This window comes from Carassius carassius, chromosome 9 (genome assembly GCF_963082965.1).
Source record: "Carassius carassius chromosome 9, fCarCar2.1, whole genome shotgun sequence".
In the NCBI taxonomy this organism is placed as follows: domain Eukaryota; kingdom Metazoa; phylum Chordata; class Actinopteri; order Cypriniformes; family Cyprinidae; genus Carassius; species Carassius carassius.
Genome location: NC_081763.1, coordinates 18,912,243 through 19,020,806, shown reverse-complemented (window position 1 = coordinate 19,020,806; position 108,564 = coordinate 18,912,243). Strand labels below are relative to the sequence as shown.

Genomic DNA, 108,564 nt, shown 5'->3' with positions numbered 1-108,564 from the left:
CGTGTTGCATTGTGTATCGCGCTGTGTAAACATAAAACCATGTATGCATTTGTGATCGGAGAAACAACAAACAACAAGCTCTAACAGTTACTCTTCACTGTCAGAAGCGACAAGTTGAAACTGTCCGACTTAATAGAAACAAACACCGTCTCCACGACATGGCGCTGGCAGCAACAGCGAGAATAAAACTTATGTCTTCTTTCTTTGCATGAACATTTGGGAGGTGTTATGCAAATCTTCCCACATCGTGACAAAGATATGTGGGGGTGTGACTCCTAACTTTTATAAAGAATGTCTTTGGATTTGAGACTTTAGTCTTTGCAACTTTATAGATCTTCTTTATGCACCAAGCACTTGTAACACTCCAAAGAGAAACCAATGGATAGATAGATAGATAGATAGATAGATAGATAGATAGATAGATAGATAGATAGATAGATAGACAGACAGACAGACAGACAGACAGACAGACAGACAGACAGATAGATAGATAGATAGATAGATAGATAGATAGATAGATAGATAGATAGATAGATAGATAGATATATAGATAGATAGATAGATAGATAGATAGATAGATAGATAGATAGATAGATAGATAGATAGATAGATAGATAGATAGATAGATAGATATGCCTATACGTTGTTATATAGTTTTCTAAAACGTTTTTGTAAACGTATGGTCACATACATCAGTCCAACCCTCATAACTAGCCTACCTGAAAATTTTTTTAATCAAAATTCTCAAATAACTTGTAATTTAACATTTGTATAAGAGAATAAATTAGTTATCGCGCTACAGTTTGATCCAATTAAAAAATGGCAAGAAGTTGAGCCTATGACGGAGAGCTGCAAGAAAGTGGGCGGTGCTTACAGTGAATACCGACATTGTCGTCCAATAAAATAATTTAGTGAAGGCACAGGGGCGGGAGCAAAACAAGTGTGTTTTACATGAGCTGCAGTCGTGGTGGAGTCCAGTTTACCGAAATGGCGGAGACAGCAGACGGAATGGAGGTAAGCTGGAGCTACTCAAGGCCATTTCGCCTATAACACATCCGATGGCAAACATCTATTTGCGATAGTTAGAATTAATACGGCAACTTTATTTGCTACGTCTAAGCTACGAGTCTGTAGTAGTTTAACGGGTTTGGTTGCTGCGTATGTAGTTATCAGGTGGGTAGAAATGTGCGCACACGCATCTTGAGCATCCATTTTAGCCTGCCGCGAACAATTCATTCATTTAGCATCACGTGTCTGCTATTGCTAATTGGCTAAAACGAGTTAATACAGAGCTCTGTAATGCTACGCGTAACCATTTGATGCACTGTGGAACTGGATTTAGTAATGTCTGAGTCCTCTTATCAAACGTTAACTCCTCGCTCAGCTTCCACGAGGGTCGTTTAGAGCACGCCGGAGGCTCCTTGAATGACTTATTGTTGGCTAGAAGACCGCATGGGACGGGACACCGCAACATGAGGGCTGTGAAATACTCGATTATTACTTATTACAGCTTTGTCCTCAGTTATTAATCAGTTATTAGAAACCAGATTGCTGTAATTGGCGGTGTGGCCGGTTAAATTTTTTTTTGCAACCACTTTTTTGCCCACGTGTATTTAGTTCAAAAGTTTCGGAGGTCTTCTGTCTCAATTAATCCCATTTAAAAGACTAGTATTGTCGCATCTTTTCTTCTCTAATGAATTTACTGTTGTGTGGGTAAAAAATACGTTAATCACAGTTTGAACTACATTGAACTGGTTTTATAGAGGCAATGCTGGTCTAGAATTTGCTCAGTAAGTAATAATAGTAAAAATAGTAGAAGATTTTGATTGGTCCCAGTGGTTTGAGACTTTTGAATCCATTCATCACAAAAGCTTGTTCGACAAGTGATTCTTTTGTGGCTAGCGAGTAACGAATCTTTTATTCGAGTCATGAGTGACCGACACAGGTTTTGTCCTTTGTTAAAATTAGCATACATACAAATCGGTTAAGCCACCACAAAATGTTTAAGCATTGTACAGAATTCCTCACAATTAGCAACAAAACGGATATAGCTTCTCAAAATAGTATTTAGCATACAAAAGACACGGTGTGTAATTTTTATAAAAAAATTTTTTATAGGTTTCCCAGGGAGAGAGCTCAGCAAAACCTGCAGCAGAAGACATGACCTCCAAAGACTACTACTTTGATTCCTATGCACACTTTGGTATTCATGAGGTACAGTCTTATTGGTCCATCATGCTTCACGAATAGTGGTACAATTACACCTCTTCATATCTGTGGTCAATGTAAACCCATTCTGTGTCCACAGGAGATGCTAAAGGATGAAGTTCGTACTCTGACGTACAGAAACTCCATGTTCCACAACAAGCATCTCTTCAAGGATAAGGTGGTGCTGGATGTGGGAAGTGGAACCGGCATCCTTTGTATGTTTGCAGCCAAAGCTGGGGCCAAGAAAGTTATTGGGGTGAGTGTAAATCCTGCCTGTTAATGTAAATGTCACCTCATTGTTTTCAACAGCCGAGTTTTTGTTATGGATACTGACTGGTTTAGTTAAATGAGGTTGTTGCCCGTCCTGTCAAAGTGATGGGTAGGTGATCATGCTGTGCTTTTCTCAGATTTTACATTCTTTTGTCATTTATTCCCCAGATTGAGTGCAGCAGTATATCAGACTATGCTGTGAAGATTGTGAAGGCAAACAAGTTGGATCATAGTAAGAACTTCTCAAAGCTCTTGACTTATTGTTCACAGACCTCATATGCACATCTTTTGAGCTAAACTTAACTGTCCTTAACCTCACTTTCCCTGTCCAGTCGTTACCATCATTAAGGGCAAAGTGGAAGAGGTTGAGCTTCCTGTGGAAAAAGTAGACATAATAATCTCTGAGTGGATGGGCTACTGTCTCTTCTACGAGTCCATGCTGAACACTGTCATTTATGCAAGAGACAAATGGCTGGTAGGTGTATGCTAATGTCCTTTTAAAGTGTTGAAGCTGTTCACTATAAAAATTGTGCATGCTGGCCATAATTTGATTCATGTTCATGTGGCCTATATGTTTTGTTTCTTTAGACACCTGATGGCCTGATTTTCCCTGACAGAGCCACGCTCTATGTCACCGCTATCGAGGACCGACAGTACAAAGACTACAAAATTCACTGTACGTTTCCATCTCTGAATGCATTTGAGGCCCTTTCAGCTGTTTCTGAAATAAGATACCATTTCGTTTGTTTATTTGTTTGCATTTTCAGGGTGGGAGAACGTTTATGGCTTTGATATGTCCTGTATTAAGGAAGTGGCCATCAAGGAGCCATTAGTGGATGTTGTTGACCCCAAGCAGCTCGTTAGTTCTGCCTGCCTCATTAAGGTTAGTTTACTTCACAAAAATCTGCTTCTAAATTATATGATGTGATGATTGGTTTTTATATAACCCCTGCTCGCTTATTTTTTCAACCCTACTGATTCTCTTGGTTCATTAGGAGGTGGACATCTACACTGTGAAGATTGAGGACTTGTCCTTCACGTCACCTTTCTGCCTGCAGGTGAAAAGGAATGACTACATTCATGCGCTAGTAACCTATTTCAACATAGAGTTCACTCGCTGCCACAAGAGGACAGGCTTCTCTACTAGTGAGTGCTGTTTGTTTTTCCCCTCTCTCTACCACACATTTTTCACTATGAGTTTCTTAATTTATAAATGAACCCCTGACAAACAGTGGATTTGTCTTTTAGGCCCAGAATCTCCTTATACTCATTGGAAGCAGACTGTGTTCTACTTGGATGACTATCTGACGGTTAAGACCGGAGAGGAGATCTTTGGCAACATCTGCATGAAACCCAACGTCAAGAATAATGTACGCCCCATCTGCACTTATTATTCTAAAATCACACTTGTAGTACAATCTTACATGAAAGTGAAGGAAAGTCTATTTTATAACTTGCTATTGTATTCCAATAAAATAAGTTTCTATAAATATGCATACACTACTGTTAAAGTTTTGGTTCTAAGATGTTTGTTCTTTAAAAAAAAATAATAATAATGTTGTCTATAAATAATAATTATTAAAAGGACTATAAAAAAGTTAATTCTTTAGACAGAGCATGCTTGCAGGATAACTTAAAACAAGCATGTAGAAGTAATTATATATTTTATATATATAATTTTTTTTTTTTTTTTTTTGGCTGAATATTACTAGCAAAAATATGAAGATTTTCACTACTTCAGTGTTAATCTTAAAATGAAACGTCTTGAATGTTATAAGTTGTCAAGAGAATTTTAGATGTACAGATCTACATGTGGTTCACATTCCGGACCATTAAGTGGATATTTCATAATTACATTTTCATTTTTCCCCCCTATTTTCCAGAGAGACCTGGACTTTACTGTTGACATCGACTTCAAGGGTCAGCTTTGTGAGGTGTCCAAGACTTCAGAGTACAGGATGCGCTAGATTTCTTGAGCATCAGTGTATGTGAGGCAACTCTGAGAGCAGTGCACACTTATGTGTGTGTGTGTGTGTGTAAAACAATGTACATTATTCCATGACTGTGCATGACAGACATTTTTAGAGATTCTGTTTTACAGAATATTGTCTGACATAAAGGATTTTTGAAAGTTTTTGCCTTTTTAATTTTCTCTCTTTAAAATGCATCCAAGGGGACTAAACATGGTATATTTGTATTGTGCTTTATTCCATCTTGTGCGCAAAATTCCTTTTTGGCCCTACTTTTTCCAAATTTTAGGTGTAGCATCTTGAATAAAATCCCTTGGGTTTATGCATGTACACGTGCTACCGGGTGCAACTGCTCTCTTTTGCCTGTTGTCTGTGTCGGACAACATGTCCTCCATATATATATATATATATATATATTTGTTCCCCCTGCCATGCCAACATGTCTGTGTTGGTCACTGTATAAAAAATAAAAAAAAATGCAAATCAGCCATATGTTTTGATATCCCATCTGGCGAAGACAGGATCTTCCATGTAGATAAAATCGGTCATGTTTCACTGTGGACAGGAGCTCTGCCCAGTATTCTTCTGAATGAGCCCATATCATTTATTATTAGCTCTGTACTTGGAGGCAGTTGTTTTGGACCATCACTAGAAGGTGCCTCCATTATACGATATTTGTCTTCTGTGGAGCTTCTTTTAATTCATGTAGTGCTCCAATGTCCTCATCTGTTAGTTTTGTTTTTTTACTTGTTGCAATGACTCAGTCGGAGGATATTATCGTGTTATAGTGATCTCTTGTGCATCTCATAAGTGGTGTTAATGAGCACTATTTTTTAGATCCGTTTAATCCTATATGATCTTTTTAATGTCAAATAGGAAGAAAGTTTAGTTTAAGCTTATCTGCTGCTCTTTTGCACTGTAAGCACTTACAACTAAGTTTCTCAGACCCAGAACTACGATTTAATTCCATGGAGGAAAACCATCAGACTAAATTTTCCATTTGAGTGCTTTTATTGAAGGCAATGCTTATCCTGTGTTTGAGTAACTTCACATTTGTTCCATATTGTGATCTTCTCATAGTGTTGCTGTGTACTACAGTGTTATTGTCGAGGGGTGCAAGTTCACATGCCTTGTCTAGCACTGGTTTGGATTATTACCAGGCTGGCATTTGTCCACTAGGAATTTTTTTCCCCTTCTTTTTTTGAAATAAAAACAAATTAAACGTTGTTGTTGTTTTTTTTTTTTTTTTATTAAAATATTAAATTGTTAATTTATTATTATTTATCATTTATAGGTTTATGGGACCATTTTATATTGGGTCTTTTAGCCGACAATCAAAGTTATTCAAAACTTAAGTAGAAGTCTTCTGTATGCTTAAATAAAGATGCTTTGAATTGCGTAATTAAATTGAGGCTTTTAGGAAATGGTATTCACTCCCAAAACACTTTTATGTAATGCATACTCGTTTATGCTTTGATTTTCCAATATGCACTTGTTATTGAGACTTGGAAAGACAGTATATTGAGTTCTATTGCCGTGTCTTATTTTGTGTGGTGATCATTCTCGGGTGCCGGACAGGACACACGAACCAGACCAATTTCTGAATTTAGGTTATTTAATGAACAGTTGAGTAGGCATGGGCAAACAATCCTGCAGTTGGCTTTATAATATATGCGTTTCTGTGTGTGTGGTTTTTATGGCATTAATACACACAATATAACTATATTATATCCAGGAATGGCATGAATACTCTCATATGCACATCCCCACGTACTGCATTCGATTTCTTCCACAGTTCTACCCATAACTGAGCGCTGCTCCTGATTATTGTATGCACTCTGGTTGTGTTAAAGCACAACGGTCGGCACCAGAGTTGCGCATATGTGATTGTTCAGTTATCTGCGCTTACTTTCTTAATTGCTTCTTTTTTCTTATACTGACAGTTGTGAAAAATTTTAATATATTAAATATAAATATATCCAGCAGACCAGTGCAAATAAAATGTTGCTTTTGAACACACTACAGCTAGCTTTAGGATTGGGTGCTCCAGGTTTTGTAGCTTTGAGCACTTCAATTCTATCTGAATGACTTACATTATGAATGATGACTGTCATGTGTGAGATAACACTGCACCAGTAATGCGGTACGTTCAGTTCAGTCCAAAACATGAACGAGTTCATGAATTATCGTTCAATGAACGCGTCCAGGCACAACTCTGGCGGGAGTATTAGCTTCGAGGTATGGGGAATGGCTGCTAACGTACTTTGCAAAAAACAAATGACTGAGATCATCATGAATTCGGTTATTGTTTATTTATTGCCTAACGCTTACATGAGGCCCCGTCTAGTTTGTGTGTGTGTGTGTGTGTGTGTGTGTGTGTGTGCTCACGTCTTATATTTGTGAAGCCCTAAACGGCGCCTCATACTTATACACTGGCCGGGAAGCCGGTCGCGTTCATTCACAACTTGCGCCATGATGATGTCAGTTTGTAATGATATGCTAAAGCGTTACCTGAGGTGTCAACCCCCCTCCTTCCTGCAACCAATCAACGTGCCCCTCATTTGCATTATTATAATGACCGTCCACGACAGCCAAAATATCGCATCAGATCTCGCGAGACAATAATGCCTACAGAGATAAGGGTCTGAGGAGCTCTGTGTTTATTTTTTTTTCACTTTTCTTTTTTAGAAGGGCCTGAAAGACTATAATACAGCAGTAGGTATCCAAGGTAATACGAGGGTATGGCTCCTTTTTAACCATCCAAAATAGTTTCCTCAATAAATACGCTTTAGTTACTAAATATACAAATGTCTTATCAAACTGTAGTCAAACATTTCAGTATATGACACATTTATTCAGTATACAGTATCACTGCATACAGACATTTTGCATAACCTTGCTGTTTTTCATTTTAAATTTTTTTTTTTCATTAATTTATTTATTTTGGTGTCTTTTATCTTTGGTATTAGAGTAATCTATGATGTTCTTCCAGGTATTTATTCAAGCGAATCAAATATCTGCATCTTTGAAACAAACAATAACGAGCATATTTTACCATTTGATTTTCAAATCACTCACAGCTCTGCCATTTTAACTTAACATCCACACTGAAAGAAGCAGAGCACAGCATTTCCACTTTAACACATCTCAGGTCTCTTCTTGGCCGCCCGACAGCGGAGAACTTTGAGAAAACTGTCAATTTTGTGGGAGTCCCTGCGGAAACAGGACAGCAGGAAATGGAAATTGACAAGTCGAGAAGTTTTATCCTGGCCAAGGCTGCTGGTGTAAAAAGGGAGAGAGGACAAGTTGTCTGAAGATAAATCCATCTGTAGAAAAGAAAACATGGACAGGGACAATGCATAAATCAACCCTGCTTTAAAAGATTTCTTTCAATATTTTGAATCAACATTCACAATATATGTACTGTGATGTACCTTTTGAAAGACGTGCTCCAGACCCGCTCCCAGGCTGTTGATGTTGTCCTGCAGCTCTTTGGTCTTGCTGTTAATGGTGTTGCGTTCTGGATGAGCCAAGCTGGACGCCTCTGAGGAGAGAAGGGCGAGGGGATCGGACCACGCCAGCAACAGAGACCGAGCCAAAGACAGCAACTCATCCTCCTGCACAAACAATCAGATAAAACTTCATTCACTGCTGGTCAGTTTCTCCTGCAACTACAAAAGTGACCACAAGTGGGAGATGTTTGCCACATCACATTATAAGTTCACCCCCATAAAAAATTTAAATTCATGTTGTTCCAAGTTCATAAGACTTTCGAACCAGTGTGGTCACACAGAAGCACATTTGTGATTCTGCAAGAACCAGTGAGGTTTGTCACTGAGGCAAGTACAGTTGAGCTCCTATGTATTATGTTTAATGTGCTCTATATGTGTTTTGAGTATTGTTCATATGTGAATAAAAACCTAAATTAAATCATTTCATCATTTAACGCGATAACGTTTCTTTAGAGGACTTCTTTTAAACAGCTCGATTTATATGGATTTATTTTTCAATGTTTTTATGAAATTTTCGAAGCATCCAGGTTTTGGTGGACTTTAAATGGAGGGGCAGAAAACTCTCATGGATCATTAAAAATATCTTCTTTTTTGTTTTGAAGATCAACTAAAGTCTAATGGGTTTAATTTAATAATAAAAAAAAATTTGTGTGAAGTATGCTGAAAATAGGTTGGACTGAGACTGAATGAAAAGAAATTAGAACTTGCAAGCTTTATAAAGTATTTATAGAATGTAAAGACCCATTTGCATCATATAGTATCACATGTTTTTGTATTTTTGTAAATTTTGTTTTTATATAAAATATAATAGTTATAACAACAATTTAGTAATATTTGTATTTAAATTATGCTGTATAATATTTAATATTTGAAATTATAAAAATTTTCAAATCAAATAATATAAAAAAAAAAGCTGGAATACACTCTCAGAAATAAAGGAACGAAAACTGTCACAGGGGCAGTACATTTTCATATTGGTACATACTAGTGCCTAAAGTGTCGATATTAGCGCCTGAAAGATACAAAAGTGTACCTTTTGCAAATAAACTGCCCCAGTGACAGCTTTCTGTCCCTTTTTTCTGAGAGTGTAGGAGAAAGAATTCTTGCATTTGATAGAGATGAAGATGGATGAGTTAAAATGACTTACCGGTATTTTCAAGGCTTGGTCTTTGTCATTGGGAATCTGAAGAGAGGAAGTGTGGCACATCGATGGACGAGGCATCATTACCCTGCCAACAGGAGGAAAGTGAGAATCCTGTGGATGAAAGCAAGGTTAATATCTAACAACCAATCAAATGAATGAAATAAATATCTGTTTGGATAAAACTGGTCACATATTGCAAATAACCCCTTGATTGTGCATATAACACCACATAAACACATTTAGAAGGATGTGTGGTACTGACCAGGTCATTGGTGAGAGAAGTGCTGAGAGAGTGAAGTTTGTTTGAAAGTTGAGAGGCTCGCTCCAGTAAATCATTCAGACCGACACCATTGATGGAGACAAACGCACACATCAGAACAATCACTGGAAAGCAACAAGAAAAAGGTGCTCAAAATAACAGTATGGTCATCTAAAGTCCAGTGTTTATGAACAGAAAATGGAAAGGAGGAGTGGTAAAGTGTTTGGTTACCTGCAAAGTATAGTCTAGATCCTTGAGTCATTTTAACAGTTTTCTTTATTCTCTCACTTCAATCTTTGCAGTCTGATTTCCTCTCATGAGCTCTCTGTCATTTTCTTCCCATTATATAGGCCTGCACTTCTCGGTCCTCTCATTTTCATATGCAATGAATCTTCCACTCCAGGTGTATTAATTGAATCCTGAAACTAATGAAAAACATTGATGTTTTGAAGTTATTTAAGTAGGTACAAGATACAAGAGCGGAAACATCAGCTGATCAGATGATGTACCAGGTAAAGTTTGAATTACTTTTGAATATACAGATGATATTTGTGATGTTTGATGATTTGTGCGCCTACTATTTTATTTTCATAAAAATAGTTTTTTTTGTGTGATGCTATTATTTTAGGATCTTCGGGCTGTCTGAATGGAAAAAACAAGTTGATTCTAAAAGACTGCACCACTATCAGAATCAGAAAAAGTTTTATTACCAAGTGGGTTTTTGTTTTGGAGGCAGGAGCTTACGATGCTGAAAAAGGGTTCAGACAATTTAAAATAAAGTGAAATATAACACTAATAATAATAATAATTAATAACAATAACTATATGGTAATAAAAATATAGCGATAAAAAAACCAGTAAGACAGAATAATGAATGTGCACATTTGTGCTATATACAGATGTACAGTTTTGAGAAGTTATGTAGAGGTTGATTTTCCTAGCTCTTTTCTTCACAATGGAGGTTGTGCACCCATTCTCTCAGCCACATGACATCTACACATGAGAGACCCTTCCCCCAGCAACAAGGAGACACTGAATTGTCAAGCCCTGCTGTGAACTGGGAGCTTTTGAAGCCTTTTCTTTTCTTTCCTTGTTTATTTATGTCTGAATGTGCAAGCTGAGACAAATTCTTACGAAACTTTCTTGTTCCCTTCATTTTTCTGACTTAACAGTTACAGTGTGTGATTTTACAGAGCATTGAAATAACAGAACTTTTGTAATATTTTTGTGTAATGTTATCATTCATTCATCCATTCTTATGAAAATTAACCATGGATTTACTGTAACTTAAAAGTGTAACCATGTTTTTTGCATAGCTTATCGATTACCATTTCTGTAACCACAGTTTTAATTACAAATACCATGGTTAAACTATGGTTAGTGCAAAACCATGGTTAATTTGTGGTGGTTTAACTAGTAGGCTAACCAGGTTTTTTTCGTTTTTTTTTTTTTTTTTTTCATAGTAAAATTTTTGTAAGGGTTCATTCATTAATTCTGTTACCTCAAATTAGCTTTAGTCTTTCCAAAACTGCTCATAAATTTTGGGCACTTTTAAATTTCAAAGGCTATTTCAGGCAACCTATAACTTACATTGTAAAATTCAATTTGACCAACTGCTAAAACAATAAGAGATCCCCGCTGCTATAACACATGTATTTAAAGGCGACTAATCAAGAGTAGTATTGTATTTCTATTTCCATATCTCTTCTGCATTAGGGTCGTTTCTCCTCCCTCGAGACTACACGAGAATGAGGCGTGGATCCAGTACGCGTTCAGTTCAAAAATATTCATTTTGTTTTTCAGGTCAATCTTGCCAGATCCTTCCGGACTGCTGACCCAGGAAAAGTATTGGTTGACATTTTATGCAAATTTAATTAAGCGCACTTTATCTCGTTGACAGCAGTGTAAATGCATATGGATGTTAGTTGATAGTTTAGAGAACATGACGTTATTCAAGTCGGAAGGTCGTCGTTAAATAGCCCCGTGATTTTTTCAGATGCGCGTGCAGCTTTCAGTCTTTTCCTACAGGTTTTATCGCGTATCTTGATTTAGACATACAAGTGTGCTTAGTCAAGCTTAACTTTTTAACTGTCCGTCGAGGAGGTGGTCAGATGGAGAGATCCACAAAAGTTTCAGATCTTTAGAAAGTAACCGATAACTATGATTTTGGTGCAGTTAAATGTATCCACTTGCTCAAGGACACAATCAAATGGCTACGTTTTAAAAGTAGAATAATACAAAGATAATACATTTCACGAATTTGACTTTAATGGCATTTTAGCCTTCATAATATTTTTGTTTATTTCATTAATAATAATAATAATAATAATAAAAATACAAAACACGCACTTCAATAAAACTCCAATAATGAGGTTACAAAATATTCTAATAATTTTTTTGTGAAACTTGCACATACTTCACATATTTTGTGAATTGTTATATGCCTACATATGATTCAACAACGCGTTCTGCGTTGCCATGCAATTTAGACTTTAGGAAATTAGTTATTAACCACCTTTGCAAGGATTGGATAGATTGTTGTTTAAAGTTATGTTTCTGATTTATAGTCTACGACTGGCGCTTCTTGACTTTGTGAAGGGGTAAAACTGTTTGAACAGATGAGGGCGCGGTGAGCAATGAATGAATCTTATCTGCGGTCGAATGAATGAATGTCGTTACATCTTGCCCTGCACATGTTGTATGTCTCCCTCAAATGATCAGACCCGATTCAACTCATCAGCTCATTAATTGAGAGTGCATGACCTGAAGTGGGTGTGTCAGATATTTGGAGACACACAAAACGTGCAGTGCTGGGGGTACTTCATGGAGAGGTTTGAGAACCTCTGATTTAGCTTAGCTAGTCAGAGTGGTCTGAACACCATACAGCTGGTCAGGCTGGTAGACCAATTCATTTTTAATTCCTTAATTAATCTGCTACTTCTAAATTGTATATATAAATGTAAATATGGGGGAAGTAGGCCTTTGTTTTTAAATTTTGTTTCTAAGTTAAAAACAAAACAAAACAGGAAGGTTTTAAAATGTGTTAATTTATATGTTTTAAAGGAGCTATGTGGAGGTTTTTACTTAAAAAAATCTTTGTAATCTTTGCTGTAATCGGGCCTTAAAAGTTAGGCCCGACAGATTTCGGCCCGAGCCAGACAAGTACATTTTGATTGACAGCTTTTTAAAAGCCCGAACCCGTTTACAGCCCGACATTATTCAAATGTACGCACGCACACAGCTCTTTTGCCTTTTGTCAAGAATGAGTCATTTATACATGTTTTAACATAATTTATACATGACTAACGTAATAGGCCACTTGGAAGTTTGAACAAAGAAATAAAATAAGTCCTCTGTGACATCGTAACATCTCAGAACTCTAAATAGCCCTAGGTATAGACTCATTTAGCCTATAAATAGGCCAACGCACAAATAAAAACGAGTCTTTCTTAAAAATTTTAATTAAGATAATTTTTAAATTAAGATGGGTATTTGGCAATAACGAAATTAATTAAGATAAAGACTCTGCCTTTTTTGCTTCGCCATAGCAGCTGAAATTTAATAAAAGAATAATGCCAACATTAGCCTATATAAGCTAGCCTATATGTCTACATTATGCATTTAAGACTCAATTAGTATTTAGTTATCATTTTTAAAACCTTTACTCACCAAGATAATAATAAAAATAGCTACTCGCAATAGACAATTATAAACCATAACATATGAAAGAGAACTTTCCCGGCAGTGCAAGAGCATGACTGGTACACAAGGCTGTGCTGGTTGCATTTGAGGTACAGGTCATGGTGTTTTTCAGATTTCGCTTTTTTTCCCTCCACGGCATACTGTAACCCCTTTGGCCTCGATCTGGAGGACATCGCGGAGGTATTACTCCAAAAAAGGTCACTGACACGCACGGGTATACCTCTTCCCGTCATGGCAATCTGTCGCGCTGGTCGTGTTTGACCATTTGTTTGTTGGAAGTAGCAACAGTAACTAAGGGGGGCGGGGCTCGGCGAAAGGCTAATTGTGTGTGGAGGAGTCGGGCCCGAATTGGTGCGAAAATTCACAAAATGTGACGTCATGCGCTTTCTCGTCTACTTGGGCTTACAACCGTACGGCACGCCAGCCATTATAGTAAGCAGCGGCAATAGTGTTTTCAAATGGACTCTGCGGATGGAAAGAAGCGACCAGCCTCCAGCACAATTCAGACACCCACGGACACTCCTTGTAAGTTAAAAGAAAAAAAAAAAAGAGCGTGCGCACTGAGAACGAGCATGAGACTGGCTGCAGTTCCTCTAATGACCACTGGTGTCAGTAACGGTTAGAAATTTCAGAACCTACACAATGCTCCTTTAATTTAACCATTTTATGTTTAGTTATATATTTCGATTTTATTTATAGTTTATATTTAGTCTTGTGTACATACTGGCTTTAGTTAATTAAATCAAAACAAATTAAAAAAACAATTAAAAAAAAGGAAATTGGATCTAATTTAGATGATACTGCTCTTATATGAAAATAAATATTAACAAAGAAAGGAATTGTGAAGTGGTGCACGTCTTGAAAACATGTTGCCATTAGGGGGCGTCAATGCACAATCCATGATATAATACAAAAAGTAGTGCAGCTTTTCTGTGCCTGAATGCAAGTTAAGTTTCTCTGCGTACTTTCCATTGTCTCAGTACACTTCTTTACACACTGTTGGTTTAGGTGCAGAAAGAAGCACAATTCTTTGCTTTTTGCATTTGAAGCACCATACTTTTAAAATGTTTTTTTTTTTTTTGCTGAATAAGGTTGAACCGGTTTGATCTCTTGCTCGTGTAGGCTACACATGTGCCCTCTCACGTTCCCACCTCCTTCGTCCCCTGTATACTATGTTCACTCCCCCTCCCTCTTGCTGACTCTAACTCTCCATTCTCTTTTTCTCCTGCACATGTAACCACAGGAGCGTACGGAGCAGGCACGCATACACACCTACGCCACAGAACCATGTCAGACTCAGAGAATGCAGCTTCTGCTGAGACCCCTGTCCCAGCACCCTGTGGGGCCATCAAGGCAGATTTAGAGAAATGGTAAGTAGCAGTCTGGATTAGCAGTCATGTATGGTCCATACTGATCTGTTGCATCTCTGTATGGACCGAATTAAAATTAGTTAAATTATTATGCTCCAACATGTAGATTTACTCCTACATAGATATACTGTAGCTCATAATTAGTTAGAATCATGCTGGGATTGGTGATATTCAGTAGAATTATGATACGCAGTGTAAATTGTGCATCATGATGGTGATCCAAAATGGAGGGAAGGAAGGTTTACGCAGAGGGATATGGCATTTTTAATAAGATGTAACTTGATTAAGTTTTGTAAATGGTTTGATTGGTCTGAGTTGGCAGCAGCATTGGGGCCGCTCATTAAGAGAATTCTGGGGTTTTTCTTCAATTTCAGATCTTCCTCATGGCTGATTGGCTGTTGGGAATGTGTCTATGTCATGCTTTCCCCCTCGCTTATTCTGCCATCCCTGATTTCCTCTCTTAGTCTTCACAATTTCTGTCCCTGCTGCCTCCCTGGCCTCGCTTGGCTATGTTTGAGTTTTGACCACTTAAATGATAGCGAATCACTGATGTTGGCGGATTAACATTTTCTCCATTTTCCCTGCCCTCCCACTAATAGATTTTGCTGGTTTTATATCCTGCAAATGAAGGAGATTGTGCCCAGTGGACAGTGATGAACATTCTTTCAATATGCTGTCTTCCCTTCCATGTGGGTTTTAATTGTTCCCTCTCTCTCTCTCAACCATTGACACTAGCCATTTCTCAAACTGAATTTTGACCCTAATCCCCACACCCACCCCAAAAAATGTAGTTTGGCTGCTTTTGCTGTTTGAAGTGTTGACAGGCCTGGGCAACATGAGAAAAAGATAAGGTTGCAGATACCCTGTCCTTTGGTGTGCAAGGACCAGATATGGGAAGGGTGTGTGGTTGAACAATGTGTCACCGGTTCATCTGAAGCACTGGCCATCACAGTCACCTTCATTTACAGCAGTGTTTCTCAACCCCAGTCCTTGAGACCCACCTCCCAGGATGTGTTAGACATCTCCTTATTCTTACACCGAGATGATGATGAAATGAATCAGGTGTTTTAATAAGTGAGACATCTAAAACATTCTGGTAGGTGGGTCCGTAGGTCTAGAGTTACGAAGTATTGCTTCACAGGATTTAAATCAAACAAAATCCACTAATCCAAAAAGGATTGGAGGGAGGGCAGGTGAAATGGAGAAAAAGGTGCATTCGTGAACATGAATAATTTCCTCTAACATGAGCAGCCACTGCTCAAAAGTGACAAAGCAAGACTCGGGGGCTGTAGGGACAGACACACAAGACTGGCAGGAGAAAGATGGAATGGCAGAACTGTTAACAGTTTGTCATTAAGCTTTCTGTAATCATTTTGGCCAGCAAATTGCATGACTAACTGAATGTTTCACCGTACAGAAGGCCAACCTTCAAGTAATGTACACCACACTGGTATTTATAGTGCCGTCGTACATGGTAATGTATAGATGTGTGTGTCTGTCATCCATTATACAATGTGACATGTACCATTCGCTGGATCACTTTACACATGGTCTAAGTATGTCACAGTGGCCATTTTGTCTTTTTTTGTCATGTTGCTTCACAAACAGGAATTAATCATGGGCTTTAAAACCAAGAAGGGGATTAATGTTACAGGTTCAACCCTTGAATCTATCACTTGAATTGGGATGATGCATCTAGTTGCTTGTTGTGGAACGTGTAAAATCTCTTTTTGCTGCTTTCTGGCAATGTGAATCTGTGACCTTATGACCTTGAGATCTTCTCAAAGTTTGTGACTGTGAGTTAACAGTCAGCCGTTTTGTCCTATAGGGTGTCCTTTCAAGAATGTCAATGCAAATTACAAGTTAATCTTTTACACTTTAAGCAGATATTTTCCTCCCATTTGTGTTAGCATGCCTGCTCTTGTAGTTGTTGGAATGCAATGTACTAGTTTTGCAGAAGCTCCCCTCAGGGTAAACAGTGTTACTTAATCTATCAATAAACAAAAGCATCTGGTTTATCAACATAGGATAGCTTTGTTATAGGAGCGCCATGTGGAAATAAATCAATTCCATATGGATTCAGTATTTATTGATTGCAGTTGAATTTTTTTCTTGAGGTCAAGTAAAATGTTTTCCTGTTTGTTGTGTCAGTGATCAGAGCACTCCTGAGCCGGGCCCTTTTTCCTTTTGCATTATATATGTGGATGACTGGCCATCTTGTGAATTATTCAGTCTTAATTTGGGGAATGTGATCATCCCCTTCCCATTTATCTGTTGCTTTTTGTTATCGTTTTAATTTCACACCTCCAAGACTGACAGATTTCAATATTTGACTGGCAAATAACCGTGATTTGGTTCATTTAATGCACATTTGAAGCACATTGTAAGATCAATTTATATCTTTAAAAGGATAAATTCTGTCATTTAATCACACTCAGGTGATTTCAAACTATTTCTTCTGCATAATACAAAAGATAATATAGGGAAGAATGTTGGTAACCAACTGGTTTTGACTTCCATTTTATGGACAAAAAAGAAAGCTCTTTCTCAAAAGTCTTCTTTTATATTCCACAGAAGAAAAAAGGCATGCAATTAGGAAACAAGATGAGATGATGAGTTAATGATTGCAGAATGTTCATGTTTTGGCAAACTATCTCTTTAACTCTTTAACAATCTATCTCTTTTCTAGCTTTTAAATTGACTGTGCTTTTGCCGCCAGTTTTGATAAAAAAATAAATCGAAAGATCTTTAAACACATCCATGTTCTGGTTCATTTGATGCAGTCTTCCACAAGTTTAACACCTTTAAAAAATAAATTTATCTGTAAAAATAGCTTTTAAATTGACCACTCTTCCAGACCAAAACATGGGAGGACTAGAAACTGTTTTGTGATCTCTAATCATTGGTTGTTGAGGATTAGGACATACTCTAGCCCTAATTGCTAGTGAAATCCCCCCAAACATCCTTACACCTCCGTCACGTGGCTCGTCAGATCCAGTCCGCATAAGACGCTTTATATTTAAATTGACCAGCTGCGTGTTACATCAGCACTCACTGAGAAAAGAGAGAAAGAGAGGAAGAGCATGCGAGATGCAGCAGATGATCTGTGGGGGAGGGAGAGACTTAAATCATTTTCTATGCAGGGGAGGGACTCTTTTCCTCATAAGTCACGACATCTCCCTCTTTTAGCTGTAGGCATGTCTGTTTTCCATTGCCTGCTTTCTTTGTCACGTGATTCTAGGGCTCTATCTTTCACTCCTTTAGCTGAATTATCCACCTCCCTGTTTTTGCATCTCTTCCTTGCGCTGCCATTCCAACCGTTTTCACTCCATCACTCTAATGCAGTGTGGCAGTGGCAGTTATTGTTTGGTATGGAGAGGCTCAAATAATCTCACTCGCACAAATGCATACATAGTGTTTCATTCAGTTGCAGCAGAATCCGGCCTGTTGTGAGTACTTAGCAAAAACTAAAGACACAACCAAAGTGATGTAATGTGTAGACTTGTGTGCTTCCGAGGGACAAATCTGCATTTTTGTGTTGTATATGGGATATGTTGATGTCAGACATCCCAACCTGCAAAAAGTCATTTCAGGGAGGTATCCCGAAGACAACACCCCAAACCCCCCCCCCCCCCCCCCCCAAAAGGAAGGAAATACATCTCGGCTGTAGTCACCTTCTCAGTGAGACTTTGCCTATCTGGAGAACGGAGATATATTGGAGCAGCCTTCCCTGTGCTTAGCCTCCCTAACATGTTGTGGTCCCTAAAAGATATAGAAGCATAAAATATTATTTCTATAAGCTATAGGCCTATGTAATTATTCGTTAATTATGTTTAAATATGTAGATTACTTTTACTATTTATATAATCTGTTTATACAATTTATGTAAACTGCTTTTATTTATTTTCCATTGCAACTTTAAACAGGTCTAAGGAGTTTGTTGTTTTCATGTAGCCTTGGCAACTAACCTGAATAATATGCAGATGAAATTAAACCTGTCAACTCACTTCAACATGCCTTTTGCAATCATATAACCCGCCATGGGCAATGCTTGAGCAAGACTGTCATTATGTTTGACACCTATAAGACAGGGGTACACTTTCGTGTAGTCTGCCGTAAAATGTGTCTTATACTTTTTTCTTTTTTTTGTGGCACTCTCCCTCTGCCATGGTGCTCCTGTTTCTAGATAGACATAACTGATAAATTTTGTTCGGGAGAAGAGATAAAAGCCCGCCCACACTGACAATTGATTGGTTGATTTGCAGAAACAGGCCAATCAGGATGCTCTCTGTCTTACATGCGCTTCGCACACACGCACATTAGCACACACACGCAAGGTCTCTCGCTCCCTCTCCCTCTCTGCCGTGCGTGCGCTACACGGTTTGAAACACAGTATCTGTTTCGCATGCGCGCTTTTGCTCGCTCGGTATAGATTCCTGGAGATTTTAACTAATTTGTGGGTCTCAGGGAGCCGCTTTCAATATGCGGGAGACTCCCGGAACTTCCGGGAGACTTGGGATGTCTGTGATGTGAATCAGCAAGTGTATATGTGTGCTGGAGTAATGAGTGTGTTTCCTGTGTGCTACAGTGTAAAGGAGAATGGCGAGGAAGCGTGTAAAGAGCTAATGGAGGCTTTTGCTGCCTGTTTGAAGAGCAATGCTGAGGCATCATGAGGAGCTTAACATGCAGGAAAAGTAATGCACATTCACTTACTTTATTCCCTTTTACTTGGTCAAGTATAACATTTGTTATGCTCCCTTTGTTTTAAGCTTGTCTTGTGGTAGCTTCCTGGTCAAGACAACTTTTTTCATTATCATTTGAAATGTATGATATTTGATTCTCCGTGTTTCTGTTTGTTTTCAGGGGTTTACTGCACGGAGTCCTCCACCTTCCCACCATTCCCTGCAGCTCATGGCACTGGACTAAATGATGGGGTTTGGGGCAGAAGAGACCATATTTGTGTCTCTTCCCTTCTCTTCCGCCCTGTGAACCTCAAATGGATTTCTCCAACCTCCCCTCCCCTTTGGTGGCTCATTGTAGTGATCTGATCTGTAGACAGTTTGAAAGTTTATGTAAATGATGTGTCTCAGATGCTTTAAAAATGGAATAAAGATTTTTTAAATGGTTCAACATTTGTAACTAACTAAATTTGTTTTTACAATGTTTTAGTATTTAAGTAAACTCATTTCATTAACTTGCTTTGCAGATCCCGTCTTGCCAAAAGTGATGTCTAATGAGTCCCTGTGGTTTTATTTATATACAAGTCCAAAACATTAAGGTGGATGTAGTAAAGTGAATTGCAGGCAAGGATTATGCAGGCTTCTGTAATGGGTTTAGGTGAACTAAAGTGGGAGATTAAGCTTTCCAGTGTTACTACTCTAAACGTTTCACTTTGATTCATTAAGAGGCACACAAATACATCCTCTCAAATCCCCAAATGCACTTATCTCATCAGGCAATCAATCAATCAGATCTTAGGTCTTTCATGAGCTTTTAGCAAACAAGCTAGAAGTGTGAAGTCTTTTAACCAAGAATAAAAATCCACAGGGTTTGGACTGTGCTCGCACATGCAGAACAATCCTTTGGGGTCATTTAAACAGTATAAAGCAAGATATCCAGGCTAATTATCAATGCAAAAGCCTTGTCACACAAAATTTTAACAGTTGCAGAAGCAGAGACAACAGTTGGATGCCTCAATTTGACGTGGCATGGAGGTGATCAGTTTGTGGCACTGCTGAGGGGGTATGAAGCCCAGGTTTCTTTGACAGTGGCTTTCAGCTCATCTGCATTTTTTGGTATCTTGTTTCTCATCTTCCTCTTGACAGTAGCCCATAGATTCTCTGTGGGGTTCAGGTCTGGTGAGTTTGCTGGCCAGTCAAGCACACCAACAACATGGTCATTTAACCAACTTTTGGTGCTTTTGGCAGTGTGGGCAGGTGCCAAATCCAGCTGGAAAATGAAATCAGCATCTTCAAAAAGCTGCTCAGTAGAAGGAAGCATGAAGTGCTCCAAAATTTCTTGGTAAATGGGTGCAGTGATTTTGGTTTTCAAAAAACACAACAGACCAACACCAGCAGATGACATTGTACCCCAAATCATCACACACTGTGGAAACTAACACTGAACTTCAAGCAACTTGGCCTATGAGCTCTAGGACCTTGGTTTTCAAATGAAATACAAAACTTGCTCTCACCTGAAAAGAGGACCTTGGACTGGGAAACAGTCCAGTTCTTCTTCTCCTTAGACCAGGTAAGACGCCTCTGACGTTGTCTGTGGTTCAGCAAATTCCTTGACACATCTGTGAGGTGGCTCTTGCCTTGACCACAGCCTCAATCCATTCCTTGTGAAGTTCCCTCAAATTCTTGAATCGATTTTGCTTGACAATCCTCATAAGGCTGCGGTTCTCTCTGTTCTTTTTCCCCCACACTTTTCCCTTCCACTCAACTTTCTGTTAACATGCTTCGATACAGCACTCTGTCAGATTCTTTTGCAATGAATGTTTGTGGCTTACCCTCTTTGTGAAGGGTGTCAATGATTGTCTTGTGGACAACTGTCAGATCAGCAGTCTTTCCCATGATTGTGTAGCCTAGTGAACCAAACTGAGGGACCGTTTTGAAGGCTCAGGAAACCTTTGTAGGTGTTTTGAGTTGATAAGCTGATTGGCATGTCACCATATTCTAATTTGTTGAGAATTGGTGGGTTTCTGTTAAATGTGAGCTAAAATAATCACAGTTAAAAGAACCAAAGACTTAAACTACTTCAGTCTGTGTGCATTGAATTTATTTAATAAACGACTTTCACAATTTGAGTTGAATTACTGAAATAAATTAACTTTTCCATGACATTCTAATTTATTGAGATACACCTGTATTTTTTATTTATTTTTACCTGTTCAGAGCAGTGGAGTGGGGTTCGTGAGCTGATGAGAAGTTATTACTTAAATTGTAAAAATATAATATTAAAATGAATAAATTGAATTATAATGAAATAGAAGAATAGAAGAAACAATAAGGAAAAGCAGTCAAATATTTTATCAGAACATGATATATGTTGTTAAATTATTGAAATATTACCTTAAAAGCTCAGGGGGCTTTTATATTTTTGGTCAAAAGGGTTCGGCTGACAAAAAGTTTGGGAATCCCTTGTCTTCTAGACGTAGGAAGGGGCGCGTCAAAGCCAAACATGTAAAAGGTAATGAAAGTAGGCTATCTTATTTCTATAAAGCATACTAAAGAGCTTACAGACAAATGCAAAGCTACACTAACATTTCACGGTTTGCTGTAGCCTATGCAAAATAGGCATTTGTTTCGTACGAATACATGCAGTGAGTGATAGAAAATAAAATGATAAAAAAGTGTAAAATGTGAAACCTGAAATATAATAATAAAAACTTAGGCTATATAAAACGTATTACCATATAATTTTTTCTGACTTGAATCAGTTAGGCTACTTGTCATAATAACAAATGCCCAACTCGGAAAAAGTTTTCCAGTTACACTTTTAAAGCCCTGTTTTAGCACATTTCCAGGAGTTTCCAGGCCTTCTGCCTCTTCCATGCTGAGGACATATTTCTCGGTTGTCGTAAATAAGACTCCAAGAAAATAAAGGGAGGAGGGTGCGCTGTTACTTGGAGGTCTGCCAGACGGGTAGGAATATGGGATAACTTTAAGGCATGGAAGGTCATTGAATGCGTTTGACCTTGAGAAACATCACGTGAGGGAAAATAGCAGTGCTGAAATAAAAGTGCTGACTTGCAAGTCTAAGTGAATCTGCAGGAATCACCGCTGTCTGCTGATCTCAGATAACGATTAAAAACCCTGAATTTTCTCAGCAGAAGGCACCTTTAAAAAAAAATGTAACCTTGTAATTACTCAATGTACATAATATAGGTAATTTAATACAATATATGAACAGTTAATGCCTCACTTGTAAAATATAGACCAATAAAAATCTCAAAGAGATAGATCAATGCCCTCCTGCTGTCTGGACTAAGACCGCCTGATAAAGATTGGACTAGACGTTACTCCCAACATTTCGCTATGCCTAATGTTTTTGGGTGAGATCAAGAAATAACTAATAAATGCATATTATGTTGGGAAAGTTTTCCTCGCTCTATGTCTATGTCACGTTCTATGTCTATGTCTCTACTGCTACCTTGTGTTCACACATTGAACTGTATGGATGGTCCTTAATTTGTAGCAATAGAAAGAAAACAAAAAGTGCATTTCTTTACATTTACATTTCTTTTTTCTTCTCTGATCTAACTTATCCACTCTAATCAATCAATCAATCTATCTATCTATCTATCTATCTATCTATCTATCTATTTTTTTTTTACAAACTACAATTTTTTTTTTTTTTTTTTACAAACTACTAAAATTATTGGATCTCTTTACATTTACATTTAATCATTTAGCAGACGCTTTTATCCAAAGCGACTTACAAATGAGAACAATAGAAGCAATCAGATTAACAAGAGAACAACAACGGTATACAAGTGCCATGACAAGTCTCAGTTAGTCTAGATCAGAACTCATAGCCAGATTTTTTATTTTTTTTTCTTATCAATATATGAAAGACAAGAAAATAGTATTAGTTGGTTAAGTGCTGGCGAAAAAGATGAGTCTTTAGATGTTTCTTGAAAATGAGTAAAGACTCAGCTCTTAAGAATTCTGTACCTGTCGCTAAATGTCTGCTTAATGCATGTAAATGTAAAAATACTGAAAACCACTGTGAAAAAAACTACAGTCATCAAATATGGATATTCAATTAAATTCAATTCAAGTTTATTTGTATAGCGCTTTTTACAATACAAATCGTTACAAAGCAACTTTACAGAAAATTATGTTTCTACAGTATTTAGTAGTAGCTTATGGTGGTGACTGTCAGTTTGTGCACGTATGACAGGATTTTTAGAAAAATTAATACAAGATGTAGTCCGCCAGACGATGAACATTATTCATATTATTTATAATTAATAATTATTATATGATGCAGTCACACTTGTAGCAATATGTGTTAGTTCTGTTTGTTGATTCAGGGTTAGCATCATCTGAGGTCCTCTGAGGGTCAGCATCATCTCTTCTCAGGTGTTCTGGATCCAGACTGGAGCTTGTGTAAATCCTAGTTCGTGGCAAAACATATAAACAAATAGAAACATCATTAGCATAGCTGCTGATCCAACAAAGTAAAATTAATTAGTTTAACCCAAGCTAAAGAATAAAAATGCGCATTTCATCAGATGCAACTACACTCGCAATTTAAGATACATTATTCAAATGCTTGGGGAAAGAGATGCGTTTTTAATCTAGATTTAAACAGAGAGAGTGTGTCTGAACCCCGAACATTATCAGGAAGGCTATTCCAGATTTTGGGAGCCAAATGTGAAAAAGCTCTACCTCCTTTAGTGGACTTTGCTAGGAACTACCAAAAGTCCAGCGTTTTGTGACCTTAGGGAGCGTGATGGATTGTAACGTGGTAGAAGGCTAGTTACGCAGGAGCTAAATCATTTAGGGCCTTATAGGTAAGTAACAATAATTTGTAACTGATACGGAACATAATAGGTAGCCAGTCCAAAGACTGTAAAATTGGGGTAATATGATAACATTTTCTTGACCTGGTAAGGACTCTAGCCGCTGCATTTTGGACTACCTGTAGCTTGTTTATTGAAGAAGCAGGACAACCACCTAGAAGTGCATTACAATAGTCCAGTCTAGAGGTCATGAATGCATGAACTAGCTTTTGTGCATCAGAAACAGATAATATGTTTCGTAGCTTGGCAATGTTTCTAAGATAGAAGAATGCAGTTTTTGTAACATGGGAAACATGATTTTCAAAAGACAAGTTGCTGTCTAATATAATAATATAGTCCTGCAAGATTGTGGTTATATTAAAAAAAGGTCTATAAATAGTCTATAAATAGTATGATAACAAATGATCTTAAAATATTTCATGTGCTGCCCAATGACAATAATGTGCGGAATGAGTTCAATAATGTGAGGGACGTGTTCTCGGGCGGAAATGGGATGGGGGGCTATGACGAGCATGTTCGATGGGAATCGCGTAAGGGAGGGGACGCAAGCAGCGCAGAACCCGGATGCTGATGCTGCTCGTGTCGTGTCGGATGGGGAGAAGGAATACAGGCAGAGTGAACGCGAGAAACCAGAGAAAGGCCCCACTGACAGAGAAACTGCTATCCTCGCGGTCACAAGGCAACCGAAGCGAACGGATTAAAGCCAGACAGTTTCCAGCGACTGTAACGCAAACTCGACAGAATGACTCCACGCGCGGTAGCCGAGGCGACGGGAGGAGAGCGCGAGAAGATGCTGTGATGTGCACATAGCCAGCGCGCGCGAGCGGGAGGGAGGGGGGGGGGCTCCTACTGTAGTTAAAGATGCTTGTATTTTGACTAGCAATGTACTCCTTACTAATAAAGCCAGGGATTTCCGCGCAAACACTATAGTTTACAAAAGCGCAATGTGGAACGCGCTCGGTGGATTAATTGGCGGATTCATGTGACGGAAGTCAGCGAGGCTTTCTTTCGCGAAAGGGTGGCTGTTTTCTCCCGTGTAATTCTCCCGTATTTCCGGATATGAGGCCTGGAAGATACCGTAGTTTATATCAGGCACGTCGGGACTCTCATCATTTACATCCAAACATTTATCAAACTAAAACGAAACACTTTGGAGAGTCAGTAGCAGAAGAAAGATTCACTTAATCTTAGACATAATACGTGCAAGGTGTCACAAACCGGATGTGCGGTTCTTTCGCAGAATAGATGTGGCCAAGTTTTTAATAAATAGGTCACTTGCAGTTTGGCAACAACGGGAGTCTACATGGATATAGTTTTAAAGATAAGATACCGGCGAAAACAAACTGATAACCGAACCAGGCTGCCTATTATCCTAGTTATCTTTACCTGTCTTCTATATTCATAATCATTTTAGTATCATTCACACCTATTACCTGATGTAGTCATATAGTAGCCCATCGGCCCAGATTTAATCGTGTCCCCTCATCATTCATCCAACAGCAGCCACAGGCCGTGTAAGTCGCAACAACTGCTGAAGCGTGGCGTATTAATAGGCTCGGCTGGATAAGCAACTCTGTTTATTTTTGATATTTTCGAACGGAAAATGCAACCAATCCATTTCCACGAACTTTAAGGAGACGGCAGATGTTTGGGAGTAGGCCACGGCACTGACAGCACGTCTCAGCATCCCTATGTCATCGCTCACCGTCTGTGATGTCTGTACGGCGGAGCTATTACGTGAGCAGGACAGGCACCGGCGGATACGTTGTGAAAATACACTGATTTATCCGCTTATATTGTGACACAAAAGCTCTGTCGAACGAAATGTCCGGTAAGGAGTTGTCGTGGAGTCAGGCAGCTCAGTATGTCGGGCCCTACCGACTGGAGAAGACGCTGGGGAAGGGCCAGACAGGTGAGAGCATTGGAGTTAATTGTTAATGCATTGGAATAAAATCTGCTCTACTTCGCGCGTCTCGTTAAAGAATTAATCTGTTGAAAGGTTGATTCGGCGATGAGCAAAGCGGTTAATATGTGTGCAGGGGTGTTTCAGCTGATGAAATGTACTAATGAGGCACAGAGGCAAGTGACAGACAGGACATTGTTTGAGGGAGGAAGATTATTTCATCGTTCTGGCTTTTATTTTTGAGTCATGATTGGCAGTGATTAATTCGTGCTGTTTCAAAGCCTGAATGAGACCGCAATCTGTTTTTTATCTATATTTATGTTTATATTTGTTATCCAATAGTGACTATCAATTGCACTACCCTAACAATGCTTGTACTTGTCCTAAGCATCTGTTCAGTTATTCCAGGTTGCTGGTACTTGCACTTTCGCTATTGCATTAGAGAAAGACATATATGCCATTGCTACTTGTAACAAATGGAAACTGTGGTTCAACTTTTCACTTTCCTTTGTAGCTGGAACTATACTTTTACTAGTAACTGTTCAATAGATTCTAGTCCTTATTAGTTATTCCTATAGTTTAGTATATCTGTGCTAGTAGTTTTACTAGTGCTCATTTATTTGATATTGGTGCATATTTATGGGAAACTAGAAACTTCCCCGACTGTTTTAACATTTCTTTTCTCACTAGATTTTTGCAGTGTTGTAAGTAATGAATCAGCTACTTTAGTTCAATGAAACAAGTAACGATTTAAATATATACAAGATTTGCAACAAACTGCAATTTGGTAACAGTAACTATGAAACAAGTAAAGCAACTAGTTAAGAAATGAGTATATAGTATACTAATGTAAAATGATCTCTATTAGATTACTAGTACTTAACAAAGGTACTAGACTATAGGTAAACCTGGATACTAGTTTGTTTAAAGGTTTAACAATTGCTTGTCAACGATCTGTTCTGAATGCAAAGGCCACACAGCACATTGTAAATATGATATGAATGTGCACAAGAGTGATATACATCTACATACATTAGGATGTAGACTGTTTTTTTTTGCAAGTAAAAGAGGGTGTCCATTAATGATTTATCTGACTGTCTATATGAGCAGTGTGTTTTTAGGATTTTTTTTTGGAGTGTGCATAAGTCATAGTGTTTTTGTTAGTGCTGCTTTTTTCAAGTGTAATAGAAATGGGAATTGATTACTTAAAATTGTGCAGTCTGAATGTTGCAGATGTTGTCTATGAATGTTGCAGATACCTGTTGTCTACTTTTACGGTTTCACTTGCATATCGTTTGGATTTGAATGTTGTCCACTTTTAAAAAGCATCTACGAAGAATGACCATATGTGTTCCTCTTGCAGGTCTGGTGAAGTTAGGAATTCATTGTATCACAGGACAGAAGGTGGCCATAAAGATAGTTAACAGAGAAAAGCTATCAGAGTCTGTTCTTATGAAAGTAAGTTTTGCATACAGTGAATTAACAATGGAAATGTCTAAAAGTTCTAGTTTTTCTCAGTCACCTCCTGCGTACGCAGCATTTTCTTATAGACAGTAACTCTTCAATAGCACAGCAGCTGCATAACTCCAACTGCTTTATTAACCACAGTATTTGCTGCATCTGGCCTAATGTTCTGTGCTAAAGAAATGCAAGATTGTCCCAGCTAAGTCATTTCTGTCCATGTCTACTGTTGATTGTCAGACTCTTGTTAATCTATTGATTGTATTGGTTCACTTTTAGTTGAGAGTGATCCTCTTTGCTTGGCTATTTCCTACATCAACGTTGCTCCTTTTTCCTAATGAACTCTCATTCAGTGTTCCTCGCTCTCCCCGTTTCTGCAGGTGGAGAGAGAGATAGCTATTCTTAAACTAATAGAGCACCCTCATGTCCTAAAACTGTATGATGTGTACGAGAATAACAAATATCTGTAAGTATTGCTGTTGCTCCACACATCTAAAGCATGTATTGCCTTGTCTTGTCTTGTCTTGTCCAGACTTACATCCTGCATTCTTTAGAAGTGTGCTTGTGTGTATCATTTCATGTGCATGTATCTTTGTGCATTTGTTTCATAAATGTCTTTCTCATTCTCTCAGATATCTAGTGCTGGAACATGTATCTGGTGGGGAGTTATTTGACTACCTGGTAAAGAAAGGCAGATTGACACCTAAAGAGGCTCGAAAGTTCTTCAAACAAATTATATCTGCTCTGGACTTCTGTCACAGTCACTCTATATGGTAAATGTCTCTTTTTAGCTTTTTATTTAATGTGCTGCACACCGAGATTACTTTACATGCTTATTTTTTTCCTAATATTTCTGCCTAATCAGCATTCTGTAGCAAGTATTGCGACATTAGGAATATGTGGATGAGTGTTGAGATGAAAATGTGCGGCCAAGTTAAGAAGGCGGAGCCGACTTGCATTATTTCAATATATGGTTACTTTATATGTATGGCACACATATAAGCAATTTCACCATCAAGTTAGGTACATCAACCATAACTCCTTCAAAAACAGCTAGAAGCCTTGGAGTTTTGATTGATGATCAGCTGACTTTCTCAGACCACATTGCTAAAACTGTCCGATCCTGCAGATTTGCTTTATTCAACATCAAGAAGATCAAGCCCTTTCTTTCGGAACATGCTGCACAACTCCTTGTTCAAGCTCTTGTTCTGTCCAGGCTGGACTATTGCAATGCCCTCTTGGCAGGTCTTCCAGCCAGTTCTATCAAACCGTTACAATTAATTCAGAACGCGGCAGCAAGATTAATTTTTAATGAGCCAAAAAGAATACATGTCACACCTCTGTTTATTAATTTGCACTGGCTTCCAATAGCTGCTCGTATAAAATTCAAGGCATTGATGTTTGCCTACAAAACTAGCACTGACTCTACACCCATTTACCTAAATTTGTTACTTCAGACTTATGTGCCCTCTAGAAGCTTGCGTTCTGCAAGTGAACGTCACTTGATTGTGCCATCCCAAAGAAGCACAAAGTCACTTTTACGGACTTTTAAATTAAATGTTCCCTCCTGGTGGAATGACCTCCCCAACTCTATCCGGACAGCTGAGTCCTTAGCCATCTTCAAGAATCGGCTTAAAACACATTTCTTCCATCTTTATTTGACCCTCTAACTTTAACACTCACTATTCTAATTCTATTCTTTTAAAAAAATCTAACTACCTTTCTAATCTTTTTATATTCTATTTTCTTTTCATTAATTATGTAATTGTATGTGTGTGTGTGTGTGTGTGTGTGTGTGTGTGTAAAGACCTCTAACACTAGCTTGCTCTATTCTTTTTTTATTCTATCTGTTTTCTTTATATTATATTATTTAAAATCCCATGCTAGGTGTACTGTGTTAACCTAACTGAGACTTGTTATAGCACTTATATATCATTGCTCTTTTTGTTGTTTTTGATTGCTTCCACTGTCCTCATCTGTACGTTTCTTTGGATATAAGCGTCTGCTAAATGAATAAATGTAATGTAATAAACTACTGTTAAAATTAAAAAAATAGTTCTTAAAGAAATTAATACTTTTATTCAGTAAGGGTGCATTAAATTGATAAAACGACATTTATAACGTTATACAATATGTCAATTTTGAATTAAAATTGTTCTTTTGAACATTCTATTCATCAAAGAATCCTGAAACATGTATAATGGTTTACACAAAAATATAAAGCAGTACAACTGTTTTCAGTGTTGATAAGAAATGTTTCTTGAGCAGAAAATCATCATATTAGAATGAATTCTGAAGATTCATGTGACACTGAAGCAATGATGCTAAAAAATCTATTAACAAATCTTACCAACCCCAAACTTTTAAACAGTAGTATTTTTTTGCATTTGATGTATGTTGAAAAAATAAAAAACAAAACAAATAAAGAAAGTGTATGTATTACTAAACTTTGTGATTTATTCTTGTTACATGTACTGCAGAGTATGCAACACAAAAAATCTCTTTCTCAGACCTTTCTCAAAGAATATTACAATATACAAAAGTATATTACAGTTTTGTCATTGAATTTTTTTTCCAGCCACAGAGATCTAAAGCCTGAAAACCTCTTGCTTGATGAGAAGAATAATATCAGGATTGCTGACTTTGGCATGGCCTCCCTACAGGTTGGGGACAGTCTGCTGGAGACCAGCTGTGGGTCAGTAGTTTGAGTTTGGGTGCTTTTAATACTGTATTAATTATAATGAAGAATTAATACTCTATATTATGTATCTGCAGATCACCCCATTATGCATGTCCTGAGGTCATCAGGGTAAGGACGAAGCTCTAAGAGCAAAAGCACCATATGTTTTAACATATAAGTCTCATAGGTTCACATTTTACAAAACAACCAGTGCTTATCAGTGGAGTTTTTTTATTCACAGGGAGAGAAATACGATGGACGTCGGGCAGATGTATGGAGCTGTGGGGTCATTCTCTTTGCTCTGCTGGTGGTGAGAAGATTGCTGCATCTTTTATTTGTCATTTCCAACATTTTCTCCACCTTTACATGCCTTATTAAAACTGTCAGTGGCTGGAAAATAAATGTTTTGTCTCAAAATTGCCATTGATTGTAGGGATAATGCAGGCTTTATGCTCTTGGTTGCCCCTTTAGAAATGTGTGTGAATTGTAACATTTCACCTCCCAGGGAGCATTGCCCTTTGACCATGATAACCTGCGTCAGCTGTTGGAGAAGGTGAAGAGTGGGGTATTTCACATGCCTCACTTCATTCCTCCAGACTGCCAGGCTCTCCTCCGTGGCATGATTGAGGTTAACCCTGAGAAACGCCTCACGGTATGCAACACAAAACTCAATGCACCTATATAGAAAGTGCATATGTACTACCATTTGGTAAGCGACTGCATTTGTTTGACCAATAAAAAGTAAAAAACGGTTATAAATTTGAAACAATCTTATAATTTCAAAGATTTGTTTTCTATTATGAACATTATATATATATATATATATATATATATATATATATATATATATATATATATATATATATATATATATATATATATAAAACACTTTTTATCACTTTATCAATTTAATGCATCCTTGCTGAATAAAAGTATTAATTTCTTAATGTATTGCCAAGAAATGTTAATGATAATTATTGATTTTTTTTCTTTTCTCAGTTGGAAGAAATACAAAAGCACCCCTGGTATCAGTAAGTATCATGTGAGGTACCATGAACCGTTCAGAAAAGATAATTATTTCCCGACTCTCATGCCATATCAAACCTGTATGCTGTTATTCTTTCCCACGGATCACAAGAGGAGAATTTGAGAAATATTTGAGTGGCACTTTTTCATACAACAACAGTTTTATAGTGTTTCTGTCAAGCTCCAAAACGTTTTGTGCAACAGTCAGACTGAATGTTGCTTTTAAATGAAAATCTTGCCATCCAATCTAGCATAGCCAGAGGTCTGCTCTTCACACAAAGCTATCATACTGTATGTCACCCAAAGATCTGGAATATAGCATTTTCGCAAAAATTCTCCTTCTTTGTTAAACAGAACTATTCCATTAAAAGTGGATTTTATTTTTTATGTTGTATCTAACGCCCTTTGGTGCATTCCACATTGATTTGCTTGTGTGTCTGTGTGTCTTTCTGTCTCAGAGGTGGCAGGAACGAGCCGTGTCCAGAGCAGCCAGCCCCGAGGCGTGTGTGTGTGAAGAGGATTCTGTCTCTTACAGATCTGGACCCTGATGTTCTGGAGAGCATGCACTCGCTGGGCTGCTTCAGAGACCGTGTCAAGCTCACCAGAGACCTGCAGTGTGAAGAGTAAGTCTGAACTTCTGTCTGTGTGACACCTCAGTCTGTAATTCAGAACAGAATAGTGCACAAACTCAAGATTTCAAGGATTTGGACTTCAAACAAGATACAACTGACTTTAAAAGGATAGTTCACTTAAAAATGATTTTACTCATTCCAAACATGTACGCTATGACTTACTTTCTTCAGTTAAACCCAAAAGAAGATATTTTGAAGAGTGCTTTTGTCAATACAATGAAAGTCAGTTAATCTCTCCCTTCCCAGAGAAAACCAGGAGAAGTTGATCTACTATCTTCTGTTGGACAGAAAGGAGCGCTACCCTAGTTATGAAGATGAACATCTTCCACCCAGAAATGATGTTGGTGAGTGAGCTTTTGCAGTTCAGGCCTATGCTTGTTGCTGTCATGTTCAAAGCTAGTCACTGAACACCCTGAGAATAGCTGGTAACCTAGAAAGCATGCTGGTGCTTTAGGCCTGAAAGTAAACCAGCTTCATTTAAGAGCTTTAAGGCAAACATCAGTGATTTGTAAATGTTACATATTGAGGGCTTGTACCCCAAAATAAACATGTCAAGACCAGACCAGGACTAAAAAGAGACTTCAAGGTGGAGAATCATCATCATTAGGAGGTTGACAGGGAAGTCGTAGCATGTGGTTATTAGGGCAGCGTAGCGAGTATTAGAGCAGGTGCTGCAGGTTAACTTCCTAATGTATTCAGAACAAATGTATGAAAAGTTGTCAATCTGGCACCGACATGATTTTTGACATTTTCCATTTACTTGCATACATTTTGTTTATGAAGAGGCTTATTATTTAAAATACATGTCTCTCCCTTATAGGGCTATACAATTAATTGAAATAACATTTTAAATAATCAAAATAAATTTGTGCACCGAGAACAACAACCTTTTGTTACATTGTTACATTCCTGTAATTGTAATCACAACAAGCAGTTTTCCAGCTTGGAGGTTTAACATGTGAAAGTAAAAAAAAAACTAGGATGGAAATATATTACCATTGAAATAATTACTGTTGTGATGTCAAAAAGCTAATAACAATAATAATACCAATTTATGAATGTAAAGTGGACTGAGACACTTAACAGAAGTGAAGTGAACTAAAGAGAGTTGAGTCCCCTTTAAGTGTCAGGTACAATACGAAAATGAAAAGAACTTAATTTTTTATTTATTATATAATTAAACTGAAAGAGTTCTGAGTTGTTCTTTATATGAGTGTGGGCCAAACATTAATTTGGAGAAAAAAGGCATAGGCTTAACTCATAATTTTGTATTTTTTTTTGCACACTTTATTTCTATGAAATTTTTTTGTCCTTTTTGCCTCAAAATCTAAGCTGCAACAAATTGTCATGTTAAGTGTTTATCGTATTATATTGCAGTGCAAATCTTACAGAATCTTGCCAAAATATGAGAAAATAATTGCATTCTGATTTTTTGAACATATTATGCAACCATAATATGTTAGTGTCTATCATTTTACTGTCATGCCATGATTATATATATATATATATATATATATATATATATATTCTATATATATAGTACAGACCAAAAGTTTGGAAGCATTACTATTTTTTATGTTTTAGAAAGAAGTTTCTTCTGCTCATCAAGCCTGCATTTATTTGATCAAAAATACAGAAAAAATGTAATATTGTGATATATTATTACAATTTAAAATAATTGTTTTTAAATTTATTATACTTTAAATTATCATTTATTTCTGTGATGCAAAGCTGAATTTTTAGGATCATTATCACATGATCCTTTAGAAATTATTCTAATATGATGATTCATTATCAAAGTTGGAAACAGTTCTGCTGCTTAATATTTTTTCTGAACATGTGATACATTTTTTTTTTAGGATACTTTGATGAATTAAAAAGTAAAAAAAAAAGATGCTGTTTTTAAAATATAAATATTTTGTAATAACAATATAGACTACTGGTCAGTAATTTGGGGTCAGTAATTTTTATATATATATATATATATATAAACAAACCTTTGATTCCATCATAGATATAGTAAGGTTTGAAATGGGACTTGTTCAAGAAGAGTACACAGTAGATGTTTGTGTTACAGTGGGTGTATGTTTGTGGTTGTGGTTGTGTGATCAGATCCTCCCCGTAAGCGGGTGGACTCCCCCATGTTGACCCGTCATGGGCGCTGTCGGCCGGAGAGGAAGAGTCTGGAGGTACTCAGTGTGACAGAGCAGGGCTCTCCAACACCTCCCCGCAGAGCACTGGATACCTCTGCACATAGCCAGAGGTACATGCAAAAATTCACTGATGTGTTGCAGAACTATGGATATTTTTGCACAAAAAAATACTTTTTATCGTGCAGTATTTGTGCATTTAACTATGCTCTCTTGCACATTTTTTTTTAGACGTAAACTAGACTGGTTATAGATCCACCTTATTAACAAAAAAGTGGTTTGCCTCTCATAATTTAATTGAAAAGATCTATTTGTGTGCATGTTCTATTGATCTTTAATCATGGCAACATTGAAGGGAATGTTACATGGTACATGGTAGTTTTTTTCTGATGTGTACAAAAATTAAGTGCTTGTACTTGTGAGTGAAAAATATTATTCATCAGATAAAATGAATATTGTATTTTTGTTGTAAGTGAAAGAAAATAAAACAAAACTACCAAGATTAAAATGACATGTATGTTACATTTAGGCATCATAGAGCGCAGGAAAATCAGTAACAGCAAGTATTATATCATCTTCCTTGTTATTTTTTGACCCTGTAAAAGCTAAGTAATGGTTGTGATTATACTAAATTTTGATTGATCAATGACACACAGTAGTTAAAAAAAAAAAATCACCCCTGGATTTTTGGAAATCTTCCACAGTGTGCACTGCTAGTTTGTGCATGACAGAGCGCCTGGACTCTTGTGAATGCAGGCCAATGCTGGCTGGTCACATCTCTCAGATTCAAAATGGACTTGCAATTGCTGCGTACCACGTAAAATGGTCTTAATTCTTCAAACAATGACAAAATGATAAAAAATTATGTAGAGAACCACAGTGTAGAGCATGCAAATAAACAGCACTATAAGCAGGTGCAATTTATTCCTAGTGAATTCCCAACCAAGAGTTTTATTTACACTAGGTGTGTATATGTAAGAAAATGTATATATCTATGAGCATGAAGGGATGTTTGACTGATATGTCCTGGTGTTCTGATAGGTCTCGGTCAGTCAGCGGAGCTTCAACAGGCCTCTCATCCAGTCCCCTCAGCAGCCCTCGAGTAAGTTGCTCCTCACCTTTAACTGATATTGAATTAGAAGTAAAATATTACTATGTAGAGCTCAGTTTACAAAGGAGAAAGGTATTGTGCTTGTTCTTGTTATTGTGGTATGAATAGCAAAAGCTGAACTGGATTCAGCTGCTCTTTTTATGTTCATCTATCTCACACTGTCCTCATACTGGAGTCATTATCCACACCAAACACACAAAAACATTAAGCTTGTTTTAACTTGCATTTTGCACAGTAATTAACGACCTAACTATTGTTTACTAATTTATACTAGATTTCACGTGCTTCTCAGTGAGCTATGCATCATTTTCCTAACGCTTCTCAGTTTAATTCTAATGTTAATAATCATATACCCATATCTATCATTAACGCTCATGACCATTGCTGTGTCCATCTCTCCATTCCTCTTTCCTTCTCCATCCTTCTGTCCTTTCTCTTCCTACCTGTCAGAGCCCAGTTTTCACTTTCACCCAAACTGAAGTCACCACTGCTTCCACCACCCAGTCCAAAGACCCCAAAGCAGGAAGTTCCACCACAGCCCGGGCATCCCAACGTGTGGCTGACCAAAAAACCCAGACTCTACCCTCAAAAGCAGCCTCTGACCGTCCCCACCTGCAGTCTATGAAGTCCCTTCCCCTGCAGACTCCTCCGTCTCCTTCACCCTCCCCCTCTCCGCACCTGTCCCCCGTCCCTCGCTTCTTCTTCCCTACTCCTTCTGTCCTGAAGTCTGTCACTAAGACCATCTATCCTAACTCTCCCAATGTGTCGCAGGTCACCCCACAGGGCTCCCCACTCCCCACCCCTCTGGGGACCCCTGTGCACCATCCACAGCACCCCCCTCCCACCCCGCCCTCCTCCTCCTCCTCTTCTTCCTCCTCACGAGCTGAAGGAGGTGGTGGTGTGGGCGGAGGTTCCATGTCCCTAACCCCGCCCTCCAGTCCTGGGGGAAGTGGTGGAATGGCTGCCAGTAGTTCAGCCCACTGGAGGACACGCCTCAACTCCTTCAAGAACAACCTGCTGGGTTCGCCACGCTTCCACCGCCGAAGGCTACAGGGTGAGAGGAGCATCGCCTTATTATTGCTGTCACTGAGTCAAACATCATTGTAACATTTTTTTATTTGTTTCATTAGTTCCTACGTCAGAAGATATGTCCAGTTTAACTCCAGAGTCCAGTCCAGAGTAAGTATTTATATATATATATATTACCTTTTTGTATTACCTTCATCGTTATCTTCATGTTAATCTTTAAAACAAAAAATAATTTAATGTCGATGTTAAATGTAATCTTTAACAAATCTCGATATATTCATTTTTCATACTGTACATTCTATTTTGTTATTACTATAATTAAAACTAATAAAAATATTTTGAATTAATCGAAAGAAAGATCAAATGAAGTTAAAAATATATTAGATGAAAAAGTGAAACAAAAACGTATGTACTGTTATATACTGTAATAGTACATAACACTAAAATAACGTTGTGCATTATAATGGTGTGATACTTAAATTCGCTTCAGGCTTTTAAAAACCACTGGTTGTAATTTTTAGTGTTTAATTTTAAATTTATTTACACAAAGTTGAATTTTAATATTAGTAATTTATTGGTTTATTTGTTATCAGCCATAACATGAAAACAAGTACAACATTTTAATGTTGGTGCATTTTACATGTGCTATGTGTTATACGTTCAGTGTTGACACAGCAAAAACTACGATTCAGTGTGCATGTTCTGAAGCTTTTGCATCATATTTGGCTACTTTTCCCTGAACATGTACAATTCTAGGAATGAAGGCAGCTGAGAAGACCCTTGCAAAAGTATTTTCAAAGACAGAGGTGTAAAGAGTGCCTGAAAACCATACTTGAGTAAAAGTACAGATACTTTAAAGTAAAAACTCCATTACAAGTTACAAGTCACCTATTCCAAAACAACTTGAGTAAAAGAGTATCTGATTTAAAAAGTGCTTAAGTATTTTACTTATACTAAATATAGAATCAAAGATGCACTAGTCAAAGAACAAGCCAGTGAAAAACAAGTAAGAGCTGATTTGCGAGTAGAGCAATCTTATTTATTTTCTAAAACCAAAATAAAACTGAACACCTCAAAAAAACAAAACAAAAAAAAGCCTTCTTGCACTGGCTGCAGTCATGTCCTCATCTCAAATATAAAACACCTGTGATTCACAACTACTTGCTAAGAAACTGCCATTCATGTAAAGTAGCCTTGTTGACAAGTTTGGTAAGGGCAAAACACACAAGATATTGTACTCCATAATGTGTATTCGCTGTAGAATGAGAGCCATGAAACTGCATGTGTAATGTAAATTTTGTGTATTAATCTGCATATAATTGGATCTTTTTCTATAGGCTGGCAAAGAAGTCTTGGTTCGGAAATTTCATCAGTCTGGAAAGGGAAGAGCAAATTTTTGTGGTGATCAGAGACAAGCCACTAAGCTCAATCAAGGCTGACATTGTCCACGCCTTCCTATCGGTTAGTATCATTTAAATATAGGTTTAATTTTAAACCTGATTCCAAAAAAGGTGGGACACTGTACAAATTGTGAATAAAAACAGAATGCAATGATGTGGAAGTTTCAAATTTCAATATTTTATTTAGAATATGACATAGATGACATATCAAATGATTAAACTGAGAAAATGTATCTATGGGTGAAAGATCTGGACTGCAGGCTGGCCTTTTCAGTACCCAGATCCTTCTTCTACGCAGCCATGATGTTGTAATTGATGCAGTATGTGGTCCGGCATTGTCATTTTGGAAAATGCAAGGTCTTCCCTGAAAGAGACAACGTCTGGGTGGGAGCATATGTTGTTCTAGAACTTGGATATACCTTTCAGCATTGATGGTGCCTTTCCAGATGTGTAAGCTGCCCATGCCACACACACTCATGCAACCCCATACCATCAGAGATGCAGGCTTCTGAACTGAGCGCTGATAACAACTTGGGTTGTCCTTGTCCTCTTAAGTCCAGATTACATGGTGTCCCAGTTTCCCAAAAAGAACTTCAAATTTTGATTCGTCTGACCACAGCATAGAGTTGTAGCCAGAAACGGCGAATGGCAGGTGGACTGTGTTCATCGTCAATGTTTTCTGGAAGTATTCCTGAGCCCATGTTGTGATTTCCATTACAGTAGCATTCCTGTATGTGATGCAGTGCCATCTAAGGGCCCGAAGATCACGGGCATCCAGTATGGTTTTCCGGCCTTGACCCTTACGCAGAGAGATTGTTCCAGATTCTCTGAATCTTTGGAAGATATTATGCACCGTAGATGATGATAACTTCAAACTCTTTGCAATTTTTCTCTGAGAATCTCCTTTCTGATATTGCTCCACTATTTTTTGCTGCAGCATTGGGGGAATTGGTGATCCTCTGCCCATCTTGACTTCTGAGAGACACTGCCACTCTGAGAGGCTCTTTTTATACCCAATCATGTTGCCCGTTGACCTAATAAGTTGCAAATTGGTCTTCCAGCTGTTCCTTATATGTACATTTAACTTTTCCAGCCTCTTATTGCTACCAGTTGCAACTTTTTTGTAATGTGTAGCTCTCATGAAATCCAAAATGAGCCAATATTTGGCATGATATTTCAAAATGTCTCACTTTCAATATTTGATGTTATCTATATTCTATTGTGAATAAAATATAAGTTTATGAGATTTGTAAATTATTCCATTCCTTTTTTACTCAGTGTCCCAACTTTTTTGGAATCGGGTTTGTATGTTAGGTGTTTCCTTTCCTCTTCCTCTTCTCTTCACTTCATTTAAGCTTTGTTCATTCTTTTTTGAGGATTTGAACTTTGATGTATGTCTCTGTTCTCCTCTAGATTCCCTCCCTGAGTCACAGTGTCATCTCTCAGACAAGTTTCCGGGCAGAGTACAAGTCCTCCGGAGGTCCGTCTGTCTTCCAGAAGCCTGTCAAATTTCAGGTTGACATCGCCTTTTCTGAGGGAGAGAGAGAACGAGAGAGGGAGAAAGAGAGAGAAAGGGAGGGAAGGAGAGAGACTGGCATCTACAGCGTCACCTTCACCCTGTTATCAGGTATTTAAAAAGACGAGAGATTTCTGTTAATTTCTGTACAAGTGCTCTTCCCATATTTGTTTACATTAAAAAATGTAAAAAAAAAAAAAAAGACGAGAGAGTCATGAGTATGTACATGCTGTCATTTCTACAGATGTGATAATACTGTTTTTCAGGTCCTAGTCGCAGGTTTAAAAGAGTGGTAGAGACCATTCAAGCTCAGCTTCTCAGTACACATGACCAGCCCTCTGTGCAGGCGCTTGCAGGTGAATGCTCCATGCCAACACACCCCCTCCAAAAAAAACAAAACCTTTTACTCATACACAAGAAGTATTAATTTATTTTAATACCTTTTTATTTGGACCCCCCCTACCCATTTCATTTTATTATATATTTTTTTGTACTTTGCATGTACATTAGTTTTTACTCTATAAGAACTAATGTACACTTAATTCCTGCCAATATTTGATTGCGTAGACACTATTTTATGATAAGTGAACAGAGCTGGACAGTGACATCACTGAATCATTGATGACTGTAACTGAAAAATTTAGTGTTTACTATTGTCTTCTTGATTTATCGACACTGTTTTCCTGTTAAACACTATAAAGCTGCTTTCACACATGTTGCATTGTATAAAGCACTATGTAAATAAAGTGACTTGACTAATTGCAAGTTTCAGTTTTAGGGCAGCCAAAGTTTATGTGGTAATTTAAAAATGACCAAAAAACCCAACATTAAACTTTATCTTTAAGTAAATATCCAGTGGCATTTTCATGCATAATGCAGGCAAAATGTGAAGGTTTTAGATTTTATAATATACCATGTACCAAAATCTAAACCTAAAATTAATTTGTCGCCTTTTTTTTAGTTTGGTTTTTAGATCTTTTTTCTTATTTTTATTAGAGAATGCGAAGGTTTCAAATTTCATAATGTACCACGTAACAAACTCTGAAACAAAAATCCATTTGTGACCATTTTTTTCATGTTTTTTGTTTTTCTTCTCCCAGATGAGAAAAATGGGCTTTCGTCTCGCCCACCCAGCACACCGACCCGTCAGAACTCTCGTCGCTCGGAGGGCGGAGGTGATCGCGGTGAGCGAGCAGAGCGCAGCGATCGAGGAGAAGGGAGCAGTATTGGCGGTAGTGCTGGTGTACTACAAAGGAAGGGGTCTGGCAAGGATAAAACTCGCCTCCTTTCCTCAAATGGGACCCAGTCTCAGCCCTAAGTGAACTAATCAGACAAGCTTTTGAGCGGGTGGGGACGATCCCCGCTCTCGATTCCCCCCAGACACGACTCCCTCATAGTCCATCTGCACAGTACACAACAACAGGTTTATACTCAACCTTGATTTTCACATTACTAGCGGAAACCCTGGGATTCAACTGCAACAATAGGAGAGTCAGGAGTCTATCCACATGGAAGTGTTCTTACATGCAAATAATCGTCTGATAAAAAATTACCTTCTTAGGAACAAAGGATTTGAAAAGTGGAAGCAAGATGTGTAGCTTAATATAAAGCCTGGCTATAAATTAATTCATACAGTACAAACAAATAGATTGATATACCAATGGACATCCTGTGATCTAATGCCAACAAACTATACAAGGAGGAACAAACACTAAGTGGGACAGGAAAGAAAATGTGTCAGGTCTCTAAACATATCATCGTCATCATCATTATCATAAGCAATGATCCATCAGAAAATCACAAAGAGTTGTTTGAGGTAGAGGAAAGCAAATATGTCGGGAATAAGAATTCATTCTTAACACCACTTGGAGCACAAAAAAAAGGATTTCTAGAACACCATGTAAAGAAAAGAATAGTGATTTTTTTAAACGGGAATCAAAATTTTGTAACCCAAGATGCTAGTATAGTCTTATGTGACTAAACCTTTATGATTTGAGGACAGACGATGCCTTTAGTGAGATCTTAAGTGCTGAAGATCCTGAACTCCTGAACAAGTAATCAGTCAGTTTCAGATGTGCAGCGGAGAGTGGCCCACTGGAAGCTACAGTTGGCAAAATTTGAAGTCTTCACAGTTCTGAGAGTATCTCAGATGCACCCTACTCACTAAGCAGTGCACAGAGGGATGAGCAGGCATCTAGATTTCCTTTGACACATTCACACAGAAACTAAACAAGAGGAACATAATAGCCAGTCAGTCCCTTGTGTCATACATAGAGACAGCGGGAAGACTCCTCTGTTTGCTCATGTGACTCCTGGTAGAACTTCCATAATAAGTGGTAGTCCACAAAAATCTTTTTTTTGGTTTCCACTTAGATATTTATATTATATGTTAGAGCTGAGATGTGAAATATTTCCGACAACAAAATGAAGTGAATGTCAAACATGTTAAATTGTAATTTATTTATTTAAAGATATTTATTTAATTTTATTCATATTTTCATATTTTATTTATGTATGTATTTTTATTTATTTGGATTGGATTAGTGCTGGGTGTTGCTGGTAAAGTCAAAATGATTAGGGTAGAACATTTTCAAAATGGAAGATAATCTGCCTTCTTCTGTCTGTTCCCAAATATTTTAAAAACAAAGCTGCAAATGTGCGTTTAAAAACATTTCAAAAGCCTAAGATTACCCATCTCATTTTCATTTCATTTTAAATAAAAAAGAAGCAAACTCACAAAGGAGAAAGCTGGAGAAAAACTTTGAAAATCATCCAAGCAATGATTCTATGCCTTGGATGTCTCCCATGGGGAAAATACTTCAGAACCTTCCTGGATGTATGACGTAAAGACTAAAGTGAACCTTATGGAAGCAGTGGAACAAAACAGAGGGAATAAGAAGAAGGCCTGCTGTGTTCACTCTTCCTCTTTGAGAATGTTACCCAGACAAGAGCCCAAAGTTTCGGACTCGTGTGTACCGGGCCAGCCCTTTGTACAAAATGCGAGCAGTATTCTTTTTTCACACACACACACACACACACAGACACAAGAAGACTCTCCTTCTCAAAACTGACAATATGAAACAGAATGAATGATAAATGGACTTTGATACTGGAATGCACTGTCCTAAAGATAGAATTGTATTCAAACAAATAGTTGTCCCTTTCCTCGGCCACCCATGGGAATTGGTGAAGTGCTCTCATAAGTGCAGACTCAGGATCAGTGGGGCTTTTTAGCTCATTACATTTGTGAATGGGGGGAACCTGATCCTGAATATCCACTTAAAACTCTTTCTCCAATGAGCCTCTGCCCTTAAGCCCAGAATCTGACCGTAATGCTCATCTCTCTCTCTTCCTCTCTCCAGTTCACTCTTTTCCTGATGCAAGGAGCACTGAATGCAAAGCAAGATTTTGCTCTGGTCCTCCCTCTGTCACTATCCTGCAGCCATCACATACACTCCTGCCCAAAAATAGCAGTTCAGTTCAGTCATCAAGCAGCTCTTGCATCATCCTGAATTGGTTTTTCAATAGCACATTGAATATATTTCACTAGTCTTGAATGTTTAGAAACATTGTTCATTAGATATAATACGGGGTACATTCTTATTTTAGTACACTCCAAATGCCTTAAATCCACATGTACAAAACGTTCAGCACGTGTGCTCTCAAACATGCCGGTCACTCGCAGAGGCAGAGGAAATGCCAGAGCAAAACCCTGAAGACGTTCTATATTCAATTCTGTTAGTTCTCAGGCAGGGTAAGTCTGGAAAGTGCAAAAACAGACTGGACACCAGCTCTGAGTGAATGTGAAATACACCCCACATGCTTTCTCTGTGTTCATGACACTCTCCTGCTCTACGTGTCCATCCTCTCCTCCTCCTCCCTTTCACATAATGCACTGAATGATATTCTGTTTTTGATACTCGCCTCACACTTACAGCACACGTATCACATTTCATATGTATCGTTAGTCTTCACTTATTTACCATACATTATATACCTCATCCTGCTCTTGCATCCCAATCATAAAATTATACTTTAGACCATCCCTTTCCCTCTTCTCTCATTATATACATACACCCTGCCTGCCCCAATGTATGCTCCCCCTCCCTCATCTCTGTTCATTGTAAACAGAAAATATTACTCATATCTTCATTCTTTATTCATTCTATATTCACCTGATGATTAGTGATTATCTCTGTCGTCATTACTGAATACTCCTCTAAAGATTGTAAAGCTGTACTCTTTCTTCCCCGTTGCACACAGTAGGAACTTTTTTTCATAAGAAATGTAAGCCGTAAAATGGAGGGGAAAATGGCAAGAAAATAAATGTCTTGTGTTATAATAAAAAAAAGAAAGTGCACTATTATTATTGCCTGTGATAAAGAACAATAAACAATATAAAAATTAAAATATGTGCCATTATATTTCCTAATTACCTTGCTCCCCATTTAATTTTTGTGGTAACATAATTTGTTTATATAAATATAGAAATGGAGATGAATTTGGAAAGTGATATATACATACCATGTGAAAACAGAAAGCAATTAACAATAAGGTTACTGCGAAAAATAAAAATAATTATCTTTCAGCAAAAAAGTTCAAATCACATTTTATAAAAGGAGATTGATAAAATCTCCCAAAGGGAATGTGTCTGATTGCATTGATCATCATCTGTCATGTAGCACACTCCATCCAATAAAAGTAGCGGCATAATTGTTTTTTCTCTCATTAAAACAAACGTGTGCTTTTTAAAAAAAGTGCATATAACTTGTCGAAAAAGCTTTGATGAAAGAGTTAAAAGTCTTCGCTGGCAGAGGGAAATTTTAAAAAGTCATAAATTCTTTGTGCTCGACTATAAGGCAACTCCTGCGTGTGATGTCATTACGTATGTAGGTTGTGTGTGTGTGTGTGTGTGTGTGTGTGTGTGTGTGTGTGTGTGTGTGTGTGTGTGTGTTAGGTAATACACAGACTACCTCAGGTATGTGTTGCTCGCTGGAAGTGAAGGGGTGGAGAACGTAAAGTTTACATCTGTCAAAAACCGATTTCAGTTTTACTTGTTCCCGACCTACCATTCAAACTTGCAGGTATGAATTTTCAGACATGTCATGTTTGGCATAAAACCGAAATACAAATTTGTCTTGGTTCGAAGAGCTTTTTTATTTGTTACCAGCATTTTTTTTGCGTGTTGTGTCGTGTCACTAGTGACTAGCGTTCAGGAATATTCTGGATTGTTGAAAGGGGTGGAGAGCTGAGAAACTTTACTGGCTGTTGTTTTGTTTAATACAGTCAGTTCAACGTTGATTTAAACTGCAGCCTCTTCATTTCACAAAACGTCTATATATAAAAGCCTGGGCCCGTATTCACAAGATATTTTAAGGCTAAAAGTTGCTCATAACTCTCAGATTTAGGAGAAAATCTTAAAAATAATGGGCGTCAATCCTAAATTAAATTTTTTGCTACAAAATATTTCACAAACCGTTTTAACACTAAACCAGCTCCTAAATCTGTGAAACCTTAGGAGTAACGTTAGTGAAGAGGACTCGTAAGTCACTAAAACCAAACCACAAACTATCCTAAAATGGCTGTTGCCAATGTGCCTCTGAACGGAAACATTTTAGACACATTTGATCATAATGACCTTTTAAAAAGGTATCACCCTTGGTTTTGCAGGTTACCCCAACTCCAAACTTTCCTTTACTATATCATTGTTTTCATTAACCAGTTGCATCCAGGTTATTTATTTATTTATTGTTCGTTCGCATGTACTACTATCAGCCATGACTATTCTACTCTGTTAATTAAAAGTATGCATATCCACAAATTGTTTTTGAGAAGCATAGGACATGTAAGAGGCTGACAATAAGTCTGCATTTTAAAATCTTTATTTGAATGCGGCAATTATTATTATTATTTTTAAACCTGAATAAAACTCCGACAGAGACTATCAGCCAATCACTGTGTGTGCATAGTTAGTAAGTATCATCCATAGCTAACATCATCCATAGTAACGAGGTCAAACCCGCCCTAAGTGGGAAGATGCAATGTTTTGGGAATAGGACACAAATTAGGACAGTTTTTTTTCTTATTCATACTTGTTGCTGTACACATGCAATATATAAACCAAAACTCTTCGCCGTTTGAGCGGAAAAAATAATTGTTCTGGACATTTCAGGTTCACCTCATAAGTTAAAAATGAAGGCACACCTAAAGATTACTTCACGGCATTCCCGAGTGGTCTCGTGTTTTGTTTAGAGTTGGACAATCTGCAGAGGCTTGCTCGAGAGTAAACGACTGCGCGATGGTATTCCTGCTTCGTTACTAACACGTTTTACCAGTTTAACCGCATTCAATCTTTTGCCACATTTCCTATGAAATCCATGTTTAACGATTAACAAAACCCGAGGCTTTTTCCTCCAGTGCCAGTCTATGCTATAATGGTGGATAATGTCTTTGTCTTTACTTGTTTTCCCCCTCTCCTGTCTCTCAGCTCAGAATTTTTTACTTTTTCTTTTTTTTTTTTTTGCCCATCTTTCTTTTAGAATTAATCTCCTTTAAAAACTTTTTGGAATCTTAATTCATATTAATCATGAATTATTGTTTTAAATGCGTTCAGAAATGACATTGTAAACGTTTTCGGACTGAAATAAATGTTCTTGCCTTTTGGTAAGTTTTTTAAACAGCTGGCAATTAAATACAAACAGTTAAATAATATTTCAGACTTTATGTGGTTGACAAATTTAGTTACTGTATAACAATGAAACCCTTCCAGGTAAGTTCATGGTTTCGAAAGAGTGGGCATGTGTTTGTGTGAGTATGTGCTTTCTCTTCTGTTTTTATTAAATATCAGAATACAATCTTATACTCATAAGACACATTCTCAATAAACACTAAAATGCTCATTTTTGGATTAATAGGCTTTACTTCATCAGTTGTAAAGGATGAGTGATAGAGCCCAATGCAACAAACTTTTAGTTACAGCTGATCTGCTCTTACTGATGACCTGTTCACTCCAGCTTGGTGTGAACACATCATTTTATGTAAGACTGAGTCGCTTGGCCCTGGCTGATCAGATTCTCTTTCGTTTTTGTTCTTTTAAAATTATGGCATTGATTTCTTGGAATAATATATATAGACACACACATGACCAAAAGGCTTCCAGCATGATGGTATTTATGCTGTAAATAGCTGTATGACTAATTTTAAGGGTTGTTTATATAAATACAGCACTAGGGGGCATTGATGTATTAGTTGTAGACTCAGATCATGACATTTGCCCTGCATTGCCACATCTAGCACTTTTACATTTGTTTACTAGGTGCGACTGGTATATTGACAGCAGTTTCCTTCTGTGAGCTTCCTGACATTGAGTGTCCAGATTTAATTCAGTCCCTCTCGGATTTGCAACATTAGTTTTAATGAAAGGTTGGAACAGTTACAATAAAACAGAACAAAATTTGATGAAACATTTATATTGTATACTATATTGAATAAAGTAGATCTGACTACACACTCACTTTCAAGGACTATGAGGTCATATCTCCTTTATGCAGTTTGTTATCTTTGACCTGCACCTCAGATGTTGTGCATTTGCTTTAGTGTTTTGTTAAGCAACTATACTATATCGAAACCAGATCCCACGAGCAAGTGATATATATTGCTTTCTATATTTCTGTGATCCATTGTGTTGTTTTAATGTGAAGACTGTGTTAAATCTATAGTGATGGCAGAGGCTCATCAGGCAGTAGCGTTTCAGTTCACCATCACTCCTGAGGGGATCGATCTACATCTGTCCTATCAGGCCCTCAATCAAATCTACCTCTCTGGACTGAGATCCTGGAAGAAACGCATAAGTAGGATTAAGGTCAGTGACTCGAATATGTGTGGAAAAAATAAGTCATGTAATTCATAGAAACTCATTAGTTTTTGTCCTGTATTTTTGTAATCTGGTGTCTTTTTTTATATAAATAGGTAAATCTCATAGGAATGTTAGGAGTGTGCATGAAAACATTATGAAATATAAATACAGGATGTTTGTTACTTAAGTAATGCATTCTTTTCTTATGGCAGTTTGCATTATTTGTAAGTGTTAAAATCTAGAAAATCCTTGGTAACTTCTGTTCCAGTGTTTTGCACTAAAATGTTTTGTTCAATAGCTTTTCTGTGACATGTGTGATGCATGTGTTTGTGTACATAGGTTGCATTAATACTTTTCACTTACTCATGAACAGAACGGAGTCATTAAAGGTGTATACCCGGCGAGCCCCTCCTCTTGGCTTTTTGTTGTTATAGCAATCCTGGCCACTATGTACATGCAGTCTGATCCATCCATGGGCCTCATTGCTAAGATTCGGGAGCACCTCCCCCTTAGGTAACACTTCCTTTTACCCTTCAACAGACTTCATCTAGACTTCTTCTAAAAGGTTAATAGTTTCATGGGAAAATTTAAACTGGAGAAATTAAGCACTTTTTTTTTCTTATGACGATAATGATTTTTTATTTATTAAATATTGAATGGACTTTTAAATAACAATTTCCTAAAACTCCTTTTGTAAACTGATACAACTGATACAAAAGTATTTTATTCCCATTTGTTGGAGTTCATAATATACATTTCTTTTAATTATTAGATTCTCCCATTTTATTTTTAGGAGAACTGACAAATAAGAGCATTGTTACAGCAAGAGTATAAAACCCAAAGCAATAGTATAGAACTTTAAAATAAATAGGAGACATAATTTATTCATTGATTTCATTGATTTATTTTTTTTATAGTGTGGTGTCTTGGGAAATCTTGTGACACATTAGATAGAGGTCTTTTATGAAACTCCGAAAGATTCATTGTCCCCATTTTTTTTTCTCAGATTAAATTCATTGTTCTTTAGGAGTAACAATAGAGAGATATTATTTATGGTTTAATCGTGTAAACGATTATTCACGTCTCACCTGTGTCTTTAATTTGTATAGCAGTCCTTTGTTGGTGTAGTCGATGTTTCATGTGTCCGTAATGTTTAAATTTACATTTAGTCATTCAGCAGTCGCTTTTATCCAAAGCGACTTATAAAAGAGGACGATAGAACCAATCAAACAAACAAAAGAAGATCTACATTATATAAGTGCAGTGACAAGTCCTGGTTAGTCTAACACAGCACACATAGCAAGGTTTTGTTTTTATTTATTTAATATAATAAATTAAAATTATGACAAGTAGATTGAATAAGAAATAGAGTAGAAAGAGCTAATATTAGAGGGTCAGGTGTAGATGTAAGTGATGTGGCTAAAGAACAAGATGATCGAGATGGGCAGGTCATTCCACCAGCAGGGAACAGTTAAGGTAAAAGTCTGTGAAAGTGACTTTTGTGAAAGTGTGTCTTTTTTGGATGGGCACTATAATGCGCCATTCACTTGCACAAAGCAAGCTTCTGGAGGGGTACATAAGTCTGAAGAAGTAAATTTGGGTAAAGGGGTGTAGAGCCAATGGTTGTTTTGTAGGCAAACATCAATGCCTTGAATTGTATGCCAGCGGCTATTGTGACCCAGTGCAAATTAACATGTGTGACATGCTCTTTTCGGCTTGTAAAAGACTAATCTTGCTGTTGCATTATGGATTAGTTGGATAGGTTTGATAAAACTGGCTGGAAGACCTGCCAAGACCTTGCAATAGCCCAGCCTGGACAGAACAAGAGCTTGAACAAGGAGTTGTGTAGAATGTTTTGATAGAACGATTAACCTGCCCAGTATTAACCTGGAATAGATTATGCAGATTTTCTCCTCTGTGTTTCTCTCTTGTCAGTCTGTCATTGAGTGCTCAGGGTCAGAAGGTCCTGTCAGTGCTGCTGTTCAGTACTCTGCTCTGGTTGTCTCTCATTCTGGCTCTGAGGTTCTGCCTAAAGCTTCTCCTGTCATACCACCGATGGATGTTTGAGCTGCACGGAAGTATTTCTACCAAGACCAAAGTCTGGGCGGTTAGTACCCTAAAAAAACTAAGCTCTTTAAACAATAGCAATATAGGGATTCATCTTCTTGCCAGTTCAAATTTGGACTTTCCCTGCCAACATTTAAAAAAAAATTTTTTTACAAGCTGTAAAACACTCAACACTAAAATGTTTCTTTAACCCTCTCAGGCTTAAATTAAGTTTTAGTAACTTAGTAACTTTAGTAACCTTTAGTAAAGTTTTTAGTACATATTTTATGTATCTGGAGTAATAAGGTTTTTAGTTTTTAACTGTTGCAAATCAGCAACGCCTGCCTTGAGAGGGTTAAGCACTAAATCAGCAGATTAGACTGATTTCTGAATGATCATGTGACACTGGAGTAATGACTGCTGAAAAATTTGAAATGAATGACATTTTAAAATTGATCAAAATAGTATATAATACAATTCCATGACAATTGTAAATTCACAAACACACTGTTAATGCAAATAAGGGCATTCCATTAACCCAGGCATTATGAATGTACATAAAACATCAGCTGACAATTACCCAGGACCAGTTGTTAACCACAAGAGAATTATGAGCAGTGTGAAATATGAAACAATATAACCCTGGATTCAGTTTACCCAGTGTTTAAAATGACCCAGGGTTAACCTTCTTTTTTTGTTTGTTTGCTTTATTTATTCAAACTTTTCTTGAGAACGGTATATAACGGTATAAGTGCTGCGACATTCAGCAAAGTATGGTGACCCATACTCAGAATGCATGGTCTGAATTTAACCCATCCAAAGTGCACACACACACACACACAGTAAACACACACACACACAGTGAACACACACACACACAGTGAACACACACACACACAGTGAACACACACACACACAGTGAACACACACACACACTGTGAACACACACACACACTGTGAACACACACCCGGAGCAGTGGGCAGCCATTTCTGCTTCAGGGAGCAGTTAGGGGTTCGGTGCCTTCAGTCATGGTATAGCTGGCCCGAGACTCAAACCCACAACCCTAGGGTTTGCAGTCATACTCTCTAACCACTAGGCCACAACTCTCCCAAACAGGAAGCATTTTGCATTGCAGGTTCAAAAATTCTTACAACAGTCACCATCACTGGTTGGTTATAATTGAAAATAGACAATACAGAATATGGGGGGAATAATATATACCGTATTATTCCATAATAATTTTTGTGTGTGTGTGTGGGGGGGGGGGGGTATTAGACTAATACATACCACAGATATTAGTCTAATCCTCTTCTTAGATTAAATAATCACTTGTTTTAAGGGATCACATTAATTATTTAAAGTAGAATTTATATCATTAAAGTAATCTAGGAAAGGTTGCCAATTTTTTCTTTTTTATATATTACAAACATATATTTTTTTAAGGAGAATCTGATTTGCTCTAGCTCTAAATGCCTCTACATCTCTCATCAACTTTATGTAAGGCAGATTTTTGTTTCCAGTTTAATAATATTAACCTTCATGCTAATAGACTGACAAATCAAACTGTTATGTTCCGCACTCTTTTTAACTATCACAGATTCATCAATGGGCTAACCATTTCAAGTGTGAAAAACCCTTTAGTGTAAAAATTTTTTTCTTATTTTAATATATTCACTACTAGTCTATGACAAGACACACTTGCAATTATAACAAATCCTCATCTGTATTAGCTGGCTAGATCATATAACGACGATGATACAAATAAGAACAATTTCCGACAGCACTTTTCAATACATCACTGAAGTCCGAATGTTGAAGTGTTCAAGGCATAAAAGCAAACATACATGATAATTAGATGTGGAATATTTACCCTGTATCTTTTTTGATTTGACTGTTTCTCTCTCTTGTTTTCCATGTCAGACCCTAGTTAGGTTGCTGTCAAGTAGAAAGCCATTACTCTACAGCTATCAGACATCTTTACCACACCTGCCTGTACCTTCCATTAAAGACACACTGGAAAGAGTGAGTCAGTGCAATGTAAATTCAATTGTATGCACATAATGTGCACGAGTCTGTGTTTGCTGGGAAGTGAGTGATGAAAAAACAAAAGTGATAATAACAATTGGCTGGGTTCTTAGAGGTTTGGATTCCAGTGAAAGCTATCTCAACCGTTCTCTCTATTTCAGTATCTTGAGTCCGTGAAGCCACTGCTAGATGAGGCTGGTTTTCAGCGAATGACAAGACTGGCGGCTGAGTTTGAGAAAAGTCTGGGTAACCGCCTACAAAAATACCTCAAACTTAAAGCACTGTGGGCAACAAACTATGTAAGTACTGAACAATTCTGGACAATTATTTTCTGGTCTTTAAAATCAAGTAAATTTGATAAATGATAATTGATAAAAATGAAGTTGATTGAGAGCATGCCAAGTCAAATTGCAGAGGTCCTGAAAAAGAGCCAACACTGCAAATACTGACTCTTTGCATAAATGTCATGTAATTGTCAATAAAAGCCTTTGAAACCTATGAAGTGCTTGTAATTATATTTCAGTACATCACAGAAACAACTGAAACCAAGATCTAAAAGCAGTTTCGCAGCAAACTTTTTGAAAACTAATATTTATGTAACTCTGAAAACTTGTGGCCACGACTGTATATGAGTTTGTTTCTTGATCAGGACAGATTTGGAGAAATGTAACATTACATAATTTGCTCATTAATGGATCCTCTTGAGTGAATGGGTGCCGTCAGAATGAAACATTTAAGCAATCCACACATCTCCAGTCCATTAATTAACTTGGCGGATACACTCCGTTTGTAACTTCACTAGAGGTTAATTGATTGATTAGAGTTGTATGGATTACTTGTGGATATTTGTGATGTTTTTATCAGGTGTTTAACTCTCATTCTGATGGCACCCATTCACTGGAGAAGGTCTATTGGTGAGCAGGTGATGTAATGCTAAATTTCATTTCAAATTTTTTTTTTCGATTGAGAAACAAACTCATCTGCAGCTTGAATGGCCCAAGGGTGAGTACATTTTCAGGAAATCTTCATTTTTGGTTAAGCCATTCTTTAAAAACGACTTCATTAAACTGGCAATAATTTGCTTGTGTGATCTGAAGAGCTCATTTTAAATCGACTTGACATTTTAAATGTGTTGCAATAGATATCCCAGCATTCTGTTGAATAACAGCCCTTTAATAGCCTCTTCAAGCATTTTTTTAAAGCAGTGTTCTAATAATCTCATAGCCGACTGTATGATCATGTTAATGGTGTGTGTGTATCAGATCAACACAGCGAAATTATGAACCTTCGGAGATCTTTAATTTGTAATAGCGTTATTTTGTTTTTTATGGACATTTGTGTCAGAATGTCAATTATTTTATTGTATCATCCAGGTTAGTGACTGGTGGGAAGAGTATGTTTATCTCCGGAGCCGGAGTCCCATTATGGTCAATAGTAACTATTATGGCATGGTATGTGAGCCTACACCATGACTCATTTTCACTTTCAGTAATCTAATGCTATGAAAGCAAAAAAAGGAAAATCTCACCCTGTGTTTGGTTATGCACAGGATTTTCTGTATGTGACACCCACGGCTAATCAGGCAGCTCGAGCAGGAAATACTATCACAGCGCTGTTTCTATACCGCCGCAAAGTCAACCGAGAGGAGCTCAATCCTGTATGTGACAACTTTGTTTTTAGGTTGTGTTTTTTTGTCATGATTGTGGCATCCATGGCTGATTGAATAATTTTGTTATTGGTTAACTGCCTATATGTATACAAAATATGAAGTATAAACCAGTTGTAAACACAGCAACACTGTCATACTCTTGTATTGTTCAACTGAGAATATTTTGAACCGTTTTGCTGCAAGTCTTTGAGATCCTGTACTCTGGTTCACCTAGAGTCGTATTCCTGGTACAGTCATACCGCTGTGTGCAGCTCAGTGTGAACGCATGTTCAACACCACACGCACGCCTGGAGAGGAGACCGGTACACACACACACACACACACACACACACACACACACACACACTCAGAGAGAAACAAATACACATAAAAAAGTGATCTTATGTCATTGATGTGGTCTTGTGATCTTTCAGATGTGCTGCAGCATTGGCAGGACAGTGAGTTTGTCGCCGTGTACCACAGGGGCCGGTATTTCAGGTTATGGGTTTACCGAGCAGGACGCCTGCTGTCACCCAGAGAGATCCAGTATCAGATTCAAAGGATCTTGGATGACCCTTCACTTCCTTCTCCAGGAGAGGAAAAACTAGGGGCACTGACAGCAGGAAACAGGTCAGATTCTTAGAAAATCTATGTCTGTGTTTGCTGTCCAGAAGAGGGTGTTATTGGATTTTATGTCAAGCACAGGTACCCAGCGAATATATGTATTTGCACATATTCTGACATCCATGCATTCCTGATTGCTTATTAGACAACAAAACCTAGAGAGTTTTTGAGACTCTGTGGATTTTTAATACATGGTTTCAATGATGGCACATGATATAATATATATTAATAATGTTATCAACAGTTTTGTGTTTTCACATTTTAAAAATATTTCACTATGCTCATTAGGGGTGGCACGACTATTGATTTCTGCTAGTCAATTTTTTCATTTAAAAAATACTTGAGTTACTCGACTACTCATGGTTCATGCTACTGTAAATTAAGACATTAAATAGTTTTTATCAATAAACGCTTATTAATTCATAGCCTTATGCAATGATTACATATGTAAATTGTCAGAACTTTACAATTATGACATTACAAATTAAAATTTCCATGTAACAGCCAATATTTGTATCTTTATTTGTATCTCTAACAATCTAATTAGGCAGCTCTCCTGACCGTATTACAGTTCCATATCATTTCGCATAGTAAAACTGTAATAACTGGAGAATAATGAATAATAATGAATATTCTCCAGGACAAACACCAATGTTTTCGGACACCAATTACCATCAATTACCATACCAACTTCTGTTTATACATTACATAAGCACACTTGCATTCTGTCTGTCTCCATTCTCGAATGGACCTTTCTCCATCATCCCCCCAATTACATTTTAAAAGATAAAATGGATAGAGTATCTTTTGAATATAATACATTATCCATCTTGCTCATGAAAGCTCAATCCATCATCCAGAGAAAGTGCTGGAATGTACTGAAAAGAGGGTCTGTGCTTTGTGCAAGGAACACAAAGCACTGCTTCACAGACCCTCTAAATTCAGCTATACAGATACTACATCTATATAGCAACTTTGGCAGCAAGACAAAAATGAAAAGATCAGCCCCCCACCCCATGCTTAAGTCCATTTTATACTTTTGCTTTTTGTCTTAAAGTTCTATGCACGTTGCAAATTTATCAGATGACAAAATCTGGGCAAGCACTGGGTATCATGCTGAGACAGGAAATGCGAGGATGTTGTTTACTACATTATACATTAAATGACATTTGCTTCAATGCAAGAAACAATAGTTGCAATGCAAGTTTTATGCTTTCTGCATTTTCTTTCACGCTTTGATTCTGAGTTCGTCTGTAACTGCTATATATAGTGCTGATCGTCTGAGAGTTTAACATCACATCACCTCTATGAATCTCAGACTAGAGATAAACAATGCAAACATAAAGCAGTGCTTGTTTGTGTTTTGACTGTCAGGATCTATACCTTATATACAGTATCTGTCTTTAATTTTTTTTTGAAAAGGCACAATCTGTTATTCAGTTAAAAGACTCTCAGTGGGAGCTGTCTAAGCTTGTAATGATTATATTAATACATTACTAATTGTGACCTAGATAAAATATGAGTCATTCTACAGTTGTGATGGTATTTGTTTACAAACTGACACTCCTGCTAAAGAAGTACTTTTCAAATAAAGTATTGGCTTATGTACATTTGTCAATGGTCATACATGATGCTACACTTACTTGAACGTAATATGAAACATGACAAGTATCAATCTGAGAAAATTTCATGGTGAAGATATTATATAAATAAATAATTACAGAGATTAAAAGCAGCTATTTTAAATCTGTCGTTTTGAAATTAATTATTTACTTTACAATATATATTTTTTTTATATATAGCTTTTGTTCCTGGGACTCAACTGATAGAATAGTGAGCTAAACTTATTTTTTTATATGATATGAATATATTCCAAGTTTACTTCAGACTGATACAAAGCAGATGTTTTCCAAATGATCAGACAGAGTCAGAAAAAATCATATTAGTTAAAATATTTTTTATTCATACTTTAGGACCTTTACAGTAAACCAACAATAGAATAAAAGCATGGGGAAATGCATGTTCTTCCTGATTCAAAACCAAATATTACCTTAACTGACATTCTCAAGATTCTTCCCGCTTAAGATCTCACTAAGATGTCTTCAAGGAAGTTTTTCCTTATCAGTTATAAGTGCATGTTGTCTTTGACGACTCAATAAAAATGCTTTAAAGGGGCGTTATGAGGTTGCTATAAAGAACATGAAGTTTGTTTATTTGGTGTAATGCAATGCATGTATGTGGTTTAAGGTCCAAAAACCACATTATTTTCCACATACTGTACATTATTGTTGCTCCTTCATGTACTGCCTTTCTGAAACACATCGATTTTTAAAAAACGAATCGTTCTGAAAAGCGAGGTGTGTGCTGACCGGCGCCACGAGACAAACCAATAAAACCCATTACAAATGAGGCATTAGTTGCATCCATTGGGGACTTACTGATAATTACTGATTATAACAACTTATATTGGGTTTTTACGCATTGAGTATAGCACTGCGTAAACATAAAACTATGTCTGCATTTGTGATCGAAGAAACAACAAACAACAAGCCTACTCTACACTGCTTAAAACTCACGTTTGAATCATCAGTGGCAAAACGTCCTTGCAAAGTTGGACTTGCCTGACTTTATAGAAATAGCCTTTGAGCACAGACGCATTGTAGGCTACTCTCACAGGAAACAGTCTTCGTCCTCCGTAAAATGCGTTACACACATATGAATATTTGGTTTGAACTGTTCTGGAACAGTGTTGTATATACAACTTAATCACTGATTTCTAGTTGTGTCCTCTTTTGTAAGGCAAAACAAAGTTTTTTCGCTTTCACAATGAAACACAGTGTCTCCACAACATGGCGCCGGCAGCAACAGAGAGAATAAAAGTTACGCCTTCATTCTTTGCGTGAACATTTGGGCGGTGTTATGCAAATCATCCCACACAGTGATGTAGACATGTGGGGGCATGTTAGAATGAGGCGTTTTTGGAGGGTGTGGACAAGTCTTTTGATTTGAGACTTTAGTCTTTGCAACTTTACGGATCTTCAATATGCACCAAGAGCTTGTAAGCGAGAAAAAGAAAAAGAGTAAAGAAAATTTTGATCACATCATATGACCTCTTTAATGTGACTGTTTTTCTTTATTTCTGTCCTGTCAGGACACCTTGGGCTCAAGTGAGAAAGCAGTTCTTCAGCTCTGGAGTTAACAAGCGGTCACTGGACTGCATTGAGAAAGCGGCCTTCTTTGTCACGCTAGATGATCAGGAAGAAGGCATGATGGGGGAAAATCCCTCCGTGAACTTGGACCGCTATGCAAAATCCCTCCTTCACGGAAAATGCTATGACAGGTGGGAGAGCAGCATAACTTGTTTACAATGTCCAGGACATTGCTTAACTTCTGTCCTCCTTCCCTCAGATGGTTTGATAAGTCATTTTCTGTCGTGGTGTATAAGAATGGAAAGAATGGGTTGAATGCAGAACATTCTTGGGCCGATGCTCCTATAGTGGCCCACCTGTGGGAGGTAAGTGTGGGAGTCTCAAACGTCATGGTTCCAGATTCAATATTAGTCACCAACCCACTGCCCATGTCCTTTAAAATATTGACATCACTGGCTTTAGAATATACAGTTGTCTGTGTCTGTAGGTGTTCTATTCAGGACCTAGACCACTTTCACGTCCTCTACAGCAGTGTTCTGCAAAAGACATTCCATTCATGCCTCCAGACATACTAAATACTAGATACTTAAAAGTGTAAGGAGTCTTGTCTGTGTTGAATGTTTTTCACATTGTGTGTTTCACTCTCTTAGTTCACTCTGGCCACAGACACATTTCATCTGGGTTACACCGCAGATGGAAACTGCAGGGGAGAGATTGAGCACTCCTTACCACCTCCTCAACGGTTGAGCTGGAACATACCGCTGCAGGCAAGATGAAAAGCTTTCTCTTTTCTCGATGTACACTTTCCGTGTTCCTCATCAATTCTTAGAATGTCCCTGATGTTATGTCACACATCAGGTTCTTTATGCAATCTGCATAACATCTGAGGATGATTGCAAAACCGTGCATGTACACACATGCACACACAAATAACATCATCTTCCTTCTTCCTTCTCTCAACTTTCAAGATTAATTTACAGATTCTATGTTACTCCACAGTAGGGCTGTCAACGAATATTCTAAATTCGAATATGTATTCGAATAGTTTAAAAAACGAATTTCGAAGGTGAAAATTAATGTTCGAATATAAAAATAATTTGGAAAAAACCACCCACGGTAGTAGAGGCGTGGTTGTCTGCTTTGCGAGTGGGCACGCTAGCGCGCCTGAGGGTTCAGGGACAGGTCACAGGAGTCGCACTGTCTGGCACAGCATCACTGCTGAAAGTTGACGCGTCTTCATGAAAGATGCCAGCGAGAGCAGAGCCCAACTCGACTGCAGCAGAGAAAGTGAGGTAAAATTGTTGACCCGCGAGATAAAGTTGTATGCAAACTATTCAAGATACAGTTAACATACCATTCGACCACTAGCAACATGAGGTCACATCTCAAAAATGTGCACCCAAATGAGCATGGCATAATGTGTGGAACTCTAGCTAAACAGTCACGTCTTGAGACTTAACGTTACTTTGCATCGCCCGCCACAAGCTCTTTGTCTGCAACACGACAAGAGGCCATAACGGATAAAATAATTTCGTTCATTTGTAAGGACATGAGACCGATCAGTATCGCGGATGGGGCACGCTTCGGGGAGTTCTGTCAAGCAATGGATCCGAGGTTTGATTATTTATCGTTTCATGTCAAGGAAAAGTTCCATGTTTACCACAGCACAGCTCGCTCGGAGCATTCAATGTCAGTTCTATATGCTGTAAAACTTCAATTAATATTAATAATATTTGTTTCAATCACTGAATGAAGCCTGCTATATTTGGGACAACAGTCGCAACCTTAAATTGCTTGCACAAAAATGTGTTTGTTCATTTAAACCATTACGCGCAGAGAACGTGAGGGTGAGAGAGCGTGAGGTCTGCAGTCTTGGCAATTAGTTGATTTCCTTGTTTTTGTGTAGGTAATACGTTGTCATATATGTTTAAACTTAAATATACTATCTATACAAGTAGTTATGTCTCTTTGTATTATTTTGTCCTGTTATTGATGTAATGCGCGTCGTTGACAACATGCGCAACCAGATGTTCGAATAGTTCGAATATTCGTGTATTTTTTAGAGGGAATATTCAAACGTCATATTTGAGCAATTTTGACAGCCCTACTCCACAGCTACATATGTCTGAAGGATGATAACATTAAAGGGTTAGTTCACCCAAAAATTTAAATCAACCCAACAATTACTTACCCTCAAGGCATCCTAGGTGTATATGACTTCCTTCTTTCAGACAAAACTAGTCGTAGAAAAATTGTCTTTGATATTTCAAGCTGTTTAATGGCACTCAGCGGGTGTCGCAGTGAATCAGTCCAAAAGAGTGTCCTTTCATTAAAAAAATTAATAAATGTTTTTCTCCAATGCATGTTGGCCAAACTTATTGGCAACCCCTAGAAAATCTTATTAGTAAAATATCTCTGAAGTATGTTCCCATTCATATATATTGTTTTAGCACACCAGGGTGACTAGGAGCATGAAATTGTCCAGCCATGACTTCCTGTTCCACAGGATTATAAATTTGAGGAGCACAAAAGCCCAATTCCCTTAATCATCCATCACAAGGAGCAGAACAGAAAAGATTGTTGAGCTTCACAAAATAGGAAGTGGCTTTAAGAAAAGAGTTCCCCATTTCCACCATCAGGGCAATAATTAACTTTCTTATTCCACCACCAGGGCAATAAGTAAGTATTAAATATCCATCACCTGCTTTCAAATGGCGTGGCACTTATTATACAGAGCCATAGTTCGCTGACAAGCTACGCAATACCGCGTCATAATCGCAGATGAATCGCATGCGGTTATGAACACGATATTTTGTAGCTTGTCAGCGAATTACGACTCTGTATATTAAGTGCCACTCCATTTGAAAGCAGGTGATGGACATCCTGCTAATCACAGAACCGGCTTTACTGACGAGACACGCATGAAAGTCATGTGCAATTAATCGTGCAGCCCTACCTTATTCCTGTCATGGCATTTACCCTTGGTAAATATAAACAAAGAAAACTGTGAAAATTAAAATCTGCATTGTTAATCCTTTTGATCTTTTATTTAAAAAAAATCACAAAAATCTAACCTTTCATTGGATAATAATTTAAAATGGGAATAAATATAATTATGAAATAAATGTTTTTCTCTAATACACATTGGCCACAATTAATGGCACCCTTTTATTCAATACTTTTTGAAATCTTCATTTGACAGTTTAACAGCTCTAAATGTTCTACTATAATGCCTAATAAGGCATTATAGGACAAGAGATCAGAGACCATTCCTTCATCCAGAATCACTCCAGACCCTTTAGATTCCCAGCTTCCTCAGCTTGTTGGTGCTTCTCCTCTTCAGTTCACTCCTCTTATTTTCCGTAGGGTTCAGGTCAGAGGACTGGAATGGCTATAGCAGAAGCTTGGTTTTGTGCCCAGTGACCCATTTTTGTGTTGTTTTTGAGGTTTGGGTTTGGATTATTTTACGGTTGGAGGATCTAAACATGTCCCATTATAAGGTTTCTAACAGATACAGTTACTTTTAGATTTTTTATCTGTTGGTATTTGATAGAATCAAAGATGCTATTTGTCTGAACAAGATCTCCAGGACCTCCAGCAGAAATATAGGCCCAGAACATTAAAAATACAGCAGTATATTTCATTGTACACATGGGGTACTTTTTATCCCTGTGTTTACCAAACCCATCTTAAGTGTTTGCTGCTACAAAGCTCATTTTTAGTTTCATCTGACCATAGAAGCTGGTCCCATTTGAAGTTCCAATCATGGCTGATAACTGAATATGCTGGAGTTTGTTTTTGGATGTGCTAGGAGAATTTTTCTTGAAACCTTCCCAAACAACATGTGTTGATGATGTTACTGTTTGACCATTTCTTTAAGGTTTTCTGACCCTGAGACTCAGCTATTTTCTGCAGTTCTCTAGCTGTGATCTTTGGAGAGTCTTTAGCCACTCAACTCTCCTCCTCACCACGGATTAGGATGATACAGACACACGTCCTATTCCAGGCAGTTTCGTAAAATTTTATGTTGATTGAACATTCGTAATTATTGCCCTGCGAATTTTCACTGCTCTAATTTTTTTTTTAAAGCCACTTTACTAATTTGTGGAGCTCAATTATCTTTTGCTGCACATCAGAAATATATACTTAGTTTTTTTCTCATTGTGATGGATGTTTAAGAGAACTTGTTTTGTTTTCCCTCCTATTTATATTTCTGTGAATCAGTAAGCCATGGCTGGATAATTTCATGTTCATAATCACCCTGGAGTGCTCAAAATTGTGAATATACTTCAGAAATATTTTACTCAAAATAATTTCTAGGGTGCCAATAATTGTGTCCATCGTGTATTTGAGAAAAACATTCTTTTCATAATGATATTTCCCCCCATTTTAAATTCTTAATATCCATTTTTAAAATAAAATATCAAAAGGATTAACATTGCAGATTAATTTTCACAGCCTCCTTTTACATATTTACCAAGGGTGCTGATATTTTTGGCCATGACAGTCGACTCAAGAATGCATCCATTCCAGACACGAAAGATGCTCTGATTTGAATTTACAACATTTATTTTACCAACCAAACATTTTAGAAGTACACACATTGGTCGCTTTCTCTGTGTCAGACTTAACTTTGTTTGTTGTCGTCTTCTAAATAATCCGAGTGGGGAAACAGAATTACTGCAAAATAATAATAATAACAAGACTAAACGAGATATATAAATAACGTTATAACATTTAGTTTCATCTCGTTTTGGTCAACGAAAATGAAGATACATTTTAGCATAATTTTTATTTTATAGACCACATTTAGTCTTGTTTTGATCCATGAACAATATTGCATTATACATTTAATTATAGTCATAGTCACATGATCAGTATTTACGTTACGTTGCGTCTCGTTTTCGTCATGTATTAAAGGTTTGTTGATAATTTTCGTTGACGAAAGCAACACTACTTCTGCCATGGCTGTCCCAGTCCTCTGACATGAACATTATAGAAAATGAGTGTAGTGAACTGAAGAGAAGCACCAACATGGAGCTGTGAATCCGAAGGATCTGGAGAGATTCTGGATGAAGGAATGCTCTCTGATCTCTTGTCTGGCGTTCTCCAAACTCTTCAGGCATTAGAAAACTCAGAGCTGAAAAGGACATTGCAATAATTGGGTGCCAATAATTGTGGCCAACATAAACTAGAGAAAGCATTTATTTATTTAATTTATTTTTTTCTCATCTCTTTATTCAATTTCTGAAGAGAAAGCATTTATTTCACAATTAGATTTTCCACCCACTTTCAATTGTTTTACTTCAACGATGGGTTCGAATTTTGTGAAAAAAGGGTCAGGTGTGAAAGCACCCTACATCACATGGTGTATGTGTGCACTCTCTCTGGGTGTTTTTGTGATTTATAAACTCCATAATATCAGATCTCACATCGTTAAAACAACACTGATGATATTAGTGCATATGATATATTGTAAATTACATAACCAAGCCTCGACTTGAGTGAAAAATGGAAACAACCGTGGTTGTGTGAGAAATGTTTGCACACGAGCAAATGTGTTTTTTAGGAGTTGTGAGCGCCAGACCACTGATTCATGAAACCTGTTTTCTTGTCGTCTCCTCTTTCATCTTAATTTGTAGTAACGAATATGCTTTGGGGAATGTATCAGAGAAAAAGTATGCATTTTAATTAGGAAATACAGTGGAGTTAAAAGTTGATAGAAATATAAAAACACAACTAAGGTACAGATTCATCCAATAAATACTTAAATACAACTACTTCTACACCACTGAATACAGGGCAGCACGTAAGAGTTACACACATTTTTTGTACAGTTCACAGCCAGGCAATCTTATCTAAGCAAGTGTACTCTGATGTTCTCGTATTGAAGGGAAACCTTTATATGAGTTTCATATTTTTAAGGTTCAGTAATGTTGCACTGACTCGTGTGTGTGTGTGTGTGTGTGTGTGTATGCAGGTCATTTGCTTTTTTTATTTAGAAATTGAATCATTATTTTTATTTTTTTTATGATTACTATAATTACTACATTATTATTATTGCTGCAGCAATATTTAACAAAACTCTGCATGGCACTTTGTCACTTCACTGAGGTACAAGCTCTGAAAATGTATCAATTCAATCAAGGATTTACCCTGCAGCCCTTTCTCAGGGTCTGTCACTTGCAAATAAGAAAGTTGTTTTTTTAAGGCAACTTCCTTGTGTGCATTCCTGACAATAGAAGCAATAATTGTGTTTTGCATGATATTAATGACGTGCCCAAAAGTTCGTTTTTTATGCTATGTAAAATATCTGTAAAATGTACTTAGTCTTTGCTTGTAGCACATTATCAAAGTATTCTTAAAGGGACACTCCACCACAAAAAAGTTAAAATTTATTCACTCGTGTCGTTCCAAAACTCTGTGCATTTCTTTCTTCTGCAGAACACAGAAAAATATATTTTAAAGAATGTTGGGAACCAAATTGCTTTGCTTTACTATAGGAAAATGCAATCCCATCAGATGGAAGTTTTTTTTTTATTTATTTTTTATTAATAATAGTACCTGTAAATAAAATCTGTGAAATAAAGTCTTCTGCTGTCGTGCACATGCTGACATTCCACGTGTGTCTTGTATCATGATGTTCATCATGTATTATGATGCTCTTTTACTCAGTTGACTGGCAAAATATTTTTTTTATAAGTGCATAAAACCTTCAGGAGTATTTTTCCTTCTAAAAATGTAAAATCTTTAGGATATTTCTCTTCATTTCCCCACAGAAGCGAATGGGTAACTATAAAAACTAGGATTGCTATTTTCCTCCATGCTAATCCATGATTCCGGTGCATGACTCGTTGCCAACTGTTTTTTTTGATTTCATGTGAGTGTTGTCATAACTAATACAACATTCACCAGTGTTCTTCAAGACCCCAAATGAATCACTGGCCAAATGAATCACCAGTCACTGGCACACTGATCTCCTCTTTCCGCTGTCATTTGTAGGTTCAGAAGCAGGTGTCCGAGTCTCTTGCTGTTGCGCAGGCACTGGCTGATGATGTGGACTCTCACGTGTTTCCCTTCAGAGAGTTTGGAAAAGGCCGCATCAAGAAAATGAAAATGAGCCCAGATTCCTTCGTGCAGCTGGCCTTGCAGCTGGCCTACTACAGGGTACTTCACATCTTTATCATCTTGACAAGGCAAAAGCATTGATGATCATAAGTTTGCATGAGAAAAGTCCCACATATTAAAGGTCAACATTCATAATAGGCCATTTTTTTGGCGCTGGGATGGGACTTCCTATTATTTGTCTCTTATAATGTGTCCATACTCTCATTCTGCTTGCATGACTGCTACAGATTATATAATGTAATTTACACAGGAAGTCACATTCTAGACCACAATCTAATTTGTTCTTTGACTTTTAGGATAGAGGGACTTTCTGTCTGACTTATGAAGCCTCCATGACTCGTCTGTTTCGCGAGGGTCGCACTGAGACTGTACGATCCTGTTCCAATGAAAGCTGTGAATTTGTGCTTGCACTGGAGGCAGGAGAGGTTATGAAAATACTATGAATTCTTAAACTCTTCCTCCTACCTTTTGGGGACTTTTTTTAAGAAGGAACTGTTGAAACCCTATCAGCAGTGTACATTTGACATTGATTTTTATCAGAATGCCTCAGGTGACTGCAGCTAGCTGAAATCCAGAAATTCTATTTCCGTCTCTGTTACTGAAAGCACTGCAATAATTACCAGTGGAAGAATACAACCTAAAAATAAAAGGACACTTAAGCTGTAAAATTATTATTTTATTTGAATACATTGATAGAGTTCTTCATTTTATTAAATTTAATGCCATAGCCCTCCATTATTACTTTGCACTGTCATGTTAATTTTGCCTGATTTTTATTCATAGGACAGAGAACATTGCCGCAAGCTATTCCGAAAGGCTGCTGAGAAGCATCAGAACCTTTACCGCCTGGCCATGACTGGATCTGGCATTGACAGGCACCTCTTTTGCCTGTATGTCGTCTCAAAATACCTGGGGGTAGAGTCTCCTTTCCTTAAAGAGGTTAGTGTTTATCTGTAATGGGGAGACTGGATCATTTTGTGCAGCCATGGATGTGATCATCTTGATAAACCCTCCCAAAAAATGTCATAAATGCTTTCTTCAACGATCCTATCTTTGATTTCTCAAAAATCACCAACGAGTCTTCAAACAATCTTAAGAAGTAATTTTATAGCTTCAAAGAATAAAATTAATCGCTCTCTGACTAAACTAGTGCATAAACATTCATTTTATTCATAGCTAATTGTTTGTTTAAAATGTTAAGGTGCGACGTAAAGGGCATTTATGGCATAATGGATGTTTGTGCATGAAGTTGTTGGTTAATTTGTGTGTGTGGCTGTATGGGACTTGTAGGTGTTGTCAGAGCCCTGGCGTCTCTCCACCTCTCAGACCCCCGTGCAACAGATGGAGCTGTTTGATTTGGTCAACCATCCTGAGTTCATCTCGTTGGGAGGAGGCTTTGGTCCGGTGAGTTTTTAATCAATACATGCAATAACAGGACGAATCGCTCATGCGTTCACTGTGTTCATGTTTTGTTCCTGTGTAAGGTGGCTGATGATGGCTATGGTGTATCTTACATCATTATGGGCGAGGAAATGATTAACTTCCATGTGTCCTCCAAGCACTCCTGCACAGAGACTGTAAGAGCAAAATAACCCTACCTCACTGCTAGTGGTCGTCTGATATATCGCCATGGCCAATATATTGGCTGATATTTGGCATTTTTTAAATATCGGTATCAGCCGATGAGTTTTTCTGCTTGGCCGATGTGTTCGAGCCGGAACTTTTGTTTTGATGGAACGCCAGATTATTATTTTGACGGCACTGAGAACGGCAGTGCCTGAGCACAAAGTGCTCATATTCTCCCTCTTGTTCACTGTCATTGTTAACAGTTCTGTCTAATACGGATAAAAGTCTGTCAAATAATCAGATAGAATGGTTAAACAAAGGAATTAATGTATACAGAAAGTATTATAATAATTGCTTTTTATATTATTAATGATAGAAATAAAAATGTGCTGCATGTTAAATGAGTGTTGCTCTTGCGTTAGTGGAAAAATATGATTCCCAATGCACACAAACTTCCCAGAATCCTAAGTACCCTGTTGGTTACAGTGGTTCCATCCTTTTTAAATATATTTTTATTAAATATTTATTTATTTGTGAAAAATGCTTTGTCATCTAAAGGATGTTTATTTTACACATTTATTTTTTAATCCATTGTCATTATTTCAAATTTCTTAAATATTAATAATAATAATAAATAAATTATATCGGCCTAATATCGGCTTTCCTGTTGCCAAGATATCAGCATCGGCTGTCAAAAGAACTATATCGGTCGACCACTACTCACTACACAGTCTTAAAATGATGCTTGCACTTTTAGATCAATTACAATGGCTTTCATCAAGATAATTTTTAATACACTGACATATTGTGATGTTTATAAAGAGGTTAAATAAGTAAAGTACAAAAAAAAAAAAAAAAAATTGTATGTTCAGTTACTGTAGGGTAGGCTTAACTTTCAATTTTTATTATTCTTATATTTAACAGGCATTTGATGTCCTGTTTTGAAAGATAAGTGATTTTATTTCATAATGCTATGATTATGTAGCATATTAAATTAAAGTGCAATGTTCATTTTATCTTGTTTATAGGACTCTCATAAGTTTGGGTCTCAGATCAGTGAAGCCATGATGGATCTTATGACTCTGCTGAACCCAGACTTCAAGGAAGCCTCAAAAGCCGACCCTGACAAACAGTTATAAATCCTGCTGTGTGTTTGTTTGAAGACAGGTTCATATTTATAATATTATCTGTGCAGTTTCTATTTTATTCATATATGTTTGTTGGGTTTGAGTTTGTGATATAGTGGATCTATCTGTATCAATGCTGAAAATAACTGGCAGGGTTTCTTGATTGCCAATTGCCGCTGCACCTGTTTTACTGAATACCAGTCATAAATCACTGCAATTGGTGTGCTGCTGAAGAATAACATCTGTCTGTCTGATTGACAGCTCTTTAAACTGAAAAACTATGTCAGGCCACTCAGCTACCATGTGTGTTTAAGTTTGCTGAAATCTGTCAATGTGTCTTTAAGGGGTATGGTTATGAAGAAAGACTGTGGTTGAAACTACACCCAAAAAAAAAATTGTCAGCTTTAATAATAATGTTATTTCTGGTACTTTGGATGAAAAATGTTTTTCTGTTGCGCCCATTAAAATCCATGAAAAATGCGAAAATTGTTATCATTAGGGTATGGGACATCTTTCTTATCTACACATAAAAATATTAAGAGTAGTAATATCGACCCTTAATGTACTGCTATCAACCTTTTAGAGGTAAACAAGTTATAAAGTTATAAAGTACTGCTCCAGTAACAAGCTGTTGTACCCTTAATGATAACATTTTTTCACCTTTTTTTCTGATAGTGTTATACCCCGTGCTTGTAGTGCAATTTGTAATGTGTGTTGTGCTTTGCCCTTTATTTTGTAAATGAATTTGTAAAGGAGATTCATTTGCAGACAAGGAGGATCCTTCCTCCATGATGGATGACTGGAAGCTGTTAGTTGTCAGATATCACTAAATTTACTTAAAATTATTTAGTTTCTCTGTTACCAAAGAGGTCTACAGTACCGGGAAAAAGCTAACCTTTTTCATTCCCATTCCTATTACTGTCTTTTGCTTGGCTAACACAGGGTTCTCTGAAATTGCATAGGGCCAAGCTAACCTGACAATCCTTGAAACAGAAAAATGTGGCGAAGTGTCTTGTACAGGCATGAACTGCTCAAATTCACCGGTTCAGGAATGACACCACATGCTCCATGAATCTCTTTGCAGATTTTAAATGGACCAACTTACACAAAGACTCTGATGAACTCTGTTGAAGCCTCGTTTACAAATGAGTATTGATGAGTCTGCTTGCTTAGACAGCTGATGTTAATACAGCACCGTTTTAGTAATGCATTAGATGTTCTTTAAACGATTTGGTTTTAGTTTTTTTTTAATGCAATACAAATAAATTATGAGATTTAATGTGCCACTTCTGATACTTAAAATAATTTTACAGAAACAGTACCGAAATGTTCTTGTATTGTTATATTCAATTATGCTGTAATTCGTATTCATCATTTATATTTGTTTTGCTTCAGTTGGTCTCTTATATGAACATCTCAGGAAAACATAAATACACGTTCAAAGCACAGTATGTCCTTTTGTTACTTTTGGAGGGAACACAAGAATATGTTTTTTTTTTTACTTGTGGGTAAATAAGATCAAATAAAAATCTATAAATTGCAATGAAATATGATATATTCCTGTGAAATATTTCCAAGTACGTTCGTGGTCACTTTTCACATACAATACATACTTCTAGGTATTCACAGTATCGCTGTTCACTTGGGGCGGGCCTAATTGCTTAAGTGAAACACCCTCAGTTTCATTGGTTATAGTAGCTATGTCAGGGTGGGGACTTTCTTCAAGTCCATAAACCACTGCACATAAACCGAGTAAAGGTCTAACTGCAGAACCTTATAACCATGTTAGTTTCTAATCCGAGCTACACTTCGTACGGTAAGCCCACGCTTACACGATAACGTCGTTTGCTCTGACTTACCATTACGAGATAACAGCTGGTCACTTTCTCCTGCTTCCTGTCTGGTATCTTAGGGGGATTTTAAACTCACACCATCACAAGGGGGCTCGTTGCTTGTAGTTGCAAAACGAAAGTATGTTGCAGACCAAGACGAGGCGACTCAAAGGTAAGGCGTGCGTCTGAGAGTGTGCTGTGAGATGTGTGGTTTTCAAACTAAAATCTCCACTGGAATTTAATTATTAAATATCACTAAAAAATCAAAAGCATTTAGTTTTAGTTAGTTTTTAAATATTATTACAAAATATAAATGTATTAAATAGCCATTTTTGGTAGTCCGTTATATTACTATTCCCATATTGTCCTCTGTTGGCGACGTGGGTTTTAAAGTGGCATGGTTCCGTGGGAAGTTGTTCCCAGATTTAGTGCGAGGTCCATGGTGACGTGTTAAACAGAGAAAACGCTGGATTTCTGCGTGACGCGAGAGTTAAGTCCTGTCCTGTTAGGCAGTAGGCATTCCTTCTACGCTTGATCCAAGTATCGCATGGGGACTATTAAGCGATTTTTTCCCCTTTTATTAAATAAATGTGTATTTCAGATATTTAATTTTCAAGTGCCATTTAACTTAACAAAATGCCTCCAATGCCTGTCAGTTTTTCATATTAATTTCTCTGAACTGAAAATCACCCGTGTAAAGTTCCTCTTCTGAGTGTCTGCACGTAGAGACGCTATATCTGCAGATCGTTCAGGGTCCATTTGTATGAGAACGGAGCTTGAGAGAGTTCAACTGACAGATAACACCCACACTGCCTGTAAAACAGGCTGTAGTATGGCGTTTTATGTGTGCTATCTGTGTGTTTGTGAACAACAAGCAGGGTCGTGTAACTACTCTCTCTTCAGTGAGGAACACATCTTCTGTTGTATTAATAATGTACTAATGTCATGTAGTCTGTCAGGCCTTAATAGGGGCAACTAGTTGGTAAATTGTCATAATTTCTATCTTTCACATAGGCTGTCTGTCTGTGTTTAAGTGTATAATGTGTGGAAGTGAAGCAGACACAAAGGGATCTGGGTGCAGGGTGTTGCATCATTATCTGTGTGTGTGTGTGTGTGTGTGTGTGTGTGTGTGCAGGCACCATCACATTCAACTACTGACAAAGAATAAAAGAAACGCTAAGGGAAACACAGTTAAAAAGGCTAAAAAGCTAAACAAGATAACTAGACACCTGGGGAGACTAATCAAAGGGAACCAATGAACAATCCAACATAAGACAAAGCATGTAGAATCTATGTTATTGTAGGTACAATTAAAGGACATTTCTTGACCCCCCACCCCAGACCTGACTGATTTACAAATACTTGTTGTAGCCCTAACAATAATGTACACCTGTTTGTGTATGTTCTTGTTGGCACTTTTTTTTGACCAGTATGGCAGTCATAATGTTTTTTATATATTTTTTTCTCAGTGAATGTACTATGTTTAGGTATGATGTTTTTAACTTAATATTTTGTATTTTTGAGGGATTTTATGGTACTACATAATAGGAATACAGTAGTTTTAATCCCACTTTTGAGCATAGACCTGAAAATTACATTTCAAACTTAAACCGCCGCAAATCTTGATTTCTTTGAAGTGCAGACTGAAATTTTGTCTCTTTGTAAAGAAGACACTTTGCGCATTATGTGAAAACTCTTAATTTTAATTTTATTAAAAGTGCTAAAAGTTTAAGTTAATTGGTATGTTTGTGCATTTGTCTAAACAATTTCAAATTATTAAATGTATATATTTTTTGTTTTATTCAAACATTGTGTTAAAATCAAAGCCGTAAATCTTTAAAAGTTGTGTTCCGCGTTCAAACTTTCAATGAGACTTTGTTTTGGTACAAATGTTTCCGCTAATGCCAAAATATTTACTATGTTTCGAAATATTCTGATTAAAGTAAATATTTTGCCATCAAAAATGACTGAAGCGATCCCGAGAGTTTAGAAACTAACCTAAGCATAACAAACCAAAACAACAATTATTGCATGAATAGCATACAATGCAAGCACCGACATATCTATAATTATAAAATAAAGTTAAAGTATTTAATGTGATATTATAAAGGGAGATAATTGGTTAGTTGACATTTGGGAGCAGGGGCCACGTCCCAAATGATCACCTGACTTCCCAAAACCACCTTATATCGGGCCACCTCATACCGTATTGTTTGTCTCTCTCTGTCGAACCCACCCTTCCCTCCCTTTCTCATTATTTCAGCCAGCCTTATCCCACAGTCTCTTTCTTTCAGGTTGTATTGTCTGGCCTAAATATGATCGAGACTGTACCCCCACCCTGAGTCTCTCTGAGCCATCAATTCTAGATGCCTTGATTAAACTGACAATCATCCCATTCCCTCTTGCCCTTCGTCTAACTCTTCCCGAACACTCTCTTCAACTAACTCAACTGCAACGCACTATATAAGGCTTCGTAAATGAATGAACAAATAAGTAACCGATTCTGACCACAGCACCATGTTTAGATTTAATAATTTAATAACAAACAACTCGCCCAATTGTGCCATGTGCCACTTAAAATGCCTCACAATCCAGTACAGATTCCAGTGAAACTAAATGTCATTGGCTGTGCCACAGCTTCCAAAAGCATGTTCCAGTGGCACCAAAGCATAAGATGCCATGTTAAACTCTTTGTGACCGATCAGTCTGACAGGAATCTCTGCTTTAGAGAAATTACTGTGACCCATTTTATTTTATTTATTTTTTTACTTGAAGTATATTTTGGATTTTGTCACACAACTAAACACACGCATGCATTTGTCCATACAGATTTTAATGAGTTAAGACACGCTCATTGTCTTAATGAGCATTAAATCAGGAGGATGTTGTGGATGGCCTTGTGCTTGCTGTTCCCTCTGCTGGACAGACTGTGGTGTTACCGATATTACAGTATTCTTAATACAATTGACATTTACTTTCATTGCTATAGTTCTGCATGGCCTGGTGAAAATTTACCGTAGTTGATCTATAGAGTCTAGGGGCCGCTAGCTGTTCTCATTTTCCCGTGTGCTTCACATTTATTTAGGTGGATCCATTAAACCAGGATGACATAGTAGAAACCGTCCATTTGTCTGGATAAAGCAATAAAGTGATTTTTTTTTTTTTGTTGAGTCCATTACAGAATGAGCTAATTGTCAATTGTAGATTCTCAAGGGTGTTGTCTTGTCTTAAATACTTTCTCTTTCATCTCTGCTATCTTTCCTATGTTGCATCCAGCAAGGCAAAGCATCGTGGCTTATGGAGCTGAACTGTGATGGTTAACAAATCACTAGAATGTGTGGGAAAGTCTGGACGTTGATTACTGTGAGTTATCACTCTTTGCTAATGTATTAGTGGAAGCCCTTAGAAGAAAATGTTTAAACCTTTCAGTGAGGTGTTGTGTGGCTGCAGTTTATTTTTTACTGCATGTTAAAGATGGCCCATGTACAGTAAATTGTATTACAAATACAACAGTGTTTCCATAAGATACACTAATACATAAGTGAAATATTTTACATGACAGTCGTCCACAGGTGGGACTTCATTTCTGGCATTTCCTTCATAGGCATTTTCTTTCATCACGTATATTCATGATGTCCAATCCGGGTGTATGAAAAATGACATTAAGGCGCATCTGGTGAGTCTATCCTTCAATTTTTATTTGTGACTGTTACGAATTAACAAAAGTCTCTACTCAAAGAGAACAGAAGAAACATTCATAACAAAATAACAGGGATCCAAATAAGATCCCTGGAGTCCCCGCTCTCACTCCCAAGGCTTCAAAACACCAACTATACTTTAAAGTATAAAAAGTAAGTTTATTAAACATAAGGTAGTAAAGAGCATATACATTTCAGGAGGGGGAAAAGCCAAAACAAATAACAAAACAACTTAGAAAAGTAAAGTAATGATTTACAACAGTTGTCTCATTCCACAGTCAGCATGTACACCGTATGTTACAGCATAGACACAAAACAACAAGTCTCTCAATCAAGGAAGCCATGAGAGCGGGGAGCTCCAGATCCATGCTTCAGGTGGCTTTAAGTAGCAGCAATCACTCCCGTCCCCAATCAGGTCACTCATTATCAGCTCCACCTGCGAGTCATGATAGTTAGAGGGTAACAAGAAAGAGAAACACACCAAAAGGAACACTAGACCAACACAACACAATGCATTCCCACGTAACAGTGACTTTCTGCCCATATCAATCCCAAGTGAATCTGGAGCTTGTTGCCTTTCATCATGCACATTTCTGAGTTTTTAACTTGGGAAAGCGTCCTGCAATAATGTGCTAAATTCTAGTGTTTTCTAAAAAGAGGATACTGTCATAGTGTTAAATCGTGTATGCACATAATATGCAGCTAACATCTCCCAATATGTAGCCATTCTTACATTTTTACAACTACAGTAAGTGTAAGAAAATGTATTTGACTTTTCTGTTAATTATAAAAAGTCTAAAAGTGGCTTGGTTAAAAATAATAACTTTTAATTTTAAATTTTATTTTAATTTTCTGACTTTGTGGAACATTGCTAATTCAATAAACTACAGTAGCCATTATTCTGCTGGGACATTTGAGTGAAATTCGACAATTGGTGCATAAAATCAACACTTAACACTAACAGTATACATAATACAGATGCATACAGTTTAAGAATATATAAAATACAACCTATGCAATCTACAAATAAGGACATTTGTAAGCATTCTAATGCTGCACATAGTGACTGGTGCAGGTTAGTGTGTGTGTGTGTGTGTGTGTGTGTGTTTGGGGGGGGGGGGGTGTAGAAGGTTCCTGGGTGGTGGGGGAGGGGCCGAATTTCAGTGGTGCATGGGACAAAAGAGAGGATGGGGGGGGGGGATGCAAGGTTGGGAGTGAGTAAAGCTGTGAAGTTAAGAAGCTGTGTTTCGGGTGGGTGGGTCACCTGCAATACAGAGGAATTTGCGGGTGAGACGTGTGTTATAAATGTCCTGGAGGGAGGGGAGAGAGGCACCAATGATCTTCTTAGCTGATCTTATTAGTATATTATATTACAACTGCACAAAAATAATAAAAAAAATAAAATGGTATATGAGCCTGCTAATGTTTTCATGACTGCAAGAATGCATAGTTATGCAAACGAACAAAAACAAAGTGTTTATTTGTTGAACAAGTTATGGACTTTCCTTATGGTGGGGAGAGGGTTTTACCCCTAGAGCATTTATTAATCTAGGTAAACATTTACTTACACATTATTCAATTCTAATGCAGTCATTAATATTATTTAAAGGACCTGAGCAATCATGAATTAACAATGAACAGTTAAATTTTTATTAATTAACTTTTTAACAGATTAATAAATACTGTAGCCATTGTATTACTTAATGTTAGTTAATGCATTTACTAATGTTAACTAATAGAACTTTATTATGCGTTACCCTCAAAACAATATTTAATAATCAGGATAGTCTACAATCATTATTGTAAAAATTAACCTGGATGATATTCTGGTTAGATGGGTTAAGGGGTAGTTTCGAGGTTAGTACCTCATTATTGTAATTACTAAGTAAATATGTAGTATGTTCATGCGGAATAAGACTGTAAAATAAAGTGATAGTTTATTTTATGACTGACTATGTACTGACTGTACATGATTCCTTAAACATGTACATACTGTATCTTGTTTGAATCTGCATAGGACGACCTGTTGTTGGAAGAGCACATGTTTGAGGTTAAGGAGTTCTCACCTGAAACGAAGGTATGAGCAAATAACATAAGATGACTTATTTACTCATTAACTTAATTTACTTTTCATAATAGTAGTAGTAGTAGTTGGATATTATAAGCAGTATTGGCTTCTTGAGATAAAGTCTTGTTATCCTAAATGTGTTGTACACATAATTATAACATAATTTATTAACTTGTGCTACAAAACTGCATTTTCCTGTCAGTCTATGCTGGTATGAATTTAAGTTTAAAAAGTTGAATAATTCATAATGGTTATTTACAATATTTTTCTGACTGTTTTCCCAGGAACGCGAGCTTCTATCTATAATAAACTCCTTATGTTCAGTATGGAGTAATAACAAACTGAAGGACGAGAAACTTTTGAGAGTTCTAGAAACGTTCCGTATAATGTTGCATAATGTGAGTATACTGCTTACTCTATCATGTTCTGTCATTCGGTTTCAAATATCAAATCGAATCAGTTCTGACTGCATGTTTCCCTATTTCTCTCTACAGCTAGACCACAATTTTGAGACACTTTGTACTAATCTCACCTGCACAGAGGAGTACACAGTACGCCACATTAACACGAGTACTTTTGGAGAAATGTACAAAAAATCTTGTGGTGGATCAGTATCGGGTATGGACATTAAACCTGTCATTTATGCTTTTTCTTCAGTCTTGCACATCCTTAATTTATTCATAATATGAACATTGGCCACCATAAATCTCTGGCAAGGCAAAAGTCTGTAGATGAACACATTTAATTGAGACAGAATATTTATTAAACAAACAAGCAAATTTACATGGAGTGCTACTGTATGTTGAATGTTATGAATAATACATGTTTGAAAATGCACATTTTGCTCACTTTCTTTTCTCTACTTTAGACCTAAAATGTCCATCAAAAAGTAAGTTATTTGACATTATCTCCCTTTTAGTCCATAAAACGGATTTCTTTAGCTCTTGAAGCACACAGTGTTGTTAATCTGAGTGTTGTAGTACAGAAATCATTGTTTATTTTGTTGTTATTTATTGTTAATCTGTTTTGTAATTACACAGGTACAACCATCAACCCAACCACTGAATACAGTAAGCTGTTTCTTATTTCATATTCACATCTCAAACACACACATTTTAATTAACCATTCAAATTAAAAACCGATCATTAGTTCATGTATATTCAAATATAAAATTATTTAAATCAAAATTTTATGTCAGATCTTACTATTTGAAAGTACATGGCCTAAACATCCACTACTAAACCGACATAATCATTAAATGGTGACAACAAGCCAAGTCTCTCTAGTTTTGCTGAAAAAGATGCAAACTTGAAGATAATGTGGGGGGGGCTTTCTGAGCACATGTGTGGTATTATAGCTGTATTGGTCTTTTGAAGAGAAGTCTAATATAATTTCTTTTCTAATTGATCACATAGGCTCCACATTTTTAACAACGGTCAGTTTAATCACCACCAATAATAAAAGTAAGCAAATTCAATTTTGTATTTCATATTCACATCAACACCGATTACAGGGCCGATAGTTTGTCTGCCACGTGATTCTGAGTTTTGACATAAAACCACATTTTCTAATCACAACAGCTTTAACAACGGTCAGCCCAAACATCACTGCTACTGAAAGTAAGGATCACATCAATCTTCTCAAATGAAGTATATACAGAGTATTTGCTTATAATACACTGAGCATTTAATCCCAGTTTTGTAGAAAGTGTTGTACAAATTTGATAATATTTAAAGAAACTTGATTATATGGTAAGATCAGTCTTTTATGGCCTTATTTAACTTTTTTTTTTTTTTTTTTAGTGAGTATGCAATATTTTGTAGATATGACCGCAGTTTCGTCGGCCCGTACAGAAACCATCAGTAAGTTTGTCTCTTGTGAGAGCAGATCCATCTGTAATGAGCAGCACAATGCCTTCAGCACACACGCAGTGGTCTCTTTCAGTGGCCAGCCGAAAGATTGTGCATTAAGAAAGGTTCAGCTATAGTGCAGTGTCTATTTCAGTTATCTTCCCATTAGCCTGAACCCATCTGACCCTCTCTTTTACAAGGCCTCATACCTACTAGATGTTGCCATCTGCTTGTTTTGGTTGTTGCTATTTGCACAATTCTCACCTGTTTTTGAAACACTCATTGCATTATTAAACTCACCATTTTTTCGTCATTATTTAGTCCATGTATACAAACTTGTACGTTGTGACTTGTGATAATTGGCAGATTAAAAATAGCAGGTGCATAGATGCAACTAATGAAGTCACCACAGCTTGTGCATGGTCACTAATAACAAATTTTACTAATACAGCCATTTACTATTACTAATACTTTTGCACATTGCAATAATTACTAATAGTTTTGTGAAATAGAATCTAATAGATTTTTTTTTAATCATAGTCATCATACTTTAAAAAGTAGATTTTATTTTGTGATCTATTAATCTTTTAGACACTTGCTTGTATATCAAGTTTTTATATGGTTTTCCCTTTTATTACAGTTCAAGCATTAAAAGATGACAATCGGCATCTGTGGGGTAAGTGTGAGATCTGTGGGTCTTTCTGATCAATTATTTGGTCTTTCCAGTTTTCTCTCTTACTGCAGATCTCTTTATAAACCAAATTCCCCTCCTCTCCCCTTCAAGCTGCCACTAAAGCGAGTTCGGGACTCCTGGTTGTCTCGTTTCTGCTAAATGTTGTTTTACTCCTCATGGTGGTTCATGTATACGAGAAGGTAAAACGATCTAAGCATTAATTTGGTTTGTGAATTTATTTAAAATTAAAGCATGTTATTTTGTATTTGGGTGAGGGGGTGTGGTTTAATTTCAAACCATTGCTTCACGCTAAAATATGAGTCATCTATCCATAATACTGCTTTCTCCATGAAACAATTTTGTCTGAACGTAAGAGAAATATGAACCGATCAAGCACCATTTAAAAGTGAAAACTGGCAAGATAAAAAGGGATGCACTTTCACTGGAGGAAGCGTGATTTTTATTTGTTTTATTTATAAAAAATTTAAATTAAATGGAAATGCTTGATTTGCTCACATGGCAATCATTTGTGGTATTATTTTAAGTGTTAATTATAAGAATAACTTTTATATCAGTATGTAATATTTTGTTAATGCAACATTTTGAACCTTTGTTAATGAATGTTAATTTAAGCTTAACAAGGCCTTCAGTATACAATCAGTGACTTTTTTTTTTTTTTTTTTTTTTTTTTGTCATAAAGAAAAAAAATGTCTTCCAGAGAGAGGGACCTGGAGGGGAAGAGAATACAATGATCTGAAAACAGGTAACACCAACTTTTTGTAGATTTTTGGAAATGGTTCAAATGAGCTGGATCTATAATAAACTTTTACTAAAGTATGGCTCCTTATATAAGCCATGCGTATATAAGGAGAATGTCAGATTAATCACATTATACTTTTCTCTTATTTGTTTCCTAGCAGGGAATGACCATAATAGCACTTCAGTAAGCTAATCTTTTTGTCACTCATTTAAATTTATAATATATATATATTTTCTTGTTTAAGTTGGTTGTTTGAAGTTTTTCTCATATTACATTGTCATTCTCCAGACATCGGTCACGGCTACCACACTTTGTATGCATGATACAATGCTGTCTTTGAATCTGTGACTAGCAACCATCCTAATGTATGCAACTTGTTATATTAATATACTCAGTCATGTCCACACAGATTGTGTATTTTACAGTTTCTACTTCTGCTTGTCTTGAATGTGCCTCTGTAACTGTTATCATTCATCTATAAAGTACCTCTGTTCATGGTTTCTGACCTAGAATGATATGAAATTAAATGGTCTGTCTGTCCAGCATTTGTTCACACAAAAATATCACAACCAGTACAGAAATTATTGGGAAAAAAGATCGGTGTTCTTTAGCATTCAGATCTTGAATGGTTGTGCCAGACAGGTTTTTTTTTTTTTTTTTTTTAAAGGAATGATGGGAAAGAAAAGTATTTGCAGCTGATCGCACTGCAACATTGTTTGTATTGTTTTTTTTTAATGCAATATCTAACTGTTTATATTTTGCTGTGTTTGCGATTTAAGAAAGGACATGCAGAATTTATTTATTTTTATATTCCCTCAAAGAGTTTGTATTTAATTTTATGTTAATGATCTTTGTGCTTTTGTGTAAAATGACAATTGTTTGCTGCAAAGTGCACCCAATAAAACAAGGAAATATGATCATGTGTATCTTAGACCTCATTAAATGGCACTAAAAAGTTCTCATAAAAATAAAAACTTAATTACATTTTCCTTAGTCTTTGTCTTTATTACCAAGAAGTGGTATGTGTTCCCTGCTATATCCTCTGGAGACCCAGGCACTCTCTAACCCACCGTCCTGGACTGGACTCGGAGGCCGCTCTCTCAGAAGCCTGTCATTGTGTCTCGTACCTGTCTATTGTTTGGACTGTTCACCTCCTCTCCCTCAATCTCTCGTCTTGTCAACAAACTCATTAAAGGGATAGTTCACCCAAAAATGAAAATTCTGTCATCTAGTAACTCTCATGTAGTTCCAAAGCTGTATGATTTGGTGGTTGCCATTGACTTCCATAGTATCTTTTTTTTCCTGCTATGGAAGTTAATGGGAACCACCAACTGTTTGATTACCAGCAATCTTCAAAATATAATTTATGTTCAACATAAGAAAGCAACTCCTACAGGTTTGGAACGAAGTAAATAATGACAGAATTTTCATTTTTGGGTGAACTATCGCTTTAACACTCATTCTGCACTTAAGTCCTATCCTTATATCTCTGACACTAAAGCTACTTAAAACTTTTTAAACCAGACAACTCAAAGTTTATCTGGACAAACTTTCCCCCCTAGTTATTTAAATCGGGCTATTTTTCAAACTTTGTCATAAATAAACATCCCAGGAATACATCATGGGATTTAAAATCAGCATATGACTTTTGGTAATCAAACGGCATCATTTTCATACATATCTTCTGTAGAGGACACCAGGACAAACATCAGGTTAATCAGGCATTTTGAGGAGATACAAGAAATCCATAGGGAGCAAAATTATAATCAATATTCCTATGAATTATTTCTTTCTTATGAAAATGTTGCTAAGTTTTTACTTCCACTACACTTCTTGTCTCATTACATGTTGTCCCAAGAACATATTCATATGCAAATTAGACACAGTATATAGATACTTTGCACAGAATGGGAACGGATATTACATGAAGTAGAAGAGTATATCAAATCATTCTGCTACATTTTTTATAACATAGTTGAGAATCACCTTTGTATAAAGTTAAAATAGTTAAAAATAGCATAAAACCTTTAGAATATATATATATATATATATGTGTGTGTGTGTGTGTGTGTGTGTGTGTGTCTGTGTGTAAAAATAATTATTTAAAAATAAGTAAACTAAAACATTATTTTTGCTTTAATTGGAAAAAGCAGTGTACTTTTTTTTGTTAAATCAGGCACCTACCATAGTTAAACTAAAGTAAACAAGGTACTTTTATTTTGACACCTACAGGAAAGGCTGCACTAACGTCAAGCTAAACAGCACATGCTGATATGATTATTGCATTTATTTTATTGCATGTCTCAGTCATTCAGTGAGTATATCATTATGTAAACGTGCTATTTGGTTTCATATCCGCGTGTTCTGCATTCATAAATGGGGGTGTAACGCGAGCTTTTAGTTTATCTTCATACGTTAGCAGTTTAGCAGTGCGTTTGTGTCTGTGCACTCCGTGACAATTTAGCCAGAGGGGCCCAAACTCGGTCCTGGAGGGCCGGTGTCCAGTAGAGTTTAGCCCCAACTTGCCTCAACACACCTGCTGGTAAGTGTCTAGTAACGTTATGCCTGTAAGTGCTTGATTAGCTGGTTCAGGTGTGTTTATTTGGGGTTGAGCTAAACTATGCAGGACACCGGTCCTGGGCACCACTGCTTTAAATAGATTATCGATTCCCAAAACCATAGTTGCATAGTTAGCAATTTAGTTGGTTGGCAATGGGAAATTGCATTGCAACCAACAAAGTTGCTAACTGGGAATCGCACCCCAGATTGCGTACTTTAACATTTTGTGTAGTGTGTCATAAAATGTGCCTGTTGTCCTGTAGCCACGTGTGTAGTCATGGAGACAGACGCGTCTCTCCTCGACGTTGAACTTGAGCATAAACAGCAAGAAGAGCTTTACCAACAACTTCTGCTTCAGGTAACCGCTTCGACACACATTATATACGGCATATAAGTGTTATGTGAGTGATAATGTAATACTATATTTCAAAGCAGTTCCCAGAGAAATATCGACTGTCACAGTACGTTTAATTTCATATGCATCAAAAAATGCACGTTTAAAGGGATCGTTCACTCGAAAATGAAAATGCTGTCATCATTTACTCATCCATATTTTGTTACAAACCTGTGTTACTGTCTGTCTACTGCAAAACACAAAAAGAGATTTGGTGGGGTAGGGTTAGAGGATAGGGATTTGTAGATGTAAGGTGATAATACATAGGGAAACTTTTTTGAGCAATGTTGCTTGGGCACTTTCCCTTTGAGAATGGGCAACAAATTTGTATCTGGATACTTTAGATCAGCCGTGGGCACGGTGTCTCAGCTGGTTGCCCATTGACGGCAACATTGCCATGCAAAAAGTTGCACCAAGTATCATTACCTTCAGTCACGTTTTTTTGTATGGAAATTAATGAAAGTGCATGCTGATTAAGTTTGTCAGTAATTTGACTTTCTACCTAATAACAATTTTCATCAAAAAATAAAATAAAAATACCATAATGGTAGTCTATGTAATTTACAGTTTATGCATACTTTTCTGTCAGCATACAATAGATGTGTGAGGTCCCGTTTGTAAAAGGACAATGTTTAATCTTCAGGGGTGAACTATCCCAGACAGACAATTATGGATTCTGCAGTCTGAATTATCTGATTAAAGGTGGGACTTTAAAAACAGAACTGATTTTAAAACACTAGGCATCATACTCCTACTGACTTTGTAAAAAGTCACATAGGGAAAGACTGGCCATCATACATTAAATGACCAAGGATCACACACTACCTACCTAACTTTGGAGCTTAATATCTCCTTTATTTTTATGCAAGTGACATGTTTAACTTTACCATCCTAAGCACAGACTATTCTACTTTTGCATTACATTTCAGACAATATGTAGAATTTTATTATTTTTCTTTCCTTTCCCAACTTGTATGTCTTCACAAGACTCTTTGGATAAAGCCGTGTACCGATTGTACAAATGAAAATGTATATCTCTGAAACTGTAAACAAAATTTGTTGTCCTTTGGTCACTAAACCCAGTTGGAGAGCTATTCTAAGACAAAAACAACTTTTGTTTTATCCAACCTTACAGACCATGGGAAAAGTGCAAAGCGAAAGTCCCCTCTCCAAAGTCATCTGTCCACAACCAGGTTAGTCTCATATTTTAAAAAAATTCTCTCAGGACATCATATTTTGGAGTCATTGGTGGTGTTTGTTTATTATGTAATGAAACTTGTCTGAATTTATCCGCTTTATGTCAGGCATGTGTGTGAAGACCTCCTCCGTGTCAGACAAAAAGAAGGTCTTTCTGAATATCTGTCAGTCCCAGGCGGTGCCGCCCCCTCCTCATCTGTCCCAGCAAGCCCTCGTGGATCTCCTGGAGTCAGAAGACCCGACGAGTTACAGAGTGCCCATGAGTCTCGGCGAGCCGCATACAGAAGTGGACAACAGTGAGAGACTTTCACATTTACTCCATTTGCCTTTTATTATCGGTTCCATAATCCAGACTGAAATTTATTGTTTTAATTCTAAGCGTAGTCTAATCTGGTTGACATAAGTCACCAAATAGGAAATAACTATAACGAAAAGGAAATAAACTATTCTAAATGGCGTCATTAAATGTGAATGGCAAGAACCGACACTTAAAGCTAAAATTAATGAAAGTTAATGAAAGATTTGCAATGAAAATATTCTTATGTTTGCCAGGCACACAAGGCTGTACTGTGTATGATGTCGTGATCAACGATGAGTTCTTCCAGAAATGTCAGGTGTGTGTCTTGTATGTGAAGGTATGCATTGAAAGTACCTCAGAAATATGTGACTGCATTCATGGCTATCATTGTGTATGTTTGCACCCAACAGAAAGATAGCCTGTTCCAGCAGTTTCTTATCGCAGTGTCTTTGGAGGGACTGGAAAACAAATACAACCTTGAGTTGAGCAGAGGTCAGACTGAATACAGCACATCTGATACTTATCATTATTCTTCATGAGGGTCAGAAATAAACTTTTCCATTAAGGGGCAATATTTGCCGCCTGGAATTAATTTTCATTTACACAGTTTAATGCTGCACTTCTACATGTATTTACACAAAATTTTTTAATGAAAATAGCCCTAGAAAAAAAAACAAAACAGGAAATTCATTTTTGCCCCAAGCACCATTTATTTCTGACCCGCCTCTGCATCTGTCTAGTTCAGAAAATGACACTTTCATACCATGTCCACTGATCCTTTCATGTCATTTTCCCCCCAGATATTAAGGTTTTGAAGAACAGGAAATTCATGGGCTCTATAGCAGAACAAAACATTCGTACCAAGAATAAGCCAGTTATCCAGGAAATTGACTCAAAGTGAGTTCTTTGTTACTTCGGGGGGATTGGGGTGGTGCTCAATCAGGTTGTGAGGGGGGGTGGGGTACATCTCAAACAAATAAGACTCATTGAGAAGCTTACTAATGTATTGGAATCAGCCGTTTAATTGTTTCAGAATATATATATATGTTAGAACCAAGCTACATGTTAACACCAATGTCTATGGTAAAATCCTAAACCGTAAAAACAGCTATTTAAACAACTTTACAGGTAAAGTTTTGACAAAAACTTTGTCTTGTAAAAAGCAAATACCGCTTATGGAAAAGCAGAAATACAGCAGTTACCCCATACACCATATCAAATGCATGCTAAACGTACAGCACATGTAATAGGGTTTGCTACATTCATTACACTATCTGTGTATCAAACTTGTGAAAAATTTGTACTAAAATCTTAATGAACATAAACATAATTTAGTTATATTAGATGTATATTTTATCATTGATTTTAGGATTTAATTGGGCAAATTAGTGATATTTTGCAAACAGCTTTGTCAAAAGAGGAGTAAACAATTTGAGATTTCAGTTTCTTTGTGAATTAAGCAAATTTTATGTAGTTTTTTTTCTTATTTTTTTTTCTATCAGATATTAGTATTGGCATTAAACATTGACAATATCGGCTGGCCTTGTAGAATCTAGAATTATTTTGTTTTCAAAAAATATTTCTAAAATACAAAAAAAAAAAAACTCCATTAATTATAATGTAAATAAATAAATGCAAACAGTGGTTTGATTGTTAAATAAGGTGACTTGCTTCTGAACTCAACATGAAAAAACAGATTAAATCGGGTGACACTTCTGGATCAGTATTGCAAGGATAAATTTTGCTTAAAGGGTTCGTTCACCCAAAAATTTAAAATAGCCCATAAATTACTCACCCTCAAGTCATCCTAGGTGTATATGGTTTCCTTATTTCAGAGGAATCCATTTGTAATTATTTAAAAAAGTTGTCTTTGATCTTTCAAGCTCTATCATTGCAATCAGCGGGTGTTGCAGTGCATCAGTCCAGAAGAAGAGAAATAAAAATCACCCATCCATTAAAAAAAAAAAAGCTCACACAGCTCAGGGGGGTGAACAAAGTCCTCCTTCAGTGATTTGATGTGTTTATGTAATAAAATTAACCATATTCAAATGTAATAATCACTTTAATCTAGCATGTGCAACACTGACCTCCATAACCTCATCCTCCCAGAGCTGCTTCTGTGTACAACTGTAGGTGCAAGCTAGATTAAAGTGATTATCTTTTGAATATGGATATTGAGTTGTCAGTGTGCAGCCTACTGTAAACATATACAGAGGCCTGCATAAGTATAGGAACTGTGAAGACAAAATTGCTTTCTCTGCTGTGGAGTCGAGACATTTGCAAATATGATTAAAAGATGAATATGCAACAAAACTGCAGGATGTCACATTTTATTTTTGGCTCTTTCGACATGTTTTACCAAATAAAAAGGACAGCACTTTGAGTTCATCCCTCTTCAACTGGTGAAATTAATGTTCAATCAGACTTAAATCTGGAGATTGATTTGGGCAATCCAAGACTTTAAATTTCTTTGCCCTGATAAAGTCCTTGACTGAACTGGCATGGTGTTTTTGGTCATTGTCCTGATCCAATATGAAGTGCTTTCTAATGAGTTTGGTGGCATTTTCTTTAATATTGGTAGCCAAGATGATTTTGTACTCTAAGTCATCACTAAAATGAAGTGGTCCTGTTCTAGAGACAGCCATTCATGCGTTTCCATGCCTTGACACCACTTCCACCAAGCTTTACAGATGAGCTTGTATGTGTAGGATCATTTGCAGTTCCCTTTTTTTCTCCACAATTTTGCTTTCCAATCACTTAGATCAAGGTTCATCTTTGTCTCATTGGTCCATCAACTCCAAAATTCCAAAATTCTACTGGCTCACACATTTGTGAAGAATCTTGCCTTTCTATTTTTGGTGCGGATCAGAGGTTTGCATCTTGCTGTGTAGCTTCTGTAATTCTGTGTCAAATTCTCCTGTGGACTGTAGATTGACAGAGCATCACCCAGCTTTCTGGAGGTTGTTGGTGATTTTACAGACATGTATTTTAGGGTTCACTTTCACAGCTTTTATGATTTGTCTGTCATCAACTACTGTTGTTTTTCTCAGCCGATCAGGTCGTCGCTGATGGCGCCAGTTACCAAATTTCTCCATGCCCTGTTTTTCCTATAGTTCTAATTGACTTCCTCTTTTCTGTAAGCCTCCAAATTTCTTGCTTTTCTTTCAGAGTTGACTTCCTTGTCTTCAACCTGGTTTGTGTGTCATCGTTGAATGCAAGACTTAGAATGCAGAAGCAATGGATATAACTGATAACACACATTCTCTACTTTTAATATCTGAAGAATTAATGCAACAGGACACAGCTGAACACTTAAAGACCTGTGAGGAAACTGTTCCAATACTTCTGCTCACATCAGATAGGAAGATGAAACTTTAAAAGTGCTGATCTTCTTAGCTGGTAAAACATCTTCATACTGAATCACCCAATAATAAAATGTGACATTCTGTAGTTTTGTCTCGTATTCATCTTTTAATCATATTTACAGTTTCTTGACTCCACAGCACACATATAATTTTGTCTTTACTGTTCCAATACTTATGGAGGACACTGTATGTCTCTGTGGCTCATTGCTCTTTTCTGCACCTGATCCCATTGATTGTTGATCTGCTGAGTAACTATAATGTGAATTCCATTAATCACTTTGTTCTTTGTGGACAGGCAGTCTGACTCCTTTCCTTCATCAGCCAAACGGTATGTTTATTTGGAGAGTTTTTTTTAATGCATTTGTAAATTTAGTGTTTCCCTTTCAAATGTTTTTTGCTTTCACTTATGTTTGACAAACCAGGGATGAGTACAAAGACTTAGTTTTGTCTTCATTTGTTGTTTAATGTGGTATATAATTGATTATAGTGAGGCAGAACTTTACCTGTAACTTAAATTTATGCTTTCATTGTGCCTCATACTCCAGTCCAGAGTTCAGTTTATTAGTGGAGCCCCCAACTGGAAATGCGGAACATCTGATCGCTGAGATTCTGTTACCTGGAGTGGTGAGTAATGGAGGCCTGGTTTTGGACTACGTTCAAGCACTTGTTAACACACAGTACGCGATTCTAGATTTGACTGTCTTCCTCACTAGATATCTGCTTGCTCTCTTGTTCTGGATTTGGGAGAGGACAGACTAGTGCTGAATGCTCGACCTTCTCTTTTCCACTTGGATATTTTCTTCCCCCTGCTTATTGACCAAGAAAACAGTGCTGCCCAGTTCAACACAAATACACAAGTAAGTAAGCATAGCATACTTTGCCCAATTAAAGGTTATTATTATAATATTTTTTTATAAGCGGTACACAGTTACCGCTCTTTGACCCAATATATTTGTGCTGGTAGAGATTTGCAGTATGTCTGATACAGTCTTTTCCTGTTTTCATTTCAGGTGCTCACAGTGACCATGCCAGTATTGTCTTCATAAAAACTGTTGCAAGGCTATTATTTCATAATAAACTTCATTTAGTATACAGAGAGTGATTTGTGTGTTGCTCAATATGATTTAATCAGTAACTACTTATATAAATGTTATATAATATATTTCTATACACTAAACAAAATTATAAACCCAACACTTTTGTTTTTGCCCCCATTTTTCATGAGCTGATCTCAAAGATCTCAGACTTTTTCTATGTACACAAAAGGCCTATTTCTCAAAAATATTGTTAACAAATCTGTCTAAATCTGTGTTAGTGAGCACTTCTCCTTTGCCGAGATAATCCATCCAACTCACAGGTGTGAGGTGTGGCATATCAAGATGCTGATTAGACAGCATGATTATTGTACAGGTGTGCTTTAGGCTGACCGGAATAAAAGGCCACTCTAAAATGTGCAGTTTTATCACACAGCACAATGCCACAGATGTTGCAAGATTTGAGAGAGTGTGAAATTGGCATGCTGACTGCAGAAATGTCCACCAGAGCTGTTGCCCATGAATTGAATGTTAATTTCTCTACCATAAGCCATCTCCAAAGGTGTTTCAGAGAATTTGGCAGTACATTCAACCGGCCTCACAACCGCAGACCACGTGTAACCACGGTTTTTACTGTACAGGGCAGATGGCAGACAGCATGTTATTGATTGCATTTTGAATGCACAGAGATACCGTGACAAGATCCTGAGGCCCATTGTTGTGCCATTCATCCACGACAATCACCTAATATTGCAGCATGATAATGCACGTCCCCATGTTGCAAGAATCTGTATACAATTCCTGGTAGCTGAAAACGTCCCAGTTCTTGCATGGCCAGCATACTCACCGGACAAGTCACTCATTGAGCATGTTTGGAATGCTCTGGATCCGAGCATACGACAGCGTGTTCCAGTTCCTGCCAATATCCAGCAATTTCACACAGCCACTGAAGAGGAGTGGACCAACAGGCCACAATCAACAACCTGATCAACTCTGTGCAGAGGAGATGTGTTGCACTGCGTGAGGCAAATGGTGGTCATACTGACTGGTTTTTGGATCCCCACACTGGACCCCCCAATACAGTAAAACTGCACATTTAGAGTGGCCTTTTAAGGCACACCTGTGCAATAATCATGCTGTCTAATCAGCATCTTGATATGCCACACCTCACACCTGTGAGGTGGATGGATTAACTTGGCAAAGGAGAAGTGCTCACTAACACAGATTTAGACAGATTTGTGAACAATATTTGAGAAAAATAGGCCTTTTGTGTACATAGAAAAAGTCTTCGATCTTCGAGATCAGCTCATGAAAAACGGGAGCAAAAACAAAAGTGTTGCATTTATAATTTTGTTCAGTGTGTGAGTATGTAAGTATATATATATATAGCATTTATACAATTTGTTCTATTCTTTGTTGCCCTCTGCTTTCTGCTGGGGATTATTATAGAACTCTGTCCTTTAAACAGCAAAGAGACCTTTTTGAGAAAGACCGTTATGCTGAGAGTTTGTTGACGTAAAGGAAATTCTGTGCTCTGATTTTTGTTTGTTTATGTTTGGTGCAGACCCACGGGAAATATTTGTGCATTTGGGTTTTTTCTTAATCAAGAAATAAATAGCTCTGTAGTGCTTTGATAAAGCCAAATGCAATGTGAATAGAAGCAAATTCTGCATCCTCTAGTGATGTCACATGGGAAAAAAAGGTTAGTATTCTTGAAGTATGACTTTAAAAGCAGTCTAGAGAAACTCTTTTTAAAAAGAGCTGGGGAACCACTGAACTGGTATTCATTAAAATAAATTTCTACCTAATTATACAAATCTGTGAGCAATCTAAACAGACTGCAAGGACGATGAACCAAATATTGATTCAAGAAGAAATGACTCGTTATAAATAAATAAATGTTCTTCATTAAAACTATTTTTGATTAGAAAAATGTTACGTAGCCGCAGTGATTAGCGTTCACAGAAAAAAAAAATTGACCATTGTAAGACTCTAGCTATTGTAATCTGCTGGTAAAAGCAGTCCCTTTACACCAAAATAACTGATTCATAATCCATTAAAGTCTGTTGTATTGCCATCCAGCCAACAAAGGCCAAGTCATTTTCTAACAAAGCAACAATTGTGCGAGCAGAACATGTTGCCTTGGATCAGCAAATTTCCCATCTACTGCAACTTCAATCATCTTTCTAATCCGCTATCTGTGGGGTTATATTCCTAAACAATACCTGTAAGAAATGAGAGCCCATCAATCTACCTCAAAGTTGTCTTAGCCATTACCTTGTGTCAAATAGAAAATATGTCTTCTGGGAAGAATTGTCTAAATCCCCTGTGCTATTTTTGTTCCCAACTGGCCTTTTGTTTTTTCTGTCTCTTTTTATATCCCTGTGTTTGTTGTGTGAGGTCATTCCCCCTGTCTCCCCTAATCCCTCATGGTGGTCATCTTTCTGTCCCAGAGTTCATATCTAATCCATCCATGGTCCTATGCCGTAGATGCTAACACCCTCCATCTGTCCCTGTCCTCATATAAAAACGACTCATTGTCCCGCATTACAAAGCTCTCATAACTTGTAGGACTCTCCCCTCATCATCCTTCGTGTCCCAGGGTGTCATCCTTTTCTGCTGTGAACCCATCCCACCATCACCAAAAGGTAAAAGTCTCTTTGTTACTTCTAAAACAATTGCATGTTCAGTCATTTCTTTCCATATGCAGAAAAGTAATTACATTTTCAGCATATTTCAGTATATCTTTAGAAATTTTATGAAAACAGAAGGTCTGTTTTTTTTGTGTGCAGTTATAATAATGTTTTTATTGCGTTTTATTGTCCTGTACCGAATGTGTGTACTCATTTAGGACTCCAAAATAGATGTAATTAAGTAACTGTGAGCAGAACAGTGTGTAGTTCTCCAATGATGGTCATAACCTGCATGCATCTTCCTTGCATAATTGCCTGTAGTATAGTCTGTACTGTTTTGTGCAGTGTTTGATGATGTCCTTGACCAACTGGACTTGATGGAACTATGAATAAATTTCACTTTCTGAGCCATAAAGATGTAACTCCTGTGATCTCTCCCTGGGTCCTGGCTAAAATTAACCCGTCAGAATTCTGGTTAATGCTGCTATGACCTTCCATAAACTTACATGCCCCTCAAACGCCCTTTTTGTCTGTCACTTTCTCATCCTGTCGTTTCTTGCATCTATCCCTACTTGGTTCAATCCAGAGCTAGGGACATCTTCCTCTTGTAATTTGATCATTTTGTACCAAATTTGCTATACTCATGCTCTTTAGATGCTGATAATCTCATTAGCAAAGTAAAAGCAGGGCAAAATGTTGAAAGTACGCTGGTTTTAGATGGACACTGCATGTGCTTGCAAGCCTTTGTCCAGAGACAGTAAATAGAGGGGTGGTGACACCTACAGCTACGTGCCTCATATATTCTCTATGCTGAATGCACCATACAGTAGCTATAACATTTTTCAAATAGAAGTTATGGTACGACACTGATGTGAAAGATGAGGCACAGGGAGAGGAATCTGGCAGCGAAATGTTAATGACTGCAATCAAACCGTGTATGATAGTCATTAACTGCAATTCCTGCTAAAAAAATAAAAACTGTCAGAAAAGGAAAAGGAAGGAAGAACCGAACAAAGAAAGTGTCAGAAATCCTATCTCCCCCGTCTTTTTGTCTGTACATTCCCACCTGTTCTCACCCCATCAGTCTTCATGTGAAGCATTCAATAAGATGTCAGCACTTTGGGACAGTGGAACAATTTAGATCTGATGCTCCTTTGGTTTTGTCACTCTCTCCTGCTCTCTCATCCTCTTTCTAAAGCTATTACGAAATGTTAAGCAATATGGATCTGCTATTTTTCCTTGTACTGTATGTCTCACTCTCGCTTTCTTTTCCTCCTTCTCTCATCCAGTTTCACCATGTCTGATGTAGAGGAGGAATATGAGTGAGTAATATTTCCTTTTATTTTTCTATTATAACTGATTATTGGACTGATAAAGCATTTCATTTACTGGTATGTTTACTCATTCATTTTCCTTTCTTTTTTTTAAATGGCTTGTTAGGGAACAAGCTGAGGGTGAGTAGAATTGTTCTTTATTTTTTGCCTGTATATTATACCCTGTATTTTCTTATTTATTATTTTGCCCTCTGAAACTTTAGCTTTAGTGATTATAAGTAAATCCTTGGCATAATGTGTACCCAGAGGCCAGTTATAGATGCCTCTAGAGATCCTCCTGAGCTTCAGCTGCTTTCATAGAGATATGCATGAGTCTCACTGGGTGCTTAGGCTTGGCACAATGCCTTTTCCTGGAAAGGTTATTCTTACAGACTGATCACATGTTGCTGTTGGCATACATCCCTAACAAATGGTGTACACTTACATAATCCTATGCACACACTTATTTATACACACACTCATATACTCTTCTGATTGTCCTCACATGCTCTCTTGGGCACATAACTGATATTCACTTATCTTTTCCTTTCCTTCATCATCTTGTGGCTTGTGTGAGAAGCAGAGGAGGAGGAGGCTGCAGAGGATGCAGGAGCAGGTAAAATAATATCTCATCAAGAGTTCAAAACAATGTCTATTTGAAGTTGATGAGAAAATAAAGGCCATACAAAAATAAATACTACAATACATGAGAGTAATGCAGTATGATCGAGAGCAACACCAGCTAAAAAAGTGTGAATGTGAGCGGGTAGCTGTAAAATTCAGCACAGTCCACCATTTACAAATAACGCACAAAGGAATTCTACGAAAAGTACGTAAAAATGGATGTGAGGCTGTATCTCCATAAAGGTTTGGCTTATTGATACCAAACTTGCTGAGTGTTATAATAAACATAACCTGAGATAACCTGCAGTGTTTTGGCGCAGTGCCCCGTAGTGGTCAGAAGATATGAAAAATGCGTATTTTTGCTTATAACAACTTAATGGTTTAGCCAAAAATCACACAACACAGGTCTCTTAAGATTCGGTGCATGCTGAGTCGAACCATACCAAATGTCAGTCATTTTGGGCATCGGCCATTTTGAATTTTGTCAAAAATTCAATATTTTAAGAATGCTCAGACTTTATTACCATAATCGATGTGCATCTTTGGCACCATGCCCTGATGGCACTCAAAAAGTCTGGGTGCAGACCTTGTGGTCAAAAGTTATAAATTAATTTCTAAAAATGTTAATAACTTCTGCATACATTATAGTATTGTAATGAGACTGTAAAAGAAAAAATTGTAATGATGTTGATAGATTTCTTGCATCATGTTGAGAACATAAATAACAATTTTGCCATAATTGACTGAACTTCCCGTCCGACATTTTAATGCATGTTGAAAACCTACTTTTTCAGGCTCTTCCTAGACCGTTAGTCCAATTTTAACCAAATTTGACTCATCACTTTGATCATCTTCAGACCAAGCTGGCAAAAAGTTATGGATTTCGTGTCGATATACAAAACAGTTTTCATTTAGAGCATCAACAAATTTGCTGGTTAAGATGCCAAAATTCATCTCTGCAAAGCTTTGACGTGTTTGCAGCAAACTTTGTATGTGCCATTGTCACCTCACTGACCACGCCACAGCAATTTGGTAACAGTGTCAACAATTGGTCAAGAGTAATAAACCATTGATTTATTATTATGAAATTTACAAAAACGCTAATAACTTTTGATTGCATTAGCCTTTTGCAACTGGTCTCAAAATATTCTGTGGCTTATGCCAACAACAGACATACCAATTTCCCTGTAGCAAATCCGAGATGTCGGCCAGTTTGATTTATGCTGTAAACCTACTGTTCGAACTCCTCCTCAAACCTATAGGTCCAATCTTTACCAAAAGTGAGTCAAATCATCTTCAGACTGTGCTGACAAAAAGTTATTTATTTCATGTCGATAGACGAAACCGCTTTCGTACAGCGCTGCTACAAAATTTAGGCACGTGCCAAAATGACTCTGAGGCTATATCTCTTCAAAGCTTTGACAAAATGGGAGAAATAACTTTTTGTACCCTGGTGAGCAACAGCAACTCTTTATCTGAGGCTTTCAGAGACCTCCTTTGTTTGTCCTGTGCTTCACTTCTAAAAACTTAATCAGACTTCGATAGATCCCTGCTCTCTAAATAAAACAGGACAGGCAATGACCCCTGATAGTCATCCCACTGACTGAAAACACTCTAATTTCACTTCCAAAGTAACTGCTGATCCTAGAGATTCAGATTTTTGCCACGGCCAGATATTTAATATTACATATTTTTCCTTAATAAATAAATTATAAAGTATATATTTCAATTTCTTTTATTTGAGTACATTCTCTTGCCAACTTTCAGAATTTGCATGAATATCTGGTGATTTTTTTGGGGGGTTACATTTATGCATAATATAGAAAATTCCAATAAGTCCACAAACTTTCAAACACCACTGTATGTGAACCTTCTGATAAACCTATATATATATATATATATATATATTATAAGTTTACTTCCCAAGTCAATACCTGCAGTCATTCAAAACAAGTAGTTCTTTATCCTGTTTAAAATAAATAAATAAATAAAAAACAATAGAAAAAGTTGTCACCAGAGCAGAAGAAAGACAGAAGGACATAAGGATTACTAAGGACTGAATGCCAAGATTGTCTGTATCTGTTAAAGATTTTGATATTTTTTATTTGTTTTCAAATTTCAATTTCATGTTTATCTGATATTATAGAACAGCAGGAGTATAGAGAATATTAAGGTACTTTGTTGATAAAAGAGATGCACCAATAGAATGGCATGTAGAATGTAAACCTTAAGGAAAAGACTGATGTGTAATTCAACATACAGTTTTAGTATTTTGTGCAAGGGCTGAGTAAAATATAATATATTGTGTAGTCAGTAATTTTAAACTTCATTTTAGACACGTGTTTTGCACGTGTGTGTTTGTGAATATTGTGTGTTTTTGTAAATGTTCGGCTGCACACTGTGTGACACATTAAATACACACTTTTTAAATGAGAGCTGTAAGAGCAGAGAGTCCAGTTACACAATAGGAACAGTCTGCACATTTTTTTTCACATGTCTAATCTAATCCTCTTCCCTATTTGTCAAATGTCTGCTTAATGACTAGTTTTATCTCAATATTATTCCAACATCGCCCATTGTTCCCTGTGTTCCTGTATTTTTTGTTTCCTCTGTTAAATTCATCAGAAGAGAATCAGGAAGAAGAAAAATATTTCCTTTACCTACTTATCCTGATCCCTGAGTTCTGTGTTACAAATTGTGTTTTCCCTTCCTCTGCTCATCATGGTGAAACATCTGTGGCTTTTCTTTTTTATTGACATGCATGGCATTTAGAATTGTTGACTAGTATTAATTATGGAATTTTTGTAACAAGTGTGAAACTAAAATTAATAAATAATAGTTAATTTCATGTAAACAGTCATGTGATTCATACATTAAATAACAGAATACTGTATTTCATGTCTGATGTGCCAAGAAGCCATTTCTGATTATACCCTGGACTAATGTTTCAGTATTGTTAGTTAAATATTTTATATACTGTTTTTTTTTTTTTTGGTAAATTTATTTAATTTTTTTTAGTCTGTGCGCACAGTTTTTGTAAAAACAAATAAGAGTATAAGGACAGGTTTATGATTAATAATATGAAAGCTATACATGACAAATCTACATCAGGCTCTGAATATATGATTACATTCAACTTTACAGCTCTTTTGAGTTGCCCAACACTGAAGTTTTCCCCCAAACACAGAATGTTATGTATACTGTAATAAATCACTGACTTGAATAACATTGCCCTGTGCACTGAAGAGGTCATGAAAGAATCCTGTGACAGCTGTGTCCTCTAGAGTGTTTGAGAGAGACCAGCTTTATTTGAAAGAATTTCCAGATATTTTTAAAATGTGAAAATGTCAAAAGGAGGTGCAAAAAACACAGTTCTTACAACCAGTGTAATTCACTATTACTGTGCAAGACTAGTGGATTATTGCACAGTTGTGTGCAAATAGGAAGGGCTTTTTGATTATATTTGACAACAACTTCCTTGTTGTTTTTTTGTTTTTTTTTACCCTTTTCTTTGACACTTCTTTCAGAGGAGGAAAGACCCCAGCCTAAGTAAGTGTTCAGACACTCTTTTCATCAAACCATCAGCACACTCTGCATTTTTCTAATGTCTTCATGCACTTATTCCCCTAAATCTCTAGCTGATTGCCCTCTCTCACACAGGCCCATGGTTCCACAACTTGCCCCTCCAAAGATTCCAGAGGGTGAGCGGGTTGATTTCGATGTAAGTAACAATCCAGTTGACTAAAAAATGAACTGCAAACTGAGAATATACAGGGTTCATTTCTTTCTCCCACCCTGCACAGTTAATGGTTATAAGGTGTGCTCAATAAAGACATGAAAACACATCATTGTGTGTTGTAAGCTTTTTGGACGTTGTGAAAATTACAGTTTACCATTTATATCAAGCGATATAATTTTCTCTCTCAGGATATTCACCGAAAAAGGATGGAGAAGGACTTTCTGGAGTTACAGACTTTAATTGATGTCCACTTTGAGCAGAGGAAGAAAGAGGAGGAAGAACTGATCGGTCTCAAGGAGAGAATTGTAACTCTCAGACTTTATCACTTCATTTTCTCTCTCTTTTATTTAACACAAACAAAAAAAAAACCTATGTACTCACTGTTCTGTTTACTTTGCACTAATTTTCGTCAATCTGGTCAATTAGGAGCGTCGGCGAGCAGAAAGAGCAGAGCAGCAGCGTGTTAGAGCAGAGAAAGAAAGAGACCGACAGACGAGGATCGCGGTAAATCAGAAATGAAACGAAAACTTAGCCAACAAAATACTCAAATGCTCTCTAAGTTGTATGTGGAATTTAATTAAGAATACTTGTAAGATAAAAATCAATGTGAAATGTATTATCTATGCTCTCTCGTCAGGAAGAGCGTCAGAGGAAAGAGGATGAGGAGGCTAAGAAGAGAGCAGAAGACGAGGCCAAGAAGAAGAAGGTTTTGTCCAATATGGGGGCAAACTTTGGTGGCTTCTTAGCCAAGGTAAGTTACTGTTGTGTACACATGCCTTACCTTATGTAAACTAATACATATTAGTTTGTACATATGTATTTTTGTGTTTGTGTTGTAGGCAGAGCAGAAACGTGGAAAGCGTCTTACTGGAAGAGAAGTCAAGAGAAAGACTCTTTCAGAGAGGCGCTCTCCTCTTGGCATCGAAAATCTGCGAGAGGATGGGTTAAGGTAATCACCCACACACACATCTACATACAGTCGTACCTTTACGCAAGATGTGCAAGGATCTGTAAGTTTACATCTAAAAGTGTGTTCCTTTTCAGACTATCATGTTTTTATTTAAACCTGACAGTTTTGCATCCTATCTGTTCCCTACTTCCACAAAACAGGCAACGAGCTCAGGAGATGTGGAACTGGATTCACCAGCTGGAGTCCGAGAAGTTTGACCTCCTGGATCAAATGAAGAGACAGAAATATGAGGTGTGGCGAACTGATTAAAAACTGAGGTTTAAGAAATCTAAGTGTATTTGGTATTACATTGTATTCATTCTTTGTTTTGGCAAATACTAATCCTTGTTCGGTTGAATTAGAGGAAACCAGATGAAAAGATAGAAATTGAAAGCCCGTGAAAGTACAATGGATACTATGTACTTATCTGAACTTTGCACTTTTCTCAACAGATTGTTGTTCTGTTGAACAGGATTTCTCATGCTCAAAAGTTGTAAGTCCCATTGAGTTAATAAGCAGATTGTTTAAATGCTGAAACACACTACGTGACTTTTAAAATCTGAAAGTATGTTATAACACTAGGTATCATTCACTTGGCAACTTTGTAAATGGTTATAGAGAAACACAAGGAATCGTACACTAAACAGCTGAGGATCACACTCACATACCAGATTTCCAAACACAGCAAACTCACTCAGAAACATGTGCCTGATTTTAACATGTTTGATATTTTCAGACTGGATAAAATCATAGTGTGAAGCTTAAAATTCTGAGTCATCATGGACTATGCCTGGGCCAGCGCCAAGGTGGGGCGTTCAGAGCCCTTGCCCCGTCCAGACCCATTACTATGCCTCCTTCCCCTCTTTACCACTCAATGCTTTATGTGATCGATTTTGAAAGCGAAAGTGAAAGCAAAAATAAAATAAAAAATGAGAGTATTGCAGGCTTTTATGGCTGTTATCACAAACTAAAGTAATGAACTAGTTGAACATGAATTATAAATTAAATCTAAATGCCCACTCCCCGATATAAGTGCCCTGGCGCCAGCTCTAGAAGCTGTTAAATCTGACTGGCACTGATTTTAATCCGTGCAAAAAAACTAGCCGAGTAGTGTGTTTCTAACTTAAAGGGCTAGTCCACCCAACATATCTTCTTTTGTGTTTCACAGAAGAAAGAAAGTCATGTAGGTTTGGAACAACATGACAGAGTTAATGATGACAGAATTTTCAATTTTGGGTGAACCAACCCTTACTTAAGCATTTTTCTTCAATGAAAAATATATTTTAAATATCTGTCTCAGATATGCTCATGTTTCAACTCTCTCTTTATCACAGCAAAAAAGGGCATGGTAAAGGAAAGGTCGGAGGTCGCTGGAAATAAGAAATTGGAAAAATAATGAGAAGCCACCATGGATTTTGCTTTTGACTCTTCTGACAATTTCACAGCCTGTGCAAAAGAATAACAGTTCTGAATGTATAGATTCAAAACTCCTCTCAAATCTGATGTGCTTGGATTAGATGAATCACTTCTGTATTATTTTCATTTGCAAGGAACTTTGGATAAAAGCATCTGCTAAATTAATAAATGTAAAAAAAAAAATACATCTGAATCATAATTTATTCTTTGCAATCCAGACTGGAAATTCACTCGCAAAGGGAAGAGAAAGTGTGTTGAGGAAATGAAAATAAGAGAGAGAGACCTTTGACATCATTTAAAGATGTCTGTCTTCATTCATAGTGTTTAAAACATGGCCTGAGAATCCTGTTTTCATGATGCTGCACAAAAATTGTGGTCTCCAGGTCACATGCCTCGCTATTAAATGCTTAAATCATTTCCTTCAATGTGCTTTCCTGCATGCCTTTTGGTCAGTTTTCATTATGTTTGCTAAAGTAAAATGGGATGTTATCAAGGAACCCAAAAGTTGAAACTGTTCTGTACATCAGACATGAAGCCTCTTGTACAGTAACACAACAGTAAAGAACCGGTTTAGGAAGGATTCAGTAATGAGTGTTAACCTATTCAAAATAGCAGATATTTGTGTGAAAATTACAAGTGTAATTGTCAAAACATGTGTCCTATAATTATAAGACTTGCTGAAGGCAATTGACAGGCCCACATTAACACTACATGACGTCTTAACAGAAGGCTAGGCTATGATTTAACGTAATTAAATTGGTGCTACTTCACAGTATAGCTTTAGGCAAAGTGCAATGTATATTGTGTTCATGTTGTTGTAAAACACTTCTGGTGCTATACTGAGGTGGGTGAAGGTAAAGGTTGGTCAGTGAAAGGGTCACTTGTAAAATTATAGATATATCCTACAGAAATTATTTACAGATGTAATTAAATGCAGGCGTTTTAAAATATATGAAATGTACTGCACATATGTATATGTATTAGAATTTCTAAAATTTGTAACCTATTGTTGATCTTCAATCACCATCTGGTGGCCGTGAGCGCTAGTTCATAACAAATTAGCAGACTAGCAAAACTTCATGTTAATACTACGCCTCCTGCTGGTAAGTTAATACAACGTTCTTGCTGTGTGACCAAGCATGCTAATGTATACAAGCTACCCGAAGAGCCTTTGAGAAACCAATTTAAAAGTCATTCTTATACTTAGTGCTAGCTAGTCTCAAAACAGCAGTGTTGTAGCATGACAGTCGCAAATTCGCTTTCTTGTAGATGTCATGCTAATATGGTTTAGCAGAATATTATTAATGTAAGAATAGTAATCTAAAACCAAACTAGCCTACTACAGTATTCTTATCCATTGGGTGCATAAACTCTCTCAATCACGGTCAGCTGCTATCATTTTGGCTAGCTTTGCAATGCACTGATTTGCATCTTGGTTTTTTGTTAATCTGTATGTTTTGTTGTCTTTAACCAATTCATATTTTTAACCAGTTACCCAACTTTTTATTAAAAATGCTGTTTCTATCTATCCCCAATCACTCAGTATGACTTTGTCTGTGTCCTTGTCTCCTTCATCCTCTCCGCACTCCCGCCCTTCACTGGCTGTAATTCCCTGCTCACATGTATGGCTTAGTCCAGCACTGCGCCACAAGATTAATCCAAGCTCCCACCTACAGCTGGACAACCCGAAATACTGCTGAACCCAACCAGACAACTGCTTTTGGTAGACATGTTTACATATAATTACGGCTGCCAAATTAATAAATCATTTTATATGATGAGGAAATATTTACCAACAGTTAAAGACTAGTTTAGTTAATAACTATAGTTTGTCTATTTGTACATGAAATGAAAAAAACTTCTTAAAATATGAAATAATGTATCCAGTTGTTGAGTTTATAGTCATCTTGGTTCACAAGAAAACAAAAATAGACTAGGCAAATCAGGAGTTCCCAAACAGTTACCAGATGGCACACGTACGTCTGCAAGATGTCTGTTCAAGATCGCTTCATCTGGAAAGCATCTGCTGTGTACAAACACCTGATAGACGTCTTTAAGATGCCATTTTTACATGCATCCTAAATCATAAACATCTTAAAGACATTTTCTATACATCTATTTGACATCTGACAGGAAACGTCGCATAGACTTACTGCAGATGAGCAAACACTCATGATGTAAATGCAGACGTCAAATAGATATCTCCATGCTGTACGTGTGCTCTCAGGGTTATGGACAGATACATACACACAACACTTTCAAACAAACAAACAAACACACACAGTTATCATCCACATACAGACACATTTAAATAAGAAACACAATCCAGATGAACATAATATACATAACATTTATAAAAGTTACTCCTCCTCTGTTTCTCAGTAAAGAAGGGTACAGGTAATAATGATGTTAATAACGTAACAGACAGAAACTCCTCAGTGAAAGGACAGATTAAATTTAAATGATTTTGCCTGATGTGTGCTGAAAACATTATGTTGAGGGTGGATTAGATATTTAGCGGATAGGTGCTTTAAGGGCAGCATCTATTTCCTCTTCAGGCTGAAGGGTGTGCCACTGGGCCACAGGTCGTCTGGGATTGGCCAGCATGTCTGACCAGTGGCGCAGACCCACCCCACTAGCACCAAACCCAATCCAGCACTTCCCAATCGGATCATTGCTTCCCAGTTTATCATAGTCATAGACCGTGATCAACACCTGGATCTTCTACAGGAAGTCAGAGGAACAGAAAAATAGGTCAATACGCATTTAATCCACTCTGTTGTTTCTCATCAAACCTTTCAATTGTAAACAGATGAGTTTAGTACTGAAAAATTTTGCTGTAGTATTTACTTTAAAACAGCCAGAAAACTGAAGCATTTAAAATTAAACATTTTTGCTAGTAAAATTTACAAATAATTAAAAAGGAAAAGCAAGTAACATTGAATTAAATGTCAAATTCTGAAGTAGAAAGACTGAAATAAACTGCAACAATCAGTTTTTTTCTTTACTTCGAAAGGTTTTTTTTTTTTTTTTTTACAGTGTAGTAGCATTATCACTTTAAACATACTATACATGAAAAGGTCGCATTTTAAAGGATCAAAATTATAAACCTGTAAATGTATTAGATTTGCAAGTAGTCAAGTGTGTCAAGAAATGTGTTTCAAAAATATTTACCTGAATCTGAGCGAAGGGGATTTCAAAGCTGAAGCTTTCATTAAAGTAGGGGTTCAGTGTGTTCTGCTTAACTGTCGTCTTCTTCTTCTTTATACGCTTTCCATTGTGTTGCAAAACCACTTTTACAAAAGGATCTAAGACAAAAAAGAAAAAAGTAAGAGAGAGGCATTGTTATATGGATAAATCCAACATATGCAGCTTAGCACGGTAGCACCACATTTCCACAGAAAAGCCAGGATATTTCAAAGGATAAAATTGTATTACTTTATTTTAAAGTCACATTTGATGTGTAGAGAATCATTTCATTTGAATATAAAGAACAACACAGAAAGGGAATGTAAGTTTAACATAATAGCGCTACCACACTAACCTGATAAACCACCCACGTCCATCTTCTTCAGGTTCTTGGCCTCCATGATACAGACAGTCAGCTTACCAGATGTGGGCACATAGCGCAGGGAGATACAGACGTCTCCTAGTTTCTCTTGCTGTTGGAGAAGAAGAGGAGAGTGATTCGTTTAAAAGCATCAAAAAACAGACTATAGCAGCTAATGAAAAAAACGTAAACAGCCAAGGAAAGCCTTACTTCCTCTTTCAGTCCTCCGACCAGGTCTTTCCATTCGTGTATGGGCTGGGCCAGGTCAATGCTGTTCATAGGGATTTTGATCTCTCCAATTACATCATGTTTCCCAAAGCGGTCAAAATCAAACACCTGCAGGACCAGAGTCTGTCCTGCTAGATCATTAAAGGGGATCTACAAAACAGAAATAAAATTCATGTTGCATGAATGCCTGTATGAACACTGACCTAGCACCATTTATGCAAAGAAAAGGCATTTGTTTTTTGTCAAAAAGCTATGTTGCACTAATTCTCCTGTACAATTAAGATAAAGTACATGACAAATTGTCTTTAAGCTAATCAAAAAAAAAAAAAAAAAAAAAAAAAAAGGCACGTTTATAGGAACATAACTTCAATACCTTAAACATGAATGTCTCATTGAAAACAGGACACAGATTCTTGCGCTGGACCTTGGTTTCAAACTTTTTCTTCTTGTCTGGTAGCATATAAACTTTGACATATGGGTCAGATGTTCCACCCATATCCATCGCAGCAAGGTCTTGGGCTTGCAAGATACCCACAATGAGCTGAAGGTTGTTGAAGAAAAGGTTGTGGGTCAGGTTTTCAAAATCAAGTAGCTAGTCACACATTTTTTACAATAGAATTTATAGCATTATGATTTTTATTTTTAGATTGTCAATTTGTGTAAAAAAAAATAAATCATTAACTCACAATCACAATGCATATTAAGAACATCGACTTTTGACCAACCTGATTGTCAGTGAAGTTATAGTCCAGAGTGTACTCCAACTTGCCATAATGTTCTTTCTCTCCCTCGCCCTCTCCTTCTTTCGGTTGTTCCTAAATATGGGCAGTGTACATTTAAAATACTTAAGCAAAACATTACCCATTTCTTTTTTAAATTTAGATTAAAATATCAATAATCTGAAAGATCTAGATCTTAAAGAGCTTTATTCTCTCTGAACGCTATGGCCTTAACATGCTTTAAATGTTCAGGCTCTCCTACCTCGCCTGCTTCTTCCTCTCCTTCCTTTTTCATCCTTCTTCGTCCTCCCTTCCTCTCTCTGACTTTTTTAGTTTTTTTCTTCCCTCCCAAGCACTTCTTATAGACACAGAAAGCAAAGCAGGCAACCAGGGCAAGCACGACCACAACTATGGCACCAATAGCCCACATAGGCACTGTGCAGCGGAGAAAGAAAGAAAGTTAGAGAGAGCGAGAGAGAGAAACAATGATCCTCATTTCATCTCCGTTAGTAAAAAAGACATAACTTCAATTACACATTTTCTGCTAAACTAATAAGTGGATGGATAGGTGGATGGAGGACTGACAGAAAAAGACTTAGGGAAACTTACTTCTGATCTTGGGGTCTGTTGATGGAATAGATAAAAACATGAAGGATGCACACGGAATTGGAAAAAATGGAGGAATTAATTGATCATGCGCACTCTCTTATATATGTATATACAAATACAAATATACACGGTTTGATGGGAATGTGTGTTTTGTAATGATAATATGATGAAATATGAATGATCCCAGCTGGCACCAGATGAAAATCAGGTTGACATGAAAAGCTAACATCTGAGAGGCATTCATTTTTTTTTTTTTTTTACTTAATACCATGACTAAACTAATAAAATATAAATGTCTAATGACATTAGGGGATAGTGTTCCTTTAATTTGTTAAAAGAACAGTTCACTCAAACACTAAATTTCTGTCATCATTTACTCACTTTCATGTCGTTACAAACATGTGTTTTGGATTTCTTTCTTCTGTTAAACACAATAAAAGATATTTTGAAGAATGTTGGTAACCAAACTGTTTCTGGTCCCCATTGATTTCCATATATATATATATATATATATATATATATATATATATATATATATATATACACTTTTTCCATACTATGGGAGTCAAAGTGGACCACCAAGTGTTTGGATACTTACATTCTTCAAAATAAGAAAAAATGGTATCCTCTCAACAGAAGAAACGAAGTCATACAGGTTTGTAATAACATGAGAGTGAGCAGATGATTACAGAATTTAAATGTTTGGGTGAACTATACCTTTAAAATGATCACATTTAACAAATGTTGGGTTTGGGTGCCATACTTCACAACTAATGCATCAAAATATCAATGTAAGTATTCTGCATCACACTGACATTGGCATTAGATGTTGTCCTGACATCACCAATGCCAGAACCTACATTGAACTGAATATTCATGTCTTACAACGATGGTGGCCTTCTGGAATAGTCATGTATGGTGTATTGACATACAAATACTACTTACTAGGTAGATGGCCAAGCTCATTGAAAAACTTGTTCTTCATATTTATGAAGTTGTGTGAGTGGTGAGAGGGAGGGGGCAGAGGGGGTGGAGAAGGTTTGGTCTCCTCCTCTGATTCTGCTGCTCTCCGCACACGATGCTGCACGCTGACCAAACGCATGACTGATCAGCTAGAGACATAAAACAAGACTGTTACTGACCTGACATAACCTATATAAACTAAATGCCCTAAATCACATACATTGTGTAGATCTGTCTCACATCCTCTGAAGAACTAATTTAATGTGACTCATATATATATATATATATATATATTATAATGTGCTCCTTTTCATCCCATCCACCACCCCTCCTTTTGTAAAGCTGACACTACCTCTCTCTTTCCCTCCCGACCTCTGTCCTGTTTGTGTCTGGCATGACTTTTGATGGAGTAAGCTCTGATGCTAGAGCTCAGCATGTCCGTTATTAATCCTGGAATTGTAACATATCAAAACACAACCATGCACATGTAAGGCCCATTTGTTCAAACACTATGTGCTCAAAAACTCTGATATTTGTCATACACATTTACACACAATGGTTGTTTCCACCTGCCTCTGTTAAACTGACCTCTTGTCACTCTCAGCCGATGCATAATGAATTAATTGCCAAAGCTAATCCAAAAATCCTTAGGTTTAAGTTAATTAGAAAGAGGGCCCTCCCACTCCACTTTCACACTTGAGCCTACACAACCAACGTCATCCTGTCACCAGACCACTATGTAAGACTAAAGACTCCAGGAAGCCACTGCTCTTCATTGTATAGAAGAACATGTTGAGCAGCAAAGTCACAGTTAGATTTATGAGGGCAGGACTTTACGACGATTCTCTTCCTGTACCTTGTTTACCTGTCAGCCACATAAACTGACCACAATAATGAAAGACGATGAACATAAACATTTTTATATGAGTCAGAGTTAAAAAATTTAATTCTTCATTTTTTCTATTGGCTTTGTTGGGTAATCATGATTAACTTATTACTGATCCATTTTCTTCACTTTGTAAAAAAAAAAAAATTATTATATATATACATATACATATATATACATATACACATATACATACATACATACATACACACACACATACATACATATATACACATACACATACACACACACATACACACACACACACACACAGGCCACTTTATCAGATACACCTTGCTTGTACCAGATTGGACCCCCTATTGCCTTCAGAACTGCCATAATTCTTTGTGGCATAGATTCAACAAGGTGTTGGAAACATTTCTCAGAGATTTTGGTCCTTATTGACATGATAGCATCACACAGTTGCTGCAGATTTGTCGGCTGCACATCCATGATCTCCCACTCCACCACATCCCAAAGCTGCTCTATTGAATTGAGATCTGGAGACTGTGGAGGCCATTTGAGTAAAGTGAACTCATTGTCATGTTCAAGAAACCAGTCTGATAGGATTTGAGCTTTGTGACATGGTGCATTATTCTGCTGGAAGTAGCCATCAGAAGATGGGTTCATGGTGGTCATAAAGGGATGGACATGGTCAGAAACAATGCTCAGGTAGGCCGTGGCCTTTAAACAATGCTCAATTTGTACTAAGTGGCTCAAAGTTTGTCAAGAAAATATCCCCACACCACCACCAGCAGCCTGCACCGTTGAGACAAGGAAGGATGGATCCATACTTTCATGTTCTTTACACCGAATTCTGACTCAGCAGAAGCAGAAATTAGGCAATGTTTTTCCAATTTTCTAATGTCCAGTTTTGGTGAGCCTGTGTGAATTGTAGCCTCCGTTTCTGTTCTTAGCTGACAGGAGCGGCCCCCGGTGTGGTCTTCTGCTGCTGTAGCCCATCTGCTTCAGGGTTCGACGTGTTGTGCGTTCAGAGATGGTATTCTGCATGCCTTGTTTGTAACGAGTGATTTATTTGAGTTACTGTTGCCTTTCTATCATCTCTAACCAGTCTGCCCATTCTCCTCTGACCTCTGACATCAACAAGGCATTTTCGTCCACACAACTGCCGTTTACTGGATATTTTCTCTTTTTCTAACCATTCTCTCTCTGTAAACCCTAGAGATGGTTGTGCGTGAAAATCCCAGTAGATCAGCAGTTTTTGAAATACTCAGACCAGCCCGTCTGACACCAACAACCATTCCACGTTCAAAGTCACTTAATTAAATCCCCTTTCTTCCCCATCCTGATACTCAGAACTTCAGCAAGATGTCTTCACCACGTCTAGATGAAATTAAATGAATTGAGTGGCTGCCATGTGATTGGATGTGTGATTAGCTATTTGTGTTACCAAGCAATTGAACAGGTGTACCTAATAAAGTGGCCGGTGAGTGTGTATATATACCTGCCCAATAAAATGATTAAAAAAGTATTTGAGAATGATTTATGATTATATTTTAGGATTATTTTTACATCCTGGTGGTCACTTTAATATAATTTCCTTATATATTTTTCTCTCATTCTTAATAGGTTTTTCACCCATTCAAAATATCAAGTTTGTTAGTGTGTGAATGTTTTGAAACATGTAAAGTCATATACATTATGTGCATATCTAATTATTAGAGGTATAGGATTGTTTAAATGTGTTTGTTGTTTAGAAGCATCATAGCTACAGCTGAATTAATAAAGCACACCAATTAAATTAAATCAACCACTCAGGAGAATATTGTAAATACAAAATTAAATGTATTTATTTTATTTTGATTTAAATTTAAGCTAACTTTTTTTATTTAGATTATTATGCTTATTTATTTAAATTTAGCTGTTAGCTTAGCTGTTTTCAATTAGTATTTTGACATCTGCAAAATATATACACAGTAGTTAATATACAAAGCCTCCAACATTAAAAAAAAAATGTACATTAGTTTTTGAATGAGAAAGGGTAATTAAATGTTTTTAACATTTAATTAAAATGTGTGCAACAGAGAGTTGAAACAATTAAGTGATTTCTTCTCTTTTCTCATCTTTTCCATAAAAAGCAGCTACCTTGTAAGTGCATAATCTGAGAGTTCAGGAAGAATTATTTGTGTGATTTGCTGACACGACTGCACTAATCTGGCTAAAGAAGGCCTGTCGCTCAGTGCGTCACAGGACATCACAGGCATCATACGGCCTTGTTTTTCTTTCCTTCATCTCTACTTTGTCTACTTTGTCTCTACAGCGGCCAGAATTGCTGTATTTTTGGATTAACTAAATCTCATCCAGTCAAAAAATATATATTCTTAGTACTATCACAGTTGTCCAAGACTGAAGAGCTTTTACGCATATATGCTAAACATCAATTTAGTCATGCAAAACTCATCTGAGCCTTAAAAGTCTTAAAGAAAAGATTTAGGTTACTGTAATAAAAAAAATATGGAGAAAACAAAAAACTACAACATATTTCTAAATGGTTTTCACTTATACATTGAATGTGAATGGTCTTTTTCATTTAGTTTGTCTGTGGACTGTATTTTATATAATCTCCATGAATTTAACAGGTGGTGAACAAATTATTCTTTTAATATTTTAAATGCATGTATCCTTTTTCTGTTCAATCAAACTACATCATGACACATTTCCAAGTAGGCTAGTTACAACTGTTTCCATGTTGTATCTTTAATTAATATGATGCTATAAAATTGCACACGCTATATTATACATTAATCATAAAATAACAAGAAATGTTGTTTAAAATCATTTCAAATGACACTGCTTGACCTAGATGGCATAATGTTCACATGAATAAGTGGAGCCGATAATCAAACTTACCTGATGATGTGCTTCTGATCCAACTCTCTTATACAGACAGAAACCTGTGCTTTGTTTGGGACAGTTACGCAGCAGTCCTCTCACACAGTGCTCTTACTCTTATCATCTGTCCCTGTCTCTCCCACAAAGCGCATTTGAAGCGCCAAGCCCTCTTTCACTTGGATTAATCGTGCTCTCCCTTCTGTTCGCAGTTATGTGCCCTTGGTTTTCTCATGTGAAAGTCTTATTTCATCCACCTCTTACGCTCGTTTATCAGTTTGCTAGTATCCCATATAATCTCCTGCATGCTGTTTATCCGATTCTAATTTCCAGTATAATTTTCGTTCAGTGACCCTTCTGACTCGGATTAGTCGGTGGTTCACTGCTGCTAATAATACCAATGATTAGTGTGGCATAAGGAGGCTGTAAACTTTGTTCATTGGTTATAAAATGAGTACAAGGCCTTGAAATATATAGAAAAAATAAATATTCAGTTGAACCACAACGGGCCTTAGTCCTTCAGTGCTTATGATTAATGCGCGCTTATAAGACATAGGCCTTCTTGAAGAAACAGCACCCTCGTGTGGTAAAATTAAATACTACAACTAGTGCCGTGCAAATTCATGGCAATGTTTAGATGTATCATTTAGCAGACTACGAAAAGGTTGTAAGTTAGTATTTTGTATTTTCTCTCTGTATTAAAATTTGCACATTAAATTTTATGTGCAGTTGTATCAGTGACATCTTCAGGATGGAGATGAGTGAAGTGTCTCATCTATTTTCAGTTTATGGGGTTTAATGTCGCTGTTTCGTACATTCATCATTTACACTGTTGTGACCATCTGCATTCACAGCTTTTTCTGCGGGCTGAAAAATTCAGATACAGTCCGATTTAATAATTTCAGCCCACTAAATGCATCCAAAAGACAGAATATTCAGCTCAGAATTTGTATTTAAGTCCACCAGGTCAGTACTGCATATTCAGGAAGAAAGTATTGATTGATGACAATCAGAGGATGACCAGTTTTTGCTGTTTTCCTATTGGTATCTGTCTTCAGAGTCCTGACACATGACGGATTAGAAAAGTACAGTGAAGACAGATCACAAATACGAAGCAGCTTTGTACCAAAAATTGCCACTGAATGCTCTTTCTGTGTCAGCAACAACAGCAAACTCCCAAGAGCTGACATGGAGCTGCATCTCTGTGACTCAGCATTTTGTCACTCATGAAAGATGTATGAATTTGTATAAATTATCATTAGCCTTTACAATAAGATAGGTTTAATTCATCTAAATTAAGCTTTTTAAAAATGTTTGATGTAACCATATAATGACAATATTCAGCATAAGAGCCGTTTGATAAAATCAGTTTGATGATTTATGGAGCTGGAGGCTTTGCAGCATGTAGATAGTCTGCATTAACTGTCCAGTAACATTTAACTGAAAGTATCATCTAAGATGACAGATTGCTGATGTTATGGCTATCCAGTCTGTGTCGATTACATCAAGAAGGGTTACTTAGTGATATTGGTTTCATTCACTTTCCATTTGTCAGGTGGAAAAATCAATGTGGGTTTAGGAATATAAAATGTGGTGGAAATATACTGTGTAGACTTTTTGTACTATAATGAAATACATTCAATTCTTTGTAAAAGCCTTCTATAATTCACTTAAGTTAAGTCAATGACTTAATTATTTAAGTGTGGTTGCCATTCTTTGTGAAACTATTGTGTTAAAGTGAGTCAGTATATTTATGTACAGTAGCATTCTGCTGACAGTTAAAGTAGCTGTAATTTCTTTTAAACTGTAATTTGATGTAACTGAATATTTAATCGATTAACAGATGTAATAAAATGAGAGTGTGTATTTATGGTTACTGCATAAAATGACGTTCAAACTTGAACTCACATTACTTCAGCATTATTTAAACAGTAATGAAAGAAAACATCAAAATATTTAGATTGATGGCAATTTATTAAAAAAATATGTAACAAACACACGTTTTTAAGTTATTTACTCAAAAAGAAAAAAGTAATTGTAACCAGTTAATATATTTTTGTTTAAATAAACATTTAGTGTTTAGTAAATATAACTTATTTATCATGTAAATTTCATAAACAAGTAAGACACTTTTCACCAGCATTAACGCAGTCGTTGATCATAGAGTCAACGTTTTAGTCACCTACAATTTAATCATGAGCATTACATTTCAGCACATGGTAACCACAAAAACATAATTGAATCTCTTTGAAAGTTTCCTGTTAGAATAATGTTTATGGAAATGTCTCATACAGTCAGAGTCAGAGAGGCTT

At 36.9% G+C, this 108,564-nt stretch overlaps 8 protein-coding genes and 1 long non-coding RNA gene across 20 annotated transcripts; 7 read left to right on the top strand and 2 right to left on the bottom strand.

The window, feature by feature from the left end:
* Positions 1-898: 898 nt before the first annotated feature.
* Positions 899-5,674, top strand: LOC132149183 (protein arginine N-methyltransferase 1-like). Its single transcript, XM_059558179.1, has 10 exons — positions 899-1,014; positions 2,119-2,214; positions 2,309-2,464; positions 2,647-2,710; positions 2,811-2,953; positions 3,067-3,154; positions 3,246-3,361; positions 3,474-3,624; positions 3,727-3,848; positions 4,362-5,674. The coding sequence occupies exons 1-10, from the start codon at positions 952-954 to the stop codon at positions 4,443-4,445; spliced, it is 1,083 nt and encodes a 360-aa protein (XP_059414162.1). The 5' UTR covers positions 899-951; the 3' UTR covers positions 4,446-5,674.
* Positions 5,675-7,206: 1,532 nt separating this feature from the next.
* On the bottom strand, positions 7,207-12,317 carry LOC132149181 (prolactin). Its single transcript, XM_059558177.1, has 6 exons — positions 11,445-12,317; positions 9,595-9,788; positions 9,367-9,488; positions 9,108-9,215; positions 7,883-8,065; positions 7,207-7,774 (listed from the first exon to the last, which is right to left on the bottom strand). The coding sequence occupies exons 2-6, from the start codon at positions 9,623-9,625 to the stop codon at positions 7,586-7,588; spliced, it is 633 nt and encodes a 210-aa protein (XP_059414160.1). The 5' UTR covers positions 9,626-9,788; positions 11,445-12,317; the 3' UTR covers positions 7,207-7,585.
* A 1,959-nt stretch (positions 12,318-14,276) lies between these two features.
* On the top strand, positions 14,277-19,565 carry LOC132149182 (uncharacterized). The gene is made up of 3 exons (XR_009435006.1): positions 14,277-14,435; positions 19,024-19,129; positions 19,299-19,565. It is a non-coding gene; the product is annotated as an uncharacterized LOC132149182 (long non-coding RNA).
* Positions 19,566-24,516: 4,951 nt separating this feature from the next.
* On the top strand, positions 24,517-40,906 carry LOC132149194 (serine/threonine-protein kinase BRSK2-like). 2 transcript variants are annotated; one of them, XM_059558203.1, is made up of 19 exons: positions 24,517-25,879; positions 27,234-27,328; positions 27,712-27,797; positions 27,964-28,104; positions 29,910-30,026; positions 30,107-30,140; positions 30,253-30,321; positions 30,517-30,663; positions 31,011-31,042; positions 31,496-31,660; positions 31,916-32,013; positions 33,782-33,932; positions 34,861-34,921; positions 35,702-35,984; positions 36,061-36,109; positions 37,297-37,420; positions 38,773-38,986; positions 39,142-39,231; positions 39,976-40,906. In XM_059558203.1, the coding sequence occupies exons 1-19, from the start codon at positions 25,792-25,794 to the stop codon at positions 40,191-40,193; spliced, it is 2,262 nt and encodes a 753-aa protein (XP_059414186.1). In that variant the 5' UTR covers positions 24,517-25,791; the 3' UTR covers positions 40,194-40,906. The 2 variants fall into 2 exon arrangements, with proteins under 2 accessions (XP_059414186.1, XP_059414185.1); XM_059558202.1 differs by having other exon boundaries at positions 35,381-35,984.
* A 2,876-nt stretch (positions 40,907-43,782) lies between these two features.
* cpt1a2b (carnitine palmitoyltransferase 1A2b) lies at positions 43,783-66,414 on the top strand. The gene is made up of 19 exons (XM_059558176.1): positions 43,783-43,959; positions 46,594-46,736; positions 47,104-47,243; positions 48,666-48,837; positions 50,698-50,799; positions 50,964-51,101; positions 52,176-52,253; positions 52,352-52,459; positions 52,686-52,773; positions 52,885-53,080; positions 56,226-56,414; positions 56,483-56,588; positions 56,874-56,990; positions 63,226-63,390; positions 63,648-63,776; positions 64,135-64,290; positions 64,642-64,755; positions 64,836-64,928; positions 65,946-66,414. The coding sequence occupies exons 2-19, from the start codon at positions 46,596-46,598 to the stop codon at positions 66,054-66,056; spliced, it is 2,343 nt and encodes a 780-aa protein (XP_059414159.1). The 5' UTR covers positions 43,783-43,959; positions 46,594-46,595; the 3' UTR covers positions 66,057-66,414.
* A 1,367-nt stretch (positions 66,415-67,781) lies between these two features.
* Positions 67,782-77,910, top strand: LOC132149178 (uncharacterized). 4 transcript variants are annotated; one of them, XM_059558174.1, is made up of 17 exons: positions 67,782-67,860; positions 67,957-68,048; positions 71,153-71,239; positions 71,481-71,552; positions 73,592-73,651; positions 73,927-74,040; positions 74,137-74,260; positions 74,511-74,531; positions 74,683-74,712; positions 75,059-75,106; positions 75,224-75,262; positions 75,467-75,505; positions 76,134-76,169; positions 76,278-76,366; positions 76,885-76,929; positions 77,087-77,109; positions 77,171-77,910. In XM_059558174.1, exons 3-15 carry the CDS (start codon positions 71,210-71,212, stop codon positions 76,921-76,923), a joined length of 741 nt encoding a protein of 246 aa, XP_059414157.1. In that variant the 5' UTR covers positions 67,782-67,860; positions 67,957-68,048; positions 71,153-71,209; the 3' UTR covers positions 76,924-76,929; positions 77,087-77,109; positions 77,171-77,910. The 4 variants fall into 4 exon arrangements, with proteins under 4 accessions (XP_059414157.1, XP_059414156.1, XP_059414155.1 ...); XM_059558173.1 differs by having other exon boundaries at positions 77,084-77,109; XM_059558172.1 differs by having other exon boundaries at positions 76,867-76,929; positions 77,084-77,109.
* Positions 77,911-79,143: 1,233 nt separating this feature from the next.
* On the top strand, positions 79,144-85,835 carry pih1d1 (PIH1 domain containing 1). 2 transcript variants are annotated; one of them, XM_059558170.1, is made up of 11 exons: positions 79,144-79,468; positions 79,749-79,843; positions 81,015-81,072; positions 81,184-81,372; positions 81,629-81,690; positions 81,785-81,866; positions 82,175-82,271; positions 85,035-85,067; positions 85,285-85,363; positions 85,453-85,596; positions 85,750-85,835. In XM_059558170.1, exons 2-11 carry the CDS (start codon positions 79,763-79,765, stop codon positions 85,783-85,785), a joined length of 861 nt encoding a protein of 286 aa, XP_059414153.1. In that variant the 5' UTR covers positions 79,144-79,468; positions 79,749-79,762; the 3' UTR covers positions 85,786-85,835. The 2 variants fall into 2 exon arrangements, with proteins under 2 accessions (XP_059414153.1, XP_059414154.1); XM_059558171.1 differs by having other exon boundaries at positions 79,174-79,226.
* A 2,150-nt stretch (positions 85,836-87,985) lies between these two features.
* Positions 87,986-96,629, top strand: LOC132149176 (troponin T, slow skeletal muscle-like). 6 transcript variants are annotated; one of them, XM_059558165.1, is made up of 12 exons: positions 87,986-88,421; positions 89,696-89,728; positions 89,847-89,860; positions 90,303-90,357; positions 94,004-94,064; positions 94,271-94,387; positions 94,509-94,586; positions 94,720-94,833; positions 94,922-95,031; positions 95,193-95,283; positions 95,484-95,524; positions 96,366-96,629. In XM_059558165.1, exons 2-12 carry the CDS (start codon positions 89,703-89,705, stop codon positions 96,409-96,411), a joined length of 753 nt encoding a protein of 250 aa, XP_059414148.1. In that variant the 5' UTR covers positions 87,986-88,421; positions 89,696-89,702; the 3' UTR covers positions 96,412-96,629. The 6 variants fall into 6 exon arrangements, with proteins under 6 accessions (XP_059414148.1, XP_059414146.1, XP_059414149.1 ...); XM_059558163.1 differs by having other exon boundaries at positions 90,300-90,357; XM_059558166.1 differs by lacking the exon at positions 96,366-96,629 and adding an exon at positions 96,200-96,357 and having other exon boundaries at positions 90,300-90,357.
* Positions 96,630-98,324: 1,695 nt separating this feature from the next.
* syt5a (synaptotagmin Va) lies at positions 98,325-106,545 on the bottom strand. 2 transcript variants are annotated; one of them, XM_059558161.1, is made up of 9 exons: positions 106,274-106,545; positions 102,499-102,665; positions 101,207-101,379; positions 100,951-101,040; positions 100,599-100,766; positions 100,208-100,375; positions 99,992-100,109; positions 99,622-99,755; positions 98,325-99,171 (listed from the first exon to the last, which is right to left on the bottom strand). In XM_059558161.1, exons 2-9 carry the CDS (start codon positions 102,653-102,655, stop codon positions 98,962-98,964), a joined length of 1,218 nt encoding a protein of 405 aa, XP_059414144.1. In that variant the 5' UTR covers positions 102,656-102,665; positions 106,274-106,545; the 3' UTR covers positions 98,325-98,961. The 2 variants fall into 2 exon arrangements, with proteins under 2 accessions (XP_059414144.1, XP_059414145.1); XM_059558162.1 differs by lacking the exons at positions 102,499-102,665; positions 106,274-106,545 and adding an exon at positions 101,554-101,608.
* Between the last annotated feature and the right edge of the window lie 2,019 nt (positions 106,546-108,564).

Coding starts and splice junctions, on each gene's coding strand:
- LOC132149176 (XM_059558163.1), top strand. CDS start 89,703: ATGTCTGATGTAGAGGAGGAATATGA. Junction 94,065..94,270: donor GTGAGCGGGTTGATTTCGAT/GTAAGTAACAAT, acceptor TTTCTCTCTCAG/GATATTCACCGAAAAAGGAT. Junction 94,587..94,719: donor ACCGACAGACGAGGATCGCG/GTAAATCAGAAA, acceptor CTCTCTCGTCAG/GAAGAGCGTCAGAGGAAAGA.
- LOC132149183 (XM_059558179.1), top strand. CDS start 952: ATGAGCTGCAGTCGTGGTGGAGTCCAGTTTACCGAAATGGCGGAGACA. Junction 2,711..2,810: donor GGCAAACAAGTTGGATCATA/GTAAGAACTTCT, acceptor TTCCCTGTCCAG/TCGTTACCATCATTAAGGGC. Junction 3,625..3,726: donor GAGGACAGGCTTCTCTACTA/GTGAGTGCTGTT, acceptor TTTGTCTTTTAG/GCCCAGAATCTCCTTATACT.
- LOC132149181 (XM_059558177.1), bottom strand. CDS start 9,625: ATGACTCAAGGATCTAGACTATACTTTGCAG. Junction 9,489..9,594: donor ATCTAGACTATACTTTGCAG/GTAACCAAACAC, acceptor GTTGCTTTCCAG/TGATTGTTCTGATGTGTGCG. Junction 8,066..9,107: donor ACCAAGCCTTGAAAATACCG/GTAAGTCATTTT, acceptor TTGTTTGTGCAG/GAGGATGAGTTGCTGTCTTT.
- pih1d1 (XM_059558170.1), top strand. CDS start 79,763: ATGGAGACAGACGCGTCTCTCCTCGACGTTGAACTTGAGCATAAACAG. Junction 81,691..81,784: donor AGTTCTTCCAGAAATGTCAG/GTGTGTGTCTTG, acceptor TGCACCCAACAG/AAAGATAGCCTGTTCCAGCA. Junction 81,867..82,174: donor CAACCTTGAGTTGAGCAGAG/GTCAGACTGAAT, acceptor TTTTCCCCCCAG/ATATTAAGGTTTTGAAGAAC.
- syt5a (XM_059558161.1), bottom strand. CDS start 102,655: ATGCGTTTGGTCAGCGTGCAGCATCGTGTGCGGAGAGCAGCAGAATCA. Junction 100,767..100,950: donor ATAACTTCACTGACAATCAG/GTTGGTCAAAAG, acceptor AACAACCTTCAG/CTCATTGTGGGTATCTTGCA. Junction 100,110..100,207: donor TCGGAGGACTGAAAGAGGAA/GTAAGGCTTTCC, acceptor CTTCTCCAACAG/CAAGAGAAACTAGGAGACGT.
- cpt1a2b (XM_059558176.1), top strand. CDS start 46,596: ATGGCAGAGGCTCATCAGGCAGTAGCGTTTCAGTTCACCATCACTCCT. Junction 50,800..50,963: donor TTAAAGACACACTGGAAAGA/GTGAGTCAGTGC, acceptor TCTCTATTTCAG/TATCTTGAGTCCGTGAAGCC. Junction 56,589..56,873: donor TAGTGGCCCACCTGTGGGAG/GTAAGTGTGGGA, acceptor TCACTCTCTTAG/TTCACTCTGGCCACAGACAC.
- LOC132149194 (XM_059558202.1), top strand. CDS start 25,792: ATGTCCGGTAAGGAGTTGTCGTGGAGTCAGGCAGCTCAGTATGTCGGG. Junction 27,798..27,963: donor TACGAGAATAACAAATATCT/GTAAGTATTGCT, acceptor TCATTCTCTCAG/ATATCTAGTGCTGGAACATG. Junction 30,027..30,106: donor CTGCTGGAGACCAGCTGTGG/GTCAGTAGTTTG, acceptor ATGTATCTGCAG/ATCACCCCATTATGCATGTC.
- LOC132149178 (XM_059558172.1), top strand. CDS start 71,210: ATGTGTGGGAAAGTCTGGACGTTGATTACT. Junction 71,240..71,480: donor AAGTCTGGACGTTGATTACT/GTGAGTTATCAC, acceptor TTTCCTTCATAG/GCATTTTCTTTCATCACGTA. Junction 76,170..76,277: donor TGACAATCGGCATCTGTGGG/GTAAGTGTGAGA, acceptor CTCCCCTTCAAG/CTGCCACTAAAGCGAGTTCG.